The 144179-nt window shown below is 38.3% G+C and overlaps 1 protein-coding gene across 1 annotated transcript; it reads right to left on the minus strand.

Annotated features, from left to right (window-relative positions):
• Positions 1 to 3337: 3337 nt before the first annotated feature.
• On the minus strand, positions 3338 to 117645 carry ARMC3 (armadillo repeat containing 3). The gene is made up of 20 exons (XM_031651932.1): positions 117605 to 117645; positions 113874 to 113922; positions 99594 to 99711; positions 85764 to 85889; positions 82588 to 82656; positions 82150 to 82325; positions 79605 to 79799; positions 73217 to 73400; positions 59986 to 60138; positions 59777 to 59882; positions 41847 to 42096; positions 37663 to 37716; positions 37549 to 37574; positions 36856 to 37024; positions 33888 to 33985; positions 32178 to 32276; positions 31621 to 31716; positions 10148 to 10348; positions 7954 to 8116; positions 3338 to 3655 (listed from the first exon to the last, which is right to left on the minus strand). The coding sequence occupies exons 1-20, from the start codon at positions 117628 to 117630 to the stop codon at positions 3446 to 3448; spliced, it is 2568 nt and encodes an 855-aa protein (XP_031507792.1). The 5' UTR covers positions 117631 to 117645; the 3' UTR covers positions 3338 to 3445.
• Positions 117646 to 144179: the final 26534 nt, after the last annotated feature.

Consider the following 144179-nt stretch of genomic DNA (forward strand, 5'->3'; position numbering starts at 1 on the left):
ATTTAATTAATAGCTGTTTTGAAAAGTTAGATATTAATTTTAATGAAATGTTTTGATCTCCAGAAGTGAAACTCTGGCTTTTGACTCTGACAGAACAACTACAAGTTACTTTATATAAATTGTCTTGAAATGTCACAACCACAACAGTTGTCAGGGTTTCCAGTGTGTTTAAGGGAAACTCAGGATTCTGACTCAAATTTCTGTAGTTTCAGGTATTACCCCATATGTTTTGGGTCTAGTTCTGACCGAATTACACGTTATTCCAGGCCAAAGCATATAATTCCTGAAGGAGATTCTTAGCACTTTTCCCTCTCGCTGTAGCAGCTGAGGAGATCTTGTATTCCAGATGGTGCAGGTACAAAATGGAGGAACTTCTGTCAGCCTGGGTCCTTGAATGACAGTGTGGAACCGAGCTCCCTCTATTGACCTGTGTTTGATATGTAGTGTGATAAAAGACCTAAGCCACCGAGATCTGAGGATTGTTTATTACCCCTATAGAAAAGTTGTTGTCATCTCCGTCTGTTTTCCAAGTGTATTGTCTTTTTCTTATTGATTTTTAGAAGATCTTTGCTTATCGAGAATGTTAACATTTTGCTTGTTAAATATGCTGCATTTTTCTCCTTGTCAATAATTTTGCTTACAGTGTGTTTTGCTGACAGGAATTTAAGAGTTTTATGTAGCCAAACTTGTCATATATGTTCTTTTATGACTTCTAGTTTTTCTGGCATAAATAGAATCTCCCTTGCGAAGATTATAATCTTCCCAAACCAGTTACTGAATAGGCTTTTTTCCCCTGGGCAAAAAAGCTACTTTTAACAATGCTAAATCCTCCCTCTATGTATGGATTTGTGTCTGGAGTCCTAATTTTTTAAAATTTTTATGCCTGTACCATACTAATTTGCTTTTTATTGCTTTTTAATACATGTTCTGATAACCGAGACAATTCCTCTGTAGTTTTCTATTTCAAAATATTCTTAGTTTTTATATACATTATTCTTCTAAATAAATTTTGCTGTTTGTCAATTTCAGAAAAGAAATGTGTTGGGATTCTAATAGAAATTATGCTAATTTTATATCTTAATATGGGGGACTGAAATCTTTATACTACTGAACTTCCCATCAGAGAGCATGCTATTCCTAGAAAGGACATCTCCATTTATTCAAGTCTCATTAAAATTCTGTAGTTTTTCTTGCATAGTTCTTGTTAAATTTATTTCTATGTATTTTATAACTTTTGTTGCCATTGCAAATGTATTGTCTTTGTATAATTGGCTGATTTTTAAATTTTATGGCTCTACATTTAAACTGAGTAAAACAGAAGAAATGAACTTTGGAAACCTGTATGAGAATTAAATTTAAACTATATCTGTTCAGTAATTATCTAGAAACTAGTTAAAAGAGACATTGTACAGAATTGTCTCAAAGATAAAAAAAAAAAAAATGATCTTTGGTATGCACCAGATTTTAAAAAGTGGTGTATACCTGGTCTCTATCCTGGTGGCTCTCCTGGTCCCTATCCTGGTGGCTCTGCGTAGAATGTTTGCCTAATTCCACTTTGATGTTAGGGCCTTGGCCTGTGAAACTTCTTTTCAGAACTTACTAGGAGGTTGGTTTTTGACGATGTTATTTTCTATATTACATTTTGCCATCTCTATGAATCTACCAAAGAGAAATTCCCCTGATATTTGTTCCACCTGAGAAACTGGTCTGTGCTTTTATCTAGCAGATCCTAGTGTAAATCACATAATAGATAACATTTCCCCCCAAAACTGGCTGCCAGTGAGTACAGAGTCAAATTCCCATTCATCTCTAACAAATGCATTGCATTTTTGTGAATTCTCATCTTTGGATCCAAATCTTATTCCTGCTTTGTTGGACTTTCCTACACTTATGCCTGTGTTTCATTTATTTTTTTTCCTTCTTATATCCCATGGATCTTTGTAATCTACTTTAAATACTTTCTGGATCAAAACAGACTTGAAAGTGCAGAGAGAAAACCTACAAATAGGTTTGTATCCTATAATCCATGCTCTAACTTCATAAAACTCTATGATAAATATAATTACCACACCATTTGAAATAAAGCAATTTATTCTGAAATAAAGAATTATATTCTTTGAAATTACAAATTAATACAAAATAATCTTAGCTTGAATTTCTAAAATCAAATTCACTTTAAAACGTCTTCTGGCCGGGCGCGGTGGCTCAAGCCTGTAATCCCAGCACTTTGGGAGGCCGAGACGGGCGGATCACAAGGTCAGGAGATCGAGACCATCCTGGCTAACCTGGTGAAACCCCGTCTCTACTAAAAAATACAAAAAACTAGCCGGGCGAGGTGGCGGGCGCCTGTAGTCCCAGCTACTCTGGAGGCTGAGTCAGGAGAATGGCGTGAACCCGGGAGGCGGAGCTTGCAGTGAGCTGAGATCCGGCCACTGCACTCCAGCCTGGGCGACAGAGCGAGACTCCGTCTCAAAAAAAAAAAAAAAAAAAAAAAAAAAAAAAAAAAAAACGTCTTCTAGGAAAATGACTATACAGGTCAACACTGGACTTTAAGCATGACTAAGCAATACATACTTCATGAGATCACCACATTAGTAGTTTTTGTCTTATTTGAAATGTATGTTTACTCCCCATTTTGTGCTCAATACTGAAAATGCAATTTCTCAGCAAAGATTGCTCTACCTTTATGCTTCAAAGTTTTCCAAAAAATAAAAACTTCTTAGTTATATAAATGGAAAATAATATATTGATGGCCCAGCATTAAAATGTGGAAGAGCACAGTAGAATTGTTTTTAGCTGAAGTTATATTTCCAAGCTAACACAGACAAGATGAAAACAAAAAACATTTTATGGAAATGTACTTTAGAAATATTTTTAATTCACTATATTAAAGTGTTTTTAATGATGAATTTTTAAAAATAGAAACAAAAATGTTTAGAAAGGAATTTGTGATACTCAAACATCTGTATTTATTCTATCTAAACTATCAAAATCTTAAATGAAACTGAGACAAGGTGACTGCAAATACTAAAAAGTCACTTAGTTTGCTTAACTGAGCGTGCCTGAAGCATTCTGGGCACAAAGGATGACAATCACGAGGCCACAGTGTTGTCCTGGGTGCAGCAGCTGAGTGCTACATGTGATCCCTAAGTGACAGAGGTGCTCCTCAGGACACAGTGGGCTGGATGAATTTCAACAACAATCAGCTTTATGTGAGGGTCAGTGAGCAGAAAATGACCTAATAAGACAGAACTCTTGCCAAAAGGCTGAAATCAGAAGCACAGCAAAGTTGACTTCAAGTTTCCTAATTTCTATGCAGAGAAAACATTTCTAATGCTTTTATTTAAAGTTTTTATTTAAAGAGATAAAATCAATTTGGAGAACGTCTTAGAGAGTGTACACAGTGAATTTCTTGTTTGAGCCTCTCTTGTATTCGTCTGGTGTCTTAAAGCAATCTGTAAAGATCAGCCTCTCGACTTCTCAACTTCATCAGTCCACCTGGATGGAACATGAGGTCAACCACGTACACCTCAGTAGTGGGGAGGCCCCCGATCACTCCCTTCCGAGATTCATTCTGCAGCATGACTTCATTCCACGCTCTACCGTACTCTCCGCGAACTAGGGAGCAACAAATGCCAATTCTATCTGCCAGAGCCTGCAGGAGAAAACAAGAGATCAACCAAGGGTGATGTGGGAGAGGGGTGGGGAATATCTTATTGTAATTGCCCACCTTGATTGAAGGTGAAATACACAAGTCTTGCAAAGAAATGTTTAGATAGGAGGCTGAAAGATGTGGACTACTGGTATAGGGGCCAATCAAATGTGACAAATTCCCTTTATCAAATGTGATAAATTCCCTTTATCAAATGTGATAAATTCACTCAAGATTCTGTAGATGCAAAATCTCTGTGTAGGTCCTGCTGGGAAGTGACCTTTTTCAGGTAGTAACACTATTGTATCAGATGAGGAAGGCGGTTGGAAAAAAGCTATTCTGTACGTTCTTGGCACTGGTGCATCTATCCATCTTTCCAAACTTCTGGGCTCTCCCTGGCTGTGAAATGCAGTGGGACTGAATGGAGGCATCACCCTGGGGTGGGGGCTCTTTCCAGCTAAACTATTCTGCGTGCCATGGGGCAGGAGAGGCAGAACTGTGTGTGCCTGGTCCCAGGGCTCCTTGCTGCCACCTCACCAGAGACCGCTTAGGTTCCTTGGACATTATCTCTTCAATTTGCCTTCTAATGATTCCTGATTTTGAGGTTATTAAAACAAAACATCTCTAATCTGGAGACTACTCAGCCACTTTATAGTGAACAGGAGAACTGGCTCAGTCTGCCTGGGTCTGGATTGTAGCCCAGACCTGAGACCGACTAGCTGTGCACCACAGCAAGGGACTTGGCATCTCTGGGTTTCTATGGCTTCATCTGAGAAATGAGGGGAGCAACAGTACTTTCTTCATAAGGTGTTAGGAAGATGAAGTCAATTATCTGTCCAGTGCTTACAGCAGCGACACCAGCAAGGCTACATACTCAGTTAATACTACATAGCACCAGAAGGCAGGAATTGTGTTGTTTTAGTACCCTGTATATGTATATATTAATTTATTGATTACTTACAATACAATGACTGCACTAGGTCACTCTGTCTTGGGTGGACCATGATGATTAAGACATGGTTATCATTTTTAGAGCCTTACATTCTACACAGACCTACTGGTAAAGAGTCAACTATAACACAAACAGTATCTGAATGTATGGCACTCATAGTTCAGTGGGGTAGAAAGACAAAAATAAATATATAATTATAAGATGTTTCCAAAAGTAACACTCCCTGTCAAAGCCTTGTAAATCATCAAAACAACCAACCCGATGGAATAGATGCTATTGTTTTCCCCATTTTATAGAGGATAAAACTGAGGTCTCATAATTCTCCCAAGGTCACAGTATGTGGTGACCAAAAGTGAGAGCCAAGGTATCTGTCTCTGGAGTCTGAGTTTTTAATGTCAGGGTAATAACTGCTGCTGACTGAGGTGAAGCAATTCCCATCTGAAACTCCCTGTTTTCTTTGTGAAGTGGGACACAAGGTCACCTGCTTAGAGGGGAGCAGTGCTGATGGAAGGGCTTGGCAAAGGGTAGATGTGGGGCCTAGTAGCTGAAGGAAATAGGAAAAAGCCTGCCACTAGGAGCTGGGAAAGGGTGGCCTATAGGAGTGGCCTGTAGGTGGCAGGTATGAGTGAAAAGGACAGACAATCAGAACAAGGCCTGGCTGGCAAGGCAGAGGGTGGAAGGATGGGAGGAGAGGGAATGGGGGAAATTAGTGAGTGAGTGAATTACTAGGGCTGTGATCTATTTGTCTATCCTGCCTAGGGAAGAAAGTAAAGCCAAACAGGCCAAAAAACTGGAAGAAAATAGAGGAGATAAAGAGTATATATAGGAGGGCCGAAGGATTTAGGAGGAGGGGAAGGATAAGATATTTTATCAGTGAATATTGGTGTTTAGAATTTCAGTGGTGGGAGATTTCTGGGTAATTAATTGTATGACTCATTTGAGATGTGAGGGTAATTCTGTTTGGCATAATGAGCTTAAGATGCCTGTTATGAACTGAATGTTTGTGTACTCCCCCAAATTCATATGTTGAAGCCCTAATCCCTAATGTGATGGTATTTGGAGGAGGAGGGGTCTTTAGAAGGAGATTAGGTTTAGATGAGGTCATGAGGGTAGACCCCACGATGGGATTAGTGTCTGTATAATAAGAGACAGGAGAGCATGCTTGCTCTCCACCATGTGAGGATACAATGGGAGCCTTTCTCTGTCATATGAGGATACAGCAAGAAGGTGGCTGTCTGCAAACCAGGAAGGGAGCCCTCACTAGACACTGAATCTGCTGGCACTCTGATCTTGGACTTCTCAGCCTCCAGAACTATGAGAAATAAGTCACTGCTGTTTAATCTTCCAGTCTATGGCATTTTGTTATAGCAGCTCAACTTGACAAATTCAGTGCCTATGAGACACTCATATAGAGCTAGCCTGGATACTAATGACATACATAGATCTGGAATCAGGGGAGGTTTGAAGGATGAAGGACATGATCTGTAGATTTTAGGTATTTAGGTACTATTTAAGGCCATATGAAGGAAAACCTCACCCTGTGAAGTACATAAAAGGAGAACAGAAAAGTGTCTGGGTCAGAACCTTGAGGAACCCCAATATTTAAGAGAGACCTGGAGGTGTTCTCCAATATTTGACCTATTAAGCAAGGCAGACAATAAGGAGATCACTAAGGTCCTTATTGAGAGAGTGGGAGCAAAAGCCAGATGACCGTGAGTTAGGACAAAAATGAGAGGTGTGCCAAAGAGTGACAAGGAGCTAAGATGATTCAGAATTTTGACCAGGAATGGGAATTATCTATGGGTAGAAGCAGTGTGGTAGGTCTTTTATTCAGGTAGGCATGGGCTCAAATTTCAGCTCCTCCTATGGTTGACCTTGGGTAAAATTATTTCTCCAGGTATCAGTTTGCTCACCTTTAAAGCAAGGGTAGTAATTTCTATATTTGGCATTTTTGAAACGCTTCACAATTATAGGTAACAAGTCCCTGGCATATAGTTCAAAATGACGTTAGTCATGGTAATAGGATTTAAGGTAGTAATTGTAGCTATTATGATAAGAGCTTTATATTTTCTCTTTATATACTGCAGACTTAAGCATGTTTAGATTTTAAAGGGGAAAATAGCTAAGAGAGAGAAGAGAGTTAAGATAGGAGAAAGGCAAGAATTGATAGAGCAGGCAATCCAAGGGAATAGGAAAGGCTAGCACTTAGATAATAGAATTAGCTTGGAACTGGAGGTAAGATGCATGTGAATGCAATGATGTTTATAAGTATTTGGGAAAGGGTAGGAAATTTATGCATTTAGTCTATAGTTCACATTTTCCCAGCTTCTATTATATGCTAGACACTGGATATAATGGAGCAAAAGATCACCCCATCTCTTCAGCCTGATCCTTCTCTGATGTCCCCATTTCAGGGAATAATGCCATCATTACCAGTTGCCCCACTCAAAGCCCGGAAATCATTTTGTTCTTCTCATGGACTCTCTCACACCACACCTAGGCAGTCACCAACTCCTTTCGATTATGTCCTCTAAATTCATTGGCTCTTCCACATCTACATGTCAGGATTTAGTATGGATCAACCACTCTTCTTGCTCGGTCACCTTCTAACTGGTTTTCCTGTTTCTAGTCTTGCCCCTGCTCTAATTCATTCCCCATTCTGTTGCCTGAATAGTGGTTCAAAATGATGTTACCCCCTTGAAAACTTTCAGTGGCTACTGTTATATTTTAGGGTAATAAAATAATGCCCAAACTTACATGATGAATTATGATCTAGCATTCACCCCTCCTCTTTTCCTGATGCACGCAAACTATTCTACCTTCCTCAAATAGACCACTGACTCTCATACCTGTATTATTTTGCATAAGATGTTTTCTCTGTTTAGAATACTCTTGTTTTCCTTCTTTACTTGATGAAACCCTATGCAGCCTCTCGTACTTGGGTTATATATCAGTTCTTTCTCTGGAATTTTCCCTGACTTTACTTTGGAAGCTGCAAGTCTGGTTTAGGTACCTCTTGAGTGCAGGGACTGTCATTTTAGTATCTCTGTACTCTCAGGCCCTAGCAGAGGCCCTTGCCATAGTAGGTGTATGGTCACTACTGAATAAATATGCTTCTAGTAGTCTGGTGAATATATAGGCAGGTATGTGTGTGTATGCATATATATATTCGTATATATGTATGTGTATGCTTGTATATATGTATATATACACATATATGCCAGATATAAATAAATCTAAATGGTAGAATTAATAATATTCAGTTAAATGTTAGCAACTGGCCTACTCCAATATGATAAAGACAAAGCATTTTTACTTAACGGCAAATGAGGCAAAATACCTTACACACCTTGAAAAGCAAAGCTCGATGGTAGAAGATTCCTTTTTTGACATGTCCAATCGGTATGACATTGGATTTAAGTTGAAATTTTAGTTCACTTATGTGAAGTTCCCAGCTGAAATCAGGTATTTTCTCTTTTATAATCTTACCACCCATTTTTTCTGCCACATACCTGTGTCAATTACATTGAGATCAAATCAGTCAATTTCAATAACTCAGGATGCTTTGAGTGTAATTACATGTAAATATACATGTAAAAATGACATTTGCGGTGATTTTCATTGTGCTTTATTTTTGAGAAAGTACTTACCATAAGTAGGTTAGCATGCTTACTGTATGCAAACCATCATATATAAACTGAAATTCTAGCAATTTCATTCAATTTGAAGGAGAAAGTGAGTGCTAATTTTTTCTAATACTTATAGAAAGATAAAATCAATATAACACTAAATATCAATGCAGTTTTAAAATTTTATCTTACTCTTGAAAAGTATATTTAAATGTTTTAATCTGAAATCCAAAGAAGGAGTTGAACTAACATATGGTTCTTCTTTCAAGGAATTTAAACTCAGAAAATTTTCCCATTAGATTTATGAACATTTTCAAGTTTTATATTTTTATGTTTTCTTTTAAAATTTATTTTAATTTAGAGAAAGACATGGTATGACTTAACACTGAAGTCAGAGGAGCAAGGAAGAAGAGGACGAGGCAAAAAGAAAAATAAAGTCACAGCTCTGCGGGCAGGGCAGGATAAATGTGGTATACTTTGCCTGTGTATTTCTCCTAATATTAGGCTCTCACTGAAGAAGTCAGTAAACACACCTGCAATACCCTTTGTCTATGAAGACCACTACATTCTTGGAGTAAGGGCAGAATTGCAATTTTTATTTTAATTTGTATTTATAAAGAGAGATGAGAGTCTCACTATGTTGCCCAGGCTGGTCTCAAACTCCTGGCTTCAATAAATCCTCCCATCTCGGCCTCCCAAAGCACTGGGATTACAAGCATGAGCTAGTGTGCCTGGCCCAAATTGCGAATTTTAAAGAAATTCCTCTTGCTGCATGAAAAACCAAGCACAGAAGAACAATGATTTAAAAAAAGAAAAAAAAAGAGAGAGAGAGAGAAAGAGTTGGGGAGAAAGCTGTTGAACTGACTGCAGTTCCACCAAGCCAGGGGTACTCTAGTGAATGCCAAGGAACCAGAGCCATGGGGACATATCTCTGCCTCTCTCTTTATGTTGGTGTGGGCTCAGGTTAAGAAAAGACAATTATTTGAGAATGATGAAAAGTGTTACTGATAGAAACAAAGCATGAGGAGATTCGACAAATGTTCACATAAGCCAAGACAGAGTTCCGCTTGAGCCATCACTTCTCAAGGACATCAGGAACACTTTAGTAGCCAAAAATGTTCTCTTCCAGTTCTGACTGACAAAAAGGCAATGATCTGGCAGCTGTGTTACTTGCAGTTGTCACATCCAGGTTTCATGATAGCAACTCACTGCTATTTGGAGGAGATGCAAGCTCCCATGGAGACCGCAGCTGTTGCACAAGCCAGCAGCTTACCTACTGAGTGGTGTCAGTCACGAAGCCTGTCCTCACTTCTGGTGATTCCTAACCCCTTACAGCTACTGAGTCAATTTCCAGCCTTTACCTGGTGTAATTAAACACTCTAATGAAGAAGACAACTTCACTGGCTTATACAGAGCCCTGAGCCTGCCTAAGCAGCCATTGTTTAGAATGCTCACACCCCACTTAGAGAAACATGAAACACGAAAGATCAGAAACAGATCAGAAAAAGAGACATTGGACATTTGTATTAGAAAATTTATCAGTTTACAAATAATTCACAGTAGGATTCATTTAACTTATGAACACCCCATCCACCTGAGGGATGATTTAATTTTTAAACTTTTGATTCATAACTTCTGCAGGATCATATTGAAAGATGTTTTTCATGGGTTCGCTGAAGAAAATGACAGGCATTTTTCTCAAAGCAATTTCCAGCTCCTATCTCTGATTCTTAGTGAACATATGACCTAAATAGAAATTGAGGACTTTTCCAATTCATTGTGTTTCTGTGTCAGAGTCAGAGTGCTGTAAGCTTCAATTTAATTTATGGTATATTTGTCTAAAACATGGCTAAAACGTATATGTCACTAAATTTTTTTCGAAATTAAAAACACATATATACATAGACAACTTACTTTGCAAGAACCTCAATCTGCTCCTTAATATTGGTTATGGGCAGTATTGATTTGGTAACCTCATACACGTACATAGAGAAATCAGGGTCGGAGGGAGGACACCATTCTTTGTCAGAGCTTCCTTCACCCACAAATTTTAGTACCGCCATAACCTCTTCCTCCTCTTTCACTTTTTCCTCTTCTTTTTTTCCTCTGCCTTTCCTTTGAAAGTAAACAAGGGCAATCAAGATCACATCTTCTGCTAAACAAACAAACAAACAAATGCTCTTGCATTTCTGAGAAGAGCATCACAGAAATAAGGTACAGTGACCCCTTGAGCAACACGAGATTGAACTGTGTGGATCACTCATATGTGGATTTTTTTCAGTAAATACTGTTGGCCCTTCTTATCCCTGGGTTCTGCATTCCACAACCAAATGTGACTGAAAATACAGTATTTGTGCTAAGTAAAACCCACAGATGCAGAGAGCTGACTTTTCATATACGTGGGTTCCACAGAGCTGACTGTGGGTCTAGAGTATGCATGGATTTTGGTATCTATAGGGCTTCATGAAACCAATTCCCCATCGATACTGAGGAATGACTGTATTTTATACACACATAAAGTTTTCAAATTTTCATTTTCAATGACAGTTGGAGAATTTCACAGAGTCTCTATTATGCAGAACAAACGAACTTTCAAGAGAACATTGTGTGATTGATATATATTATGAAAATCATATATTGGTCTTCTGCACAATTGCCTAGCAAGGTGTCTGGCACAATGTAGTAGGTATGTAATACATAGTTATTGAATTGGAAACAATTAGGTTGCCTCTTCAGAGAATCTAAGCCAACTATATCATCTTTTACTTCAGTTAAGATCCTCTGCAGGAATAATATGGATTGCTATTTTCAAGAAAAATTATTCAAAACAAGGAAATAAAGCAAAAAAAAAAAAAAAAAAAACCCACAAAATAAGAATGGCATGTAATCTCCATGATGTACAAGAACAAAGACTCATCCAAGGTTTATCTAGAGAAATGTACTTAGTTTAGCACTTAATAAAAATGAAATTTTAATTAAAAGTTCTGGCCTTAGAGAATTACTAGTTAACATGTATATTTTTTACATGTAGAGATGCAAATAATTTCTGTCCAATGGAAAAGATACTCTCAAAGGTTACAGTTTATCCTTCTATTGAATTCCACAATTCCCCATGCTGAACTAAACTTAGCCCAGTAACTGGAAGTGAACATCAGCACAGACAGAAAAGGCTCAAGAAGATTGAAAAAGAAAGAAGAAAAAGAGAGACAGAAAAAGAGAGAATAAAGGAAGCCCCAGTTTTAATTTTTGTTCTTTCTAATTTTTCTTCATTCTTGTGCATTCTAAGCCCATAAGGAATCCTGTGACAGCGGTGGCACTGGTGGCACTGGGATCCTGTAAGAGCCTAAAATTGCTTATAATCTCTCAGACCTTCTGCTATTTGGCTGTAATTATGGGTGCAGTCATGGCAAGAGTGCAGTAGATGAAGGTAAATAAAGTTTTCTGGCTGGAGGACCTAAAGGGAAGCCCTTAAAGAATCAGAAAAGGCAAGGAAGATTATGGAAAAGAAGGAGCTCAGAAAAGTAACCCCATAAAATTATTTATAAATTCCTAGGCTTATCCTGAGTTGTGCATACATGGCTTGGCCCTCAACAGCACATACACAGACTCTGAAAACTGAACTATGGGATAGACTGCCATCCAAGTCCCAAAGTGGATACTGGTTGGCATACATGCAGAACCAATCCAAATAGCACTGCAAAGACTTTGAAAATTGAACTGACATGGGAATGACAATCCACAAGAGCCTGATTGGAATTGGAAGCCTGAACTCAACTTAGTCAATTGACTGCTAAAATACACCCAAAAGGAATATTCTTGGCGTGTAAATGCAACCCATAAATAAGACACATAGGACTTATAACTTATTATAATCTAAAATTACTCATTATATGAAGAACCAAGAAAATCTCAACTCATAGGAAAAGACAATCAATAGACACCACTGCCTAGATGACACAGATGTTGACTACACAGACTTTAAAAATGCTTCAAGAAGTAAGGTCAAATACTCTTGAAATGAATAGAAGTTTAAAAATCTTAAAAATAAATAGAAGACATAAAAATATAATTTTGGAACTGAGAAATATGTAATCAAAAGTTTAAACGAACGTAACTCCCTAAATGGGTTTAATAACATAATGAAGATAAAGGAGGAACTAGCCAATGAACTTGAAGATAGAACAATAAAAATCATCCAATCTGAACAACACAGAGAACAAAATTGTTGTTGTTGTTGTTGTTGTTTGAGACAGGGTTTCACCTGTTGCCCAGGCTGGGGGTGCACTGACTGCCACCACTTCTCACTACAGCCTCAAACTTACAGTGCTCAAGTGATCCTCCCACCTCAGCCTCCTGAGTAGCTGGAAGTACAGGTGTGTGCCACCATGCTCAGCTAATTTTGTTTTTTATTTTTTTTTAAAGACAGGGTCTCACTATGTTGCCCAGGCTTGTCTCTAACTTCTGGGCTCAATTGAAACTCCTGCCTTGGCCTCCCAAAATGCTGGGATTACATGTTTGAGCCACCATACCTGTATAGAAAACAAAAGATTGAAAAAAATAATTGACAGACACTCAGGGACCTGTGGCACAGTTAAAAAGGTCTAAGATTGGTGTCATCAAGTCCCAGACAGAGAAGAGAAAGGGTACAGTATAGAAAAAACACATTGAATTAAGAAGGAAAGGCTGAGATGGCTCCCTCAATTTGGTTGAAAACAAATCTACACAGTCAGGAATTTCAGTGAATGCCAATAAAGTAAACCCAAAGAAGTCTACTCTCAAATACATCAAAATAAAACTATTGAAAACTAAATACAAAGCAGATGACATGACTGTCTATGTGGAAACTCCCAAGGAATTCTCCAAAAAAAACCAAACTACTATAAATGACTTCATCAAAGGGTCAGAATATAAGATCAACAACAAAAACCAATTGTGTTTCATATAGTAAGTAACAAGGAACATGTGCAAATCAAAATTAAAACCAAAAAACTGAAGCATTTACAATTGCTCCAAATAAAATACTTACAGATAAACTTTGCAAAACATGTTGAATTCCTACATGATCTGTGTGCTGAATATTAAAAATGCTAAGGAAAGCAATCAAAGACTTAGATAAATGATGAGACATACTGTGTTCATGGATTTGAAGATGTAACTATTAAAGATGTCAGTTCTCCCCCAAAATGATCTCTGGTTTTAATGCAATTCCTATCAATATCCCAGCGGTTTTTTCTAGACATATAATAGACAATCTTATTCTAGAATTTATATGAAAAGGCACAGGTTTTAGGATAGCTACATCAATCTTGACAAAAATAAAGTGGGAAGAATCACTGTACTTGATAGTAAGGCTTACTATATAGCTACAGTAATTCAGACAGAGTGATACTAGTAGAGGGATAGACATATGGATGCATATAACAGAACTGAAGACCCAGAAATAGAAATCAAAACAATATGCTCAACTGATTTTTGACAAAGGTGCAAAAGCAATTCAATGGAAGAAGGATGGCCTTTTTAACAAATGCTACTGGGGCAATGCGACTTGAGGGTCCACGTGGTGATGAAACTATTCATTATCTTAACTGTGCTAGTAAAGGCATAAACCTACACATGTGATTAAATTGTATAAAACTAAATACACACATGTAGAAGAAAAATAAACTTGAATAAAATGATTGGATTGTATCAATGTCAATATCCTAATTATGATATTGTTCTATAGTTTTCACAATTGTATAATTAGGGTACCTGGAATTGCGCTATATTACTTCTTGTAACAGCATGTTATTACCTCACAAACATTTCAGTTAAAAACTTCCTTGGCCTTACTTTTGTCACCTTTTTCTAGGCTGTATTCTGTTCATTGATCTGTCTGTCCCTTCACCAATACCACATGATCTTGGTTATTGTAGCTTTATAGTAAGTCTTAACATCGGGTAGTGATTATTTCAACTTTATGATCCTTTTTCAAAATTATTTTGGCTATCATAGTTTATTTACCTTTCCATAAAAGTTTTAGAATCAGCTTGTCTATATCTACAAAATATCCTGCTAGAATTTTGATGGAATTGCATCAAATCTTTAGAGCAACTGGGGAAAAATCGACATTTTTGCTATTTCGCATTTTCCAACATTTGAGCATGGTATGTCTCTTCACTTAGTGATTCTTTGATTGGTTTTGTGAGTATTTTTGTAGTTTCAATATACAAGTCTTAGACATGTTTTGTTTCACTTTCATTTTTATTTCATATTTCATTTTTATTTCATATTTCATTTCTGAAAGCTATTTAAAATATTTACAAAATGTTTTGTTTTCAATTGTTCATTGCTAGCATATAGAAACATGATTGATTTTTGTATGTTGACTGTATTGACCTGATATTCTGATATATTACTGAACTCATTATTAGTTCCAAGAGTTTTTTTTTAAGTGGATTTCTTAAGGATTTTCTATTTAGACAATCATGTTGTCTGCAAATACAGACAGGTTTTTTTTTTTTCTCCCACACTTTCCAATCTGTGTAACTTTTAAAAATTGCCTTATTGCAATGTCTAGGAATTCCAATACAATGTTGAACCGGGGCGGGGGGGTGGTAAAAACAGATGATATTTTGTCTTGTTCATGATCTTTGCAGTCTTTTACCATTAAGTATGATGTGATCCGTAAATTAGTTTGTAGATGCCTTTTATCAAGTTGAGGCAATTCCCTTTTATTCCTATTTTCAACAGTTATATTTTTATTTTTATTTTTATCATATCAACATCATAAGTAGATGTTTAATTTTGCCAAATGCTTTTTCTGCATCAGTTAATATAAGTTGGTTTTTCTTCTTTATACTGCTAATATGATGGATTACGTTGATTGACAAGCATGACACAGGCTTGCATTCCTAGGATAAAGCCCTCAAGTTGCTCAGATAAATTATTCTTTGTATCTACTGCTGAATTTGATTTGCTAATATTTCATACAGGATTTAGGGATCTACGTTCATGAGGAATATTGATCTGTAATTTTCTTGTAATGTCCTTGTCTGGTATTGGCATTAGAGTAACCTAATGCAAATAGATTGGCATTAGATTCTCGTGAGCTGAGAAGTGTCCTCTATTTTCCTATTTCTGAAAAAAATGTGTAGAATTGATGTTAATTCTTTAAATGTTTGGTGAAATTTGCCAATGAAACTATCTGGATCAAGAGATTTCTTTTTTGAAAAAATTTTAATGAATTAAATTTATTTAATAGTTGCAGGGCTGTTATCTATTTCATCTTTGGTGAGTTTGGGTAGTTTGTAATTTTTGATAAATAATTGGTCCATCCATTATATCTAAGTTGCTGAACTAAGTTGCTTGTAGCATTTCTTTATAATCCTTTATTGTGTGTTGAGGAGTTGTAGTAATAATTCCTTCTTTCATTCCTGGCTTTGGCAATTTGTGTCCCCTCTCTTTAATTGTCATCTTTGCAGAGGTTTACCCACGTTATTTAACTTTCTAAAGAACCAGATTTTTATTTCATTGATTTTCTCTATTGTTTCTGTTTTAAATGTCATTGATTTCTGACTTTCATTATTTCCTTCTTTCTGTTTGTGTTGGGAGTGTTTTGCTCTCCTTTTTCTAGTTTCTTGAGGTAGAAGCTGAGATTATTGATTTGAGACCTCTTTTTGTTTCTAACGTAAGCATTTAGTACAATAGATTTTCCTCTCAACAGTCCTTTAAGTGGGCCCCACAAATTTTGATATGCTTTAATTTTCTTTCAGTCCTATGTTCTTAATTTTTTTTTAGATGTCCTTTTGTGTCCCATGGATTATTGAGAAGTGCATCATTCAATTTTCGTGTTTAGAGATTTTCTTGTTGTATTTGTTATTAATTTCTAGTCTGATTCTATCATGATTATTGCACATATTATGTATAATTTCAAGTTTTTAAAATTTCCTGAGGTTTTTTGTATGGCTCAGGATATTTGTGAATTTTCACATGCACTTTTAATGAAATATGTATTCTGCTGTTATTGTTGGAGTGTTCTACATATGTCAATGAGATCTTGTTGGTTGCTGCTGTTGCTCAAATCTTCTATATCCTTGCAAATTTTTCACTTAGAAGTTCTACCAGTTGCTGGGGGTCGGGGGCAGTGTTGAAGTCCCAAATATAATTGTGAACTTGTCAAATTCTCCTTTTAGTGCTATCAGGTTTTTTTTGTTTCATTTATTTTGAGGCTTTGTTGTTTGGTTCACACACATTAGATCATTATGTCTTCCTCATAGATTAATTCATTTGATCATTAATATAATGTCCCTCTTTATCTCTAGTAATTTTCTTTGCTCTGTAGTCTAATTCATAAGATATTTTAAAACCCACTCCTGTCCATCCTTTTACTTTCAACCTACCTACGTCAAATGAATTTGAAGTGAGTTTCTTTAAACAGCATATAGCTGGATCATAACTTCTTATCCACTCTGCCAATCTGTCTTTTGATTGGTTTTTATTCCTCTGCTCTTCTTTTCTTGCCTTCTTGTGTGTTACTTGAACATTGTTTTTAGGATTCCATCTTGACTTATTTATGGTTTTTTGAGCGTAGCTTTTTGTATAGGTTTTTTAGTGGTTACAGTAGATATTACAATATACAAATATAGCTTATCACAGTGTACTGGTATCCACATTTTACTGCTTCAAGTAAAGTATAGAAGCCTCACTTCCTTTCAGGTGTCTTTACTTCCTTTACTTTAAAATATCATTGTCTTGAGTATCAGATGTTATACATTTTGTTTCAATCATCAAATGTGACTTATAAAACTCATGAGGAAATGGATCGTCTACTGCATGGAGATATATATATATATGTGTGTGTATATATATGTGTGTGTGTATATATATACTATATATATATATATATATTTTTTTTTTTTTCTTCTTTCTTCCTGATCCTTCTGGGTTCTTTCATCATTTCCTTTCTGTTTGAAGAACATTCTTTAGCTAATCTGTTAGGATAGGCCTGCTAACTGTAAGTTGTTTAGTTTTCATTTACCTGAGGAGGGCTTTATTTGCCTTCTTCATTGCTGAAGAATAGTTTCACCAGATACTTGTGGTTGACAGTTCTTTTCTTTCAGCACTTGAAAAATATGCCACTTCCACCTGGCTTCTATAGTTTCAAATAAGAAAGCCACTGTCACTTGAATTGGTGTTTTCCTACAAGAAATGCATAGTTTTTCTTTGGCTGCTTTCAAGAGATTTTTGTCTTTTGATTTCAGAAGTTTAATTATAATAAACTTAGTGTTGACTTCTTTGGATTTATCCTATTTGGAATCTTCTCTTCTTTAATCAAAAGTTTATATCTTTCACCAAATGTGGGGAGTTTTCAATCGTTACCTATTTGAATACTCTTTCAGTCCTACCCTCTCTCCTCTCCTTCTGGAACTGCAATGATATGAATGTTGGATCTTTTATTATTGTCCCATAAGTCCCTGAGGTGTTGTTCATTTTTTTTGCCAGTTAATTTTTCTCTTGGTTATACAGGTTGAGTGAATTCTACTGCTCTGTCCTCAAGTTAGCTGATTCTATCATCTGTCATCTCCACTTTATTATTGTGTCCTTCCAGTGAGATTTTTTATTTGTTATTATATTTTTCAGTTCTATAATTTCTATTTGGTTCCTTTTTTATAACTGCTACTTTTGTTGCTGAAATTTTCTATTTTTTCAGTTATTTCAAGAAGATTTGTAATGGATTGTTGAAGCATATTCATGATGACTGCTTTAAAATTCAGGTCAGATAATTCCAACATCTGATTTACCTTCATGCTGGCATTAACTGATTGTCATTTCATTGGTATTGTGATTTTATTGGTTCCTGATATGATAGATCTTTTTTTGGTCATAATCTGGATATGTTGTCCATTATATTGGGAAACTCTGGGTCTATTTATTTATTTTAGCAAGCAGTCTCCCTGGAGTTCTGCATGGACGTCCCGGACTACATTTGTAGGCAGTGATTCCAATGACACTTTAATTTTCAGACACTTTCAGTGAATGTATGTGTTTTTCTGCTTGGTTTAACTAGGCTGCTGGGACTCCCACTGGTCCTTCCTGGTGTTATCTGAAGGAACACAAGGGTTTTCCCCATTCTGGGACTCTTTGTGAAGGATAGGTATTTCAGGGCTACAAGGACCCAGAGGCTTCCCTAGCAGTTGTGGCTGGTTTCCCCCAGCCTGTGTAAGATGGAGAGGACCTTTGTGGCAAGATGTCTCCCTACTGTCATCCCCCACTCCATGTCTCTTGATGAGGGAAGGTAGCCTCAACGCCATGGGGACAAAGGAGTGTCCTGTGCCAGGGTACTTATTGTGCTTAGGTCTTTCTTGCAGGTTCCACCCACCTGCCCAATGTTTCTCAGTGGGAGAGAGTCTCACGCTTATTGGGACAAAGCAGCTTCCCAGGCTGGCCACATCCTGGGCTGAGCAGGTCCCTTCTGGCCACTCCAGTATCTCTGGGTGGGAGAAGCAAGTCTCAGGCCCTCAGGTACACTTGCTGTGTCTGGGTCCCTCTTGCTACTGCTTCCCAGCTGCCTTGATAGGTCTTGGTAGGTCTAGGAGTGGACAGAGGGAAAAGGGAAGGGGTCTCTGGCTGTCAGAAGAGACGTTTGCTTACTTTAGACTCCTAGCGTTAGTGGGGCTCCAATCAACCCCCTTGTTATTGGCACTGAGTTTGCCTAGTGTTGTCAAATGACTACTAGTTGCTTTCTGTTGCTAGGCTGGGGGACCTTCTGTTAGATGAGGGAATATAAGATGCCCTGCTGCTGTGTTTTTCCCCCAGTCATAGGGTCTCCAGCCAGTTCACCTTCTTCTTGCTTCCTTTGGAGTTCTCCTTTGTTTGCCTCTTGCATTATTTCCAGGGTTAATAGTTCTATTAAGCAGGGAGGAGAAAAGAAAAACTAGTCTGTGTCAACTTGATCTGCAGGAAGTCATCAAGCGATTCTTGACAAAGGTACAAAGATAATTCAAGAGAGACAAATGTCACTTTTCACCAAATCTTCCTGGAACAATTATATATTCATATGCAAAGTAAATTTCAACATAAGCCTCACATTTAATGTAAAAATTAACTCAAAATTAATGCTAGCCCTAAATAGAAAACCTAAAAGCATCCAATATTTTGAAGAAAACAAAGGAGGAAATCTTCTTGATCTAGGGTTAGCCTATATATATATATGTAAATACTCTATAGATATAAATATAAATATACATATTTTTTCAAGGCATTCTTCAAGAAGCAGGGAGTTTTTAGACATGACACCAAAAGCACAATCTATAAAAGAAAATTTTGACAAATTTGACTTCATCAAAATTAAAAACTTTTGCTTTGAGAAAGATACTGCTAAAGAAATAAAAAGACAAGGTACAGAGTGGGAGAAAATATTTGCAAGCCACATGGTCAACAGAAGACTCATGTATAAGACAAAGAATGCTCAAGACTGAACAGTAAAAAAACAAACAGCTTCGGCACAGCAAAATAAACTATCAACAGAGTAAACAGGCAACCTACAGAATGGGGAAAGGTATTCACAAACTATGCATCCAACAAAGGTCTAATATCCAGAATATATATAGAACTTAAACAATTCAACAAGCACAAAATGAATGACCCCATTAAAAATGGGCAAAGGACGTGAACAGACACTTCTTAAAAGAAGACATACACGCGGTCAACAAATATATGAAAAAACGTGCAAATTCATTAATCATTACAGAAATGCAAATCAAAACCATAATGAGAATACCATCTCACACCAGTTAGAATGGCTAATTCTAAAAAAATAAAAAATAACAGATGTTGGCAAGGTTGTGGAGAAAAGGGAGCATTCATTCACTGTTGGTGGGATTGTAAATTAGTTCAGCCACTGTGGAAACAAGTTTGGAGATTTCAAAGAACTTAGAACTACCATTTGACCCAGCCATCCCATTACTGGGTGTACACCCAAAGGAAAATAAATCATTGTACTAAAAAGACACATGTACTCCTATGTTCATTGCAGCACTATTCACAATAGCAAATACATGGCATCAACCTAGATGTCCATCAATGTGGTATGTATACACCATAGAATAAAATGCAGCCATAAAAAAGAATAAAATCATGTCCTTTTCAGCAGCATAGATACAGCTGGAGGTCATTATCCTAAGTGAATTAGTGCAGGAACAGAAAACCAAATACCATATGTTCTCAGTTATAAGTGGGAGCTAAACATTGTGTATACATGGACATAAAGAGGAGAACAACAGACACCAGGGCACTGGGGGCTACTAGGTGGGGGAGGCTGAGAGGTGGGGAAGGGTTGAAAACCTGCCTATTGGAATTGGGCTCGCTACCTGGGTGACAGGATCATTCATATGCCAAACTCAGCAACACACAATTTACCCACGTAGCAAACCTGCACCTGTACCCCCTGAACCTAAAATAACAGTTGAGAAAAAGCAAAAACAAAATCCCAATTTTAAAAAAAGGACAAAATACTCGAACAGATAGTTCACCAAAGAGGATATAAAGATGGCAAATAAGCACATGAAAAAAAAAGTTAACATCATTAGCTATTAGGGAAATGCAAATTAAGATCATGATGAGATATCCCTATTTACATATTAGAATGGATAAATAAATACTAACAATCCCAAGTGCCAGCAAGGATGTGGAGCACCTGGCGTTCTCATACATTGCCGGTGAGAATGCAAAATGCTCTTGCTACTCTGGAAAAGTCTGCTAGTACTTATAAAGTAGAACATACAGTTACTATATGACCCAGAAATCCCACTCCCAGGTATTTACCCTAGAGAAATTAAAACTGGCTGTGTGTGGTGGCACATGCCCATAATCCCAGCTATTCGGGAGGCTGAAGCAGGAGAATTGCCTGAACCCAGGAGGTGGAGGTTGCAGTGAGCCAAGAAGATCGCACCACTGCACTCCAGCCTGCGCAACAGAGTGAGACTCCACCAAAACAACAACAACAACAACAATAAAACCCTTACATTCACACACACATGAATGTTTATAACAGCTCTATTCATAATCAACAAAAACTGGAAACAACTCAATTGTCCTTTAACAGGTGCATGGACATATACCGTGGTATACCCATACAATGAAATAATACTCTGAAATAAACTACTGATACACAAAACAATTCAGAAGAATCTCAAAGGCATTACACTGTGTGGAAAGGCCAGTCTCAAAGATTACACACTGTATGATCCTATTCATGTGGCATTCTCAAAAAGACGAACAGGCGTGGCTATGCGGTGATGGCTTGCGCATGTCATCACAGCACTTTGAGAGGCAGAGGCAGGCGAACTGCTTGAGCTCAGGAGCTCCAGACCAGCCTGGGCAACATGGCGAAACCTGACAAAAATTAGCTGGGTGTGGTGGTGCACACCTGTAGTCCCAGCTACTTGGGAGGCTGAGGTGGGAGGATCACTTGAGTCCAGGAGGTTGAAGCTGCAGTGAGTGGAGGTTGCAGTGAGCCAAGATCATGCCACTGCACTCCAGCCTGAACTCTACAAAGTGAGAACCTGTCTCTAAAAAAACAAAACAAAGCAAAACAGAAAAGCTACAGTAACAGAGAACAAACAGAGAATACCAGGGGTTAGGATTATCTGGGGTGGTGGAACTGTTTTGTATCCTGGTTGTGATGATGGTTATATAAATCTCCACTTTCGTTAAAATTCATAGAATTGTATACAGAAATCAATTTTAAAATAAACCTTGCTGTGTATTCATTTTATATTTACATGAGAGTTATGATTTTACTTTTATACAAATTATATTCTAACACTATAGATGGAATGTCTGTCTTTATTCACTTTCTGCATCTCACCCTAGGGGATGCTGGTGTGACCTGATGACCTGCACCCCACTTTTTACTCTGCACCAAACACCCCTAAACAGCTTGACACAAACTGGAACATTTTCAGTATCAAAGGAGGCAATCATCGTTTTGTTAAAATACTTCTGGGCTGGTAAATAACGGCTTATCTATCATTTGTGCCTCGGCAAGGCTTACTTTCTCTACTTTCCACTGCTAACTGAGAGCCCACATTGGGAGAACCGGCAGTGAGGCTGGACAGCCCTCTGGGAGGCAGTGGGGAGGATGTCCACGGCCACTCACTAGAGCAGCTTTGCAAGGAACTCAGGGAAATCTAGAAGGGGAAGATGCAGGGATCAGGGGAGTCACAGCCTCCTCACTTCGCAGCTGTGCCAGGACGCAGCCTACCCTTTTCCAGTTTTTGGTTTTAGCTGTTTTTCCTTAATAATTATCAAGATGCAAGTCTAATAAATGATGACATAAAAATGCCTTTTTGGTTTTAAAGTACACAGGCTCTCGGCTGACGTACAGTCACACAGAGACAGATCAAGAGGCACCATCTATGGCCAAACATGACCTTGGGCAGAGGGTCTAAAAAGGAATGAAATGAGAGCATAAGTTTCCAAGACTCCCCACAGTTTGGTGACTCCAGTGTGGGTTGGGAGGCTGTCCTACAACCCCAGCCGGGACCACAGACCTGCTTCCCTGCCCAAGGACTTTAGCTCTTTTGCGTGATGAGAGAAGTCTCCAGAACAGGCCTGGGTGGGACTTTGAGTAGGTGGAGTTCCAACGAGGACAATGCTGTTTCTAATTCCCGACTCGCGGTCAATGCTGCTGCTAGTTCATTTCTATTTTTCCCGCAGAATTTTGTCAATTAACCAGTGATATGTAAATAAATGCTTCTGTTTATTATTAAAAAGAATTGTTGCCTTATCTAAATATCTACCACACTGTTCTTCGTGACATTGGCGTGTTTTCTGAGGGCAGATTTTCTTATACACCTTGTTCATTATAAAAGGATTGGACAATATTAAGATTAAACAGTAGCTTTGATTGCAGCTTTTATTTTGTTGCTTCTTGAGAACAAGGAACTTAAAACAACATCTGTGTCAGAGGGTCAAGAAATCAAGAAAATGGGGCTAGGCCAGACCAAGCAGGTGAAGCACCTGTTTCGTTTTGTTTTGTTTTGTTTTGTTTTTTGAGACGAAGTCTCTCTCTGTTGCTCAGGCTGAAATGCAGTAGTGCAATCTTGGTTCACTGCAAACTGTCTCCCAGCCTCAAGAGATTCTCCTGCTTCAGCCTCCCAGGTAGCTGGGATTACCAGCATTCGCCACCCCAACCAGCTAATTTTAGTATTTTTAGTAGAGACAGGGTTTTAGCATGTTGGCCAGGCTGATCTCGAACTCCTGACCTCAAGTGATCTGCCCATCTCGGCCTCCCAAAGTGTTGGGATTACAGGCATGAGCCACCATGCCTGATCAATTACTTGTTATATACTCACGCGTATTGAGCATCTGTTACACTAGCAGTAAATTGGGGAGGGGGGGGTTGGGAATTATTTATCTTTAAGTATTACTTGAAGCACAAGGTGGGAGGGAAGAATTGACTGAGGTCCAGATGAATTTTCTTTTTATTTTGAAGAAGAGAAAAATAATCCTGTCAACTGCTATTTGAGAATTACAAAGCTCTGTATTAGTTATAACAAGTACTAAAAGTTTTATACTTTCTAATTAAATATTGTATTTGCTGCAGCCAAGTAGAGAGGTTAATCATATATCATTGAATGCACCCACCATACATTCTGATAAAATCTCTAAGCAAAAGTTAATATTTCCTAGAGAGATCATCTTAACCCCCTTATTTGTAAAAAAATAATAATAATAAATTGGACATCATCACATACATAGTTAAGATTTTAGTAAATTGGAAACCAATACTAGGAAGGTCAATTAGAAGTGCTGGAAGCACAGATAGGTTCAACTGTTTTCTAAAATTGCAAGGTGGCATTGTAAGATTGGAGAGCTTAGTTCCAATAGTCAGTCCAACACTCAGTCACTGAATAGAGTGACTATTCAGAGTTACCTACAAAACAGAGGCAGGAGTGTTTCTCAGAGAGCGTGCTGCCTGATGTAAGAACAAGGAATCATTTGGCATGAAGGAGAAAATATCGGATACACCTTCGGGAAAGGCAATCTTATGAATGATTAAAAAGAATTTCCTGGAACTCCTGAACTGTAGTTTCTTATTGCTATAAATAGAAGTATTTCTTTTGAACTTCTTTCCCCTGAAGGCTGCCAGGTTATATTAAGAAGGGCTTCAGTACTTAAATACATTTCATGCATATGGAAATAAACACTTGGAAATTATAAAATTAACTCTGGTAAAATTAACTCTCAGAGCATCCGTTTTTGGTTAAAGACAGCAGAACTTTTACCTCTCCAGCAGAAACTTCAGCAAAACTACCTCAGGAAACAGGGATTTACTGTGGGATCCAAAGCTCTAAGGTTATTTTTCTACATTCATAGGTGGATGAAAAGGAGAGCAGGTAAACATATAGAATATTTGGCTGACTCTAAATCACGTATTGACATTTTCAAAGTTTAATCCCTTGCTCCTTTTTGATACCATTGACTATTTAAATACATAATTATAGGACAAGGCTGGTGGGAGAAATACAGGTCATGAACCCAGCCCACTTGGGGTTTCAATTTAAGCAAGAAGATTTTGTTATGTGGAAAATAATCACAATACTAGGCAGCATTCAATAAATTCCAATGAGTGATAAAGATATGAAAGTCTCCAGGAGTTCAATGTTGAAAGAAATGTATTCAGATCGGGTGTCCTATTCCACCCAATCTATTCCAAAAGGATGGGAACAAGGCATCATTCAAAGTAGAGATAGGATTTGTTCTGGGTAGTGTCTGATTGTGTGAGTGTGTGTATTTCTTTATTGTCTGTCTTCTCACTAGGATGTAAGTTCTATGAAGGCAAAGGTTTTTGTTTACTGCTGTATCTCCAGCACTGGAACAATTCCAGGCACATAGAAGGTGCTCAATAAGTATTTGTTGAATGAATGAATTGTAGAAAAGAAGGTGAGAGGTGTTTACATGTGACTAAGAGATAATATCTGTTTCTGAAAGACTTTAGTAGTCAAGATTTGGGGGAAGAAGCAAGCAACAACAGTTAAGTTATGAGTAAAAAGAGGGTAGTGGGAAATTATTTTAAAAACAAAAATGTTTTAGGAAATCATTATCCTGTAGATCAAGGTTGTCTGAGTAACAGAAGTGTTAAAGCATTTGCTGTAAATATCTAAAAGGCTCTAGATATGAACAGCGTGGAAAGAAGATATGAAAAAGGAGACAGAAAAATAACTTTTAAATATGTGTAATAAACTCATGTTCAATCAAGTGAACGTTCATGAAAACTGGTCTGAATACGAAAGAATAGTGTAGATAGAACTTATACATTTCACAAACAGGTCTAGTGAATGCTATTTTTAAATGTTTACATTCAAGTATCCTCTATAAGGAAAAGCTTTAGAAGAAATGTTAGATATGTTGGTTTCAGTGAAGACTAAAGAAGGAGGAGAGTGGATAACCAGGAAACGAATTAATCACATCTCCTATGAGTGTTTTGCCACGAAGGGGAGTATAACTAAAGCCTTCGAAACCAAAAGTAATATGATGCCTGGTCACCCAGGAGGCAGAGATTTGAGTTTACATGTTGCATGGTAATGATATCCATCAGGAAAAAGAAATCCATACTTTCTGAACACTTCACATGTAATTGATCTTACTTCTTTCCCATCTCTTCTATCCTCTCCCTTTCAAAAATGTAGCCACTCCATGGTTCTCGATGTCTCATTATTCTTTGTCAGTATCTCTCAGTCTTTGTATTTATCTTTTTCCTTTATGACCTTCTGTTAAAATTTTTTTTTAACTTTTATTTTAAGTTCAGGGGTATATGTGCAGGTTTGTTACATAGGCAAATTTGTGTCATGGTTTTTTTTGTTTTTTTTTTTTTCTGTACAGATTATCTCACCCCTCAGGTATTAGGCCTAGTAGCCATTCATTATTTTTCCTAATCCTCTCCCTCTTCCCACCCTCCACCCTCCAGTAGGCCCCAGTGTGTGTTGTTGTTTCCCTCTATGGGTCCATGTGCTCTCGTCAGTTAGCTCCCACTTATAAGTGAGAACACACAGTATTTGGTTTTCTGTTCCTGTATCAGTTTGCTAAGGATAATGGCCTCCAGCTCCATCCATGTCCCTGTAAAGAACATGATTTCATTCTTTTTTGTGGTTGCACAATATTCCATAGTGTATATGTACCACATTTTATTTATCCAGTCTATCATTGATGGGCATTTAGGCTGATCCCATGTCTTTGCTATTGTCTCACTCTTTTTAACATAAAATATTTTCAATGGCTTACCAGATGAATGCAGTTAAAATATTTTATTCTATTTCTAGGAGTCCAGCGTTTTAATAGTCACAAGACAAGAAGGGTTGACCAAAAGATAGACAACAGGACAACAGGGCTATGGCTAATCTACCCCTCAGTGGACCAAAGGCTAAGAAGGGAAGAGAGAAGGGACACACATTGAACTCCTAAGTGTGCTAGGCGATGGTCAGGCACTTTCCTGACACCATAGCGCCTCTTACAGCAGCTCTTTGAGGCAGGGATCATCATTTTCATTTACAGTTCAGAAGACCAAGGCAGTTGTGTCTGAATCCAAAGTCTGAGTTAACCCTCATGCCAACAATCTTCTTAAATCCTAGGAGGGTATCAGGGTTTATCTTGAAGTGGGGAGTGAGCTGCCAGAATGTGTGGAGAAAGAGGGAGAGTGAAGACAGTACAAAGAAGGAATAATTATTCTCATTTGTTTATATTTGTTCTCCCTGGGCATATGGTAAAGGAGTCAAACATCTGTTCCTTTCAACAAGCAGCATTCAATAATTAAAGTAATTTTTAATATTTAATCGATAAATAATTTTTTACTGCCCCTGATGAGCCTGATACTATTCTAGGATCTATGGATATAAAGATTAAAAAAAAAGGCATGGTCCCGGATCTCAAACAGCTCATTGTTTAGTAAGAAAGAGAATTAATCAACACAAATCAGTGCAGGCTATGGATGAGATAGAATCCATTCACAAAGGAGTTTCAGTTTCACGGGATGACTAATGGCTGCGTTCTGGAGATCTAGTGTACAGCATGGAGACATTATATTATATCTAATAATACTGTATTGTATACGTGAAATTTACTAAGAGAGTAGATCTTCCATGTTCTCACCACAAAACTACAAAAAACAAAAGGGAACTCTGAGGTGATGGAAGCGTTGATTAACTTAATCGTGGTAAACATTTCACAGTGTGCACAGATATCAAAACATCATGTTTAAATGTACATAATAATTCTTTTGCCAATTAAGCCTCGATAAAGTGAGAAAAAACTATAGCTAAATAAATAATTAAAAACCCAAATTCACAAAAAATGGGCACAAAGTAAATATTTACCCTGGTGTGATCAGAGAAGTCTTCACAAAAACAAAGCTGTAAAGAAAATAAAGAATGGAAATGAATCCACAAATTTGAGGAACTTGCCACAAAACAAGAAAGGCTATTCCAGGGAAGGCCATGCTTGGAGTTTGGGCTTCAGCTATACAAAGAGAGGGAACTTTGTTTTAGGCAGAGTCATATGATCTGACTTTCATTTAAAAAGGTGTGTAGTGGCTGGCCATGGTGGTTCACGCCTGTAATGCCAGCATTTGGGAGGCCAAGGTGGGCGGATCACACGAGGCCAGGAGTTTGAGACCAGCATGGCCAACATGGTCTCTAATAAAGAATAAAGAGCTGGGCATGATGGATGGCATGCACCTGTAATCCCAGCTACTTAGGAGGCTGAGGCATGAGAATTGCGTGAACCCGGGAGGCAGAAGTTGCAGTGAGCCGGGATCACACCACTGCACTTCACCCTGGTGACAGAGTGGGGGCTCAAAAAAAAGGTGGGGGCTCGCAACTCTGGGGGCGCATGCATGGAGGATGGGTTTATGTAGGGCTATGTGAAAGTGGGAGGATTTACAGTACAATAAGGAGGTTGTTGTGATTGACATACAACAAAAAGGCCTGAACCGGGGAAGTAAAAGTGAAAATGAAGGGACGAAATAGATGTAGGAGAGTTAAGACATAGAGTGGATAGGACTGTCTTGGTATTCCGTATTGGGGATAAATGAGAAGGACTTCAAGATGATTCCTAGGCATGGGTGATTGTATGGGAATATGGTTAACATGAGCAAGCATAGGGAAGAGAGGGAGAGGGAGCTTGGCAGCTTCGATGAACAATGAGTTCAGGTTGGAACATATTGAACTTAAGGTGCCTTCAGAGTGACAAGGCAGAGGACTCCACCAGGCAACTGGACACACAGGTCTGGACTCAAGAGAAGGGTCTCAGCTTTGGAATGGGAGCTAAAACTATGGAGAGTAGGAATAGGAGTACTACTTTTGGAGAACACTGATATTTACAGTATTGCAAAGGATGAAAAGATAACACCAAGGGCCAAAAATGAAGGGATTTATCCATAGAACAAAGTGACATGGATCTAATGAGATCAAGATGTGAGTGCTTCACAGTGTTACGGAAAATGTCAGTGTCAAATATCACAATAAAGCAAACTATAGCTGTGTGAAGATTAGCAGCTTGATATTCGCAAGTACACAAAGTGAGTTCCCACCCAGAAGGATTGCCCAAAAGGTTTGGGATTAAGAACCAGATTGAGCTGTAAGAAAAATAAGACAATTTTAAAAAGCCAAGAAGAGCAGAAGAACTAAAGATGAAAGCTGATGTGCTCACCCGTCTGGGTGAAGACCAGAGGGAAAGGTGCACTTTGATTGAAGCACTATATGTACAACAGGGTCCTGTGGCTGCTCATCAGTCAAGTGGCCTGTCCCTAGCAAGGCAGCAGAAGGTTGAGTCTTTCCCAGGGCCATAGCTGGGTGGACTAAAGGGGAACACTTGTCTCAGAGGCAGCCAACGTTCCGGATGGCCTGTGAAAATGAGATTGAGTCTCCTGAAAATGCGCGAAGAGACAGAGAGAGATTGTACTTGATTGCTGCCAGGCTTTTGAACTGGAAGGCTGTTTTGGAATTGGGGCCAGATTTGGTCCCTTAGCAAACCAAGGCCACATGCAAGCTACAGTTAGAGGTGAGGCCGTTAAAAAAAAAGCAAGCAAGGAAGCAAGTGCAAGTAAGTTACCATGCAGGTGGAGGGAGAAAGAGAGAGAAGAAGAGAGATGGGCGGGCCCTGCAGTTGCCACCTGTCCCATTGAGGACCCTCTGCATCCCTGCACTGAATTCCTTTACATCCTTGTACAGTTGGAGTGGGTTTTGGCTCCTTGCAACTGCTTATTACAACAATAATAATAGCAACAGGAGCTGACATTTGTTGACTGTTTACCATGTGCCAGGCACTGCGCTAAGCATTTCACACATAGTGACTTACTTGAGGCTTACAACAGCACTATGAAAACAGTTCTATTTTTATTTCAGTTTTATGGATGAGGAAACAGAGATAAAGAGAAGGTAACCTATTTGCTCCAGATGCATCGTTTACAAGTGTGGAACTTGTCAGAAATAACCTTTTCCTGCCAAAGTTTGGATTTCTGTTCTTTTGAATAAATGTGAATGCCTATGAGTGCCAGTCAGGCACTGCACTAAATACAGGGAATGAAAAGAAATTATTCAAATAAGAACATGTCCTTGTTCTTGAGGAGCTTTTAGTCCAATGGGGAGAAGCTCAGAGAGGCCAAAGGGTAGGGCGGAGCAAAACAAAGAAAAGGGAAGGACAAGGAATGGAAAGGAAAGGAAAGGAGAGGGAAGGGAAGGACAGGAGAAAAGGAAGGCAGTGGGAAGGGAGGGAAGGGAAGGAAAGGGAAGGAGGGGGGGAGGGAAGGGGGGGGAAGGAAGGAAGGAGAGGGAAGGGAAGGGAGGGAAGGAGGGATAAATGGAAGAGGGATGGAAATGGAATGATAAAGATGGAATGAATGATGGAGAATGAGATGAAATGAGATAATGACACCCAATGGAGAATGGAAGGGAATGGAAAGGATGGAAGAGAATGGAATGAAGAACAGGGAAAGGAAGGAGGAAGGAAAGAGGGGGAAGGGAAGGAAGGAAGGGGGAAGGAAGGAAGGAGGGAAGGAAGAGGAAGAAGGAATGGAAGGAAGAAGGAAGGAAGGAAGGAAGATGAAGGAGGATACAAAGAAGCAGAGGGCTGGGGAAGAAAAGAAGCTGGAATGCAAAGGAGGGAGAAGGGAAGGGAAGGAAGAGAAGGACAGGGAAGGGGAGGAGAGAGTAAGCAGAAGCTATGGGACTGGAACCACAGGAGCAGATGAGAAGCACTGATGAGAATATTGAGCAGCAGAGACTGCAAAGGAAATAGAGAAGGAAATGAGGAGGTGAAAAGAAGCAGTCTAAGGAGGAGGGCAAACCACTGCCTACGCCTTGGGAGACCTGGGGCCCAGCCTCCTTGGAAAGCAGGGGTCTGGTATCCACATTCCACAGCCTCCAATGCCACCATGGCCCTTACAGGCTTAAGTCTACCATAACTCAATACAGTTTTTCAAAGAGTCCAGGAAAGTTCTCACAGGAGAAGATTGTTTTAAAAATATGTAAACATGTAGGGCCAAGCAGGGTGACTCATGCCTGTAATCCCAGCACTTTGGGAGGCCAAGGCAGACAGATCACGAGGTCAGGAGTTCGAGACCAGCCTGGCCAACAGGGTGAAACCCCGTCTCTAGTAAAAATACAAAAATTAGCTAAGCATGGTCGCTCACACTTGTAATCCTAGCTACTCAGGAGGCTGAGGCAGGAGAATTGCTTGAACCCGGGAGGCAGAGGTTGCAGTGAGCCAAGATAGGAGATGGTGCCACTGCACTCCAGCCTGGGCGACAGAGGAAGACTCCGCCTCAGGGAAAAAAAAAAAAAAAAAACAATGCACAGACCTTAAAAGGACATTATAATTGTCCCAACCAAGTGAGAGTGTTGCCCTATTTGCCTCTCCTCCTCCTCGTTCCTTTTCCCATGGAGGGTCAGAGACAGTGAGGGAGGCGGGGAAGGCCGTGGAAGCAAAAGTGGGGCGGGAGGAGAGAGAGCAGGACCACACACCTGGGTGTGGGGTTCCCCACCTGCAAAAGGCAGCAGCGGGAGGCAGAAACCCTCACACCAAGTTGGTTACCCAGGGTTAGGCTGTCAAAGGGCTGTCTAAAGACTGCTGTCCCTGTTGTCATGTTTTAGTTAAAGCGACTGTAGGACTCTGTTGTTCCTACAAGTGATCCAAGTGACCCGAGTTTTTGGCCAGAGCCAGAAGACAATTCTCTTCAGGTAAGTTTTAAAGAGATGGTAAGAGACAAAAATCAAGTTCCTTTTAAATTGCATCTCATGAGTCTTGCCTGGTTCAACACAGTGATGTTAGAAGAAAGCTTCGTACTGAAGAGCCACCCCTCCCTTCCACCAGTCTGGCTGGGTAATGAGGAACTCAGGACACTTTCTTACCTCCATCCTTTTTCTTTGGTGGCGCTTTTGCTGACAACAGTATTTCGTCCAGAAGCTGGCTCCGATTTGTCTTCTATGGGAGATCCAAATCCAGCACTAAAATGATAACTATTTTTTCTTGTCATTTGAAAAAAAACCACAACCAATTTCAATCATATGGAAAATAACAATACATTGCATTTGCATTTAGAGCTTACAAGGCATTTTTACGTCATTATACAATTTTTATTTCATTATATAATTTGATTCTTTTCCCCATCATGAAGTCAGGGACCCGGCATTATTTCATCCACAGCTAAGGAAAGGAAACCCACACAGACACTAAGTCATGTGGCCCAAATCACTGCAGGTCCACAGGGCGAAATCGAATGTGAAACCAGATTTCCTGGCTCCCATTCCAGAGATCTTTCCTATAGCAGTGTAAAAGGCAATTGTGCAACTGTATTACCATAAGAAGAATAAAAACCAAGTTGCCCAAATCTAAAATCTAAAACATTTTTTCACACTCAAATTAAAGGGAAAGTTATTTGCATATAGATAAGACATCATTTTCTTACTTGGTCTTTTCTTTACTTGATCCTCTTAAGGAAGATGAAGAAGAAATACTTCGTCCATAACCAACATCTGATTTATCTTCCATAGATGAAGGTGGAGAACTAAAATTTTACACATTTAAAATTATATATAGATTAAAATAATCTATTTGTCAATAGATTATGGTTTTAGTCCACAAAACAGATTTTTTTCCAAAAGTCATAACTAGAGCTGACTTTTTTCTTTCTTTCTTTCTTTCTTTTTTTTTTTTTGAGACAGAGTCTCACTCTGTCGCCCGGGCTGGAGTGCAGTGGCACGATCTCGCTCACTGCAAGCTCTGCCTCCCGGGTTCACGCCATTCTCCTGCCTCAGCCTCCCAAGTAGCTGGGACTACAGGCACCCGCCACCACGCCCGGCTAATTTTTTGTATTTTTAGTAGAGATGGGGTTTCACCGTGTTAGCCAAGATGGTCTCAATCTCCTGACCTCATGATCCACCCACCTTGGCCTCCCAAAGTGCTGGGATTACAGGCGTGAGCCACCAAGCCCAGCCTGGAGCTGACTTTTAACAGTGACATACTATTTTTGAAGTATAAAGGATAAGTTATTTTTTCTTTGTTTGTTCTTTGAGACAGGATCTCACTCTGTTGCCCAGGCTGGAGTGCAGTGGTGCGATTATGGCTCACTGCAGCCTTGACCTCCGGAGCTCAAGCAATCCTTCCACCTCAGTCCCCCAAGTGGCTGGGACTACAGGCATGTGCCACCATACCCGGCTAATTTTTGTATTTTTTGTATAGCTGGGGTTTCATCGTGTTGTCCAAGCTGGTCTCAAACTCCTGAGCTCAAAGGATCTGCCTGTATCAACCTCACAAAGTGTTGGGATTATAGGCGTGAGCCACTGCAAAAAGACTATTATAAAGCCTTTCGTAAGCTAGAACAGAAATTATTTGTATAAAATGTATCAAATAAATACTATATGGATATATAGATATACATGATCTCTCTTTTTTTTTTTTTGAGACGGAGTCTCGCTCTGCTGCCAGCCTAGAGAGCAGTGGCAGTGCAATCTCGGCTCACTGCAACCTCTGCCTCCTGGGTTCAAGCGATTCTCCTGCCTCAGCCTCCCGAGTAGCTGGGATTACAGCTGTGTGCCACCACACCCAACTAATTTTTGTATTTTTTAGTAGAGACAAGGTTTCACCATGTTGGCCTTGATCTCCTGAACTTGTGATCTACCTGCCTCCGCCTCCCAAAGTGCTGGGATTATAGGCATGAGCCACCATGCCCGGCCATGATCATTTTAAAGAAGACCATGGAAGCTTTAATTTTTATCTCTACCATTTACTTCTTATTTCAGAAGAAAAATGTTGGGTGGTAACTGTACTCCAGCACATAGTCCTGGAGAACTGTAAACAGGATTCATCTCAGTTTGCTGCTATTTACACTTTCTTCAATGACTCCATGGTAAGAGGCCTTGACTTCAGAATACACTTGAAAATGACTGGCAGTATGGAGTCAAAGAGAGAGCAGAGAGCACATTGATTTGCAGTGGTGGCTATTTCATGGTTATTCCATGTCAGGCTATGAGTTTATGAGCCGGTGTTTATTTTCATGGAGGTGCTAGATACAGGAGAAAAGAGTCTGGGAGTCTTTGCATATTCACATGTTGATGGAGAAACAACAACAACAAGCAGTGTGTGCTTCCCTGCTTCCCCTCTCCCTGCAAAGACTCACACATCAGATTTACTGTTGATTAAGAGTACAGCCCGTCGGTCACTTGGTTCTTGTAAGCAGAGCTCCTTCAAAGGCAACAGTTTGGTGCCGGGATTTATCTGTAAGATAATTTAAGGACCAAAAAGTAGTATCTGCATGGGTCATATTTTTGAAAATGAATACAGACAGAATATGTTCTCAGCTGTTTGCGCTGTCTCATTTCACACACACATACACGCACATGTACAATATACATACATAAAATTAGAAATAGGAACCTGAAGCTTCTGGATGTTCTTGCCTTTGGGCAGGACAGATCCAGTTCCTTATCATCTCGATTGGTTTACACTCAGCTGTTTCATCCCATCATTATCATCTTGGCCCCTGGAAGTATTTGGATTGGCAAATCCATCTATATACCTAAGGGAGAACTGACTGCCTGCAAAAGTAACTGAATACTGGAACAGATGACTAAAAGTGTTGAGTGTATCTAAAAGTAGGCCAGACAAAGCCCTGTGCAGGCAGTTTCACCAGCCTGGAGGAAGAGGGCTAAACTAGATGACTTCTGAGATCTTTGTCCAATTAAGTTATAGTTGAATCCCTTTCTCATCCAAGATACGTTTCATGGTTCTTTGGAAAGAAGGCCAGAGTGAGCCTTTTAAAATAAGACCGATCCTGTCATTCTTCTGCCCAGGACCTGCCATGGATCCTGTTCCATTCAGAGTAAAGGCCACATCCTTCCAATGTTCTCCAGGACTCACATGACCTGGCCTTCGTTAGCTCTCTGGTCTCTGGTCTGCTCTCCTCCCACTTTGCTAGCCTAGCTCTAGCTGCACCGGCCTTCCTGCTGTGTCTAGCACATGCCAAGCGTATATTCACCTCATGGCACTTGCACTGGTTGTTTCCTCTGCCTAGAAAACAACCCCAGATTTGCCCAGGACTTCCACAGCCCAAGATTTGCCCGGGACTAAGGCCCTCACCTCCTGCAAGTTTTGGCTTGGAAATGATCACCGTCTCAGTGAGACCCACCTGACCACAACTTCTAAAATGGCAACCGCCCACCACCTCAGGGATCCCCAGCATTTCAGAGCCCCTCACCCTGCCTCTGCCTGCTCTCTTCTCCCTCTATGGCGCCTCTCATTTCTCTCTCTCTCTCTCTTTTTTTTTCCTTTTTTTGAGATGGAGTCTCACTGTGTCACCCAGGCTGGAGTGCAATTGTGCCATCTCAGCTCACTGCAACCTCTGCCTCCAGGATTCAAGTGATTTTCCTGCCTCCGTCTCTTAAATAGTTGGGATTACAGGCATGCGCCACCATGGCCGGCGAATTTTTGTATTTTTGGTAGAGACGGGGTCTCACCGTGTTAGCCAGGATGGTCTCTATCTCCTGACCTCATGATCCGCCCGACTCTGCCTCCCAAAGTGCTGGGATTACAGGTGTGAGCCACAGCGTTCGGCCCCACCTTGGTTTTCTTAAAGCTGCTTTGTTCTGATGCTGCAACATTCTTTTAAAATTATTATCACTGAAGGAGACGGGCTTCCTGGGAGCGATTTCTTAGTGGTTTATGTGTGTTACAGGGTATGGCGGTGATGGCAGGAGGTGAGGGAGGCAGGAGCTGAGGGAGGCAGAAGGGAGGGTAAGAGTCAAGTTTTAGGCAAGCTGTTTTGAATTATTCAAATTTTCTCTAGTTCTCCACTAGAGAGAGTGCTTCCTGCAACCGGGACTCAGTGATGTGACTTATGGCCCTGTCTCCTCTGCTTCTTGGAACCAAATTGGTCCAAGAAGGCTTCTGCTGTCAGCCTCACTCCCCGTGTCCTGAGTTCTTGCACCTGCCTGGCAAACCACACTTACAGCTTTTGCACTTCTGAGTTTTCCCGTGACCTTAGGAAGTATACAGTGTTAGTGGTGCTTGCTGTCTGAGCTCTGCCATCTTTAGCTCCCTTGTTCCTCTCTGTGATATATTTTTTTCCTTTTCCTTTTTCTTCCTACACAGCTTCTGCTTGATCTTGGGAGCTTTTGGCAACCCTTAACATTTTTTGAAGTCTGCAGATCATATCTGCTTCCTAGTTTTGCTTAACATGGGATTTGTGGGTTTTAAACGTTTTCCCCATTCTCCTCATTGCTTTTGGTTTCCAGAAGAAGTAGAAAATACTGACTAAACCAATCATGTAAAAAGGGTCCTCAATATTTTAATTTCTAGCTTCTCACTTCTCTCAACATTCATGTAATAGAAATAATAGAACCCCCAAATTTTGAATGCTACTTTTTTTTAAAAAAAAAAGACAGGTTGGAGGGCAGTGGTGTGGTCGTAGCTCACTGCATCCTGGAACTCTGGGCTCAAGTCATCCTCCTAACTCCTCCTGAGTAGATCAGACTACAGATACATGCCACCATACCCAGCTAATGTTTTAAAGTTTTTTATAGAGACAGGGTCTCACTATGTTCCCCAGGCTGATCTCGAACTCCTACCTCAAGTGATTCTCCTACCTCAGACTCCCAAAGTTCTGGGATTACAGGCATGAGCCATGTCACCTGCTCCTTCTTTTATACTTTTTTTTTTTGACAGGGTCTTGCTATGCTGCCTGGGCTGGAGTGCAATGTCTATTCACAGGCACAACCATAGTGCACTGTAGCCTCAAACTCCTGGGCTCTTGGTCTCAAGTAATCCTCCTGCTTCAGCCCCCTGAATAGCTGGGGCTAGAGGTATGCATCACCATGCCCAGCCAGCTCTTTTTTTGTGTCTTATCTGAAACTTGAGACTGCCACTAGCAAGCTGTTTTAATTACAAGTAAGCAGATTCTAGTTAAAACTGAACGAAAAAATGCAAAATCTTATAACTAAAGTTAAGAATGAAGTGCTGATTTTCAAGTTTCTGCCTGTAAAAATATATAAATTACATTAGGTGATTATGAAATTGCAATGTAATGGCATCAGGATTAAAGACAAATTATTATTGTACATACTAAACTGCAAATAAGTGCTGTCACTTACCCGACCATAATCATAGAATCCATCGTTAATTATGTTACTTGATGACAAGTAGCCAGTCTGGCTGTATTTCAGGGAAAGATTGTTGTTGAGCAACTTATTATAAGCCAGCTCACTGAATTTATTTCTCCGAGTTCCTGATAGGTTAACTTCTTCAAGGATATCTAAAGCCCTGTCAATAAAAGCAAAAAGCATTACATCTGCTTTTGGTCAACAGAACTGATTGATGAGGGTGGTGAAATGTGGAATTCTAGTGAAGGTTTGAGATGGGTGGGAAAGAAATAGAGGTGGTAGACACAGCTTGCCCCACCCTCTTAGATTTAGTAGCACTTGAAAGAATTGGGAAGACAAATATGAATTTGTTTAGGATAGATATGCCAGGAGAAAGTAATTCATCAAGGTAAAGGGGTTAGAAAAAAATATTGGAGGTAAAAGTTCTTTGTTCATCGAGGAGCAGAATGAGTATTGGAGCGTTCAGACTGTTTCGATGTAACTGGGGACCCCTCTGCCTCCAGGCCAAGGCGTGCCTTCCAAGCCAAGGCATGCCCTGGGGACATGCAGAGCTTCAAACTCTGTGGACTGAGAGAGCAGTGGAGACTTGGCTTGGAATTCTTTGGACCTGAAGAGTGTGCCTCTCCATCTTCCGCTCTTCCTCTGAGCCAGAAACTTGCCAGCATGGCAAAACCTCATCTCTACCCGAGCCTGCATAAAAGTAATCCCAGCTGGCTCGTCAGGCTCAGTCACCAGCACAGTGAACCCATCAGGCTGCCGCTGAACTGAGCTGTGCTTGCGCTCACTTCACCGTTAGCTTGGGCAGCAGTAGCAAGACTCTACCAGGGGCTCCAACCCACCAGAATTTCTTAACTAAAAGCAGAAACCAAAATGTTACACACTGAGAGTATAGAATGTAAACTATTTGTGTTTCTGAAAAAATCTCATTATTTGATTGCTAAAAAGTTTTAACTATGTAAAAATGCTTTAGAATGTGTCTATCTGTAGGTTTATTAAATTCAGTGGGGAAAAATCTATTGCAAACCCTTACACGCAGGAGCCCGGTTTTTGGGCCCCAGGAAAGTATCCCAGGGAGTAACCCTGATTTTACGTGGGACGGGGACTGCAGCAGGAGTCTGTCTTCTCACTGCCCACACGTGGGATGCCCAATGCTTATTCACTCTGCTCCTGAACACTGACTGTTCATTTGGCTCTGTGACAGACAGAATAAGGGGCCCCCAAAGATGTCCTCATCCCTGGAAGGGACTCTGCGGAGATGATTAAGGGTCTTGAGACGGGGAGATTATACTGGATTAGCCAGGAGGGTTCAGTGTAATCACAAGGATCTTTACAAGAGGGGGACAGAAGGTGCTGGAAGCAGAAAAAAGAGACATGATGGAAGCAGAGGTTGCAGTGATGCACTTCGAAGATCCAAGGAGGGTCACAAGCCAAGCAACGTGAGAAGTCCCTGGAAGCTGAAAGGGCAAGGACATCAGACACAGCTTCAGACTTCTGACCTCCCCAACCATGTGATATTCGATTTGCATGGCTTTAAGCCACTAAGTGGTGGTCATTTGTTACAGTGGCAATAGGAAGTTAACACAGTCCCTAAGGTTGAGGCTGGATGAACCGATGCCAACCAGGACCCCCGATGTCACTGTGCATGGCCACTAAGTCAGCACCACAGCCAAAGCAACACTCAAGCAATTCTCCAGGGAAAGACCCATCTTTGCTATCCATACACAGTGTCTTCTCTTCATTTCTCAAAGGACTGAAGAGGAGAAGAAAAAGAAAAGAATTGGATAGAATTCCATTAATTACATAATTAAAAGACATCACTCATGTATAAAATTATTCCAATCAGGAAAAAAAAAAGATTGGGCAGAGTTCTTGTCTCATGTCTAAAATGTAATGCATTATCTATGCACCTGGAGGATAAAAAGAATGTTCTTATTCTACCAGCTTGAATGTGTAGTATCCTAAGGCAAGATCCCCGTGGAATCTGTTCCACTTTCAGTCACTCTCATCGCAAACACAGGGGCCCTGGTGGGGCTTACGTGTTATCACACATTACTTGGACAGCTTAGAAAGTTGACTTGAAGCATCCTTATGCTTAGCAAGCATAAGGTATAATATGAGATAGTAATCTAACACCACATGTCTTTTAGGCACATATTTAATTTATTCATTAATTCCTCCATTTATATGTTCACTCATTCATTTAACAACTGTTCATTCAGCATATATTATGTGCCAGGTATATATTAATGACATGAACACAGCGATGAAAAATCTCAGTTCCCTTCCCTAAAGTCTCAAGGAGCTTGTAGTCGTTTACACAGAACCATAAAATTCAAAAAAGGAAGACAAAAGTTGCAATGGGAGCATAGAGAAAGATGCACCCTAGTTTGAAAACTGAAGAAAGGCCTCCTAGGGGACCGGAGGGTAGAGCTGGATTTTGAAGGAGAAATAGGAATTTATCAGGTGGGGGAAAAGGGAGAAAGCAGAGAAATCAAGCAGGTATAGCTGTGAGAGCAGAGCATTCTGACACAATTACAAGCAGTGTGGCATTTCTGGAGTGAAGAGTTCCACCTGGACAGCGTTGGAGCTTACACCTTTAGGCAGGCAGGTGCACATCACGAGGGGCCCTGCAGATGGCACTGAGCAGCTTAACGTTCCCATTGAGGATGTGCAATGCTGTGACCAGGGTCACAGGTTAGAAAGATCAGCCTGGAGCCAGAAAGGGGAATAGGAGGGGAGGGGAAAAAAGTAAAGGGTCTCCCGCATATTCCAGGAAATAGGTGGGTGCCCCTGCAGGCTGCATGGTGGTATAAGCAGGACCCTTGTTTGTCACTGTGCTCCTGATACCCAGCAGAGCACCTGGCACGCAGTAGTTGGTAAATACATATCTGGTGTCTACCACTACCTGAGTGGGTGATCACAAATGAAGTGAGTCAATGGGAACAAACAAGGGAGACGGAATAGAGATCAAAGAGACAGAAGAAAAAGATTAGGCAGTTGTCTGAGCAGACAGCATAGTGTGAAGCATGGGCTCTAGACCCAGATGTGTTCTCATATCCCTGACTCGCCTCTTACCAACTCTGCTTTGAGCATATTTCTTTAAGCCTCATTTTCCTTATCTGTAATGTGGGGATTACAAACATACCTATCTCAAATGAGGCTTAAATACATGTAAAGTGCTTAGCACTGGCACATAGCAGATGCCCAATAAACGTTGGTTTTGTTATTTTTATGGGACAGAGAAGAACAAAGTCCCAGGCTGTTCAAATGAGTGCCGTGGTGACATGAAAATGTGAGAAAATTGAGAAAAATTAAAAGATGTTTGTTGATTTAAGTTCAGTTGTATTTTTATTCTTTTAGGAGGCAGAGTCTTTTTGTAGAGATGTGGATCTCCCTATGTTGCCAAGGCTGGCCTCGAACTCCTGGCCTCAAGCAATCCACCTTCCTTAGCCTCCAAAAGTGCTGGGATAACAAGCGTGAGCCCCCACACTTGGCCTAAATAAAGTTTTTCTGAAGATTTAATAGGATCACCATAATTATTAAGGACATTTTTATATAATACATTTTCAGATAAATGCAGTTGTATGTTTTAAAAATAAGAAATATAAGAGAAACACAAGAGTACATATAACCCACATGTATAATTTAAAGAGTCCTAGTAAAAAGCACACCTGTTTGTCTACTATCCAGCTTAAGAGATGACCATTTCAATGACACTGAACCCCTGGGTGTTCTACCCGATTACATGCCCCCCTTTCTCCCTACAGAAGCAACTACTTTCTTGAATTTTGGATTCAGCATTCCCTCAATTTTCTTTATAGTTTTAACTTATATGTATGCATGCCAAAACAGCATAGTGCTTAGCTTTGCATCCTTTTGAACGTTACATAAATGGAATCATAAGTATGTATTTTTCTACAATTTGTTTTTGCTTGGCATAATGCTTGTGAACTCATCTCTGTTGACATGTGGGGCGGTAGCTCATTCATTTTCCCTGGCATGAGATTCTATTTTATGGCTACAGCACAATGCATTATCCATTTTCTTAACAACTGGACAATCGGTGTGTTTTCAGTTGTTTAGATATTATAAACAATGCTTGCTGGTACACAGAGGCAACAGATTCTCTTAGGTTTATACTTAGAAACAGAATTGCTGGGTTTACAAGGCATGGCCACCTTCTTTTTTTTTATTTATTTATTTATTTATTTATTATTATTATTATACTTTAAGTTCTAGGGTACATGTACATAACGTGCAGGTTTGTTACGTATGTATACTTGTCCCATGTTGGTGTGCTACACCCATCAACTTGTCAGCATCCATCAACTCGTCATTTACATCAGGTATAACTCCCAATGCAATCCCTCCCCCCTCCCCCCTCCCCATGATAGGCCCCGGTGTGTGATGTTCCCCTTCCCGAGTCCAAGTGATCTCATTGTTCAGTTCCCACCTATGAGTGAGAACATGCGGTGTTTGGTTTTCTGTTCTTGTGATAGTTTGCTAAGAATGATGGTTTCCAGCTGCATCCATGTCCCTACAAAGGACACAAACTCATCCTTTTTGATGGCTGCATAGTATTCCATGGTGTATATGTGCCACATTTTCTTAATCCAGTCTGTCACTGATGGACATTTGGGTTGATTCCAAGCCTTTGCTATTGTGAATAGTGCCACAATAAACATATGTGTGCATGTGTCTTTATAGCAGCATGATTTATAATCCTTTGGGTATATACCCAGTAATGGGATGGCTGGGTCATATGGTACATCTAGTTCTAGATCTTTGAGGAATCGGGCATGGCCACCTTCTTTGCTAATACACCAAACAAGACAAGACAATGCCAATTTGTTTTCCACTGTTTTACCAGTGTTGAAGGACTTAATGATAGGTAGGTCCAATCACTTAAAAATGTTTCAGATGAATCCACCAATAGGTACTAACCAGAAAAATGCGAGAACACATGTTATTAAAATCCTCACCTCTGTCCGGGCCTCGACGTCACACGCAGTTGCGGCGACAGCGAGAGCAGCTTTGCTCTGCACGACTGTGTTTGCAGAACGCAGTGGGCTGATGATGGCATGCATGATGTCGTGACTCTGTATGTTCAGGCGCAGGGGCTCCTGCATGGCCATGTTCGTTAATACCGTAGCAGCGTTGGCAATGGCTCCATCTCGTTTACTAGACAGGACGTTTATTAATGGATCAATACCATCAGCTTCAGCAGCAGCGCTGAGTAAATGAAGGAGAAATGAATGTGATTCATCTGAATTCAAAAAATTATCTTTGGAGCATGCAACTGAGCTGCTAAAACAAATGAGTACAGAAATGCAATTTTAGAAATAAATTAATTTGCCATGCAGTGAACCCAGAATCGAGCGCTAGTGATTTAAATGGGGTCTGGAAAATTTTGAGCTATGAATGAATTTAAATAATTCTTTTTCTACTTGTACAGCTTTTGGTTATAGAAAAATATATCATTACTACTTTTTAGAAACCTCAGAAATAGATGACTACTACTTCTTAAAAAAATGGTACAACCATTATTATTATTTTTATTTACTTATAAGACCAGGAAATTCTATTTAAAGAAACTCTTATATAATTCCACACATGAGCCATAAAATTCTTAGAAAGTTTTCTTGAAGATAACATATTCCTACCAATTAAGAAAACAAAAGCCTTACAAAGTAGGAATGAGTGAGCCTGGGAACTCCTGATTTAAGTTAAAATTCACTGGCCTGTCTTCCTCTTCTTCCAATCAGGTTGTTAACTGTAGGCAAAGGTTCACAGAACCAGCACATCATTCTGCATGAGAATACTGCTTTTACAAATTAAATGTTAAAGATCAAAGTCATGATATGGATATAAATAGATAATTTTAGTAATGTAGGCATCTTCAGTTATTAAATTTCCTGTCTCTAGTATAAAAAGACTACAGTTACTATTAATATACTAACATTTTTTCACAATTAGGTAACCTGAATCTTCTTTTAAGAGCACAGAATAGCCCTTGTTTTTTGAGCACCCAGTTTTCCCAGGCAGTCTCCCATCCAAGTTCTAGCCAGTCCCTACCCTGCTTAGCTTCCAAGATCAAGCCAGGGTCAAAGGGCTCCAGACACCAGCTGTCTTGGTTTTTAAATCAGTTTAAAGCTCATAGGTAGTAAAAATAAAAATGAGAGCATTTTAATGAGTGGGAGATAATTTAGTTATGTTCTTTAATGTTTGGAAGTGCTATAAATAGGAGATGGTCCAAGCAATAAGGTAAAGAGAGCATCCTGGTTTTAAAGGGAGACCCAAAATTCTGTTTTCAAAATCCATTTAAATCATCATAGTAATAGAAGTCAAGACAGTAAAAATACTTAGATGTCAATAATATGAAAATCTCTTTTACGTTTTTGACACTTTTTTCATTTAGGATTATATAAGAATAACCAAAATTTAAAAAAAACAATTGAAGCTATATGATTCAGCCCATCACCCTGTATTGTGATGAATTAAATTTGGTACTGTCACCTCAATTTGCTTATTGTGAAGGAGGACACACAACCTCAAGAAAAGAAGTTATGACAATCGTCCATCAGAGAGGAGGTAAATGAAATCTCCATAAAAAGACTGGTAGCCGTAGGTGTAAGGAGGCTGTGGCTGTGGCACCAGCTCTGAAAGAAACTGAACCACAGTGACTGGGCAGGAACGTAATGAAGAGGGACAGCAGCTCTGGAGAATGAAGGGTTCAGTTGGTGTCACCCTCACAGGACCACCTCCCAACCTGGCTTATATAAACCAGTCCATCAAACACACCACATCCCACAAAGGCAAAAGCAGAGCCTCGCTTCATTTCTACTCATTCTCCAGTCCTTGTACATTTAACTCTTCTTTGGTATCTCCCATTCTTTCTCTAGGATGACATCCCTTAAAATTAAAATTTGGTTAGATGACATGTAACCAAAATTTACCTGTACAAAAATATCCAAAGGCCCTGCATCACTCACTATAATAGCCCAGGGGTCAGCATTTAATTTCCTTTCCTAGGGGATAAAATAAGCATTCTTAAGATAATTTCACTTTTCATCTTCTCTCCTATTATTAATTGGCATGGTGTTCACTAGGTTCTATGAAAGAGGGAAAAGTTGGAGGTTCTAATATATTAGTTTATCAGAAACATCTCATATTTTTACAACGGAAATATTGAATACTTTTTACAACTGCCAGCAAAAATGTTAAATTATACATATTTTCTAATTAATAATATATACTTAACCTCCTCAAAAATCATTTTTTTCCTTTAACTTATTTTTCAGGTATTTAATGCAATCAGCCCCTTAAACCAAATACCTTGTATTTTTTAATCATTGTAAACATGCCTTGGCCAAAATGCATGATTCCTTTGTCACTTGGTGGTTTTCCTTGAGAATGTTCACTTTTTAAAACATCCTGGAGAATTAAGAAAAAGCATACAACTGCAGGGTATTTCAATGGCATCCAGGATAGAGGCAGAAGTATTTTAAGTAAATGCATACAATAAATTCTCAAAGACTTTGTCTTTTGTGTGTACCAGGGAGTTTCTGGAAAACTAAGGGAGTTCACAGGGTCATACATCATCTTTTTCGCTTGTCTTGTAAACTAAGAAACTAAGAAAAATTAGATCATGGAGATACAGGAATTTACATCAGGTTTATCTGAACACTCAGCCTTTCTGCTTTGATTTTGTTTCTTTTTTTCTCCTCTACAAAGGCATGTTTTGACTTGGTTCATTTATATCTCTGCCTTCTGCTCTTTTCTTTGCTCTTCATGGCGATAGTAAAGGGAAATGCATAAAAACCTAGCTGTTTAAAAAACCAAAGATTCTAGTACACAGTGGAATATAGCTTTTACTAAATTGAACATAAATGCCAGCACAGAAAGATGAATCTTGCAGGCACAGCTGGCACAACCTGCATTATATGTACATATTTGCTCATAATTTGCTATATGCAGCACTAAGTCTAAAAAGAATAACTGAGATTAACTTATTATGGTGGAAAATTAAATTATTATTCTTACCTTAAAAAAACTAATTTTATATATAGAAGTAGAGTGCAGAATTTGTACTTTAAAAAACAAAAAAGAATTGAACAAAATTCTTTTTAAACAAAATTGTTTGTTTAAAAAACAAAAAAGAATTGAATTAATTCTGTTTATTTCAAACCTCAGACATTCTGTTGTATTTTTCCCTGTACACAAGCTGCAGCCTGTCATATTTTTAAAACACATTTCGGTTTCCCAAATAGTATAGCATTATCCAAATGAATGGGATGGAAGTCAAACTGCTTTGTTTTAAAATCCAGAATTATAGGGCCATATGTCATCACAATAATTTGAAAATATTTTCTGATATTTACTATCATTAGTCTCCATCCAGTTGGAGTTTAATCAAGTAAGAGTTTAAAATGTAAATTGGGAAAAAAACAAACTAAAAAACAAATATGGGAATGTATAAAAACATCTGTTTATATCATTTGATATATGTAAACAGAGGTGAAGCTTGACATGCCATGTGACGTCAATCTATTAGCAAGTCCTGACTATTTTCCTCCTCCATGTTTCTCACATCTTTCCCTTCTCTCATCCTCCACAGAATCCAATTCAGCACCCTCTCCTGTGGGTTGATATAAACAATCTCCTAAGAGGTCTCTCCTCAGCCCCTCCAGTCCTTCCTCCGTCTTACAGCTAAAGTGATGCTTTAAAATTATAACCATATTGCTCCCCTACTTAAAACTTTCACGGTTTCCCACTGCTTATGATAAAGTTCCCAACTTTTTTGTTATATTTTTAAATTATTTTTCTAGAGATGGAGTCTTGCTATGTTGCCTAGGCTAGTCCTGAACTCCTGGCCTTAAGCAATCCTGCCACCTTGGCCTCCCAAAGTGCTGGAATTACAGGAGTGAGCCACCACGCCTGGCCTACCCCCAAATTTCTGACATGGCCTCTGAGGCCTTACACAAGCGGCCCCCACTTCTCACACCAGCCCCATGCAACCCCCGCTCCCTGCTCTGCCCTCCCCACCCCCAGGCCGCCTCTTCCTGTTGCTCCGTGCTCTAGGCTTCTCTTGCAGCCTTCAATAGGCCAGGCTCTTTCCCATATTAGGGCTCCCCAGGGCTGTTCCCATTTCCTGACATCCTCTTGCCCCAGGACAATGCCCAGCCCTCTTTCACAACTCAGCATATATGTCTTTTCCTCAAGGAGGCACTTCTGGATCCCCAAACTGGATTTCTTTTTAACGTGAGCTCAGAGCATTTGTGTGCTAAATATACACATTTCTTTTTGTTTAAAAATATGATGTTCTGGCATAAATGTTTACATCAGAAAAAAGTAACAATTTAAAAATGTTATTTTGCAGCACTCATGAATGGAATTCAGCAGATTTTTCATTCAAACGCCCAAGCCCCACAATAAAAGAGCACTTACAGAAAGGACACTAAGAACATCACTGAGGGAAAATTCAAACACAAATAGCGTCTATGGCTCACTAAAACTATTGTGCGACTTCATGTCTGTGTCTTTGCACTAGTGGCCCCTTTGTCCCAAACACCCTTCGCTATCCCTCTGGCACTTGTGGCTGGAGAACACTAGCTCATTCTTCACTCTCTGCTTACCTGTCCCTTCCTCTTCAAAGTCATCTGTGACCATCATGGCCCTCCTTGTTAATCACTCCCTCCTCTGTGCTATGTCTGTACCTGGTACATACCTCTTAGAGGTAATATTTGAGTCTCATTTATATTTTCGGTGCTGAGAAGATCAATATATTTTAATTGACTCGAATCAACTCAAGGTGAGTGAGCAGAAATCCACTGCCGGTATTGAGGAGGAGGGAGGGAGAAAGTGCTTAGCTCAGCTTTAAGTTTGCAAGAAGGGATAGGATCCAGCAACACTGGGATTTCCAGTTTTATCACTTACAGCTGCTCTTGAAATTGGTCCATTTCCTCCCTGCCCTCATGCTTCTCCAATTATACAGTGAGGTAAGTTTTAGATGGTATTCAAGAAATAAAAATTTGCACTTTAGACTTCTTGGGAATATATTCATCTCTTTTATCAAGGGATGTCTCTATTTTGTCTTTGCAGACATTGTTGACTCTGTTTATTTGAGTGTGCACCAGATGACACCATTTGGTACCTTTCAGAGTTGAATTCTTGCTGCAATTTGAGGTTCACATTCAACCCATCTGCAAAGTCTGGTAACATGAATCAAGGGTGACCTTGGGCAGAACAGAAATCTGTTTAACAGAGCCCACATACAGGGTAATATGTGGAACCCGATGGAACAGATGGTGATATTGGCAATAAGAACCTTGTTTGTTAACAGTGATTACAACCATTCCCACCAGCATGACTTTTCATATGTCTCCGTGAGTTTTGTCACACCAAGGAAGACATATTGGTGGCAGACACGCTGCAAGTGGTCAGGGGCGGTGTGTACGCAGCAGCGACTCAGAGCTGGCGTTTTTAAGCCTTGCCGGCTGCAGGAAGTCTGGGCAGGTGGAACACTGGACGTTATGATAAACAGGTCTCCCAGTTGTCACAGTCAGATTTGGAATGCTATAAACAGAATTCCTGACTCTTGTTCCAGCCGGTTTCTCAACAAAGGTAATGATCCAAGAAGTGGAGTGTGTTTGCTAAATTGGTCAATTTCTGAGTCCAGAACAAGGATCATCCCACCACAGCTCCACAGCTGCAGGACGCTAGTATATGTGCCCCAAACTCTGGCTGAACTCCAGGACTGACGAAACTAGCCAAGAGAACGTTCTTCTTTTAAAGAAATATTATTTAAGAAGTTTTTCACAATTAAGGGAGAGAACCAATTAATTGTAAGCAAATGCTTAAAATGAAGGTTTTAAAATTAACATAATTAAGGTAAAACCTAGCCACAGGGGAAAAAATGTGTTTGCATCTATAGCAAAATAAGGAAAATGCCAAAAAATGCTAGGAAATATGTGAAACCAAATTGATTACATCATATTGATGCACCTTAGCAGGTTTCATTTTGAGACCTTCAGAATTCACTTTGATGTTGCAGCCACGGTGACATTATGCTTTCTCAAAGAGAACAGCATGACTGCAGAGAATAGCGAGCACTACCCCAGCACTTCCACAAAGAGCGTGCATGTTTTTGCTACCGATTTTGAGGCAGTCAATCAAAGTCTGGGGAAATCAAATGTAATTTCCTCCCAAGTGACACGGAGCCTTTATTGACCTATCTGTTCAATCACAATACTTCACTTCCATACATGCTACCTTCTGTTTCAAATGCTAGAATGTCCTACTCGTAATTAACTATCTGCCATCAGCAAAGAACAACTCTCTTTTGCATGGCTGACTTGTCTCCTAATAAAATAGGAATGATGGTCAAGGAGTTAGGATATTCATAATAAATGACTTTTGCAGCTACCAAATGTTTCTGTTTAGCCTGGAAATCAGCCTGTTTACATATCTGTCAATGACAAGGGATACAGTCCCAAAGTAATTAGAGATACCATGTTGTTGATATTCTTAACTAAATTATAAGGACGCCGAATGCTCTAGTGCGACAACAAACAAACAAACAAACAAACAAAAATCCCTGCGCTTGCCAGGACTGGTTTATTCTGAGCAGCTCAGATGTCACTTCTTCAGAGAGTCCTTCCTTGACAAGCCATGTATCATTCTCTAGGCCCCTTTCCTAACCCGGGGCCATGGTCCTCTCTCCACATTATGCTGTTTTAAGTTTACCTATACTGTAATCGTTCTGCAATTATCTTTTTAAAATTACTCATGTACTGCTGACCTCCCTGACTGAAATGTAGGCCTGATGCGTTCCTTTCCTATGGTACCCAAGAGCCTAGCACAGTGCGCAGCAGGTAAAGAATACCTAGATAATGGTAGAATCATTACCAAAAAACCCTCAAAACCAAACCAAACCAAAACAAAAAAAAACAAAAAAAACCCTACACTCAAGGTGGTAAGTTCCCTACCTTTAGGGATGAAATGATAACAGCTATAAAGATGAATCACATCTGGCCCCCAGTGGAAGCTGGATTCCAGACTCCCCGCGATACGGTTAGGGGGCGATTGCTTCCATGCACAAAATACAGTAGATCATTTGTTTCATAGTTTAAAAAGACAGGATGCAGAGAGACTAAAACTTGCCCAAAAGTAAGTTAATCAACAGAGACCGGGGAAAAACACACACATGGTTTTCTGATCTTTAATTTATTACTTTTTACATTTTCCAACCTCTTAAGCTTTAAAAAATATAGTATTTTCAAGAAAACAAAAACCAACAGAATTTCCTTGCTTTAGGACGTTATTCCTTAGGGAATGGAAAATAAGGAAGAAGAGGAGGCAGAGGAAGCAGAGAGGAGGAGAGGGGAGACTGGGGAAAGGAACCCAGGGGAAAAAGGTGGAGGGAGGGTCGGAAGCAAAGAGAAAGGGAAAGGAAGGGATGAAAGACGACTCCAAAGGTGCCTACTGGAGTGAGTACAAGGAGTGCTGGCCATTTAGTCTGGAGGAATTCAAAGAGATCATGAATTTCAGCACAAGGGAAATTTCTGGTGGGGAAAATGTGGAGAAGTTAAGGGTGCTGGAGGCATTGATGAGGAAAGAATGAGATAAAAGTTGCCAGGGTGGAGAGTAAGAGGTTCAGTTCCTACCAGCTCCCTGGGGATCTACAGAACAGACCATCTCTGTGAACTGTGAGTAAGCACCGGGCCTTGGTTTCCTCATCTGCAAAATGGGCATGACGATAATATTCCTTCCCCCATAGGACCGCTCTGGGATTTAATGATATATTCCACTCAAGGACTTAGCTCAATACGTGGCGCATAACTACCAGCTTTCAACATCCTCCTCCTCCTCCTCTTAACATTCAGTGAGCCACAGGGGTAGAGAGTTTCAGATCATGTAAACGTAACATCATATTGCAAAACGTGTGTGTGTGCAGGAAAATTTCATTTTCAGACAATTTTTAGCTAAACAGCCAAATCTCCTACACCTGCAGGGCTGGAGCTGGGGCAGTTTCCTCAGGAATCCTACTCAAGCCTTTCCACTCAAGTGTAATCAATGAGCGGTAAGGACCATTTCCAGAGTGAAGAAAAATCAAGAGAAATGATTAACATAAAAAGTCAAGGGTTGGTAAAAATAAACTTATATAGGTTTAAGTATGCTTCAAATTGAAAGGGGGGAATCACATAATATAAAGATTTCCTCTGAAAATCAGTAATGTTCGAAATGAAATCTGAAAGAAAGTACTAGCAACTTTAAAAAGAGGTTATGCAAATATCAGTCTCTGCGCTGTAGGTAATAAAAGTAGCATGGATAATTTTCTAATTGAACATTTTATGGGATTCATTTGGCCTCCCAAAATCAGTAGCTAATCAAATTCAAACTGTCGGTTAAGGTCAGGTGGGCATCCACTGACATGAAATGGGGATGGGGAATCCACTTGTTCTATTGCAAAATTCAGCTTTTCATTCTGTGTTTTCCAAATTCAGTATGAATTTTCCAATCCAGTATAACCAATGTTTAGAATAAGATTCAATCGTCCCAGCTACTCCGGAGGCTGAGGCAGGAGAATGGCATGAACCCAGGATGCGGAGCTTGCAGTGAGCAGAGATCACACCACTGCATTCCAGCCTGGGCGACAGAGTGACACTCCGTCTCAAAAAAAAAAAAAAAAAAAAAAAAAAAAGATTCCATCAGACAGGGAGGAACCTAGGCTCTAAGGGGCGGAAGTGAAAAGCATCCACTCAGTAAACTTGGACGGAAATAATGCAAGAATCATTCTCAGCTTTACCATGAGGACTTCTCCCATTTATTTTATCTATTAATTCCAGAGGATTTTTAAGGTAACATGCTAAATACGTTCTTCCAGAGGTCATCCTTAATACAAAACAAAACCTCCTAAAAAGGTATGAAATTAGCTATGTTATCTTGCAAGATACTCATATTGTGAGTATTCTAGTTCAAATGATCTAGAATTTTGCAACAAAGTGATATAAATAAGAATGTAAAACAAAATCTATTATATAAAGTCAAGGGCAAAAAATCAACTCTAGAGTAACCATAATAGCAATGAGATTTCTTACGTTATATTGTCCAAGAGTATTACATTTATCCTATCTGGTTATATAGCACAGAAGATGTCCAGCTACCGGTACAACGAATGCGTCAAAACATTTGTAAATGACTACACCTTAATAGGGGACAAAGTCAAACACAAGCATCTGTTAAACACACGTTTAGCAGCGGAATATTATCTCTAAAAGCACCATGTTGAAATGATTTTCAGATCGGAATCTTTTAAAAATGTTTTGAAAATATTATCTCAGGTACACTGGAGAGTGTTTCAAATTAAATTAACGTACGTTTCATTAAACTACAGAGCAGTCCTTCCATTACCTTTTTTGCCCCTCCCCCAACATCCTCCCAAATGGCCACTAGGGGTCAGTATGAAGACGCAGTTCCTTGCGTTGTCAGCAGGGAAAATGGAACTCTCCGAAAACGAAAAACCCTGTGCAACAAAGACAATAGCTGTACAACCTCAGCAACATTAAGTGCAGCCTGTACATCAAGTCTACAACATGAACTTGCATTTTTCATGGGACTACGTTTTAATTTTGTAAATCACTGTGGATTATCTCTATGGCCAATGCTTCTTTAGTAAAATGTATTCTAAATGACAGGACTACTTATGTAAGTGGGTCTGTGTAACTGGCCAAGAAGTGTGCTCTAAGAAGAGGGTGTTAATATTTGTTTTTCAAAGGGTGATGGGACACATGTCTAGCTATTTCATCTCTTCCTGTACAGGGATGGAGAAGGAAAAGTGAAACTTGTGGTTTGTATTTTGTTAACTTTAAGAGCTTTTCCCCCCTTCAAAATGGCCATCGTCATTCCCTGCACTCAGCCTTCATTCCACCATGAAATATAGGCAATTCTAAGGAATAACCATTAGCCTAAAATCAATAGAATAAAAGAAATGGTAACAATAAATACACAAATACATTACCTTCCCGCCAACTTTACTGAATGGGAGAGAGATTTTTCAAAAGGTTTGAAAAGTGCGTTCTATTTCTGCTGGAGAAATTTAACATTCCAGGAAATCACTTCAGATCATGCCCCTCCCTGACAATACTGAAATGACTGGTAAGGACTTTGGTCACTGTGAGTAAATGCAGCACTGATTTTTCTTGAAGCACTAGATGAAGTATTGACTTTTCTTGAAACCCTGTGTGAAGTTCTGTATGTGGCATATGTTCTAAAGTTTTCTCTACGAATTGCATGGCATTCTTGGGCATGATACTCCATGAATAATTCTAATAAGTATTAAAATTAGTCAATGCTTTATTTCTATGTTAGCGAAGAGAATGTTTAATACTGAGAATACAAAATGACAAGTCATCCATATATAACGAGGACATTCTAAGGTTTCCAAAGCGCTCAAATGCACATCCATATAATTTGGGGGCATTCTATCTGTTTGTGGAGTCCCTTTGGAGTGTGCTGCTTACAATTTCATATTCCCTTGTGCGGTCCTGACCACAGGGAAAACAATAGCAAGACAGTTTCTGGGGAAGAGCTTTGTGTCTCTGGTATTGTAGAAGCTGGCAATGGGCCAGTAATCAATCAATTAATTTTTTTAGTCACCATCTATGTGCTAACATTTAGAACCTTCTTGGGTCACTGCTGTCATGGAAAGTCAAAAGAGGTACAAAAATTAAAAAATAAAAAGCAAAGAAATGGAAAGAAAAGGGTCTCTAAGATTTAGGGAAATAACTCAGTTCTTCGTGGGGATAGCATGGAATAATTATGAAGAATCAGGGTTAATGTGATCTATATGTAAGCAAGGGACTTATGATTATGCATTTACTGTAACAAAACGTCAGTTCTCACTTTTCTATAGGTATTAAAATAATTGTAGTTATTACTGTTTATATTTTTATTTTGTTAATTGCATTTTATTTCCTAAGATAATTGCATCTTTTGAAAACTATCTAGCCAACATTTATACTAATCTTTTTTAGTTCTGAACATTTATTCTAATTTTTTCATGGTTTACCAGTGGCCAAATTTAGTTAGCATTGCCAAAGGGAAGTGAAAAACACTGAACCCTTTTTCTTCTTGGAATAACTTAAACTCTAATTCTGATCAGATCCAACAGATGGCAGTGATGTTATAAATTAATAGTTTAAAACATTCTTTTAATATGTAGGGTCTGCTCCTCGGAGAATAATTCTCTCAGTACTTGCATAAATAATCTGGAACTTTGATATGATTAATTAGGTAGAAGCATACAGGATAAATATAACATGAAATTTAGCTGAAAATAATATTTCCTATGTCAAAAATAAACAATTTTCTCATTTCCAAAAGGCATTACAAATTGATAACTGTCAAAGAGATTAGCAGTATACCAAGAAAGGCTATGTGTCCAAACCAACTAAATGGGTTACATTTTTCTATAAAATTCACTATTGCTTCTCAGTTTCCATTTTTATCTGTTCCTTTCTACGGGCATTGTTTTAGCCTTCTCACCTTTTATTTATTCACTTAAAAATAGTTTTACTTTGCTGTCTCCTTTCACTGCTAATAAGTGAATCTGGCTGTTCTTGTCTCCTTTTACTATGCCTTTATAAAAGGCACAGTTATTTTTATTCTTATTCATTGTCTTTTCATATTTTTACCCACTTTAAGTAATCTTTATTCTGTAGATAATAAAGAATTAGAAGTATCAATAGAAGGCTCTTACAGGGAAGCCTCCACTGTTGCTTCTGTTTTCCAAGTTATATAAAAACAAAGAAAACAACCCTGATGATTGCTTTCTGTTTTAAGTAATGGCCATTATTGATTGTTTGACAACAGACTTTGTCAAATACACTTTGTTTTCCTCACTGTCCTTTTACTGTTGGGGGTTTTGTTTTCATTTTTTTGTTTGTTTGTTTTTGTTTTGTTTTGTTTTGTTTTTAAAGATGGAGTCTCACTCTGTCACCCGGGCTGGAGTGAAGGGGCGTGACCTCGGCTCACTGCAACCTCTGCCTACAGTGTTCAAGCGACTCTCATGCCTCAGCCTCCCAAGTAGCTGGGATTCCAGGTATGCACCACCACACCTGGCTAATTTTTGTATTTTTAGTAGAGATGGGGTTTCACTATGTTGGCCAGGCTGGTCTTGCACCCCTGACCTCAAGTGATCCACCCGCCTTGGCTTTCCAAAGTGCTGGGATTACAGATGTGAACCACCTTTGCCTGGTCATTTTTTGGTTTTATTTTTGATGTAAGCCTATTTTCCTTCAAATACTTACTACGGGATGGACACTGTTCTAGATGCTTGGGATGCATCAGTGAATTAAATAGATGAAGGCTGCTCCCTTCATGGATGCTAGTGGTTGGTGTGTGTGTGGGGGTGGGGGCGGACGGTGCAGGGAGGTGGGTGGTACAGAAAATAAATGATGATAAGTGTACTAGGTGAGTTACCTGCTATGTTAGAAAATGATAAGAGTATGTGAAAAGGGCAGCAGGGAAGGAGTGTTGAGAATATGCATGTGTGGGGTGCTATCTTAAGCCACGTGGTAATGCTAAGTCGCTTCACCAAGGTGACATTGTAACAGAGATGTAAACGGGGTGAGGGAGGGAACCACAGGCTGCCTGGGAAGAGATTTTCCAGGCAAGAGGGTGTCACTACAAAGACCTAAGGCAAAACACTCCTGGAAGCGGAAGTGACTTCCAGGATATATTTTATGTCTGTTTTATTCTACAACATTAGCCCATTTGTAAGTAAAAGGATTCCTTTTGTTAATAACTTTTAAACTACCATCTCACATATCCATAACTCAAATATCTGGAAATTTCACATAACCACAACATGAGAATTATCTGTCGGGGTGGGGAATGGCCTCTGAGAAGCAAAGACGATGTACTTACAGAAGAGGCATCAGGCCCTCCTGTATGGCTTTTATGTAAAATTTGATAAAGCTGGTATCCAAGCTTTTCATGGACAGAAAGGATTTGAAAGGAACTCTGGCAGGGAGGAAGTTAGAGCTCTGCCAGTCAGATCCACTGATAGCAGCGAAAATGAAAAACTGACAGCTCTCAGAAGCTTGATAAGGAATCAGCAAAATGCATCGAAGGTCAAAGGAGCTGTCCCCCCGAATTTATACCCAGTGAGTGGGACAAGCGACCCCCTTCCCCGAGGGGCCATGAGAACGCCGCCAAGGGTCACATGGCAGCCACTTAGTCAAAATGGCAACCATAACTTTCCCCACCAAAGTTCAATAACAGCGTAATCAGTTCAAAAGGCTGAGAGGGAGCTCAGTGCAGAGGCTCAAACCTGTAATCCCAGCAGTTTGGGACGCCAAGGTAGGAGGATTGCTTGAGCTCAGGAGTTTGAGAGACCAGCGTGGGCAACATGGTAAGACCCCATCTCTAAAAAAAAAAAAAAAAAAAGAAAAATTAACTGGGTGGGATGGTGCATGCCTGTAATCTCAGCTACTTGCAAGGCTGAGGCAGGAGGATCGCTAGAGCCCAGGAGATTTAGGCTGCAGTGAGCTACGATTGCACCATTGCACTTCAGCCTGAGCAATAGAGTGAGATCCTATCTGGAAAAAAAAAAAAAAAAAGAAGGTTGAGAAGGAAGGATTTTAGAAGATTTAAATTCAAACTTATCACAAATTTTTAAAAGTTTTTTTGGATTAAAAAAGTAAATTTTTAAAAACCCACTAAACTTGAGTATCTAGGAAACCTCATTCATAAAGAATACCAAATAGGTAAGATCTTTTGGCATGAATTAAGGTGATGATCAGATTACTTTAATAAAGTTGAAAATCTTCTACATAGGGCTATGAATGGTCTGATTATTTATTTATGATTGCTACTAAAATTGCTCATCATCATACTATCTTATTACATTTGAGTGTATTTTCTTGTTATGAGAAAGCAAGATGTGTGAAAATCTGAAATCAGATACATTAGACTATAAATTAATTTACATAAAGATTATAAAATTCAATTTTTGGATTATAAAAAGATTTTAATTAAAAAAAGGCATTTGTTATTTTTACAAAAAGGGTTGCCACAAAGTACATTTCTCCTTCCCTGGGTTGATTATTTAATTTAGAAAATTTTGATCTACCCACAATTTTCCAAGCAAAAATCTATTACATAAAGGAAATTGCACCAACATTATATGTTACCATGACAACACCAGCGATTACTCAATGCATAAAATGAGCCTCCAATTCCAGAAGATGCCCTGAGTCTAAGAATTAGAGTTTAAAAATTCATTTTAGGCACATTAAGATATGCGTGTAGGAGAAGGGCTGTAGGAGAAGGGTTACATTTTAACATACACAAAATTGGTATTTGCAATGCTTACGTGCATTTTTAAAAATTAGGATAGCAATGATCAAATATTCAAAGAGCTACCAAGTGCACCTGGAGGAAGTTAACTCTGGGTTCTTGCCTCCTATACTACTTATGTGTGACAGAAAAATAATTAGAAAATCTTGATTCCAACCACCCCAGCAGCAAAGCCACGATGCTTCCTGCAGAGATGATTGAATGGACAGCTACTAAAAGTGATGCCAGAAATACTCACCAATGCTGAGTTTAATTTTTAAAAGACAATTTTTAAAAGACGATCTGAGTAGAAAATTATTTTATTAAAGCCAAAATTGACAAATGGGATCTAATTAAACTAAAGAGCTTCTGCACAGCAAAAGAAACTACCATCAGAGTGAACAGGCAACCTACAGAATGGGAGAAAATTTTTGCAATCTACTCATCTGACAAAGGAGCTAATATCAGAACCTACAAGAACTCAAATAAATTTACAAGAAAAAACAACCCCATCAAAAGTGGGCAGGATATGAACAGACATTTCAAAGAAGACGATCATACAGCCAACAGACACGTGAAAATGCTCATCATCACTGGCCATCAGAAATGCAAATCAAAACCACAATGAGATACCATCTCACACCAGTTAGAATGGCGATCATTAAAATGTCAGGAAACAACAGGTGCTGGAGAGGATGTGGAGAAATAGGAACACTTTTACACTGTTGGTGGGATTGTAAACTAGTTCAACCATTATGGAAAACAATTATGGCAATTCCTCAAGGATCTAGAACTAGATGTACCATATGACCCAGCCATCCCATTACTGGGTATATACCCAAAGGATTATAAATCATGCTGCTATAAAGACACATACGCATTATGTTTATTGCGGCACTATTCACAATAACAAAGACTTGGAATCAACCCAAATGTCCATCAGTAGCCGGGGCTGGGTTAGAAAAATGTGGCACATACCTACATAGAATACTATGCAGCCATCAAAAGGATGAGTTCCCCATTGTCCTTTGTAGGGACATGGTGCAGCTGGAAACCATCATTCTTAGCAAACTATCACAAGAACAGAAAACCAAACACCGCGTATTCTCACTCCTTAGGTGGGAACTGAACAATGAATCACTTGGACTTCGGAAGAGAACATCACACGGGGCCTATCATGGTGAGAGAGGGAGGAGAGGGAGAGGGATTGCATTGGGAGTTATACCTGATGTAAATGACGAGTTGATAGGTGCTGGCGAGTTGATAAGGTGCAGCACAGCAACATGGCACAAGTATACATATGTAACAAACCTGCATGTTATGCACATGTACCCTAGAACTTAAAGTATAATAATAAAAATAAAATAAAATAAAATAAAGAAAATTATTTTATTAAAAATAACCAATCACATTTGTTGTCACTTCTGTTATATTTGGCATTACTAATTAAACTCAAGGAGGCTTCTAGAAGGACTATGTGGCTTATTCGTGTTCATTCCTTTTGATTGACTCTAGAATCTTTTGCAACTTCAGTCTTCAGCATTTGGCATAAATCTGTCAAATTTGATTCCACATCCTCTTCAAAAGTATTCATCTTCAATATTTTTTTAGCTCAGAAAATCCCAAGTAAAAATTATACAGACCTCAAGGAACATTCAGAAAGCCACTTTCATTCATGTCCCTTTTCCCTTACAAAACACAAAATTAAAAAAAAATAAAACAGAATGGACAGTATATAATAGGTTAAAGAAATAACTGCAATTAAAAATTTACAAAGAATAAAGTTAAATTATGTAAATAAAGTTGACAGTACTAGAGAAGTCCGGCATCATTTAGTCCTGACTGACCTTTCTATGGTAACAAAATGGAACTATGAGTTAGATGACAAAAATCTGTAAAACAGATAATTAAACTGAGAGAGCAAATCTGAAGGCAGCCCCTTTTAGAACTACTTACTATCCTAATTTTCTATGATTTTATGTAAAATAAAACAAAAAATATAAGCCAGGCAAACTCACATCAAATCAAGACACCTATATGCTCTGGAGGCCTGTTAAAGTATTCTAGATCGCATACAAATCTAAATGGACTGGAGAGAGAAATAGTTTAGTGTCTCTGATAAGATTTTTTTGCACCGCGCAACCATACCGGAAAAATCACTGAATACGCTATTTTCAAATTGCTACTTACAAGGACTCAATATTCCAGAAGTGTATGTGCTTTCATAGAGATAATGATGACCCTTAATTTAGGAAATTACTATGTCAAAGATTGTAGCTATTAAAGGAACACAGTTTTGTTTTGACACTTATGCATTTCTGTGATGTTTTTATCAGGCCGTTAGATTTGCAGTCATTCCATTAGGATCTTATAAAATATTTGTGTGGGAGAACAGAAAGGGAAAGAAAGGCTAAGAACTATTAAGTATGTGATGGAGGCCGAGGGAGATTTATTTCAAGTTAGAAAAGGATAATTTTAGCCACGATATCACAAAGCAATAATAAATGAAAGCTAACTAACATACCAAATGAGTTGGAGGGAAGGCAAATAATTATTTTATTTATGGAAGTTGTCTTCAAGAAATTCTTACTGTTTTATAAGGTGGTCTTTATCTCCTATAGAGGAAAGAACAGACTTTGGAGTCTGACAGACCTGCATTGATTTCCAGCTCAGCTATTTTGATAAAAATGCATACCCAGGAAAATTAAGTAAGCTTGAAAAGTCTCAGTTTCCTCAACTGCTGGCAGATTATTCTGATAATTTTAAAAATGAGTATAAATTACATACCAGAGTGCTTGGGATACACAAGGCATTCCTATTCCTTAACTTTTCTTCACAGTATTTGCTCATAATATGCTTTGGTTTGTTTATTTGTTCGTTTGTTTGTTTGTTTGAAGTGGAGCCTCGCTCTGTGGCCCAGGCTGGAGTGCAATGGCACGATCTCGGCTCACTGCCACCTCCACGTCCCGAGTTCAAGCGATTCTCCTGCCTCAGCCTCCTCAATAGCTGGGATTACAGGCGCCTGCCACCACGCCCAGCTAATTTTTTGTATTTTTAGTACAGACAGGGCTTCACCATGTTGGCCAGGCTAGTCTTGAACTCCCGACCTCAAATGATCCACCCGGCTCAGTCTCCCAAAGTGCTGAGATTACAGGTGTGAGCCACTGACCTTTTAAATGTTTCTATATTATCTAATGTTTATACCCTTTTAAGATGGATCTTTAAGCATTTTTCCAGATTTATCAAATGCTCATCCGATCTTGTCTTTAACATTTCCAGCATTATTCAGTCTTATTTGTAGAAGCTTCTGCAAGAGTCCTCCTGGTCCCTGAAATCAAATGGCCTGCACATTTTCCCAACAAACTCAGAAACAGTTAAGATTTTGTAATATTTGTGGAAAACAGGCCCATCTGATGATTCTATTTTCATAAGGGATTCTGAAGAATAACCCCAAGATAGATCATCTGAAGCAATTCACAGACTATCGTGAAAGTCAATAATTTAGCATGAGAACATCTTGAACTGTGAATTGTTCCACAAGTCAGTGTTGGGTGAGGATCTCTGAACTTACTTTGCATTAGCAGAGTTGCAAGTGGTTAGGTTTGCCAGGGCTAGAGCTGCCGCTTCCTGTACCTCTTCATTGTCACTTTTTAGCAACTGAATTAACTGTGGAATCCCTACAGAAAGAGAAAGGTAAAAAATGTGACTTTTAAAATGCCCATGTGCACTAGAATATGGTAACCTAAAAATGCTCAAAAGACTTGTTTCCAGTTGGCTTACCCTGATTATTGAAAAAATCTTTGCTGCCTGAATTCTCACACATTGCTGAAATAGCTTGGGAAGCAGCAATTTTAGTTCCATCGTTTTCCGAACCCAAAAGGGCTACAAGGCACTTTTCAACCTCTTGTTCGTGAAAAAGTTTTCTATTTTCAGCTTTCATACACCAAAGAGAAAAAAAAAAAAATCAGAATTTTAATGCAAAAACTGTGAAGTATTATTACTTTTCCATCCAAAGTCTAATAGGAATTCAAACCATTTGCTAGTTTTAGTACCAGAGTCTAAACTAGACAAAATCTACAACGACTTAACTTTAGAATACACTAATTATGCAAAATGAATCACGGATTTTTTTCCTGTTCCCTTGTATGAGATCAATATTAGGGCCAAGGAAATTCTATACTAGGAAAAAGGCAAGTTTTTGGATTTAGAAAGCACTGATTTAACACCCGTCATGTACCTGACCTGGTACCCAGTGTTCACACAGGCTATTTGTTCACTAAGGACAAAATCCAGTTTATTTGATGGTTCTTTTAAATGTAAAACCCAATATTGGAAGAATGCCTAAGATGTGCAAACTGGTGAGCTGGATGCTTACAACCTTCAGGAGAAGAGCAGAGGAGAGAAGAAAGTAAAAATGAGTTGTAAAGTATGATCCAAGTCTTAAGAGATTTATAGTCTTATATCAAAATACAACCATCATTTTTTTCTCAAACGACAATACATACTTAAGTAGCAAACATTAAAATAATTATTTAATTCCACTTTGGGAGGCCGAGGCAGGCGGATCACGAGGTCAGGAGATCGAGACCACCCTGGCTAACACGGTGAACACCGTCTCTACTAAAAAATACAAAAACGTAGCCAGTCGTGGTGGTGGGCGCCTGTAGTCCCAGCTACTCGGGAGGCTGAGGCAGGAGAATGGCGTGAACCCGCAAGGCGGAGCTTGCAGTGAGCTGAGATCGCACCACTACACTCCAGCCTGGGTGACAGAGCAAGACTCTGTCTCAAAAAATAATAATTATTATTATTATTATATTTAATTAAATAAAGTTATGTCTAAGTACATACCATTATATTCATCCCATTTAAAACACTGAGTTTGAAACCAAAGTATTTTTAATGCTCTTTTGTTCCCTAAACATTGTTTTCTCTTGGTTTCGTTTGATTTTTTAATAAATAACAATCTCATTACTATACTAATTTAAATACTGCATTAAGCTAAATGAGAACATTAAAATAATTTTTTGTTTTGTGTTCTATTAGTTCTAATTTTTTAATGTTCTAGCTGATTCTAAAGAAGTTCCTCTTTATTAAAGTATGTTCTAGAAAAAATATATTAAATCAAACTGTTTTGATGAAATAAAGAGGTACCAGAGACTAGTACAAAAAGAAACAACCTACAAATAATTCCTTGCTAAATAATTTGTTTCCTTCAAAAAATTGTCATTGACTTGATTATTTATGAGTACCCTTTGTAAAGTTTATAAAATTAACCTTTATAAATTCTATTTTTGTGATTAAAATGGAAGAATGTGTGATATGCACTCAAGATATATAAAAGAATATTCTATTAGAATAAGAATCTTTGCAAAAAATGCTGATAATAATTTAGATTACAATATTTACATGTAGAACTGGTTCATTACTTACAGGTATGTTAATTAACTTGGTTTTTTTTTCAGAAATATTTTCAGAAATTAACATCAGTTAGGTTTCCATTGTGAAGTTATGATTTATCCCTTCCTTCAATGATGACTCAAAAAAACCATCCTTTTTCACAGAAGCAGTATCACATTTAGATGGCAGCATATTTGCAAATACTTTTGGCCTTTGTTCACCTGATACACAAATATATATTAAGCAATCTGGCAATAACTGGAATAGGCTAACTTATTAACGCTCCTGCTCATTCACTTTAAACCAATCATGAACCATATCCTGTAGTCCTATCATTTTAATCTCTTGGTTCCTTCCTTTGATTTACTATTAGAATTCAGGCAGGCCATAACTATTTTTCATAAAAAAGTTTCAGTTAATACTTAACTCTAAAGTATGTGGCTCTGAAAATGTTTTAAATATACACAGTTCTTACCAATTTTCTCTGAATAAGTAATATCCAAAACTTTTCCAGAGTCTCTGACCTAAAATGCTTAGATTTCTCATTAAGATTTCCCCGATGGCTCTAAACCAAATTTTCTAAATAAAACCGTCTCAGCATGGATTCTATCAGGAAAATTGGCCAAAATGATTAATTTGAAAAAACGAACTTTGGAGTATGTAGTTGTTACATTCAGAAAACAGTATATTTACAATTATTGAAAAGATTTTTAAAAATAATCTAAATAGATACTGAGGGCAATTAATTTCTCAACCTTGCTGGGAGTGTTCTCAAAATGCAGCTGTGTTCACTAAACCTTAAAAATGCTGACTGCAGCGTGGCTATAATAGATTTAAAAGATGAATTAACATATTAACTAAATACTTTCCTTGACTTGCTACACCAAGAAGTATTTGTGTTTTAATTGCACAGATCATAAAGATGGCAAGATATTTATGCTACTAGTAGCATAATGTTCTTTAAAAATAATGTTTGTTCAGTATCCCTAAAATAAAACGCATAACGTTTTCTTACTGGAAACAAATCCCTATGTAATGATGCTTTCCTTCATCCATTCTCAGAAGTTGCTATTGTGCCACTTTTGCTCCTGCTGAGATGTTAATGCCAGTTCATAAACCTCATGGCAACACGGCAATTAACACCTTCCTCCTACTGGTACCAGGTCAAAGGCATATTGATTTGGGCTTTCCACAGTTGAGATGCATGTTAAAACTTTACTCAACAAACGAAACTTAAATAAAGTGTGTTTACGGGTTTGGATATTTCAATTGTGTTTCTGACATACAATGACAATGCATGACCTTGTCTAAAAAAATATTCTTATGATGATGGAAAGTAAAAATAAGTATATAAATTGCTATTGATAGTTACATTGTTTTAATAACAGAATACGGAGCAATTTTGTCAAAATCTATGTATAAATGGAGTTTTCTAACTGTGGGAAATTTTTTAAACTTCTTCATGATTATATGCTTTCAATACAAGAATATTAGGAGATAGCTTTCTTATTCATTGTTAAGTTTTTAAGAGTTTGCCACTGTGACTAATATAAAATAAGACATATCTAGTTAAGCTGGCTGGGTCTAGCAGATAGAGGTCAAGGCAGGCAAGAGTTGATATACATAGTAGACAAATGATAAGGTTTGACTGTGTCCCCAAACAAATCTCATCTTCAATTGTAGTTCTTATAATCCCCACATATTGTGGGAGGGACCAGGTGGAGATAATTGAATCACGTGGGGCAGTTTCCTCCATCCTGTTCTCCTGATGGTGAGTTAGTTCTCACGAGATCTGATGGTTTTATAAGGGGCTTCCCCGCCACTTTGCTGGGCATTCAGTCTCTCTCCTGCTGACCTGCAAAGAGGTGTTTACTGCCATGATTGTCAGTTTCCTGAGGCCTCCCCAACCCACAGAACTGTGAGTCAATTAAACCTTTTTCCTTTATAAATTACCCAGTCTCAACTATTTCTTCATAGCAGTGTAAGAACAGACTAATACAACAAGAAATACAGGTAGCACCTGAGAAGATGGCAGAATCTAGAATCCAGGCAGGAGGAAAAGGTGGATATGGTAGATCTGGCTAGATAATAAGAGTTAAGAGGTAAATAAATCAACCAAAATACAGAATAATTAGGCAGTGAAAAAGATTTAACCTATCTTCCAGCACTGGCCTCAAAGATACTAGTTCTGCCCTAATATTGTGTTCTGGTCAGAAGTAGGCAGTACTGCCCAAAAATGTCATGGCTAAGGCAGATCAGAGTCCTTGGGGGAAATTCTGCTTCTGGAATGGACAGATTTTCACAAAACTCGGCACTTCCAATCAGAAGAGCGTTCACTTGTAATAATTTATTGGGATATGTGAACACAGAGAAAGTTTGAATCTTCGTGGAATCATCTATCTTTCTAGAGGTTCCAAGTATCAAGCTTTCAGACCAGATATCTCCTAGGCTATAAGAAAATTAAACCACTTTTGCATTCACTGAATTTGAAGACCCACCTGGCATACTTTTTCAGTTTTTGTAGAGTTGCCAGCGATGAAAACAATTTAAGAAGGAGGCTATGTGAGAAGGGATGGAGGAAGATTACCAGTTAAATAAGTCGAATTATAAAATGGAAGTTTTCATAGTAATAGAGGAAACCTGCAAGACCACAGTGAAGGAGCCCAACTGTAATACAGATGGGCAGTTGGTTGAATGATGTTAAGGTAGAGCTGGGAAACGGAGGTTCTGCTCAGCAATGGAAGTTAACTTTTGTGCTGTGCTTGCGTAGTATTCCAATGAGGGTCAGGTTACTTTAGTTCACGCACAGGTTGTTGCTTTAATCTACTGTGGTGGGAACAGGTGAAAGTCTAGTGTGAGAAAACTGGTAGCAGATGTAGAGCAGAGTGGGCTATACTAGATTAAAGCAAGAGGAAGCAGGTTTTTTAATTTCTTAAGGACATAAAGAGAAACAAGTTATTTTATTGACACCTTGAAAATTAACAGAAAATTCGAGATTTCCTCTAAATCTAGCCATTTGAAGAACATGGATACCAATAGGTCAAAACAGCATTTCCCAAACCAGAATCCAGACAAAAGGCCCAAACCAGAGCAAATGAGTACAAAATTATGGTCTAACAAAGTTATACAATCCAGAGCACAAGGGAGAGTATCTGAGGAAGAACAAATTGATAACCAATGGCCATGTGCTTGTGTAAAACAGAAGAATCTCTAATGCCACGTGGGGCTGCCTGGATTTGATCCTGCTTATTCTAGCTCAAGCATTATTAACCTGGGGTCCATGGATTCAGAAGACAGGTGGGCTTCAGGCAGTCCATGAACTCCCTGCAATTATATGCAGAATGTAGTGTATTTCTACATTTTCGGAAGGTTACTCTTTGTTCAGATTCTCAAACTTAACACTCCCCAAAGTGGAGTGTGGGCAGTATAGTTGGATGTGCTTGGAAGCTCTCAGAAGTACAAGCAGGAATTCAGAAGACAGGTCAGAATTAGAAACAGATTTGGGATTCATAAGCAAATAAGGAGGCAGCTGAAACATTAGTCATAAGTGAGAGTGCTCAGGGAGATTTTCAAGAGAACAAGACAGAAAACAGAAGGCAAGTTTAGTATTGAAATAAGCTGAGGAAACTGGTAAAGGTGAAGGTTGGTCTGGTAATTTGGAAAACAGAGAGGGGGGCGGTTTGGAAACCAAGGGATAAAGGAGTTTACAGGAAGAGGGGGCAATCAACAGTGTGGATTCCCACCCAGAGGTCAAGTTAAAAAGGACTGAAAATGCCTCTGCAGGATTTAGGAGTTGAGAGGTCAATGTCAAATTCTACAAGGACTATTTTGGCAGAATGGTGGAAACAGAAGTCAGGTGCAGCAGGTGAAATGACGGAGATGAGCTGAGGAGATGGGGCTATTGAAAATGGACTGATATGTCAAAGAGGTTGATAAGAAAAGGAGAAAAGGAGGACCCTGGGGCAAGGGGAAGAGAGGAAGAAACACATTTCCACAAGTCACCCAGGCCACAGACAATGAAGGGCCCCTTAGAAAGCTGTGAACTTCTATCACCTTCTTCTTATATAAACCAGTGGTATCAGGAGAAGATAGAACTCTGGCATTGCAATACTGCATTATGGAAAAGTCTCCTCGTCATCCAAAATTGGGCTAAAGGAGTCCATTGCCCTCTCAATGGATGGGAAGACAGGCAAAGGGCACCCTGTAGGCTTCATCTATTCATTAAAACCAGGCCAAGGCAGAGTCCTCTGCATTCCATGACGAGCCTTAAAAACCAAAATTATGAAACACTGCATAGAAAGGAGAACAGAGATGGTCTAAAAATAAGTATTCATGGGGAAAAAAGATTAAGTGAAACAAAGGCAAGAATCCAAAGTATAATGGAAAAAACTAGCTTCCTGAATTAAGGGAAAAAACCGTGACTCCGGAGATCAAAAGTCTTGCCTGAGTAGTAGAGTGGAGAAGGGGACTTAAACATATTTTGGCAAAAATTTCAAACTCGGGATAAAAAATTCTACCTTAATATAGAAAAAAAATCATATATGCAAAACTAATGGAAATCAGCCTTGAACACTACAAAAGCAAGCTTCATTGATATGTTTTTTGTTTTTCTGAGATGGAGTTGCACTGTTGTTGCCCAGGCTGGAGTGCGATGGCGTGACCTCGGCTCACTGTAACCTCTGCCTCCCGGGTTCAAGAAATTCTCCTGCCTCAGCCTCCCAAGTAGCTGGGATTACAGGCACGCGCCACTATGCCTGGCTAATTTTTTTGTATTTTTAGTAGAGATGGGTTTCGTCATGTTGGGGCCAGGCTGGTCTCGAACTCCTGACCTCAGGTGATCCACCTGCCTCGGCCTCCAAAAGTGCTGGGATTACAGGTGTGAGCCACTGTGCCCAGCATCACTTCTATAGATATTTAAGCAGAAATATTATGATGCAGCAATTCCAAACCCAGTTAAATTGTCATGTATGTTTGAAGGCAACAAATCTATTCACAGGTAAGGTAAAATCTCAAAGCATATCACTATTGGATATATCTTAAAAAAAATTAACTGTGTATAAAAAATTTTAACTGAAAAATCTCTGGTTAATTTGAGAAATGAATCAAATAAAATCATAAGGATAGGTAAGCTTTATTATGAGAAATTGACAGCACACACTGAAACAGATTCAATATGTATATAACTCTAAATGACAAATGTGGTTAAAATGGAATGTAATGACAAAGTGATTCTTAAAAAAGAGAGACTTTGGCCAGGTGTGGTGGCTCATGCCTGTAATCCCAGCACTTTGGGAGGCCGGGTGGATCAGTTGAGGTCAGGGGTTCAAGACCAGCCTGTCCAACATGGTGAAACACTGTCTCTACTAAAAATACAAAAATTAGATAAGCATGATGGCACGCACCTATAATCCCAGCTACTTGGGAGGCTGGGGCAAGAGAATCGCTTGAACCCAGGAGGCGCAGGTTGCAGTGACTCCAGAGATCACTCCACTGCACTCTAGTCTGGGTGACAGAGTGAGATTCAGTCTCAAAAAAAAAAAAAAAAAAAAAAAGCTTATTAGAGAGGGGAATCTATAACCTCTTACTGATCTTAGAAACATCAGAAAGGGAAAGAATTGTGGAAGCAAAACTGCTAAATATCTAAAATAACTATAGTAACTTTATCTTTAAAATAACTATTTATGAAGGTTTTTAAAATCTATACAAAGAAATGAACAGCATAGAAAAAAAGCAGAAAGCATAAAACATAAAACATGATGCCAGAAATAAGGGCGAATATAGTAGCTATAAAAATCTGTTTCTTTGCCTTGCCTTTTGGACTAGTGATAGTGAAGGTTTCCCAATATTGCTAATCTCTGGGGACCTCATCATCTCTTGCTTATTCCCTTAACCCTAATTATACTTGTGAAAGTAGTTCCTTCGTTTGTCTCTTTTAAAACCATCAGGAGCGTCTAGAATTTTTTTTCTGCCAAGACCATGTTTGATAATACATGGTAATCTTAATATCAAATTAGGATCAAAAGCTAAAGAGCAATAAAAGTGAGATTAAAAAATCAGCAGTGGATATAAAACGTAAAGCAAAGTTATTTAATATAAAATTACAAGACAGAGACCCATCACGGTGGCTCACGCCTGTAATCCCAGCACTTTGGGAGGCCGAGGCGGGCGGATCATGAGGTCAGGAGATCGAGACCATCCTGGCTAACACGGTGAAACCCCGTCTCTACTAAAAATACAAAATATTAGCCGGGCTTGGTGGCAGGTGCCTGTAGTCCCAGCTACTAGGAAGGCTGAGGCAGCAGAATGGCGAGAACCCGGGAGGTGGAGCTTGCAGTGAGCCAAGATCACCACACCGCACTCCAGCCTGGGTGACAAGAGAAAATTACAAGAGAAAATAAAAATAATATAGTGGGAAACTTGTAACATACTACTCTTCATCTGTGATAGATCATATAGCTAAAACAAGAATAAGGATAAAACTGTACAATATAATTTATAAAATTGAACTAAAAGATAATCAAACTCCGTTTTCTACAGGAAATATATCTTTTTGTCTATTCAGAAAATATTTATTCATTGCATCCATTGTTTATCCTTATCTTCTGGAACAACACTTTGCATATAGCATGCATATGATAAATGTTTATTTAAATAGTAAGCAGAGTGTGCCTTTCCAAGATTTAATAGAACACTTGTACAAATTGATCCTATACCAGGCCTCAAAGAAAATGCAATACTAGTCCAAAGCAAAGTTTGCATTTTTAACTACAAATGAAAAATGTTAGGATGTATTGTTATTGTTATTACTATTATTAAGGGTCTTGCTCAGTTACCCAGGCTGGAGTGAAGTAGCATGATCACATCTCACTGCAGCCTCAAACCCCTGGGCTCAAGTGATCTTCCTTCCTCAGCCTCCCAAGTAGCTGGGACTACAGGTGCACAATACCATGCATGGCTCATTTTTTAAAAATTTTGTGTAGAGATGGGGGGTCTTGCTCCGTTGCCTAGGCTGGTCTTGAACTCCTGGTGTCAAGTGATCTTCTCACCTCAAACCCCCAAAGTGCTAGGATTACAGGTGTGAGCCACCATGCCCAGCCCCAAAATGCTACAAACTAAAATGAGGGACTTTGAGCTCTGGGTCCTGACTGAGAAAGATGATCTGGGGGCTCCCTGCAAGTCCTTCCCTCAAAGCATTGGCCCAATATGCTAATGTAGTTAAGAGACTAAAATACTTGCTGCATAAGACTGAAATGGAAAATAATGATAAATTAACCTATCTATAGTAATATAAAATGATGGTGCATACTTATAGCTTTCATAATACTTATCAACACATCTCAAGGAGGGTATAATAAACAAGAGGAAGTCCAGAAGAGGTAAGAGAATGATCCCAGGATGGCCTGAGGACATGTATGGAGAGAGACTAAACAAGATCTGAATTCTTCGGTCTGAAAGAGTGATGTTTGAAGGGAACATAATACAATCACAGATGACATACATGAAGTGAATACAGTTAGTCATTAGATTCTAACATAAAGACTGAGGAGACACAACTTCAAACTGGAATGTAGTTATTTTAGAACTAACATAAGGAAGTAGAATCAGAAAACATTAAGTGCCAGAAAGGATTTAAAGACCATCTGCTTGAATTCCTTTGTATTACAAATAAAGAACCAATTTCAACAAATGATGCTAGGAAAAATTTATATCTACATGAAAAAGAATGAACTGGGACCATAATTTTATACCCTATATAAAAATAAACTCAATGTATCAAGACCTAAATGTAAGAGCCACAACTACAAAACTCCTAGAAGAAAACATAGGGCAAAAGCTTTATGATATTTGGTAATGAGTTATTGGATACGACACCAACAGCAAACAGCATAGGCAATGAAATAGATACATTGGATTGCATCACAATTTAAAACTTTTGTGCATCAAAGCACACAATCAACAGAGTGAAAAGGCAACCCATAGAATGGGAGAAACTATTTTCAAATAATATCTGATAAGGGGTTAATATCCAGAATATATGAAGAACTTGTGTAACTCAGCATCAAGAAAACAACCCGATCAAAAAATGGGAGAAGGACTTGGATATCTCCAAAGAAGATAAGCAAGTGGCCAATAAGCACACAAAAAAGATGCTCGAAGTTGCTCATCATTAGGGACATGCAAATAAAAAGCACAATGAGACAGCACCTCATACCCATTAGAATGGCTACTATCAACAAACAGAAAATTACAAGTGTTGGCCAGGCTGTGGAGAAATTGGAACTCTTGTGCATTGGTTATGGGAATATTAAACGGTACAGCTGCTACAGAAAAAGATGTGGCAGTTTCTCAAAAAAATTATAAATAGAAAATGGGTGTGATGGCTCACACCTGTAATCCCAGCACTTTGGGAGGCTGAGGCGGGTGGATTGCCTGAGGTCAGGAGTTCGAGACCAGCTTGGCTAACATGGTGAAACCATGTCTCTACTACAAATACAAAAATTAACTAGGTGTGGTGGTGTGCACCTGTAGTCCCAGCTCCTCAGGAGACTGAGGCAGGAGAATCGCTTGAAGCCAGGAGGTGGAGGTTGCAGTGAGCTGAGATCACACCATTGCACTCCAGCCTAGGTGACAGAGTGAGACTGTCTCCAAAAAAAAAAAACCTAAAAATATAATTACCATATGACTCAGTAACTCCATTTCTAGGTACATATCCAAAAAAATTGAAATCAGGGACTCAAAGAGGTATCTGTACACCCACATTCTTAGCAACATTATTCATGTTAGCCAAAAGGCAGATGCAACCAACTGTCCATCCAGGGTTGAAAGGATAAACCAAACGTGGTCTTTACAGACAATGGAATATTCTTCGGCCTTAAGGGAGGAAATTGTGACACATGCTACAACATGAATGAACCCTGAGGACATCATGCTAAGTGCAATGCATTTGCAAAAGGACAAATGCTATATGATTCCACATATATGAGGGATCTAGAGTCATCAAATTCATAGAGACGAAGAATAGTGATTGCCAGGTGTCTGCATGAAGAAGGAGTGGGTATTATTGTTTAATTGGTGTACTTTTAGTTTTGCTAAATGAAAAGATTTCTATGGATGGACAGCACCACAAAAATGTGAATACATTTAATGCCACTGAACTCTACACTTAAAAATTATGAAGATGGTAAATTTCATATTTATATTTCACCACAATTTTAAAAACAAGAATAGGATTGATTCCTTTTCTTCAAGCAAAACCGCTCCACTTCTTGGGTTCTCCATTCCTGTGAGTGGCACCATTTTACTTGCAGCTGTCTAAGCCAGAAACTTGGCCTCATCCTTAGTGTAGCCTTCTTCCTTTTTCAACTAACGTAGTCATTCAAAAATACTCACACATGTGCCGGTGGTTCTCCTTGCAAAGTGCCTCGAGCCAATCCCGAACACCACATCTCTGTTTCAGGGCACCTTCACATCTCACCCAGGTTACTACAGCAACCCCCTTTTGGTCTTCTGTATCTGGTGCTAAACATTTCCAATCTCTTCTCCACTTTGCAACACGAGTTCTCTTAAGTGAAAATCTGTGATATTCCCTTCCTTCTCTGAGTAACTTCAATGGCTCTTTGTTTCCATTAAAATAAAGTCCAAAATCCTTAACTGGGCTAATAATGTCCGTGAGCACTGGGCTCCTCACTACATGCATAGCCTGAGTGTTCCGTGTTCTGTGGCATTCTGGTCATTAGCCATTCTGAAAGCTTTCGGTTCTCGAACTTACCATGTTGTCCCTCCTCTGGCTTTTATACACAGTGGTCTTTCTCAGAACCACTTCTCCTCCTCCATCCCGTCTGAACCTTCTTTGACCAGACAATTTATCTTATTTACTCTAGGCCCTAGCTTGTTAATCACTGATTTCAGGAATATTTTTCTGATCCAGATCTGTGCCAGGAGCCTTCCTGGGTGATCCTGTGTTTCCATCATTAATCACTGTGAACACTGCATTGTGATTGCCTGTTTACTTTCCTGTTCTGGGTGAGGGCTCAATAAGAAATCATGAGTAAATGAATATATACATTGTTCTGGAGAAGTTGTAGCTCACCCAAAATCACTTAAGTAGGTCATTACAATGCCAGTAGTGGAACTAGTACTAGAACTCTAGTACCAGGAACTCTGTCCAGCATACTTTCCAGTACTATGGCACATGATGGGTAGGCATCATCAAACTTCCACCTCAAAATGAGTAAGAACAGACTTAGAATGACCCAGCCACATTTGATACATATAAGTACTCTCCAAAGAGATGCTGTGATACGCAAACATTTTAGGTGTGACTTTGTCCATGTCTCCCCATTTTACTTCTCTTTGGGTCTCAATTAGCTAAGGACTGGGATAGAAGGAAAAGAGAACTGACCAGCTATGATAATGCCTAAGTTCCATTTGATAGAATACTGGATAAACCAACTTTTGCCAATATTAAAAAACCTTGATTTCATAACCAGTCTCTCAAATAGGCATTTATATTGTAACTCATGAGGCCCCTCTATGCACATTACATACTGGACAGTGAAATCTTGCTTACTGCATTAAAGCTTTGCCTTGAAGAAATCCAGTGTGTGCTGAAAAGGAAGTGTTTCCCATAGTATACACATAGATAGATATACAGATGTGAGTATCTATGTTTAGATATAAATCACTTAAAATAGTCAATGCTGTCATCATTTATAAAAGTAGTGGTGCAGAAAGGGAAAAATAAAATCACATCTTTTATTAGATAAAAGACTCCAAATACACATAAATTAAAACTATAATTTCATCTTCTGTACTTGTGATGTAATTAATCTCTCATGTTTTACAGATTTATGTCTACTTGTCACTGAAATGCAAATTGTATTATGTATATAGTATGAGCATATTGTTTTTCACAGCTATGTAACATGGTGCTACTAGACTCCAGCTGAAACTTGGAAATTACTTTATAGATATCATTGTGAATGGGGATTTCTTCAATGCTTTCAGGTTCACAAACAATACATACATTCTGTATAATTCCAAATTCAAGCAAAACAAAGGCTTAAAACTTAATATAGAAATGAATTATTTTTTGAAAAATAGGATAATGAAATCATATTGAGTTCTTCATATCCCTGACAAATCTCTAACTCATTGGAAGTGAGATGAGTTTGGACTTAAGTAGTAAATATAGCACCATTCTCAAATGGTTTTTTAAAAGCAGACAAATACTCTAGGGTTTGTTAGTACTAATCAAAATTGAGACAAGAGGAATCATATATGCTTTGTTTATATAAAATAAGACATGGCAGGGTGCGGTGGCTCATGCCTGTAACTCAGTCAAAGTGGGCAGATTGCTTGAACCCAGGAGTTCTAGACTAGCCTAGGCAACATAGTGAAACCATGTCTCTACAAAAAATACAATTAGCCAGGCATGGTGGTGCACGCCTGTGGTTCCAGCTACTAGGAAGGCTGAGGTGGCAGAATCACTTGCAACCTGGGGAGCTTGAGGCTTCAGTCAGCTGTGATCATGCCACTGCTCTCCAGCCTGAGCAATAGAGTGAGACCCTGTCTCAAAATAAAATAAAATAAAATAAAATAAAATTAGACATACGATCATAAGCTGCTTTAGCAATGGCTTTTGCCGCATTCTTCTGAATATCAGGAATTGTAGAGTTTTCTGCAAATGACAGGAGCTTTTTAAGACCCCCTGTCTGCTGAATCAGCACCATAGTATCCATGTCTTCAAGGCAATTGGCTATCACTGCAAGTGCTTCTGCATGAAGGTCATTCAATTCCTAATAATAAAAGCAAATACAACTTTAGAAAGTTGTACTAAAAGAAAGGTACATTTCCCGAATTTGACTACAAGAGGAAATAAAGTCAGTCGGAACACAATGTAATGAATTTTGTTGTGACAGAGGCCCCAGGGAACAGCAGTTCTGCTTATCAAAGTAACATCACTCTTCTTGGCCGTGTGCCCTGTCTTTTCTCCTTTCTCTTACTCCAAAATGTGTTATGGATAAAAAGTAATGCTAGGGAGGAAACTTCCAGAAATCGTAGTCAATGAAGTTGCTCATACAGTCTTCCACAAAAAACTATTTTGAAATCTGGAGAAAATATTTTTTTAAAAGCAAGACAGAAGCTGATGAAAATATATACTTTAAAGTAATTTGTGACTGTAAGAGAAGTATTGTGAGTGTGTGGCCATCTTGCCTGAGGAAATCTACTGAATCCCCACAGCTATAGAAAACTGCGGTTTTACCTAAATAGCTAGAAATGTAAAGGGGAAATCCCAAAAGTGAGAAATGTTCGGAAGGATAATCCACCATCATGAAGGGAAGGAACTCACTTTCACAGCAAATACATTGTGGCCAATGTTCATGGAATTCACTGGTTTTACCATGTTGCCCACCATCCTGAAGCAGCTGGCTTGATAGAATGGCCTTTTGAAGACTCAGTTACAGCACCAGCTAGTTGGCAATACCTTGCAGGGCTTGGGCAGGGTTCTCCAGAATGCTGTATATGCTCTGAATCAGTGTCTACCACATGGTGCCGTTTCTCCCATAGCCAGGATTTGTGGGTCCAGGAAGGGTAAACATCACCTAAGAATTTTGCATCTTCTTCTGGGGTAAGCATTGGGAAATATTTGGTTGTGTATAGGATAGTTGTATCATGTTAGGTAAAAGTATGATCTCATCATTGTCTTTATTTGAAGATTATGATTTAAGATGCATATGGGTACCAAATTGACAAGGAGAAAACTTGCGATGAATTTTTATCTGGGCCACAGTACTCAACTATTTGGCCAAATATTATCCTAGATGTTTGTGAAAGTACTTTTTATATGAAATTAATGTTTAAAACAGACGTTGAGTAAAACAGATTACCCTCCATGATGTGGGTGGACCTCATCTAATCAGCTGAAGGCCTTAATAAGAAAAGACTGATCTACCTGGCCACAGAGGGAATCCTGCCAGTAGAGCACCCCTGGACTCAAATTACAACACTTCTCTGGGTCTTCAGCCTACTGGTCTAACCTGTGGATTTGGGACTTGCCAAGCCTCCAAAATCACATGAGCCAATTCCTTAAAACAACTACCTGCCCACCCCCCTCCAACACACACCCACTGATATGGTTTGGCTCTGTGTCCTAACCCAAATATCGTCTCAAATTGTGATCTCCAGGCAAATTAACTAACATAATCCCCATGTGTCAAGGGAGGGACCTGATGGGAGGTGATTGGATCATGGGGGCAGCTCTCCCATGCTGTTCTCGTGACAGTGAGTTCTCATGAGATCTAATGGTTTTATACGTGTTTGACAGTTCCTCCTTCACATGCTCATCTGCTGCCATGTAAGATGAGCCTGTTTCTCCTTCTGCTATGATTATAAGTTTCCTGAGGCCTCCTCAGCCACCAGGATCTGTGAATCAATTAAACCTCTTTTCTTTATAAATAACCCAGTCTCAGGTGGTTCTTTATAGCAGTGTAAAAACGGACTAATACACCCATATACGCAGGCACATGTACAATATACATGCATCATGTTGGTTCTATTTCTCTAGAGAACTCTAATATATGGTATAACTCAAAATCTGAGTATAAACAATTCCCAGACCCCTGACTGACCACTAAACTATACATGCATGGAAGAGATCCCAGGAACCCTGGTGAAAATAAAGAGGCAAGGACTACAAAACATTATATCTTATCCTTGAAGAGGGAGCTGTGCTAGGTGAGATTTATTAATTTACTGCTTTTAAATACAGTGCATTCCTCAATCCATGTGCAGCTCGTCTGGCGGAGTGCTGAAACCTTACTGGTCGGAGGTGTTAGAGGTCAGAGCCTGAGACTGATAGAGGAGCCACAGGTGACCGCCAAACTATAGAAGCTCTGGGGAGACCTCCATGGAGTCAGGCTAAAAACAGCAGCAACCAGAAACTATAACAACTGAGCAGAGATACCAGCTGTACCACTAGTGAGACAAAGTGTGTAGTTCACCACCTACTAGAGCAAAATAGCCACAATCCTCAGATGGGCACAACAGAATCTGGAATCACTAGAAAGTATTATCTACAATGCTCATTCTTAACCATGCAAAAAAGAAACAGGAAAGTGTGACTCAAAGTCAGAAAAAAAGGCAGTCAATAGAAATCTACTCTGATAGGGCCAGATGTTGGTGGATTAAGTAATTAAAGACTTTAAAGCAGCTATGATAAATATGTTCACAGAGGAAAGCTCAATAGAGAAATGACACTTCAAACATGGAAATTTAAGACTTGAAAAGTATAAAAACTAGAAAGAAAAAATCACCAGATGGACTAAACAGCAGATTAGAGATGCCAAAAGAATCAGATAAATTGAATAGAGATCAAAAGACATTATTTAATCCAAAAAATTGAAGAAAAATGTGCAAAGCTTTAGAGTCTTGTAAAATATCAAGCAAGACAACATATGTGTAATTGGGCTCCAGAGGGAAAGAAGGAATAGGAAAAATATTTGCATACATAATGACTGAAAAATTCCATGATTGGCAGAAAACACTAATTTACAGATCTAAGAAAGTCAAGCACCCCAAGCAGGAGATACAATTATATCACTTCTATGCAGAAGAGAAATGCAGAAAGCCAAAGATAAAGAGCAAAGTGTTAAAAGCAGCCAAAGAAAAGTGACACATCATGTACAGGAAGATAGTTAAGCTTAATGGCTGAATTTTCATCAGAAATATTGGCATTCAGAAGAAATTTAAAAACGCTAAAAAGAAAAAACTAGCAGCCAAGAATTTTGTATCAAGCAAAAATATCTTTTCAAAATTAAAGGTGAAAGGAAGCTACTTCCAGATAAATTTAAAAGACAGAATTCATGCCATTATATTCACACTATAAGAAATGCTAAATGAGGTTCTCCAGAAGGAAATGACCCTGATGACAACGTGGATCTACAGGAAAAAATGAAATCAGAAATCATAAATATGTGAGTAAATATATTAAATATTGATGGACAGATGAATATATGCATAAGTACTAGACAAACACATATGAATGTATAATCCTTAATATCTTGAGGACACATGATATGGGACTCTTCACAACAATTATTACATTGTGTGGTTGGGTTTATAATGGACACAGACATAAAATATGTAACAATATTAACAGTAGGAAAAGTAAGTAGAGATATTGTTAAAAGGTTCTAGTATTTTACTTCAAGTAGTTCAATATTAACTCTAGACTATTATAAGTTAAAGTTAAGTTGCATATTGTAATCACTACAGCAACCACTAAAAATAGAACAAACAAATATAGCAAAAAAGCCAAGAGAAGAATTACAATGTAACACTAAAAAAATTAACACTACAGGGGCTGGGTGCAGTGGCTCATGCCTGTAGTCCCAGCACTTTGGGAGGCCAAGGCAGGAGGATCACCTGAGGTCAGGAGTTTGAGACCAGCCTGGCCAACACGGTGAAACCCCCCTTTCTACCCAAAATACAAAAATTAGCTGGGTGTGGTGGCACATGCCTGTAATCCCAGCTACTTGGGAGGCTGAGTAGGAAAATCACTTGAACCCAGGAGGTGGAAGTTGCAGTGAGCCAAGATCGTGCCACTGCACTGCAGCCTAGGTGACAGAGCAAGACTCCATCTCAAAAAAAAAAAAAAAAAAAAATTAACACTACAAAAGGCAGGAAGAGAGGAACTGTGGAATAAAGCAACAGGTCAGACAAATAAACAAATGGCAAGCTTAAATATAACCAAATCAATCATTATATGATAACTGAAAACTAAGCAAAAGGTAATTAAGTAGAAACTGACATATTAATATGTGTTCACTCCATATACATATATTATCTCTTTAGTTCCTTTTAAAAAGTGTTTTATATTTTTTAGTGTACAGATTTAGCAAAAATTTTGATAAATTTATCTCCATGTAGTTCATATTTTAGGAATGTATTATAAGTCCAATTGTACTTTTTGTTTTGCTGTTTTGTTCATTGCTCACATATAGAAATACGATACATTTTTATGTATTGAACTTTCGTCCTGTGACCTCGATAGATCTATTTATTAGTTCTAGTAAGTTTCTGTAGTCTTCTTAGGATCTTCTGTATATGTGGTCATGCAATCTGAATAAATATAGATGCAATCTGTGAATAAATACAGTTTTACTTCTTCCTTTCCAGTTTGTTAGTCTCTTTGTTTGTTTGTTTTTGTGAGATGGAGTCTTGCTCAGTTGCCAGGCTGGAGTGCAGTGGTGCGATCTCGGCTCACTGCAACCTTCAACTCCCTAGTTCAAATGATTCTTCTGCCTCAGCCTCCTGAGTAACTGGGATTACAGGCACTTGCCACCATGCCCAGCTAATTTTTGTGTTTTTAGTAGAGATGGGGTTTCACCATGTTGGCCAAGATGGTCTCGATCTCCTGACCTCATGATCTGCCCACCTCAGCCTCCCAAAGTGCTGGGATTATAGGTGTGAGCCACTGCGCCTGGCCCCAGTTTGTTAGTCTTATGTGTTATTTATTTATTTGGCCTTATTGCCCTGGTTCCAACCTCCAGGACAATGCTGAATAAAAATTATGGGAGCAGACACCTGTGCCTTGTACCTACTCTTAGGTGAGGATGGGGACGAGCATTTTTATTTTTCACTCTCTATATTTTTGTGTTCTTTTGAGTTTTTCCCATTAGAATATATACATATCAGTTCTTAAAAAATCCTTCTCACATATTTCCCAGCTCTAACCATAGGCAAGTTATTCAACCTCTTTGAGAGGCATATTCCTTATTTGTATAATAGGATTAATGCTATAATAGTTATATATGATTATATACGTAATGATACAATTATTACCAATACTTTCATTTCATAGATAAAAATACCATCACATTCCTCAAAGAATTACAAATTTAGTAAAATCACAATGCCTGCCACCTAGTAGGTGCTTCCATCCCTTTTCCTAATTAAAAAAAGACAGGTAAAATATCAGATAGGCGAGAATATGTGGCATATCAGATAAACCCTGTGGTTTGTCACTTTCTACCTGTGTGACATAAGGCAAATTAAGTAACATTTCTGGTTTCAGTTCCCCTTTTAAACAGGATAAAATGTTTGCTATACAGTGTTACTAGCATTTTGCATCACAAATGTAATTATAGGGGATCACATATGGGATCCACAAATCAAAGGCAGGTAGGTCCACATGACCAGGAACATGCTTGTGCCACCTCTGCTCTTTTATATTGTACTTCATTTTCCCAGTGCTGTATAGTCAAACTGAGTTCTGGTTTTTTAGAAAAAATTTAACAATTGGATAGTTTGAAACATAATCCAAAGTTATTACTCTATTGTACTCCTTCAATATGTTCCTATCTCTGGAATCTCTAAGAGGTACTTCAAGCAGATTTCTGTTATTAGAATTAACTTAATTTACTAAATATTAAAGTAGGGATACTGGATCTGAAATCTGTTTATTACTGTTTCACTAAGGAGTTAGTGGCTAAAGACACCGGACACATTCAGAAGCGATCTGGACCACTCAAGTCAGTTAAATGGTTTTCAATAAACTGCTAGATGAGTTTTTGTAACCAAGAGATCCTAGAAGGCACAGATATTCTTAAAGTTTGATTCTTAAGGGGCTTATTAGCAACTGTGGATATTTAACTCCAATATTATTAAAATGTATATAGAAGGTAAATTATGCTTCTGCTTTATCCCAGAGAAAACCATAATGAAGGTTAAAAGACTCACCCTAGGGGTTTTAGGAAATCAAGAGGAAGATCATAGACAAGAATTTAAAAATCTTAAGTCTGATAAACCAGAAGGCTTTTAAAATTAGTTTATAATGGTCCCTACAATTAGCCTGATTTAAACAGGCCAATAACCTTTATGTAGCAATAAGCAAATTAATCCATTACACTTAATACACATTAAATATAATAAAATTTCATTTTAAACATTTGGGAGAGATACATTTCCTCATAGAGAGTCAAATGAATGAAACTAAATACCTTAGTTTCTAGGATCTTAATAAGATGGTCCAATCCTTGATTGTCTCTTAGCATTGTTCGAGACTCCTTATCATTTGTAATAACACCTAAGGTTTTGAGAGCCAACAACTGAATCACTGGATATTCTGACTTCAAGAGCTCTAAGATAGGAGGTATTGCATTTAGTTCTTGAAGTGCAGTTCGACACTGAAAATCCTGCCACAAAATACAGATAATCAAAACAATATTTTTTAAGCAAAATACATTCTCAAGAATGGAGAAATTCTGTTTTCTAACACAAGAACATAAGTTATAATTTTCCCATCTTTTACTCCAGATTCCCTTCCAAAATAACTCACAAAAATAAGAAATCTTTCCATTGACAACACCAAAATTTATTTTAACTGTAATATGTAGACATTGTCTACAACAAAATATACATGTCTTTTGTAGTATCTATTGTTTATTATACAGCAAATTCTGATTAAACAGCATTATAATAAAATCTATGCATAATAAAATTCTTTTCACACTTGGATACACTGCTTCAAATAGTAATTAATACAATGATATGGCATTGATTCCTTATTATCTCATTCAAATGGATTCTTTATGAAATACCTATTAGCATGCAGTACTATTGACAGGCCCTCTGCATGCAAATTTAAAGCAGGTTTATTCAGATACATGACCTTTATTTAAGACATTTACACAATCAAGAGGTCATTGTAATCCAGACAATTGTTGTGCTTGTATGTCTGTGATTCTGTGTGAGTGAAGAAGTGGGTGGTTGGGGGAGCTTAAGAAAACAAGCCAAGAAGCCATGAAAAGCTCCCAAACTCTTTTAAGACATGACACCTTTAATCAAAACATTTATAAATAATCAAAACATATAAAAAATATACTATTTTATAGTTACACTATTTTTTATATTTTACTATTTTACTATATATATTTATAAGGCAGAAAAGGCTCCAATTGTAGCTTAGCTTTCCCCTGTCCATCCTTCAGTTGATCACTAATACTCAGCTTCCTTTAGACGCAATTGTAGGTTGCTTTTTGTCATGGATTGAATTGTATCCCTCCAAAATAAGTGTTGAAGTCCTAACCCCAGTACCTCATAATGTGACCTTATTGAAAACAGGGTCATTGCAGATGTAATTAGTTAAGATGAGGTCGTCCCGGAGTAAGGTGGGCCTTTAGTGGTGTCCTTGTACAATTAGTGTCCTTAGGAGAGATGACAGAGGGAGAGCTTGCTGGAATGCAACCACAAGCCAAGGGATGCCACCAATGGATGGCCACTACATGAAGATGGGAAGAGGAGAGGAAGGGTCTTATGTAGTCTCAGTGGGGATGTGGTCCTACTGACACCTTGATTTTGGACTTCTGGCCTCCAGAACTGTGACTGTTTGTAGTTTTAAGCCACCTAGTTTGTAGTACTTTGTTACAGCAGCCCGAGGAAACTAATACACATTTTTAAGCCAGCACTGCTGTTAAGAACTTTGGAGGTAATTATTTTTATTTCTTCTTGATTAAAACGATAGGTAAATATTGCTGTAAGGAGTCTTTGGATTTAAAACACAAATATGCTTACAGGAATATTTAATCAAATGATGTAAAGCCAAAGTAATGGGAGAAGGGAAAAGAGGGACTAAGCTTCCTCTTTAGGATGTCTTTTTTAGGGAGGGAGGAGGAGTGGCAACTGCATGCTGGGCCAGGAATTTTGCTTTTGCTGCCTTTTGACATGAGCCTGTTTGTCTCTCTGCCTGGATACGTTGCCACCCCATTGATCCTCTTCTTCACTCTCGTTTTGGTATCTCCTCATTTCTTACTCTATTGATGGCCATTTAAAATTTGTGTCTTTCCAATTTCCGGTGATCTAAAGTTCATCAAATGTGCATGATAATTGTTAAGGAATCTAAGCAGCAGAGAAGGCTGTTCAAAGTATCAGGAAGCTGACCTGCTGTGGGCGTTAGGGTGTGTGTGTGTGTGTGTGTGTGTGTGTGTGTGTTCCCGGGGTGGGGGTTCAAAGGACAGGACTGTAGGGGAGGGGAAGGTTGACAGTTTATTTCCATGACAAAGGAAAACAGCACAGTGAGGTGGCGTCTTGCTATTGTGGACAATGAATTCTGTTCTGCACACTCAGATCATTAGATTTTTAGCAACAAATAAGCCTAAACCAAAATCTCAGTACATTGAATAGGGTATATATTACATCCGATGTGCTTAGACCACCAGGGTTCAATCAATAGTAACTGCCCAGGTTCCGCATATTAGATTTCTTGTTTCAAAAGAAGTACATTTTATTTGCATGCCATTCTATTCTTTAAAAATAGAAATACATTTCCAAAATACTTTTTCATAGGAAACAATGACTTATGTGAAAATTGAAAGATATCTACATTAAGCTTCCGTTATTTTTTTTTCTCTGAATGATAAATACCAGTAAAAAGAAGATCTAATGATGCAAAACTGGTGAGTTTTTAAAAGCTTTTTTCTATTTTTAATGGGAAAATAAATTCTAAAATCAGCTTTCGTCAGAACACTTTTTAGAAATTAATCTTACCTGCACCAAGTTGTAAATGCATTCCATAGAATTCTTCTTTACATCCGGGTCTGGGCTACTCAGTAGTCTGATGAGTGGCTCTAATCCCCCATGTTCAAATATTTGCACTTTACTGGTGTACTCTGCAGACATGTTTGCTAGACAAAGGCTAGCAAACTCATGGATAACTACTTCTTCTGTGTATCAAAAATAAATAACACAAGTATGCCAACTGCTTATTATTCAGTCACTACTTTAAAATATGCTTTGGAAACCAAAGCTCTGCAAATTGTATCTTGCTTATAGCTCACCTTTTTTATAAACTCAAAATTGAGTTGTGGTTTGAGAGATTTTAATAACACTTCACAATCGCTCATGAATGATTTTCAATATATAGTTTGATCAACTGTAAAAAAAACCAGTTCCATTTTTTAAAACAGATATAGAATGCAAAGTTACCTTCTGGAGCGAGCTGGGCAATGACAGAATTCATGACATCTAACTCCCTTAACAATTTTTTAACATCATCTACAAAGGAAGAAACAGAATATTGATGTTTATTGATAATAATAATAGGCCGGGTATGGTGGTTCATGACTGTAATCCCAGCATTTTGGAAGGCTGAGGCAGGTGAATCACTTGAGGTCAGGAGTTCAAGACCAGCCTGGCCAACATGGTAAACCCCTACCTTATTAAAAATACAAAAATTAGCCGGGTATGGTGGCTTGTACCTGTAATCCCAGCTACTTGGGAGGCTGAGGCAGGAGAATCACTTGAACCTGGGAGGCAGAGGTTGCAGTAAGCTGAGATCACGCCACTGAAATCTAGCCTGGGCAACAGAGTGAGACCCTGTCTCAAAATAATAATGATAATGGCGGTATCTACTGAACACTCCCTTATGAGACAGGTAACATTATCTCATTTTACAGATGAGGAAATTGAGGCTCAAAACCACACAGCAAGTGGTGGGGCAGGTTTCTTGCCTAGGTGGGGCCAACCCAACACATTCTCTAGCCTGCTGTATTCCTCGATCCTGAGCTGTACGGAACTAAGACACTAGAAACAATAACCATAAAAGTGCAAAATGTGCCTAGAACACATATCAGAAGAGTTGAGTTACTGTGTCCTACATTTATTTATTATGTAATAGTAATCTGTGTGTGTGTGTGTTTTGCTGGGAGGGTATTTTAAAATTCTGATTTTAATAAATCTTGTACAGAATGCAAATAAGAATTATCCAGCCTATTTCAATTAATACATCTTGATTGCTTACATTCAATCTGATTATTAGAAATGCCAAAAATGCTTAAAAATAAGTATATTGACTGTTGTAAAGTACATTTTGTACTATTTTTGTCAGCCTAATTCAAGCTAGACAGGTATGCCTGTGTGCAGGGCTCTACCCTCAGTGCCACTACTAACCACCTGCATGACTTTGGGCAAATAAACGAATGCTTTGAGGCATCTATCCTACTTTTAAGATAAAGAGTTGCATAATCGGTATTACAAAGGTTTGTGTGTGTGTTTGTTTTGAGACAGGGTTTCACTCTGTCACCCAGGCTGGGGTGCAGGGTGTGACCATGGCTCACTGCAGTCTCAGTCTCCTGGGCTCAAGCAATCCTCCCACCTCAGCCTCCCAAAGTGCTGGGATTACAGGCATGAGCCACCATGCCTGGCCACAAAATATTTTTGTTTCTCAAATTCCATGGTATGTAAATAGAATAAAACATAAGAAATAAAAAAAAACTTCCCTTTTTTGGTTATAATTTTCCTTTTTTGTTTTTGATTAAACATTCAATGTGATACTAATATAGAATTGTAACACAGATAATCCTTGTGATAAATTTAGGAGGGCCCATAATTCAATTGAGTACTGCCTTATTTGAACTTCTCTATGCCTCTGTTAGCTCAGATGTAAAGGAAATAATAATAGTACCTACTTCACAGGGCTGTTAGATAGGATTAAATGATTTAATATATCAGTAGCACTTAGCACAGTGCCTGGCCCCTTGTCAGTGCATGTAAGTGTTATCTAGTATTATTACCATAGTCTAAGTTGGTGGGACATGCACTCTGCCATGACTGTCCTCATCCTGTTGCTATCTCGGGAAACACTCCCAGACTGCTGCCTTAGAGCACAACTACCATCAGAGCTCCCAAAGTCACTGCCTTCCACTGACTCCTCGCAGAGGGCCCTGGCAAAAGCAGTCTCTAGCTGAGGCTGTAATGGCACAGACGCCACACAAAACCGCCCTTCCACGTCTCTCCCCAACTTCCACTCATAACTGTCCCTGAACACACTCATACCACAAATCCCTGCTGGACATGGAATAAGGAGGCCTCACTGTCATCACACGGGGTCCAGGGAAAATGGCGAGCAGCGGGTAGGCAGGAAAACTAGGAAAGAATTCGTGCTTGTGTTTTGCTGAGATTATCATAAGATGGGAAAGTATAATGATTTTAGCCATGTACCATGATAGGCATGTGTTTATTCATAGCTACCTACGTTTAATGTTAGAATTCAGTCTCCACTAAGAGTGTCATTTAAAATTTATTATGAGTTACAGGGTTTTTGGTGGCTGATTCAAAAACTACCATTAGAAAATGACAAGGAAAACATATCCTGTTCATAAGTCAGAGACTGCCTTTATTGGCATGGTGGTCAAACTGATATTCTAATGGACCTAATAGTGTCTTTTAACTAATATTATTATACCGTCATATCATATGATACTAATATGTTATTTAATATATAATGTATAATTACATATTAATATATTATACTAATGATACATAATATAATTGATATTAATTATATTCTTGATATTAATCACATATTAATGTTAATCATGTACACATGATTAATATTACATAGTATATATTATATATTAATAGAATAATAATATGACATATATGATTCCAAGCAAGTAATAGGTCTAAGAAGTAAACGCACTTTTTAAAATTTATTCTTTTGAGACAGTCTCACTCTGTCGCCCAGGCTGGAGTACAGTGGCGCGATCTCAACTCACTGCAACCTCCACCTCCTGAGTTCAAGTGATTCTCCTGCCTCAGCCTCCCGAGTAGCTGGGATTACAGGCACCTGCCACTATGCCTGGCTAATTTTTGTATTTTTAGTAGAGACAGGGTTTCACCATGTTGGTCAGGCTGGTCTCGAACTCCTGACCTCAAGTGATCCGCCTACCTTGGTAAATGCGCATTTAAATTTATCTTTTGTAAAACATAGTTTGCTGTTTCAAAAAAAATCAGTTTATCAAAACTCTTTAGGCTTTTTTCACTAAGAAATATATATGAAATGTAACATACATGTAGGCAGGCAAATTACATTACACTAAAGAAAAAAACTTTAAGAGAAAATGATTGCTATCTCAGCTTGCAGGACTACCTCACCAACTCTGAGAGGAGTTTTTGCATGGATGTGCTTGCACATATTTTCCTATTTTAAAATTATCCCTTAAAATATGAAATCACACATTTGCTGCATTATACTGATAAAACGTTTTTGTGAACATTAAAGTCAGTTTAAATAAAATTGAAACAAATTCCTTAATGTTAAATTTAAAAGTGATAATGCATTACATGGGATTATTTGATTATTTTTTAAAGTTGATACTTACTATTAGAAGTCAGGATTCCAAATATCATAGTAGCATTTCTTCTTACAATTTTATCTTCGTGGGTGAGTAGCTTAGTTAAAGATTCCACAGCTCCATGTTCAAGGAGGGTTGTTTTATTTTCCTCACCTGACATCATACGTAAAACAAAACCATACATGGGTATTATCGATCTCATCAGCATTCTGCCTTGTGCCATTCCAATTTCTTATGTGCCATTCCAATTTCTTATTTGCCATTTGCCTTTCACATTATTCTTGGCTTACACTCGTATTTCCCTCAGAATAAACTTAAAGGACAGGCATCCCGGACATTTCCTCCTCTTCCTTCCCCTGTTTACAAAGCTGGCTTCATCTTGTCTTCAGTTCTGAGCTCACACTGCACCTCCTTGGAGCAGTCCCCCACAATCACCCTATCTACTGTCACCACATCCAAGTCTTTCTTATCCCTCTTTATCCTGTTGTATTTTTGTCATATCACTTAACAACCTCTGTGTTTTGCTTACCTACTCCATGATAACTCCCCATAAGGACAGATGCCCTTTCTGCCCTATTCGCTCATAACCTTGATGCCTAGCACGGTGCCGGTCATGTAACAGAAACTCAACAAATACTTCCTTGCATAATTAATTAGTTCTAGCCCTTTTCTGTAGATTTGATAGAATTGTTTATAGATGTCATCACATTAATTTTATGTGCCAAAGCGACTGAGCTAAGGGATGCACAAATAGCTACTAAAACGTTTCTGGGTGTGTCTGTAAGGGTGTTCCTGGAAGAGATTAGCATTTGAATCTCTAAACTGAGTAAAGACGAGCGCTCACCAGTGTGAGTGGGCAATATCCAATCTGTTGAGGGCTTGAGTAACAGAGAGTGTAAAAAGGAAAAATCCTCTCTCTTTTTGAGCTGGGACTTCCATCTTCTCTTGCCCTGGAACATTGGAGCTCCTGTTCTCAGGCCTCGGGACTCCAGGACTTTACAGCAGCTTTGGTTCTCTGGCCTTAGGACACAGACTGAATTACACCCCTGGCTCTCCTTATTCTCCAGCTTGCACATGGTATTGTCATGGGACTTCTCAGCCTCCACAATCATGTGAACCAATTCCCATTACAAATCTTTTCATATATTTCTACATATGTCCTATTGGTTCTCTTTCTCTAGAGAATCCTGACTAATACAATGCAAAAGATAACTGTAATAATAGAGAAAAAAAATTGTGGAGGGGTGTTTATGGGAACTCTACTTCTCATTTCTCTTTTCTTTTTTTCTTGAGACAGGGTCTTGCTCTGTCACACAGGCTGGAGTGCAATGGCGTGATCATGGCTTTCTGCAGTCTCAACCTCCTGGGCTCAAGTTATTCTCTCACCTCAGTCTCCTGAGTAGCTGGGGCTACAGGCAAACACCACCATGCCTAGCTAATTTTTTTTTCAACTTTTGTTTTGTAGAGATGGGGTCTCACTATGTTTCTCAGGCTGGTCTCAAACTCCTGGGCTCAAGTGATCCTCCTGCCTCAGCCTCCCGAAGTGCTGGGATTACAGGCTCCACAAGCCACTGTGTCTGGCCTCATTTTTCTATAAACCTAAAACTGCTTACGGAAAAAGTCTAGAATTTTTAAAAACAATATATTCTATAAGTTGTGAGAAAAATTCTGCAACTATATGTCTGATACAGAAATAAAGAATGTGTATCCAGAATATATAATTTCTAAAACTGAATAAGAAAACAAGCAAATTTTAAAATATATATGAACAAATGATTTGAACAGATACATCACCAAAGAGGATATACAATGATAATAAAGTACATTTTCTCTGCATCATTAGTCATTAGGGAAATGCAAATTAAAACCACAATGAGATACCACTTCACAGCCACAAAGATTACTATAATCAAAAAGATGAACAGCAACAAGTGCCAGCTAGTGTAGAGTGAAATTAGAACCCTCATATATTGCTGGTGAGAATATAAAACGTACAAATCACTTTGGAAAATGGTTTAGCAGTTTCTTAAAATGTTGATGTACACCTACCATATGACCCAGGCAAACTGTGGTAAATCTATATAATGGAATAGCAATAAAAAGAAATGCTACAATATGAATTAATCTCAAAATAATTAGGGTGCGTGAACAGAGCCAGATTATATCATTTTCTATAAATCAAATAGAGATAGTTCTACCTCTTTCCCTAATTTGTGAGAAAGTTTTTAACTACAAATTTTCTGGATGCCTTCTATTTCTTTTTCTTGCCTGATTGCATTGGCAAGAACCTCCCATACAATGTTGAATAAAGACATCCTTCTCTTGCTCCTGATCTTAGGGGAAAAGCATTCAGTTTTTTACCATTAAGTGTGATGTAAGGCATAGGGTTTTTTTGTAGATATCTTTTATTAGGCAGAGAAAGTTTATATCTATTCCTACTTTGCAGACATATTTTATCAGGAGTGGATGTTGGATTTTGCCAAAAAGGTTGTTTTGCATGTATTAAGATGATCATATGGTTTTTCTTTTTTCTTAAAAAAAATTTTTTTTCTTATTGCTGCTGTAATAACAAAACTAGTGGTTTAACAACAACACAAATTTATTATCTTACGGTTTGAAAGTCAGAAGCCTGATATATATCTCAGTAGGTGAAATTCAAAATGTTGGCAGGGCTATCTATGCTCCTTGGGAGCTAAGCTCTATGGCAGAATCCATTTCCTTTTCTTTTCCAGGTAACATGCCTTGGTTACTGAGTCCCTTTCACCTTCAAAGCCAGAAATCACACCCTTCTGACCTCTGTTTCCACCATCATATTGTCTCCAATTCTGTCTCTCTTGCCTTCTTCTTTCACCAATAAGGGCCTTTGTGATTGTGTTGGCCCAACCTAGATAATCCAAGTAATCTCCTCATCTCAAAGAGAGTTGATTAGCAACCTTAATTCTATCAGCATTCTTATTTGTCCCTTGTCATGTAACACACTATTTTCATAGCTTCCAGGGATTCTGATGTAGATACTTTGGGATTATTTTTCTACCTACCACACATGGTAAAATACCTTGAGTGATTTTCAGTTATTAAACCAATCTTGCAATCTGGGAATAAGAGTCATGTAGTCATGATGTGTTAGCTTTCTTTATACATTGCTGAATTTAATTTGCTAACATTTTGTTTAGAATTTTTACATCTATGTTAATAAGGAGTATTGACTTGCAGATTTCTTTCTTGCCTTTTTCTGTTTGGGCCTTTATACAGCAGTGGTGGCTTCACAGAATGAATTGGGAAGTACGCCATCCTTTTCAATTTTCTGAAAGTATTTGTGTGTAATTGGTATTATTTCTTCCTTAAATGTTTGGTAGAATTCACCAGTAAAATCATCTGGACCTGGAGTTTTGTTTGTGAGAAAGTTTTTAACTACAAATTTCAGTTTTTGTAATATAGAGCTATTCAAACTGTCTTTTTCTTAGTGAGCTTGGAAATTTATATCTTGAAATAAACTTGTCCACTTAATCTAAGTTGTGGCATTTATTGGTATTAATTTATTGATAATATTCCTTTTATCCTGTTCATATCTGTAGGATCTCTAGTGATGTCCCTTCTCCCACTCCTGATATGGATAATTTGTCTTCTCTCTTATTTTGTCTATCAATCCATTTAGAGGTTTATCATTCTTACTGATCTCAAAAAGCAGCTTTTCATTTTTATGGCTCATCAATTTTTTTTGTTATCTATTTCACTGATTTATACTGAGATATCTATTACATCCTTATTACTAACTTTTGGTTTGTTTTTTGTTTTTGTTTTGAGACGGAGTCTCACTCTATTGCCAGGCTGGAGTACAGTGGCATGATCTCGGCTCACTGCAACCTCTGCCTCCCAGGTTCAAGAGATTCCCCTGCCTCAGCCTCCCAAGTAGCTGGGACTACAGACGCACGCCACCACGCCTGGCTAATTTTCTGTATTTCAGTAGAGATGGGGTTTCACCTTGTTGGTCAGTATGGTCTCAATGTCCTGACCCCATGATCTGCTCACCTCAGCCTCTCAAAGTTCCAGGATTACAGGCAAGAGCCACTGCACCCAGCCTTGTTCTTCTTTTTCTAGTTTCTTAAGATAGAAGTTGAGGTTATTGGTTTGAGACTTTCCTTGTTTTCCAGTATAGGCATTTAGTGCAATCAACTTCTCTCTAAATACTTTTAGTGGCATCCTTTACTGTGTTTTAATTTTCAATTATTATTTTTGTTTTGATTTCTTCTTTGATTTGTGAATCATTTAAAAGTATGTTATTTATTTTCTAACTACTTAACAATTATCCAGAGTTTTCTACATTATTGATTTCTAAGTCCACTGTGGTATGAAAATATATTTTGTGTTATTGGAATCACTTAAAATTTATTGAGGCTTATTTTATGGCCCAGAATATGATCTATTTGAATAAATGTTCTGTATGTACTTGAAAAAAATGTGTATTCTACTGCTCTTAAAGTGTTCTATAAATATTAATTAGGTTAAATTCATTGATATTGTCAAATCCTTTATATACTTATATATTTTCTGTCTACTTGTTCTTTCATTTATTGAGAGGAGTATTTAAATCTCCAGCTCTAATTGTGGATATCTATTTCTCCTTGCATTATTAGCTCCATGTATTTTGAAGATCTCATATTTGGTACATAACTGTTTAAGATTTTTCGACCCAGGAAGCACAAAGGGTCAAGGAATTCCCTTTCCTAGTAAAGAGAAGCTGTGACAGATGGTACGTTGAAAATCGGGACACTCCCACCCTAATACTGCGCTTTTCCAACAGTGGTAGCAAATGGCACACCAGGAGATTATATCCCGTGCCTGGCTCATAGGGTCCCACACCCACGGAGCCTCACTCACTGCTAGCACAGCAGTCTGAGATCGAACTGCAAGGTGACAGCATGGCTGGGGAAGGGGCCGTTGCTGAGGCTTGAGTCGGTAAACAGAGCAGACCGGAAGCTCCAACTGGGTGGAGCCCACCACAACTCAAGGAAGCCTGCCTGCCTCTGTAGACTCCACCTCTGGAGGCAGGGCATAGCTGAACAAAAGGCAGTAGAAACTTCTACAGACTTAAATGTCCCTGTCTGACAGTTTGAAGAGAGTAGTGGTTCTCCTAGCACAGAGTTTGAGATCTGAGAATGGACAGACTGCCTCCTCAAGTGGGTTCCTTACTGCCAAGTAGCCTAACTGGGAGACACCTGCCAGTAGGGGCCGACTGACACCTCATAGAGCCAGGTGCCTCTCTGAGATGAAGCTTTCAGAAGAAGGATCAGACAGCAACATTTGCTGTTCTGCAGTATTTGCTGTTCTGCAACCTCCGCTGGTGATACCCAGGCAAACAGGGTCTGGAGTGGACCTCCAGCAAACTCCAACAGACCTGCAGCTGAGGGTCCTGACTGTCAGAAGGAAAACTAACAAATAGAAAGGACATCCACACCAAAACCCCATCTGTATGTCACCATCATCTAAGACCAAAGGTAGATAAAACCACAAAGATAGGGAGAAACCAGAGCAGAAAAGCTGAAAATTCTAAAAATCAGAGGGCCTCTTCTCCTCCAAAGGAATGCAGCTCCTCACCAGCAACAGAACAAAGCTGGACAGAGAATGACTTTGACGAGTTGAGAGAAGAAGGCTTCAGGTGATCAGTAATAACAAACTTCTCCGAGCTAAAGGAGGCTGTTCGAACCCATCACAAAGAAGCTAAAAACCTTGAAAAAAGAGTAGACAAATGACTACCTAGAATAAACAGTGTAGAGAAGTCCTTAAATCACCCAACAGAGCTGACAACCATGGCACGAGAACTACGTGATGCATGTACAAGCTTCAGTAGCCGATTTCATCAACTGGAAGAAAGGTTATCAGTCATTGAAGGTCAAATGAATGAAATGAAGCAAGAAAAGAAGTTTAGAGAAAAAAGAGTGAAAAAACAAACAAACAAACAAAGCCTCCAAGAAATATGGGACAATGTGAATAGACCAAATCTACATCTGATTGGCACACCTGAAAGGGACGGGGAGAATGGAACCAACTTGGAAAACACTCTTCAGGATATTATCCAGGAGAACTTCCCTAACCTAGTGAGGCAGGCCAACATTCAAATTCAGGAAATGCAGAGAATGCCACAATGATACTCCTCAAGAAGAGCAATTCCAAGACACTTAATTGTCAGATTCACCAAGGTTGAAATGAAGGAAAAAATATTAAGGGCACCCAGAGAGAAAGGTGGGGTTACCCACAAAGGGAAGCCCATCAGACTAACAGCAAATCTCTTGAGAGAAACTCTACAAGCCAGAAGAGAGTAGGGGCTAATATTCAACATTCTTAAAGAATTTTCAACCCAGAATTTTCTATCCAGTCAAACTAAGCTTCATAAGTGAAGGAGAAATAAAATCCTCTACAGACAAGCAAATGCTGGGAGATTTTGTCACCACCAGGCCTGCCTTACAAGAGCTCCTGAAGGAAGCACTAAACATGGAAAGGAACAACCAGTACCAGCCACTGCAAAAACATGCCAAATTGTAAAGACCATCAATGCTAGGAAGAGACTGCATCAACTAATGAGCTAAATAACCAGCTAACATCATAATGACAGAATCAAGTTCACACAAAACAATATTAACCTTAAATGTAAATGGGCTAAATGCTCCAATTAAAAGACACAGACTGGCAAACTGGATAAAGAGTCAAGACCCATCAGTGTGCTGTATTCAGGAGACCCATCTCATGTGCAGAGACACACATAGGCTCAAAATAAAGGGATGGAGGAAGATCTACCAAGCAAATGGAAAACAAAAAAAAGAGGGGAGTTGCAATCCTAGTCTCTGATAAAACAGACTTTAAACCAACAAAGATCAAAAGACACAAAGAAGGCCATTACATAATGGTAAAGGGATCAATTCAACAAGAAGAGTTAACTATCCTAAATATATATGCACCCAATACAGGAGGACCCAGATTCATAAAGCAAGTCCTTAGAGACTTACAAAGAGACTTAGACTCCCACACAATAATAATAGGAGACTTTAACACCCCACTGTCAACATTAGACAGATCAATGAGAAAGAAAGTTAACAAGGATATCCAGGAATTGAACTCAGCTCTGGACCAAGCAGACCTAAGAGACATCTACAGAACTCTCCACCCCAAATCAACAGAATATATATTCTCAGCGCCACATCACACTTATTCCAAAATTGACCACATAGTTGGTAGTAAAGCACTCCTCAGCAAATGTAAAAGAATTAAACAAACTGTCTTTCAGACCACAGTGCAATCAAACTAGAACTCAGGATTAAGAAACTCACTCAAAACCGCTCAACTACATGGAAACTGAACAATCTGCCCCTGAATTACTACTGGATACATAATGAAATGAAGGCAGAAATAAAGATGTTCTTTGAAACCAATAAGAACAAAGACACAACATACCAGAATCTCTGGGACACATTTAAAGCAGTGTGTAGGGGAAATTTATAGCACTAAATGCCCACATGGGAAAGCAGGAAAGATCTAAAATCGACACCCTAACATCACAATTAAAAGAACTAGAGAAGCAAGAGCAAACACATTCAAAAGCTAGCAGAAGTCAAGAAATAACTTAAGATCAGAGCAGAACTGAAGGAGATAGAGACACAAAAAACCCTCCAAAAAATCAATGAATCCAGGAGCTGCTGTTTTGAAAAGATCAAAAAATTGATGGACTGCTAGCAAGAATAATAAAGAAGAGAGAAGAATCAAATAGATGCAATAAAAATGATAAAGGGGATATTACCACCCATCCCACAGAAATACACACTACCATCAGAGAATACTATAAACACCTCTATGTAAATAAACTAGAAAATCTAGAAGAAATGGATAAAATCCTGGACACATACACCCTCCCAAGACTAAACCAGGAAGAAGTTGAATCCCTGAATAGACCAATAATAGGTTCTGAAATTGATGCAATAATTAATAGCCTACCAAACAAAAAAAGTCCAGGACCAGACGGATTCACAGCTGAATTCCACCAGAGGTACAAAGAGGAACTGGTACCATTCCTTCTGAAACCATTCCAATCGATAGAAAAAGAGGGAATCCTCCCTAACTCATTTTATGAGGCCCACATCATCCTGATACCAAAGCCTGGTAGAGACACAACAAAAAAAGAGAATTTTAGACCAATATCCCCGATGAACATCAATGCAAAAATTCTCAATAAAATACTGGCAAACCAAATCCAGCAGCACATCAAAAAGCTTATCCACCATGATCAAGTTGGCTTCATCCCTGGGATGCAAGTCTGGTTCAACATAAACAAATCAATAAACGTAATCCAGCATGTAAACAGAACCAAAGACAAAAACCACATGATTATCTCCATAGATGCAGAAAAGGCCTTTGAGAAAATTCAACAGCCCTTCATGCTAAAAACTCTCAATAAACTAGGTATTGATGGGACATATTTCAAAATAATAAGATATTTATGACAAACCCACAGCCAATATCATATTGAATGGGCAAAAACTGGAAGTATTCCCTTTGAAAACTGGCACAAGACAGGGATGCCCTCTTTCACCACTCCTATTCGATATAGTATTGGAAGTTCTGTTCAGGGTAATCAGACAAGAGAAAGAAATAAAGGGTATTCATTTAAGAAAAGAGGAAGTCAAATTGTCCCTGTTTGCAGATGACATGATTGTATATTTAGAAAACCCCATCGTCTCAGCCCAAAATCTCCTTAAGCTGATAAGCAACTTCAGCAGTCTTAGGATACAAAATCAATGTACAAAAATCGCAAGCATTCCTATACACCAATAACAGACAGAGAGCCAAATCATGAGTGAACTCCCATTCACAATTGCTTCAAAGAGAATAAAATACCTAGGAATCCAACTTACAAGGGATGTGAAGGAGAACTCCTTGAAGGAGAACTACAAACCACTGCTCAACGAAATAAAAGAGGACACAAACAAATGGAAGAACATTCCATGCTCATGGATAAGAAGAATTAATATTGTGAAAATGGTCATACTGCCTAAGGTAATTTATAGATTCAATTCCATCCCTATCAAGCTACCAATGACTTTCTTCACAGAACTGGAAAAAACTACTTCAAAGTTCATATGGAACCAAAAAAGAGCCTGCATTGCCAAGACAATCCTAAGCCAAAAGAACAAAGCTGGAGGCATCACACTCCCTGACTTCAAACTATACTACAAGGCTACAGTAACCAAAACAGCATGGTACTGGTACCAAAACAGAGATAAAGACCAATGGAACAGAATAGAGCCCCCACGAATAATACCACACATCTACAACCATCAGATCTTTGACAAACCTGACAAAAACAAGCAATGGGGAAAGGATTCCCTCTTTAATAAATGGTGCTGAGAAAACTGGCTAGCCATATGTAGAAAGCTGAAACTGGATCCCTTCCTTACATCTCATAGAAAAACTAATTCGAGATGGGTTAACGACTTAAATGTTAGACCTAAAACTATAAAGTGCAATTCTTGAAGGTGACATGTGGTGTACTCTTGCTTTTTATCCAGTATACCGATTTCTCCCTGTTAAGGTATTTAGGACATTTATATTTAATTTGATTTTTGATATGGTTAGGTTTAAATCCACCATCTCGTTATTTGTTTTTTATATACCCCATTTTTCCATGTTTTCTTTTTTCTTCATATTCTGCCTTCTTTTCTATGTATTCCAGGAATATTACTTATTCCATTTTATTTCATTTTCTTATTTACTATTATCCTTTATTTTGTTATTTTAGTGGTTTCATTAGGGTTGCAGTACACATCTTTAACATATCACAGTCTACTTTCAAGTGCTATTAATGTACTTCACATATGAGATCCTAACAATAGTATACTTCCATTTTTTTCCCTTTCTGCCTTGGGGCTGGTGTTGCCATATATTTTGTTTATACATATGTTTCAAATTGCACAATATATGATTATTTTGTTTTAAAATAATAAATTTGCTTTTGAAGTGATTCAAATAACAAAGAAAACATATATTTTGCCATTTCTAGCACTCTGTATTCTTTTTTGTAGATCCATATTTCCATCTAGTGTTATTTTCCTTCTGCCTAAAAGGCCTGTTTTTATTATAAGTAGTAGTGTAGATCTGCTGGAAATAAATTATTTTAGTTTTTTTATGTTTAAAAAAAACTTCATTTCACCTAAGTTTTTGAAAGTTTTTTTCTGGATAGTAATGCTGGGTTGAAAGTTTTTATTTTTCTTTTATTCTTTAAAGATTGTTGCTCTATAGACTTCTCACTTGTGAAATTTCTGATGACAAATCATCCTTATTTATAATTTGTTATTTAATAACTACTGTCATCCTTATCTTTTTTGAATGTAACATGTTTTTACTGATTCTGGCTGCTTTTAAGATTTTCTCTTTATCACTGGTTTTAAGCAATTTGATTTTAATGTACTGTGGCATAGTTTGCTTCATATTCTTTGCACTTAGGTTTTGACAAACTTTTTGGATCCATAGACTTAGAGTTTTCATAAGACTTAGGGAAACTTTGGCCATTATTTCTTCAAATGCTTTTTCTGTCTCTGTCTCCCTTTTTCAGAGACTCCAATTACACATATAAGTTCATTAATCTTTTTATTCTGTAATGTCTAATCTGCCTTAATCAAAGCCTATGTATTTTTCATTTTAGACATTGAAGTTTTCATCTCTAGAAGTTGTATTCGGGTCTATCTTATAGCTTCCATGTTTTTACTTTCTAAACATATAGAATACGGTTGTAATTAATCTTTCAATGTCTTTTCCTGCTAATTCTAACATCTGGGTCAATTTGATTTACTCATTGATTTATATCTTACGCATTTTTTTCCTGCTTTTTTTCATGCCTCGTAATTTTTTTATTGGATGCAAGCCATTGTGAATTTTACCTTCTTGGGCAATAGATATTTCTGTATTCTTAAGATTTTTTTCAGGGACAAATTAAGTTACTTGGAAGCAACCTGATCCTTTCGTCTTGCTTTTAGTATTTACTAGGTGGTACTAGAACAGTGCGCAATCTAGGACTAATTATTTCTCATACTGAGGCAAGACTCCTCTGTGTATTCTACATAATGCTCCATGAATTCTGAGGTTTCTGCCTGACTGATGGAACAGGCACACTACTCCTAGCCCTCTGTGAGCACCAGGCACTGTTACCCCAATCCTTTGGCTGCCTCTTTGTTCAACTATTTACCTCACATATACATGCTGCTCACTACTCTTCTAAATACAAGAATGGGACCCTTTACAGATCTCCTGAGTTCTCCCTCTGTGAAACTCATTCCTCTCCTTTACTCTGTTCTGAAAACTCTAAATGCCTTTATTTCTCTGGACTTTCATGTTTGTCTTCTTAACTCAGAGAGTTCCAGTGCTATGGCCAAAAAGCTCTCTGAAATCAAAAATCTGAGGCAATCATAGGGTTTACTTCCCTTGTTTCCTGCCTCTCAGTGGTCACTGCCCTTTATTGTCTGATGTTGATAGTCTTGTCAACTGTTATTTCATGTATCTGGTTTATTTCTTTCATTGTTTCCACCAATAGAGTAAGTCTACTCTACTTTCACATATTGGGTCTGTTTCATTCATTGTTTCAGGCAGTAGAGTGGTCCGTCTTGGCCAGAAGCCAAAGTCCTATCATATATTTTTTTTAATTTTAGAAAACACTACTGGTATAAAACATCAGATTTAAAATTATTTCTGTATTGATTTCATAGGAAATACATTCCTATCTATTTCTTCATGTCATGCAAAAAGAGATATATAATTAGATACATGTGACAGCCAGATGATGTACAATGACTCTATTAGACTGAAAGGGATTCATGCTGCCATAGATGCACAATCCAATATCTCCCTGAAATTTGACCCAGGATTCTACACCATCCATTCAAAAAGATATAGTACCTTCCAGAAACACTCAGGTTTACATCTGGATCCTCAATGATAACCTGAGTGACAAAGCAAGGTGAGTATTGTACCCTTTGCTAATTGAATGATTTGTTGTTCTCTAATTCAATTTCCAACACAATATGTCAAATATCATTTATTTAAAACAAAATTGTCCCTATATTAGTTTGAAATGTTTTATTACAAAAATCAGTTTAGTTACATTAAACTCTCAATTAAATTAATATTCTCAATTAAACTGTCATGCAACATAATAAAAGTCTAATCTTACCATTTGTAGTAATATGAGCACTAAAATATAAGCATCTTGTATGTTTTTAAATCCTATGAATAAACCTTTCAATAGAACCTGATATGTAATGTTTACAGTGTTTAAATAAGCTTTGTTTTACAACATTAGTTTTACAGAAAAGTTACAAAAACAGTACAAAGAGTTTGCACATACCTCAGACCTAGTTTCCCCTATTATTAACATTTGATGTTAGTATGGTACATTTTTTACAAGTAATGAACTAATATGAAGACACTATTATTAACTAAAGTACTTAGTTATTCGGATTTCCTTAGTTTTAACCTATCATCTTCTTTCTGTCCCAGCGTCCTATGTCATTAGTCATAATGCCTCCATTATGTGAGTTTCTCAGACTTGGCTGTTGTGGATAGCCATGACAGTTTTGAGGAGCATCAGCTAGGTATTTTGTACCTGAACCGGGATTTGTCTGATTTTAAAAAATCATTATTAGACTGGGGTTATGGATTTTTAAGAAAAATAACACAGAAATAAAGTGTCATTTTTATCACATGTCAAGGGCACTTATTATTAATAGGACTTATCACAGTTGGTGGGTTTTTTTTTTTTTTTTTTTTTTTGGTTGGTTGGTTGGTTTGTTTTTTGAGACAGGGTCTCTCTGTTGCCTAGGCTGGAGTGCAGTGGCACAATCTCAGTTTACTGCAACCTCTGCCTCTCAGGGTCAATAGTCCTCCCACCTCAGGCTACTGAGTAGCTGGGACTGCAGACATGTGCCGTCACACATGACTTACGTTTTTATTTTTTGTAGAGGTGGGATTTTGCCATGTTGCCAAGGCTGGTCTTGAACTTCTGGGCTCAAGTGATCCTCCCACCTCAGTCTCCCTAGTAGCTGGGACTACAATCATGCACCACCACACATGGCTAGTTTTTGTATTTTTTTTTTTTTTGTAGGGAGGGGACTTTGACACATTGCCAAGGCTGGTGTCAAACTCCTGGGCTCAAGTGATCCACCCACCTTGGCCTCCCAAAGTGCTGAGATTACAGACATTAGCCACCATGCCCAGATGGGTGGTGTTGATTTTGATCACCTAGCTGAGGTGTAGTGTTTGTCAGGTTTATCCATTATAAGCTTATTTTCCCCCAGTTCTATGTTGTACTGTTTGGATATAAATCACTCTGTGCATCTCCCACTCAAAGAGTGGGGAGTTATATTTCACCTTCTTGAAGTCAAGAGTGTCTACATAAACTTTTAGGAATCATTTGTCTCTTCTCTTCCATTTATTCATTCATTTATTTATATCAGTATGGACTCATGGATACTTATTTTCCACTTGGATTATAAGCCAGTACTACTTTACTTTGTTGTTCTAATTGTTCCAGCTTTGACTATTAGGAGTTCTTTTAGTTTCTGTGACATTTACAATTTCTAAAACCACAATGAAACTTTCAGAATGACTGTCCTACCCAGTGACTAAATTACTCCTTAAGATTAAGCTAGGCACTCAGGGAGAGAGATTGCTTTTAGGTAATGCATTAAATAATATTCTGGTTATCTGAAATAATTCATCTGACAGCAAATAAGTTAAAGACTAGGAAGAAAAGTGCCTAAGAGGTAGTAAATATTTTAAGAAATTAATGAAATGGAAAGATAAACTGAAAAAAGTCCAAACCTTTTAAAGCAAATTTATAAATGGCTTCACATGCTTTAGCCAAAATTTCCTCTTCTGGAGAACGAAGCATTAACACCACAGTGGCTACATTTTTGCTTTCAATCATTAATGGATCAAACTGAAAAGCAGAAAGAAAACTATCAGGTTCACATATGAGCTTTAAAAATCACATTAAAAATGAATGGGTCTTAAAACTTAGAGAGAATGTAATCTTGCAAAAAGGATGTGGTCACTGCCCAATAAGTGCACCGCAAAGTTTTTCATTTAAAAAACATCAGCCACTAGAGAAACAATTGTCAGCACTGGAATGCCTGGGGTATGGTGGGAAGAGCAAAATGTTTTGGAATCTGACAGGTCTAGTTTCTCAATTTAGCCATGTGGAATCAAATGAATTATGCTCCTAGAATGTCAATTTCTTTTTCTGTTTGATGAGGATAATAGTACCTATCTCAAAGGTACTATCTCAAAGGAGCAAGGAAAGGAGTAGAGGCCATGTATGTAAAGCACTTAGCACGTCATCTGGCGCATGACAGATGTTTACCAAATGACATATTATAATGCTTATTCAATACACAAAATCCTTGAATACCTGTATATATTTTATTTCATGACCATCTCAATAATTAATACTTGCTTTCCAACCACTAGACTCTAGAAAAGCAGGAATTACATATGTAAAACAATAAAGCACTAGAAAAGAGCATATAACAAAATGTAAAATTGAATAAAACCTGGAACAGGGAAAATGATAATATAGTCTAAAGAAAAGTATAGGACTCTAGGAAGACCTGTGTCCTAAGAATTCATGTGTAATTGAAACGAAATGTGCAACTGAAATGAACTGTTGTTCATAGCACATAGAGGCTTTCTGTGATCGAGGAGAAAGCAAATTATTACACTATTTTTCTTCCATTTCCAGAGACTAATGAAGGATGGAGTTCTCTTTAGGATAAGGGAAAAAAACTGTATTTCAAAGCTTTAGCTGGTTCTTTGTGTTGGCTTTCCTATATAGACATCTTACTATGTCATGGAATATTTTTAAGATTGTTTCGTTTTAGGTAGAGAATGCAGAAATACATTACTCTGATTACTCCAAGGAAACATAATTGTGTGAGTTTGGAAGAGTAAAGAAGAAAGAAGATGGCAAGAAACAATGACCTGAAAGGACATAGCCAGGATTAAACTTCCCTTTTGGAGAGAAATGGCTGCTGAATTTCAGAACAGCATTGTCTAACACCCAAAGTAAAGCTGCTGTTTTTCTATGGCTCCCTCTATACTAGAAGCTATAAGAGTTCCAAAAGTCTTGCTTGTTCTTAAACCTCTTAGACCCTTGTAGAGAAGACAAATCTTCAGTAAAAAGTCAGTTGTGTACAACAGGTTGGTGGCACTGGTGTTTCTCGACATGATCCAATGAGAAAAGTTGGCCTCTAGCTGAGCCAAGAGCAATGGCTAGGATGCTGGCTGCAACACTGATCAGGAGACCTGAAGGCCCTGGAAATCCACAGAAATCTTAAGGAAGGACTTCTGAATGTAGTTAGGGTTTGGGGCTTGAGAACCATCTTCTTTAGGTCTTAAAGGGTAGCCCCAGAATTCCTGAGTACCTCACATCACCCAAGTGACACATGTGGCTCACTGACCACAGCTTTTTTCAATCTGAAAAGTTAGGAAGTTGGAGTATGATCTCTTCCAGATATAAAATTCTAGGATTTTATGAAGTGCAAAACATATGGCAGAGACAATAAATACTATGATGAGAGTGGGGAAATTAATTTGAAACTGGGGTAAATAAAGAAATCTCCATGGATGCTTCAGATATGATTTGAAGAACAGATAAAATGGGATGGATGGCGATAAGAAGGAAGGATATGCAAATGGGGAAAATAACACAAGATGGTTTAAAATGGGAATAAATGTTTATTTATGGTGGATAAAATATTAGCTTCACCAAACAGAAAATACACAAGAAGAAGCAGAAATAATATTGAATAATAAGAAAAAAGACCTCAGCAAATGACCTTATACTTTTCCTTCTCCTGACTGTTTATGGAAGATAATCAACAAAGATCCAAGGGAAAAGGATTATGACTCTGGAAGGTTTATATCTGGCTAGGTTATCTTTCAGATGTTCGGGCATTCACAAACTCAAAAAGTGTATCAACCATACGCTCTTAAACAAATTGCTCAGGCAAAATCTCCAGCCAAAACTTGGGAGGACCAAAATATAAAAACAACAGTGGTAGATCAAAAAATGCAGTAAAATGTATTCTGCTGTTTAGCTTACTAAATGTTGCAGATGATGTTGTGAATCATAATACAATTCTTTTCTTTTTTTTTTTTTTTTTGAGATGGAGTCTCGCGCTGTTGCCCAGGCTAGAGTGCAATGGCGCGATCTCAGCTCACTGCAACCTCCGCCTCCTGGGTTCAAGCGATTCTCCCTGTCTCAGCCTCCCGAGTAGCTGGGATTACAGGTGTCTGATTTTTTGTATTTTTAGTAGAGATGGGGTTTTGCCATGTTGTCCAGGCTGGTCTCGAACTCCTGACCGAAGGGAATCCGCCCGCCTCAGCCTCCCAAAGTGCTGGGATTACAGGCATGAGCCAACTCGCCCGGCCAATGCAATTCTTAAGAAAGGATTCCTGAAGTGATAATGATTTATAAGGAAAAAAAAAACTAATAGCGGCTTGGAATTAAAACAGATTTTTTTTTTTCAACAAAACAGGTAAAGAAAATTTTTGGTTTTTAAAAAAGAGGCATGTTGCCTAGCTATTTTTTATTTTTACATTAATAGAAAAAATGCAGGTTAAAATGTGTATTTAATAGATAGGCTACCAACAAGTAACCAAAGTTCCACACTGCCAGAAAGAAAAGGAAACAAAGGAAAATTGCTCAATTCAGAAAAGGGACAGAAAATACAAAAGAAATTACAAGATGAAAACATAGCAAAGAAAAACCGCAACTTCAAATAGAATGATAGGAATAAAATCAAATATGTCAATGACCAAAATAAACATCACTAGGGTAAATAAATTCAACTAAGTCTGTTAGATTGGATTAAAAAGCAAAATCGACTCAGTTTGTTTGTGTTATTAGGTATTTCTTCCACTTGATCTTTAATTTTATTAAAGAATATTAATTCAGATCTCTCCAACTAAGATATAGAACATTTCTAGTATCTCTAAAGGTTTCCTCACACTCCTTTCCTAAGCCACCCTGCCCCCATGAGAGAGAAACATTATTCTTTTATCTCTTCAGTTATTTAAAATAATCACTTAATTTTCCATTTTTGAACTTCATATAAGGAATCATACAACATTCACTCCTTCTTATTTGTTTTCTTTAGCTCAGTGCAATACCTATTGCAGTTCTTTCACATTTTTGCTTATATAGCTAAGTCATATTTCTTATGGCTATATAATGTATTCCATTACATAAATACACCAGTTTGGGTTCTTTTCTTTCCAGTTTGAGGAAATCATAAATCACAATGAATATTCTTTTACATGTCTTTTTGTGGATATATACATTCATTTCTCTTGGGTATATATCTAGGAATGGAATTGATGAGTCATAGGGTAGACATATATTTCCCTTTCATAGGTACTGTTGAACAGTTTTCCAAAGCGGTTTTATCAATTTACTTTCCCACCAGCTATGAATGAGAGTTCCAGTTGCTCTACATCCTCACCAATGCTTGGTATTATCAGTCTTTTTAATTTGCCTTTCCAAAGCTCTTCAATTGTAGTTTTAAGTCCATCTGCTTTTCATAGTTATTGTAGCTGGAGAAATGCCTGCTGCTACCTGCTACCTGCTACCACTATATCTAGACAGAAGAGAAGTGTTCTCATTACTTTTGAAAGTTCTCTCCTGTCTCTTTCGCTAATTCTGACTCAGTAGCATTCATCTATCATTCAGCTTTGTCTTCTGCTATTATGCTTGAAAACCATTAATTTTTCTTTATCTGCCTATAGATTGGTTTCCTACAGCACCCACAGTGTTCAGGTTCTGAGGGGTTCTTGGTAGCCAACCAGCAAGTGGTGAGAGATATAGCTTGACTTTTTCAACTACTCCCACTACAGAGATTCTTCAATTGCATTTGGATCCCCAGTCCATTTACTCCCTCTGCTTTCTCTCCCTGTATCAGCTTTCTCCCTTCTTCCCCTCTTAAGTTGCTTAGATTGTACGTTCTGTTATCTGAATAACACTTCTGCTAAACCCTAAACCTCCTTGTCTGTCTTATCATCAGATGAATCTTCTGAAACCCATACCACAAGTGAACACTAGTATTTTCTTCTTTGCATTTGTACCCAAGTGTCCAACCATTCTCAAAGAATGTTAAACTAGAAGAAAGTTAGTATCATTGTAAATTCATGACCAGCAATTGAGAGGGCCTCACTGCACACCAGGTTTCTACATTTCTTTTGTAAACTTGATTTCTCCTTCTCAAAAGAACAAAATTATTTCAAAGATTTCTACTATCCTTGAACATTTAACACTCCTACTTCCCCCTTTCTTTCCTCCTCACCCAGCAAAATTTTCAGAAAAAATAAAGTTACCAGATGGAAACTCCATCAACTTCCAACTTGCAAATTCAAATCTACCTATATCTGCACATGTTCTTCTATTACATCAAAGAAAATATCCAAGGCCAATCCCTAATAGGTGCTTTGGCTTTTTTTTTACTCACTCACTTTCATTAATTAATTCATGTATTTAATAAACATTTATTGAATCCCTATTAAGTGCCAGACACTAAGACTAGCACATTAGATAACTCAATCTCCTATTTTCACAGAATGGACACATTCTCATCTTATAATACTTTATATTATTAATATAATATAAATTAATAATACTTTATATTATTAATCATCCCTTTTGTCTCATGAGTAGTCAACTCCTCCCTGTCTACTAAATTCCTCCATTACTTCTTTTGAATCCAACTTACAAAAGGCCAATTTAGATGCAATACAATGAAGTTATTTTCAGTGTAAGTTTGATGAGTTTTGAGGAATGTATACATCTGTATAGAATTTTAAAAAACAGATCTGTGTAACCAACCACTCCAAACAATATGTGAAGATTTCCATGCCCCAAAACATTCTCTCTTGCCTCATTGCAGTTAATTCCCCTCCTATGACTGGTCCCAGACAACCACTGATCTCCTTTCTTTCACTACAGATCAGTTTTGCCTGTCCTATAACCTAGTAGTAATGAAATTACTACATAGGGACCCTTTGTGTAGGCTTCTTTCATGTGGCAGAATATTTTTGGGATCCATGTTTCATGGATCTCATTTGTTTTTGCCTTTCTTTTTACTGCTGAGTAGTATCCCATTGTATATCACAATTTGTTTATCCATTCAACTGTCGATGGACCTCTGGGTTGTTTCAGGTTGGAGCCATTATGTATAAAGCTGCCATGCACATTTTTATACAAGTCTTCTTATGGACAAATATTTTCATTTCTCTTGAGCAAATGCCTAGAAGTAAAATTTCTGGCTTGTCTGGCAAGTGCATGTTTAACTTTGTAAAAAAAATATAATTTTGGGGCACTGCAGCTCATGGCTGTAATCCCAGCACTTTGGAAGGCTGAGGCGGGAGAATCACTTGAGGCCAAGAGTTCAAGACCAGCCTGGGCAACATAGTGAGACCCTATCTCTACAAAAAGTTAAAAAATTAGCCAGGTGTGGTGGCGCGCACCTGTAGTCCTAGCTACTTGGGAGGCTGAAGTGGGAGGATTGCTTGACCCAGGAGTTCAAGTCTGCCATGAACTACAATCATACCACTACATTCCAGCCTGGGCAACAGAGTGAGACCCTGTCTCAAAAAAGAAAAAAATACAATTTAGTTTTCCAAAGTAGTTCTACCATTTGCATTCCCATCAGCAATGTATCTGTATCCAACGTAGTACTTTTATCTCTTCAGTTATTTAGGTCTTAATTTGTCTCAGGAATGTTTCACAGTTTTCAGCATATAGGTATTGATTTTATTTTGTTAAACAAATGTCTAAGCATTTCATTGTTTCTTATGCTATCGCATAGCCTTTTTTGCCATCATGTATCTTAAACTTGTGTTATTAGGTGAATAACACTTAGGACCATTAGAAAAATAAACCTTTGTATCATTATAAAATGTCCATCTTTTTCTCAGGTAATATTCTTTGTCCTGCAATTGTAATATATTTCATTTGGTATTAACATAGGTGCTCCAGATTTCTTATGATTAGTGTTTGCATGGTATATATCTTTTATTATGTTTTTATTTTTATGTGTACCTTCATATGTAAAGGAAGATTCTTATAGACAGGTTAGAGTTGAGTCTTGCTTTTTTACTCAGTTGGACAATACTTTTTATTGGAATATTAGATTATATCCAATGTGGTTATTGATATGGTTGGATTTTAATTGATCATCTTGCTATTTGTTTTCACTTGGTCACATTTGCTCCCTGTTCCTTTTATCCTGCCTTTTCTCAGTTAATTTGGTATTTTTTAGTATCCCATTTTACCTCCTCTGTTGACTTATTAACTGATTTTCTCCTGGTTTTAGGTCACATTTTCCTTTTTTGCATACCGAATAATTTTGTATTGGATACTGGGCGTTGTGAAAATTATGTAGCTGAGCATCTAGATTCTTTTGGGGGCTGGGGGAGGAGGAGTGTTCCTTAAAGTATATTGAAGTTTGTTCTGGCAGGCAGTTGTTTTACTTATGGATCAGGTTAATCTATTTAAAGCCTGTCTTTAAGTTTTATTAGGTAGGGCACGACTAGAGAAACCTTTACTGTGGGACTGAGTTTAGCCACACGACTATTAAGGCATGACTTTTCTGGGGACTCTTCTCAATGCCCCAGGTATTCAATAAGACCCTCCATGCCTTCCAAGCAAATTACGTGCTTCCCAGACCGGTGCGAGCTCTAGAAAGGATGTGACTTATAGCACCCTGAGAGTTGTTCATGCATGTCCTTCGCCATGTGGAGTTTCACCCCATACAAATTAGAATTCAGAGAATCCACAGGACCATTAACCGGATTTCTGGAGCTATTGCGGTATGTTGGTTCTTTTTGGTACTCTACCCTGCAAACTGCAGCCACCTTATCCTCCCTGAACTCTGATTTCTTGAAACTCTTTTAAAATAAAAACCAACTTTCCTTAGATAGTAATCATCCTCCATATACCACATTACACTTCCTTGTCTTTCACAATCAAAAACCTTACGAATATTTACTTGTCTCACTCTCACTCCTTGCTGCACATATCCAATCTGACTTTCACCCTCATTAACTTACCAAAATAGTTCGCACTAAAGCCACCATGTGGGAGCACCATGTCACCCAGGACTTTTTGAGAGTTTTATTTCATTTCTAAAGAAAATAATACAATAATACTTGAAACTATAGAGAGTTATGGTGTATTTAATTGTCAGGCCTCCATCTCTCTTTTTATTGTTTTTATTCATGGTGGTTTGGGGGTTGAAATTCCTTGGATGACTGGGCTTGCCTGCTTGCTTTTCTTTCTCTTCTTCCACAGCTGTTATTTTTCTGAATTTAACACACTGCATTATGTCTTTGATTTACATGTCTGCTTCAGTATATTGTACTTCCATTCGCTCCGTTGCTCAGGCTTGATTTCTCAACTTGTCCCCTTCTCACACTCCATGTCCTACCCATCAGCATATCCTGCCAGCTCGACCTTCAAAGCTCCTCCTCACTCTGGCCACATCTCATCTTCTTCATGGCGACTTCCTGGGTCCAAGCTGCCATTAGATCTTAACTGCACATATCCAATCTGACTTGTAACAACTTCCAAGCTGCTCTTCCAGTTTTCATGTTTCTCCCACATTGTAGCTAGAACAATCTTATTTTTCATTTTAAATACAAATCAGATGTCACTACTCCTCTCTTTGTCACATTCCAATGAATTCTCTTTTGTGCACATTAGGAAAAAATCCAACTTGCTTAACATAGCCTAATGTCCTACATGGTCGTCACCATCTCGCCATCTTTGTGACCCCCTCCTACAACTTGCTCACTAATCTCCTGCCACACTAACCTTCCTGGCGTTCCTCAAACACACTGCATAAGGCAGTGTGGTCTGGCTGGGTTCCCCTCCCAGATTTGCACAGAACACCTCCTCGTTTCATTTAAGTGTGTTTTGGTTGAGATCCCACCAAGAAGGCCTGCCCTGACCAAGATTCTATTTAAAGAGGCCCCATCACACTCCTTACCATATCCGACTTTATTTTTCTTCATTCATCGTCTCACTATCTGAATTATATTGTTATTAATTGACTGTTTCTCCCACTATAATATAAGCTGCCTTGGGGCCTGAACTTTCCTTTCTCCCCATCTTTATGCCCAGGATGTGGAAGAATGCTTGCATATGGTAGGCACTCTATATTTGTCCAGCAAATAAATACATTTCTTCAGGCAAAGGACCATGCTGTTTCTCTGTCTCCATCACCTATGGACAATACCTGGAAGATGGAAGTACTTGGAAAATGTCTGTAAAGAATGTATGAAAGTGCCCCTGGAAACTTTTTCTATTCTTGTGGCCTTAAAGTGCCTTAACTGTGTACTGTTTGCTGATGTCAGGAGAGAGGGCTCTGAATCTGAGGTCCATGGAGCTATCAGTAGGCTTTGGGGGTACATCCTCTATGTGAAATTACATGTAAAACACTTGGAGTACATTTCAGAGGGAGGAGGGTCCACAGTTCCCAACCTACCTTCAAAAGGCTCCTTGATTGCCCCGCAAACTCCTAAAAACCACAGCCTTAGATCGTCTTCACCACTTACGGCACCTTCCCTCATGTCCCAGCTGGCCATCTTCTCTACCAACCCACATCCAAAACAGATTTCCCTTCCCTCTTGGAACTTTCATCCCAGAGACCTCTCATGTTTCTATATTTTTCAAGCTGATTATATAAGCATGTGAATAAGGATACAATGGTTAAGCACAGGTATGTCATGATCGCCATAGAAAAACAAGTGTCAGAGGAGTAGGTAGAGTACACGAAAATACATTTAAACATAAGCTTTAGTAAATATCATTTAATAGTCACATGTGGTTATTTAAATGTGATTCTATAATAATTAAAATTAATTTTAAAGACCAGGTGCGGTGAGTCATGCTTGTAATCCCAGCACTTTGGGAGGCCGAGGTGGGAAGATCTCTTGAGCCCAGGAGTTCGAGACCAGCCTGGGCAACAGAGTGAGACCCTGTCTCTACAAAACATACAAAAATTAGCTGGGTATGGTGGTGTGTGCCTTTAGTCCCAGCTACTCAAGAGGCTGAGCAGGGAGGATCACTTGAGCCTGGGAGGTGGAGGCTGCAGTGAGCCATGATTGTGCCATTGCATTCCAGCCTGGGAGACAGAGCAAGACCCTGTCTCAAAAAAAAAAAAAAAAAAAAAAAGAAGAAGAAAAAGATAATATGGGGGATGAGAAGCTTAAAGGGAAGCTTCAGACTAAGAGTTGCCATCCAATGGGCTGACAAAGAAGAGGAAATACCAATGTTTGGCAGAGAGTAGAGAAACTTGGCATGACACTTGTTTCTCCTACGGAGCCTGTACCGTTATAGTAATTTTTTATTAAAAAGGGCACTGAGAATAAAATGATAGCTATAACAGAGTGCCATGTGACTAAATAAATAATACTGTGCTGTCGTTACATATCCCATCTGCTTTCCCATAAGAAAGTCACAGTCACCAACAAGCTTGTTGAGAAACTATAATTTCACACTCTTTGCAAAAATAAGTGATAAAACAAAATTATTTACAAAAAGAATGAAAGAAAATGGAAGCATTTTGGCTAAGTTTTGAATTTTAAGCCCAGTCCATTAGAGTGGCCATAGGCTTCTAGACATATTTTTATGTCTCTGTTAAGGAATAATACTGCCTAGAATAGTGCTGTCCAATAGCACTTCAGCAATGAAAATGTTCTGATTTTGTGCTATCCAATATGGTAGTCACAGGTCACAAGCGGTTCTTTATTCTTTAGCATTTGAAATGTACCTAATGTGACTGAGAATCTGAATTTTTAACTTCCTTTTAAAAAAATAGAGACAGAATCTTGCTGTTTTTCCCAGGCTGATCTTGAACTCCTGGCTTCAAGCGATCCTCCCACCTCAGCCTCCCAAAGTGCTGGGATTACAGATGTGACCCACTGCACCTAGCCTTTAAAATTAATAATTTTAATCATTGTAAGTTCAAATTTTAATAACCACATGTGCCTAGTGGTTGTAGTATTGGCATAGGTCTAAAAAAAAATACAAAATTACAAAGATGACCTCAGTGAAAATAGAGATCATCGCAGTTGAGTGATTTTTACGGTGCCAATAAGTACAAATAAAAGACTTTTAAAATTTCAATTTCAATATGTTTACAACAGCAGTCGTCCCAGATCATGAGGCACTAATTGTATAGGAAAAGAGAGATAGATAAACAGGAGGAGGTAGACAGCATTCATCTAATAGGAACTTTCAGTAGAGAATATCTAGACATCAGTAAAAATTTGCTAAAATGTCTAAAGATTAAAATGAAAGTAGCTAAAATAGCTTTTAGTTTGCTTTATAACCTGATCAAAGTAGCAAACTTTTGGAGTAAGATGAGCAAGCTGAAAATTATCTATATGGTTTTATATAGGTATATTGTTTATGAATTTATATTTTTTATTAATTCATAGTGTTTAACTTTGAGGAGGGAGAAAGATGGGAAAAGAAGTTCATACAACTTTTTTACATAGCAAAATAAGTGATAAAATTATTTACAAGAAGAATGAAAGTAAATGGAAGCATTCTGGCTAAACTTTGAATTTTAAGCCCAGTCAATTTGAGTGGCCATAGGCTTCTAGAATATTTTTATGTCTCTGTTAAGGAATAATACTATCTAGAATAGTGCTGTCCAATAGGCTTTCAATGATAAAAATGTTCTGATTCTGTGCTGCCCAATAGTGCAGGCACAGGCCATTTATTTATTTATCTTTTAAAGTCCACAGTACTGTTGTCAGTCTATGACAAAGAATGAAAGGTTGAGTTCTGAGATTGATGAAGGATGTCCAGGAAAACCCAGGAGACCTCACCCTCTTCCCAGGAATTGGATTTGGTTGTGCGGCTGAGGGGGCATGTTCTACTATTTTCCATTGCTGTGATTCTATACTCACCCTGCTTAGCTTCCTGTGTGCATTTAACTAAGGAAAGAAAGTCCTGACTCATTAGCATAAATATTCAGTTAACTTGATACTTAATCATTATGGTTCCAGGGCCAGGTCATCATCTCTTGGGAGTTTAGATCTTGTGGCTTTATCCACTGAAGCTCAATCACCTCTGAAATATTAAAAGACTACAATTTCCATGCTTGCAAACTCAAAGATCTGACCATAAATTATGATGGCCACACACCAGGCCTCAGGAGACTTCAGTGGCCAGCTGGTCTTCCATGCTTCATCCCTGACTTCCCTGTCTCCTTTGACAGTTCATACAAACTTGTTCAGTTCTGTAGAATGATGAACAGCACCCTCGACTACATCATTAATAACAACATCTACCAAGCTCTTACCTAATGCCAGGCACTGTTCTAAGCATCTTACATTTATCTAACCTTACTTCACTGATGTGAGTGGGTCTTCCTATGAATTAAGCAGTATCACATCCTCACTGTGGTGCACAGACGTTAGAAAGTTCACCCAAGTTCAAAGATGGGCAGAAGTGGATAATGGAGTAAGGACCCAAACTCAGGTGGGATAGCCCCAGAGCCTGTACTCTTAGTCACTGGATATCTTGCCTTATACTAAATCAGGCCTAGTAGAGTCATTTCTATTAGGAATTCTTTTATGCAATATTCCACCGTAAATTTTCCTTTTATTAAAGCATCACAAACAGCCTTTTGGCCAGATATGAAAATGATTTGGAAAGGAAGAATATAGTTGTATTGGTTGATCAAGCCATATCTTTTCCATATGTAGGCATCTTCTTAGTTAGTGTCTCTTTCATGAGAAGAAGATGTAAATCAGTACCATATATGCATATATTAATGTTACTACAAATGAGAATATTAAGAAAAGCAAAGGGAGCTTTTTGTTTTAATCCTATTGCCAACACTTTTCTTGCTGTCTTTATTACTCATTTTAACCTGTAGAGGAAAGTCTGATAAAAATTAAAGTCTTTGGAAACAATATATCTAGGAAACGTATAAGAAGAAATTGCAATTAGTTGACAGAGAAAAGTTTATTTTCTTAAGTAGTTATATTTCTTTTTAAATGTGGTTTTCATTTACAATGTATAGAATAAACCTTTATTGACTTTAGAGGTATATTCTGGAACAAGTTCCAGGTTAAGATACTGTAAATTGTGGCATACTGCTTTGAAGTATGAGAACAAATACTGTAGAAAAGGGCTTATATATTATTTTAATACCACTCTGTCAGTTTTTGTTTGTTTGTTTGTTTTTTGAGATGGAGTCTTGCTCTGTCGCCCAGGCTGGAGTGCAGTGGCGCGATCTCAGCTCACTGCAAGCTCCGCCTCCCAGGTTCATGCCATTCTCCTGCCTCAGCCTCCTGAGTAGCTGGGACTACAGGCACCCGCCACCACGCCCGGCTAATTTTTTGTATTTTTAGTGGAGATGGGTTTTCACTGTGTTAGCCAGGATGGTCTCGATCTCCTGACCTCGTGATCCACCCGGGCCTCCCAACACTCTGTCAGTTTTACAGTCAAAGTAGAAGGGTGGAAGTCCCCTGGGAAAGACAAGGAAAAGTAAGGACCATTGGTCAATGTTACACCCGCCATTGGCTACCTCCAAGGCTGTTGGGAGCTGAGGGAGCAAGAACTCTATTTTGTTAACCACTGGGACTGTGTTTCTCAAGTTCTCCATTGTGTCCCCAAGGATTGGAGTCCAGAGGAGGATATCAGCAAGACATTATGAAGTTATAGAAAGTGTATTGGACACATACATCTATTGTTTATTAGTCCCATAATTCTAATTTTAATCAGAGTATGTTTTTGCTAATAAGATGCCAATAATGCTATTTGGTAGCAAAAAGAGGGGTAATACAAACCTTGGATGCGATGAAAAAAATAAGAGAATCTGCAACATTTTGGGAATGTGTCCTAAGAGAAGCAGCCAGAATGATGAAATCTCATGAGATCACAATGCCTACCCCTGCAAAGGCTTCCTGGACCCAGGAAGACAGACACTTCTGTAGATTTTGTTCCCAACTGTATTGAAGTATCATACCTAGAGGATTGCACAGGGGCGCGTGTGTGTGTCTCAGAAGCAGAGTCCAGAGGATTCTCATGATAATAGATCTTATTTTCCAAGTGCTATGTGCCAGGCACTAAGACCTTTATGTAACTTATTCTGTTTTAAATCATACAACAACAGGAATGAGTTGGATATTACGATTCCCATTTTGGAGCTTAAAAAAAAAAAAAAAAAAAAAAAAAAACACCGAAATAACTTGGCCAAATTTGGCAAATTGGCCACAATAACACAGTTGGCAAGAGGCAGAGCTGGCTCAAGGCCCCCAGGGTCTTAACCACAAAGCTCTCAAGGCTGGGGGCAGACTTCTGCCATTAGCCCAGTTTCCTTCAAATTTGAAATTTCTGTGAGTCTGTGGACTCACTCATTTCTTTTCTAATCCTGTTTTATCTGAAGGAAATCACACCAAATGTCCGTTTCAAAATAAGTTTCTAAACTGAAAATTGTCAAAGGCCATTTTTCACTTTTAACACAACCTTTCAATAATTGATAAACTTTAAAGAGATAAGATAAAATCCTGTTTTTAAAGAGAGAAGAGCTTTTAGTGGGGAATGAATTAGCATTTGGAATAAAGATGATGATTCCAGACTAGTCGCTCGATAGAACTGGAAAGGATAGGGACTTCTCATGTGCAATGGTCATCACCAGACAACCTTATATACATATCTAATAGCTATCGCAGAACTTCCAGTTATTCACTTCATTAATTAACATAAATGAGAGGCTGGCAAATGTAAATGGTAAGTATTTAAAAGAACAACCCAAACTATTTATTCATTAACTAGGCTATAAACATGCCATCTACATACTGGAAAAGCTAATAATTACTCTCTAATTGTGCTAATTATATAATGACAATGTTGTAAATGTTTGTTTATATAATGTTAGATTTCTCTGACTAATCTTATCATTAGTCAGACTTTGGACTTCTGCCATTGCATATTCATGTATATACTGGTACATGCCAAACTGTGTGAACAATTTATTTTTATAACTGGTTGTTAAAGTGCTACTAATATTCAAATCAGAAACTTACCACATCCTTAGAAGGAGACTCTACTTCCTTCTTTATCTTTTTACCCATCCTGGAAAAAGATGCAATATATGTTAAAGTGACATTTGCACATACATTTCTCAATTACCTGTGCCCTTGACAGAAGGTTTCTTTTCTCCTTTAAATTTTTACCTCCTAAAACACAATGCAATACGTGTAGAAATTATCACATATATACAAATAGGTCACCTACATCCCAATTTCAAACTCTGCAATTTTAAGGAACTTATTGATAAGATCATTGAGCATTAGTCCTGGCTTTCAGTTTAGAAAGGAGGTGAATATATTAGTGGCATAACTTAAATAACAAGAAATCATTTAGCTTTTTTATAGCTTGCTTATGATGGGCCTAAGAGACTAAGCCCATCAAGTAACTTTTGAGACCTGCAAGAGTGTTTGTGCCACAAGGCAGAGGTTTTTGTCTATTTTCTTTTACTGATGTATCCCAAACACCTACAACAGTGTCTGGTACATAATCGGCATTTGATATTTATAAACCTCATTAACTCCATTTTTCCTAGGAGTAAAGATCTTATAAATGGTATACAAAATCTACCAGATCTGAATCAACATTTTTGTCCTTTCCCTGGATAATAAAAAGTTTTCTCTCATATAATCCACAGCTCAGTAAAAAAGCAGTAAAAAAATCTGAAGAGATACATCCTGGGAAAAACTGAGGTTACTTCCTTTCTACTTGTCCTCATATGTCCATGTCTGTGTGGAAAGAGTGAAAGGAATGGGATTTATGCTTAGTTAACATACCACAGAGGAGTAACCCAGCCAGGGTTCAAAGAACTTTTCAGGCCGGGCGGGTGGCTCACGCCTGTAAATCCCAGCTCTTTGGGAGGCTGAGGTGGGTGGGTCATGAGGTCAGGAGTTTGAGACCATCCTGGCCAACATAGTGAAATCCTGTCTCTACTAAAATTACAAAAATCAGCTGGGTGTGGTGGCATGTGCCTTGTAGTCCCAGCTACTCAGGAGGCTGAGGCATGAGAATCACTTGAACCTGGGAGGTGGAGGCTGCCGTGAGCCGAGATCGTGCCACTGCACTCCAGCCTGGGCAACAGAGTGAGACTCTGTCTCAAAAAAAAAAAAAAAAATTTCAAGATGTTAATGTCTATTAGAATAACCCAGGAAATCTATCTAGTTTTCTTCAATGAGAGTTTGTGGAATTATGTTCGGCATCAGAGCCATCTTAAACGGTATATCGTAGGAGCAATCTTAAATGGTATATCGTAGCCTTAAGGAAATTACTATAGTCTCAGTAGAAATCCTAGGAAGTAGAAAATCCTTGGGGAGAATCTACAGTGTGAGGGTTAGCTCAAATTGCATGTCAAGGATCAAAAGCAACCCCTAGCATTAGAGACACCAAAATTTATCACATACATTAAAAAGCCACGTCTTCATAGAAACTCCTAGATGCTTCTGAAAGGCATCTATTCCAGGTCTCTAACTTCAGACCACACTACTTGTAAGATTTTTGAGGATCTGTGCAACTTATTCACACTATAGCCAATATACTAAAATGTTAAAATGTGCCTGCATCGCCCATTAAATGTCATTTGCATCATAAAAACTTTTGAAATTTGTATTCAAAATTACTCAGCAAACAGTACATACACCTGGAAATTCTTGTAAAATGAGAAAATTGTTTTCAAATGTAATAAAAAATTTATATTAATAAAACATTTAATTAACCTTAATTTTTCAGTTCTCTTTTCATATTTTAGAGTCAATATAAGCATTTTTTTTCCAAATCTCAAACATCTTCCTTAGGTGCTTGAAAAGTGAACAGGCCCTAGACCTTGTGCCTATAATATTTCAGGCAGACATGCAGAAACTATTCTGGGCAAATGAGAATCTATCCTACAATTAATCTCTGGGAAAAAAAAAAAAAAGAGTTTATAGCACTCTATAACCAGTTCCAAGAGAGCAGCCTTTGATTTATAAAAGAATTGCTTATGAATAATATTCAGGAAGCAATTAAATTACACCTGCATAAAGTTGTTTTAAATCATCTGATTTTCACATAGGAACTAATTTTTCCTACTTCGAGATAGTGTTTTTGAGCAATTGCATAGTGCAGAGGTTAGAAGAGCTTACACAGACAGTATTGCAATGATAGAGTGTCTCCTAAACTAGAGAATGAAGTTGTTTTATCATGACCCGGCATGGTGGCTCACTCCTGTAATCCCAGCACTTTGGGAGGCTGAGGCGAGTGGATCACTTGAGGTCAGGAGTTCAAGACCAGCCTGGACAACATGGCAAAACCCTGTCTCTACTAAAAATACAAAAATTAGCCTGGAGTGGCAATGGCATGTGCCTATAGTCCCAGCTACTGGGGAGGCTGAGGCAGGAGAAACACTTGAGGCCGGGAGGCGGAGGTTGCAATGAGCTGAGATCACGCCATTGCACTCCAGCCTGAGTGACAGAGTGAGACTCTGTCTCCCCGCCAGAAAAAAGCCTATGTGTTTTATCACCATACTGGGTATGATAGTTAATGGAGGAGAGACTGAACAGCTGACATAGGCCCGTGGCAATGAGCTACGGAGATGATCCTTACGAGGGTAATACATTTCACTGTGGAGAATTTGGAAAACAAGGGCACAATGAATAAAATAAAAATCACCTAAAGATAAGCTCAGAGAGATCAATACTATTTCTTTTCTTTTCTTTTTTCTTTTTCTTTTTTCTTTTGAGACAGAGTCTCACTCTGTTGCCCAGGCTGGAGAGTGGCCTGATCTCAGCTCACTGCAACCTTCACCTCCCAGGTTTAGGTGATTCTTCTGCCTCAGCCTCCTGAGTAGCTGGGATTACAGACACTCGCCACCATGCCCAGCTAATTTTTGTATTTTCAGTAGAGACGGGTTTCCCCACATTAACCAGGTTGGTCTCAAACTCCTGACTTCAGGCGATCCACCTGCCTCAGCCTCCCAAAGTGCTGGGGTTACAGGCGTGAGCCACCGTGCCCGGCTTTGTGTGTTTTTCTAAAGCAATTTTAACATCTCTGTCTGAATTTCTATCCCCTACTTTCACCTTCCCTTCCTGGGTTCATATTCCCACTAAATTCTTAAATTAACAAACTCATGAAGTCTCAGTTTCCCTTCATTGCTTCAGTCATCTCCAGTGGATTAGCATAACATGCCATTTCAAATATTTTAAAATCCATTAGCTATCTAGCCAGTCTCTGATTATTGAAATTTGTTTCTAATTTTCTGCAAATATAGACAGGGCTGCAAAGAACGTCCTTGAACATAAAATTTTCATCCATATCCCCAACTATTTCTTTAGGATAAATCTCTAACAGTAAATTAACTGTGTGAAAACTTCAGGGCATTGGATATGCAAACAATTCTTCTCTAAAAATGCATCTTCTTGACTACTGGAGCTATTTTTTTTCACGAGTTGATTGGTCCTTTGTATTTGTTCCTCGTGAACGTTCAGCCTATGATTTTAAATATTTTCTAATGAGTTCTGCTTTGAGAAGATTTAAGGAGGAGTAGGGCTCGAGAAATCGAGGCTACTTCTGAGTTGCTCACGGTCAAGTAACGGAATCTGACTTGATCTCACCTCAGATACCCTCTTGGGCCTCAGTTTTGTCACCTGTTGAATGGGAGGTGGCGGGATGCTTACGAAACCCACCCCAAGCCCCGTCTAACCCTGCGGGCACGGGCAGGAACCAACAACGCCCAGCAAGGTGTTGCCTCACTGACCCCAGCAGTCTGCGCCCACGTGGCATCTTCTCCTTTCCCAGGTTTTCCAGGTAGGAGGCCTTGGGCCTCCCTACCCTGAGGGGCTAACTTTACCTGCGGGGAGATCCCGCCGAGTAGCTGCTCCGCAAACCCAGCAGATGCCCTGGGCGTTAACCGCCAGTCCCTTGTTGTGCCTCGTTGCTAGGCGACGCTGCGCCGCGCCTGCGCGCCTGAGCCCTGGGAACGCACCGGGCTGCGAGGGCGCCGGTTGTCCCGCCGAGGGCAGCGGTCAGTGCGGGAGGAGCCAAGTGCGTCCGCGATTACCTGAATCCAGTGCTTTAGGGGAGAATGGAAACTGGGGGTGGAAGCTGTAAATCAGGAGGCAGTTCAGCCTCAGCTTCTGGCCCGAGGACTGGCTGTAGGTTCAAATACGCAAACACTATTGCATTCTTCCAAATACAGGCGTCAGCCAGAATCTCTGTGCAGATGAAACCCACATCAGCCACCTCCCACCCAGGCTCCGTTAAGCTGTAGACCTGCACTGCCACGTTTCCCTGCACTAGGATGTCCAATCCGTTCCCACAGAACTTCTCATGGCCCTTCAAAGCCCATTCTCTCTTCCTCTTTCTTTCCTCTTCCTGTCATTCTTCCAATCGCCTTGACTCAGAAGGAGCTTCAGCTTCCCTTCGTCCTCCCATGCCCCCCAACCACAGTCATCACTTCAGCCACTTCTTGGCGGCTTACATTTTGTTTCCTGCTTGTTCCCTTTTTCATATCCTTACTGTCACTTCAATCCAGCTCGTCATTTTTTGGCCTTCTGGCTGATGACTTGAGTTCCTCTCTCCTTACAGTTCTTTCTATATATCACAGGCAAATCGGCATTCCAGAAATCATCGTTCCAGTCTTGTCACTTCCCTAATCAAATGTCAGCGGCATCCTAAGATACATTTTCAACACATTGGCCTGGAATTCAAGACTGTCTGCTCCTTCTCTATTCCATCTGTGCAACCTCATTTTCAACCGCTCTCCACCACCCAAGCTCCAGCCAAACACTGTTACCAAAATTTTCCACACTTTTCTCTAGATTTTTTTGCTTATCTATTCATCACTTGATTTTTCAACAAATGCTTATAAAGTAGCTTCTATTTTCCAGGTCATGTGCAACACCTGAAATATTCTTTCATTTCCACTTAATTAAGCCCAGCTCAAATGCCATCTTCATAAAATACTTTTTGATTGCTTTTAGCAAAAAGTCTCTCCCTCTCCTCTTTGACTTTGCAAATTCCATCTCCTACTGGCCCCTGTTGGTCTCCCAGTCCTAAGAATGATAGATGCTTCTTATAATTGCTACTTTTATGTATCTTATGTTCTCTTCTCGTCCTTTAAATTGCCTGATAAACAGCTTTATAACAATTATTTCTTTTCAGTTTTCCATGGTCAAATGCCCGGTGTGATTTCTGTATAGAAAAGATCTTAAGTAATGGTCATGGAAGTAGGAAAAGGATTAAGACCAAGGAGTATCAAGGAAACCAAGGAGGGAGTTTCAAGAATATAAGCGTCATCAAGTGTTATATGATTGGACTTTGAAAAATATACACCTGTATCTTCCAGCTGCTCCGTGTCTTCCATGTTTTTTCCTGTCAGTATATAATTATGTGGAAGCCTCTCCCATGCCTCATCTAAAATGTAAAAACAAATAAAATCCCTTTGATCTTGTTGTTCCTTCTAACCATTATTCTATTGTTCTCTTTCTCTTCTTGGTCATGACTTTTCAAAAAAAGTAGCCAACATTAGATACTTACACATTTTTAACTTCCTATTCACTCTTCAGACTATAGTGACCTGTTTTTGTCCCAGCACTAAAACTATCCATATCCACTGGATGCTTCTTAGTCCTCATCTTGCTTAACATTGCTGCTGTATATAACACTCAATGACACCTCATTCTTGAAACCCTTTTCTTTGTTTCCTTGATACAACTTGTTCTTAATCTTCCTTCTACTTTATTTTATGACCATCATTTAAGATCTCTTCTATACAACAGGGTCTCTCTATGCTGCCCAGGCTTGTCTTGAATTTCTGGCCTCAAGGAATCCTCCTGACTCAGCCTCCTGAGTAGCTGGGATTACAAGCACATATGCCCAGTTGTGGTTTTTTTTACAGAATCTTAAATGTCGAAATTTCCGAGGGATCTGTCCCTTGCTCTCTTTTCACACTATGTGCTTTTCTAGGTGATCTTATTTATATTTGTGACTTCAACTATTGCACATATGTAGCTCCCCATCAGACTCTGATACTGAACTCCAGACCCATATATCCTTCTGCTTGCTACACAGTTCCACCTGGATACCCACAGGCACTTCAATCGTCAACACTACCCACCTAAACTCATCATTTTCCCAGTATAGACATGTTCTTCCATTTATCTAGGGGTACCAACAGATGATCTACCCAAAGAGACCACCAAGTCTGACAGGCATCCTAGACTTATTCCCCTTTTCATACAGTTAATTATTCGATTCCCCTAAAAGTTTTTTGAATTTATTCTTACCTTTCCATTCCCATAGCCCAAGTACAGAAAGTCACTGTCCTTTACCTGAATTCATCTAACAAGCCTTCTGGCAGGTCTTCCATCCTCTAGACTCGTCCTAGCTTCAATTCATCTTCTCCAAGGCAATCAAAGTAATCATTCTAAGATGCAAATTTAATTTGTCTGTGTCCTTGCTGGCTCCAATAGCTCTAACACACAAATGATGAAATGCAACAAGATTCTTAAATTGACACTCAAGATCTTTTCTTGTTTTGACTGCTTCCTACTACAATAGCTTCTGTCATTGTTCAAAAATATAGCAAACTGCTCAGCATTCTCCAAGTACACCATGACATTTTGTGCCCTTCACTCCCCTAATCACCCTGAAAACCACTTATTCATCTTTCAAATTTTAATTCAGTCATCATTTCCTCCAAAAAGTCTTTATTAGCTTTTTCAGACAGTGTGAAGCATTTCTCGTTTGTTGCTATAGCTGTACCTTACGCTTGCTCTGTTGTTTTCACAAGATATTGTAATTTATTTGTTTACATGTATGTCTCCCCACCTCGGCTGTTTCTAAATGTTTTTTAAGTAACTAAAGTTTTTTTAATACTATGAGACAGGCAATTATGAAATGGTTAAAGCACACCATTAAATCCACACCATAATCCTGTGAGGTCTGAATGAAGTACAGGGTGATTAGCAGAAGGTCACTGTACTAGTAAATGGTAAAGACAGGACTTGAACTAAAGTCAGCTTGACTTTTATAGCCATGTTCTGCACCAATACATTATACCAGCCCATCCTGAAATTACAGTGTTGTAACAAGTTGTGATGTGTTTTTATTAAATAATTAAAACTACTGCTTTAATTCTTGTTTTATAGAGTTAGTCTTTGCTGAGTATGTCAAATTTGGGCAGGGGATCATATTTATTTTAACATATACAGTTGGATGGGTTTGGACAAGGGTTTGCAGTTGTGTAACCATCACCCCAGGGAAGTTTCAGAGACCATCTCCATCATCCCAAATTTCCCTTATGCCTCTTTGAAGTCAAATCTCTCCCTCTAACCAACTTCCCTGGGAACAACTGCTCTGTTTTCTCTCCCTATCATTTTGACTTTTCCAGAATGTCTTATAAACAGAACCATGCAATCTGCTGCCTTTTGTGTCTGGCTTCTTTAATTTAGCATAGTTTAGGAGATTTGTCCATGGTGTTGCATTTATCCATAGCTTGTCTCACTTTATGGCTGAGTGGTATTGCACTGCATAGATGTACAATATCCATCTGCTGATTGATGGACATTCTGGTACTTTCCAGTTTAGGACTGTTATAAATAATTCTGGTTAAATATACAAGGTTTTGTGTGAACATGTTTCTCCTTTTTGGAAAAATACCCAGGAGTGGAATTTCTGGGTCTTATGCCATGTGTATGCATAATGTTATACCAACCTGCCAAATTGCTTTCGAAAGGAATTATACTGTATTTGCATTCCCACCAGCAAAAATAAGAGAAGCCATTGCTTCATATGCTCTACAGCACTTGATGTTGTCAGTCCTTTTAATTTTAGCCATTTTAGTGGGAGTGCAATGGTATCTCCCTCTGGGTTTAATTTGCATTTCCTTCATGACTAGTGATGATGATCCCATTCTATGTGATTGTTAGCCATTTCTGTACCTTCTTTTGTGAAGTACCCGTTCAAATATTTTTCCTAGTTTTAATTGGGTTGTTTGTATTCTTGAATTGTAAGAGTTCCTATGTATCCTGGATACAGGTCATCTGTCAGATCTCCATTTTGGACATATTTTCTGACAGTATGTGGCTTATCTTTTTGTTTCTTAAAAAATGTCTTTTGTACACCAGACGCTTTCAGTTTTGATAAAGTTCAATTCATTCATTGTTTCAAAGGTTAGTCTTGTTTTGTTTTATTTCATTTTGCTTTTGCCCTACCTAAGAAATCTTTGCCGAGTCCAAAGGGAAAAAAATAGACTTCCTTTTATGTTTTGTTTTAGAAGTCTTCCAGTTTTGATTCTTACATTTGGGTCTATGATCCATGTCACATTAGTTGCTGTATATGGTATGAGATGGTTTGAGAATCACAATTTTGCATATGAATGTCCAAATGTTCTAGCACCACTTGAAGAAAACACTGTTCTGTATGTATTGAATTACTTTGGCATCTTTGTCAAGAATAAATGTACCCTTTGTAAGTGGATCTATTACTGGACTCTATTCTGCTTCCTTGATCAATATATCTGTCCTCACACTAATATCACCACCTTTTGCTTATTGTAGCTTACAGAAAGCCTTTAAATCAAATAACAGGAGTTATCAAAAAGAACAAATTTGTTATTTTTCAAATTGTTTTGGCCATTGTATGTCCTTTGCATTTTCCTACATGTTTTAAAATTAGCTTGTTAATTTTCATCAGAAAATCTGCTGGAATTTTGATAAGAATTACATTTAATCTATAAATAAATTCAGGAAGAATTGACATCTTAATAATATTGAGTTTTCCAAATTATTAACATAGTATAGCTCCTTATTTATTTGAGTATTTTAAAATTTATTTCTTCATGTGCAGGTCTCACACATTTTTAAAAGCTTGCATCTGAGTATTTTTGTAAGTTCTTATGGTATTGTAAAGAGTATTTTTTAAATTTCAATTTTGAAATGGTTATTTCTAGTATAAGAAATACATTTTATCTTTAAATTGATCTTGTCTACTGTGATCTTGTTAAGCTCACTTATTCTAGGAAAATTTTTTGTAGATTCATTAGGATTTTTTGTGTAGATGATCATGTTATCTACCATTAAAGACATTTTTCTTCCAATCTGGTTATCTTTCTTTTTGAAAAAAAAATTGTCTTTCCCTGTTGCTCAAGGTAAAATATTTAATACAATTTTGAATAGAAGTGGTGTAAAAGAACATCTTGCCTCATGCCAGATCTTAGGGAGAAAGCATTCAATATTTACCATGAACTATAAGCTTTTAAAATGTGCCCTTAATCAAGTAAAGAAAATTTCGTTCCAATCCTTGTTTGCTGGTGAATTACTGTAGTGAATTAAGTTGAAATCTGTCAACTGTGTTTGCTAACATCTACTTTAATAATTATATGGTTTTTCCTCTCTGGTCTGTTAACATGCTGATATTACATGGAATTATTTTCAAATGTTGAACCAACCTTGCATTCCTGGGTAAAGTCCCACTTGGATATTATGCATTACTGTTTTACACAAAACTGGATTTGGTTTGGTAATATTCAGTTAAAGATCTTTGCATCTATACTCGTGAGGGACTTTGGTCTGTAGCTTTCTTTTCTCATAATGTCTTTGATGATGGTTTCATGATAATGCTGGCCTCAGAAAATAATTTGGGAAGCATGTCCTCTTCTTCAATTCTCTGGAATTGTTTATGTAGAATTGGTAAGTTTTCTCCCTTTAATATTTGGTGGAATATATCAGTGAAGCTATCTTATTTTTTCTGTGGAAAGGTTTTTAATTATGAATTTTATTTTTAGTAGGTACACAGCTATTCAGGTTATCTATTTCTTCTTTAGTGAGCTTTGGTAGTGTATGTAATTAGAGGAATTTTTTCAGTGTACATAAGTTGTCAAATTTATTGGTATGAATTTCTTCATAGTATTTCCCCAACTTATTCTTTTAATATCTGTATTATCTATAGTGATGTGCCACTTTCATTTGTGATATTGCTAATTTGAAAATGGATTCAGTCACTTCTTAAAAGAAGACATTTATGCAGCCAACAGACACATGAAAAAATGTTCATCATCACTGGTCATCAGAGAAATGCAAATGAAAAACACAATGAGATACCATCTTACACCAGTTAGAATGGTGATCATTAAAAAGTCAGGAAACAACAGATGCCAGAGAGGATGTGGAGAAGTAGGAATGCTTTTACACTGTTGGTGGGAGTGTAAATTAGTTCAACCATTGTGAAAGACAGTGTGGTGATTCCTCAAGGATCTAGAACTTGAAATACAATTTGACCCAGCAATCCCATTACTGGGTATATGCCCAAAGGATTATAAATCATGCTACTATAAAGACACATGCACACATATGTTTATTGTGGCACTATTCACAACAACAAAGACTTGGAACCAACTCAAATGCCCATCAATGATAGACTAGATTAAGAAAATGTGGTAACTATACACCATGGAATACAATGCAGCCATAAAAAAGGATGAGTTCATGTCCTTTGTAGGGACATGGCTGAAGCTGGAAACCATCATTCTCAGCAAACTATCACAAGAACAGAAAACCAAATACTGCATATTCTCACTCATAGGTGGGAGTTGAACAGTGAGAACACTTGGACACAGGGAGGGGAACATCACACACTGGGGCCTGTCAGAGGTTGAGGGGTTGGGGGTGGGGATAGCATTAGGAGAAATACTTAATGTAAATGATGAGTTGATGGATGCAGCAAACCAACATGGTACATGTATACCTATATAACAAACTTGCACGTTGTGCACATATACCCTAGAACTTAAAGTATAATAAAAAAAGGATTCAAAATTATATATCCATATAACTACTTGCAAATGAAAGTTTATAACAGCTTTATTTATAATCACTAAAAACTAGAAGCAGCCAAGGGGGATTGAATAATCAAACTGGTATATTCTTACAATTGAATACTATTCCTCAATAAAAGTAATAAGCTATTAATTTACATAATAAAATTGATGCATCATAAATTGACTTTGCTGAGTGAAAAAGGCCAAACCAAAAAGGCTACAAAATTCTATGACTCCATTCATGCTACATTTTTAAAACGGCAAAGTTATAGGGATGAAAACAGACTAGTGGTTGCTAGAGTTTTATAGCAGGAAGAGTATTTGACTAGGGGAAGCACAGGGAAATGGGGAATTTTTAGGGTGATTGAACTAACATGATTTTGTAGTTGTAGATACATGAGGCTATACTTTTGTCAAAACCCATAGAACTTTACAGCATAAGAAGTGAACCTAAATGCATGCAAATTTAAAAAAAGTAATCAGGGGATTGGAAGAGCCTAGGATGGAAAACAAACTGTGATAAAAGAACTTAACTGTGTTACAAATGTCTGACATAACCTCACTGGAGCAGGCAGGGAAAATGAACTGATCTAATTAACTTTGGGAAACCATGTTTTGAATGGAAACTCTAAGACTAAAAGCAAATGGAACAGTACATAAATAGTGTATTCTACCAGGCAAAGTTGTTTCTCATAGAGTTTATGAAGGTTAATAATTCTGGAGTGATTGTGCATTTATTTTGGGGTTGAGCAAATAAATAAATATATGTTAAGTGGTGGGAGCCATGTTTCCTACTATTGTAAAGAAAAGTTACAGATAAGCAAGGCAGAGGACTAGAACAAACTATGTAGAATTGGATCAGAATTGGTGCAAACTCATGTTTTAGCCTAACATATGCACAGATGAATAGATACAGAAATAATCATAAATGTGTTTCTATGGGTCAGTATACATTCATATATTTCCTAACTCTGTCTACTAAGAGGACCTAGAGGCAGTGACATTCCAGTAATAAGTACATCTAGCACCCAGGTCTTTGTTTCTAATACTATTATCCAACAAAGGAAACCAGGCTCCTTAGAAAAATAGTTTATTCTAAGTCTGGGGCATGATATATACAAGATGAACCTGGAGCATCTTGTATTCCTAGAATGTAAGGAAGTGCTCAGAAAACAAAAAGATGAGGATATGTTAGAAGGACACAGGAGTCAACCTGAAGGAGATTTTAGAGGTCAAAGCTGGCAGCATTTGAGCACCCAAATAAATAGCATAATACTGGACTGTAACACGAAGTATTAAATAAATACCCATGAGTTCATATTGATTTAAATAAATAATTGAATAAATAAATGGGGATGAGGAAACAAATCTCCCTTACAGAAGACTTCCAAATGTTTTATGTAGATAATCCTCCTCAGAGGTATAGCTTAACTCTTCCTATATCCCCACTCTTGAGTGTAAGCTGCTCTTTGTGACTTGCTTCCAAAGAGTAGATTATGGAAAGGAGAGAGGGGCAGTAACTTTAGAGTACAGAACCCGGCAAACAATGCCTCATCCAGGTAGTCAAGGTTAACATTATCCATGATAAGTCATGTTTGTAGAATGTAGCTTGATAAGATGTTATGGTGACTGAGCATGGTGGCTCATGCCTGTACTCCCAGCACTTTGGGAGGTCAAGGTGGGAGGATAACTTGAGTCCAGGACTTTAAGACCGGTCTGGGTAACGTAGTGAGACCCCATCTCTACTAAAAACAAAAAATTTGCCAAGAGCAGTGGTATGTACCTGTGGTCCCTGCTACTAGGGAGTCTGAGGTGGGAGGATCACTTGAGCCCATAAGGTTGAGGCTGCAGTAAGCTGTGATTGTGCCCCTGGACTCCAGCCTGGATGACATATTAAGACCCTGTCTCAATAAATAATAATAATAATAATAAAGCAACAAAGATGTGATGAGAACAGCACTTCACCTCTGCAGTCTTCCTTCCGAAACCCATGACCCCAGTCTAACATCAGAAAAACCCAAATTAAGAAACTTTCTGAAAAGCAGAAAAAAGACATTAGGGGGAATCTAGTAAAATCTGAGCAAACTATGGAGTTTAGTTAACAGTCATGTTGCAATGTTGGTTCCTTTGTTGTGGCAAACATGTCATAGTAATATAAAATGCAAACAATGGGAACTGGGTGAGGCACATATGGAGACTCTCCATACTATATTTACAACTTTTCTGTAACTCTAAATCTATTCTAAATTTAAAACTTTGTTTTAAAAAACATACAGCAATTTCACCCTGCTCTTTGTTAAATCTTGCTATCTATTTATTAAAGAAACCGGGTAACTGATTTGTCCTTTTTTTCCTGATTGTTTTCCATAATGCCATTTAACATGGTGGTCTGTAGGCTGTTTTATTCTATAAATGGGTGTTTATATCCAGAGGGTGATACATTTAGGTGCAATTTTTGACATTAACCCATCACAGGCGATGCTATATATTTCCTACTGTGTCACATCAGAAAACATAAAATTTCTGGATATCTCCCTTTTAATGACTTAATGAGTGGGTTCAGGTGTTATTAGCCTGATATCTCCACTATAAAATTCCACTCAGTTTTCTTTTTTATCTATTAGCTTGAGTAGCCATTAAGCACAATTTTCTGGGTCCATTATTTCATTAGATGTTTGCAGAATGGTGATCTTCTATGTCCTCCATTACTTCTGAATTTATTAGTTATAGTTCTAAGATCTTTTCTTATCAACTATCTGATTAACAGGAAATACAGTTCATATAGGAAATATGTTCCTATATGATAAATGTTCAATTCTTTCCATATTTTTACCAGTTTTTTGGGGTAATGCATTGTTACCCAGAACCTCCAAAGGTAATTAATGAGTTTTGGTTCTTTGTTTATTAGCAATATGAGCACATGTTTTTCTAACAGATATATTAAAATCAATCATAGTCACTATTCTTTTTGATAAATTGTCCTATATTGGTCAGTGGGAGCCCTTTTTTAAAATTTTTGCTTATTTATTTGTTTGTTTTAGAGACAAGGTCTGGCTCCGTCACCCAAGCTGCAAGGTAGTAGTGTGATCATAGCTCACTGCAACCTCAAATTCCTGGGCTCAGGCGATCCTCTCACCTCAGCCTCCTGAGTAGCTAGGATTATAGGCACACTAAAAGAAAAAAAAATGCAAAAACAAGGTCTCACCCTGTTCCCCAGGCTGGTCTCAAACTTCTGACCTCAAGCAATTTTCCTGCCTCTGCCTCCCAAAGTATTGAGATTACAGGTGTGAATAACTTCACCCAGCCTGAGAGCCCCTTTAATTTCCGGTGTCCTTTTGATGTGACTCCAGTAGCCTTTGATAGCTTCCCAGTTCTTTAGTATGAAACACGTTTCCAGCTCATCTTACATATTTTATGTCCCCAAACTGGAATCCAAAGAACCTAGGTTCATTATACTGGAAAATGACATTTAGAGACCATAATCTAGACACTAGGTTGCTCATTGCTCCAAGGTCAATCATTGCTTCTAGGCCTTTTCAGAAGCCTGGTGAAGCAGTACATTCAGCACACATTATAAACCAGAAATCCACAGGTCCAAACTCTGGATACGAGAGGTAAGATAATCAGTGTGTGGAAGTCATAGGAACTCTCTTGTCCTGTAGCCATGGCTTCTACTAGGCATTTAAAACTCTAAACCTATCCTTTTTGTCTCAGAACTAACAGGTATAACCAGAAGTAATCTGCCCATCCCATGTCCCTTGTAGTTCTTTTGTTCACCACATTATGCTATGGCAGTAGCCACTGGGTCTTTCAAAATTGTGTCCAATATGTTCTGGGCAACAAAACGAGACCCCATCGCTACAAAAAAGTTAGCCAGGTGTGGTGGCACATGCCTGTGGTCCCAGCTACTTGGGAAGCTGAGGTGGGAGGATTACTTGAGCTGAGGAGTTGGAGGCTGCACTGAGCTACGATCATGTCACTGCAGTCCAGCCTGGGTGACAGAGTGAGACCCTGTCTCTTAAAAAAAATAGGTACTTCTTTCCAGAAAACCACAGATGACTTCCAATTTTTAAAGGCATTCTCTTAAATTAAGCAGATTCTCACTGTTTTCAAATTCAAGCAGGTCAAATGACCAGTCCTGGATTTCTGTCTTTGAGCTTCTAAGGTCCAAAACCACTCTGGTTCCAAGTATTATATAATTCTGTTGCAGAAAACAAAATCAATTCTAACTAGCAGGCAATTAAACTTGTAGTATGGTTGCAAGGGCTGGAGGAACAGTTTCTAGGCTCAGCTTGAGAGATGAATTTTTTTTTTTTTTTTAAACGGAGTCTCATTCTGTCGCCAGGCTGGAGTGCAGTGGCGCGATCTGGGTTCACTGCAACCTCCACCTCCGAGTTCAAGCGATTCTCCTGCCTCAGCCTCCCAAGTAGCTGGGACTACAGGTGCATGCCACCATGCCTGGCTCATTTTTTGTATTTTTAGTAGAGGCAGGGTTTCACCATGTTGGCCAGGATGGTCTCGAACTCCAGACCTCGTGATCCTCCTGCCTTGGTCTCCCAAAGTGCTGGGATTACAGGCATGAGCCACCGCACTTGGCCAGAGAGAAGAATTTCAGAATAACATTGCAGAAATGGTCAACCAAGAAAGCCAAGAGATCAGGACACTTAAGTCACTTTCAAGCAGAATAATGAGGATAATCTTGATTTGGCATTGATGTTCACTAATTTTTCTCCTCCTCACCCTAATTAGGCTAATTTTTTTGTTTGTTTGTTTGTTTTGGTCTTGGAAAAGTTAAGTGAAACAATAGTGCCCAGCAAATCAGGCCAGCTCCACCCCACAAAATTTATATCTCAAAGAGAAAAAGCTTTGAACTTCTTAAAGCATGTGCCAAGTTCAAAATAGAAAACAAAATTCTCTTGTGAAATCAGATTCACCAGTATTATATTAAGTTCAATTTCATAGCTAAAGCGAAGTTCTATGCATAATTGCAGAATCATTTAACTTAACAGCCTATGTGAAAATTTGTTTGAGAACAGCAAGGCAAAGCCATAGAAAAGATGTCACTTTTGTATAGTACCATTAGTAGATGCATTTATGACATGTGAGTTGACACAGAGGAAGCCACTACTCTAGAAAATATTTAAATCAAAGAACGACTAATGACTCTATGGACATTTCTAGTAATGTGCAGTTAATAAATCTAGTTAGGACTGCCTAAAGAGAAATGCTTGGAAAAAAACATTATTTGTCCTACAAAGAGGTACCAAAACAAAGTTCTTGAAATAGGATATTTAAAGTACTACATGAATATGCCAGAACAAATAAGATATGTTAGAAACACTGTTGAAATGGGTGTGATACCGCTTTTGTGGTAGGTTAGAGGCTTTACATAAAAAGTTTATTTCAAATACTCTGAGTAAAAGAATCCATCATTTTAATTACACAAAAATGTTAGTGTAAAAATTTTTCTGTGAATCTACAGTCCACATTAAATGATATTCTCAAGATAGTGAATCCAAGCCACTATAGTTATATTTGTTTTCAGCTCTATGCAAAGAATTAAGATTAAAAAAAAAACCACCACTCTTTCCTGGTTCATAGCACAGAGGATAACCAATGAAATTTTTTGTTAAGAATAGCTGAGCTCAAATAACAATTGAAATTTATGTGAGTATAAATTATTCTTACTTTACAGAGTCGAAGATTAGTTGTCAGTTTAAAAAAATGTATTAACTAACATTTTGAGCATTTTAATACACATGATCCAAGTTTGGAAGGACCACAAGAAATACAGTAATGTGCACTGTCAATATCCATGGATTTAAGAAACTACTACTGATGTTTAACAAGTGTCGGACTTTGTATGCTAAAGAATTAGACCAGTTAAGCAGTATCTATTTTTGATGGAAGAAACACTTTATTAAAATTTTGAAATAATAAGCAAACATTTTAAAAGGTTCAAAACCATTTGTTATCACAAACTATTTCAATGTTGGATTTGTCAAAGAAAGGAGTTGTATTTAAAAGTGATAAGCCTATGAAATATGATTTTAAAAGATCAGAGAACAAATGATCTGGTAAGAGCAAGAAAGCAATTTTAATTTATTAAAGACAAAGCAAGAATTTGCTACTTTTTACATTTACTAGTGTAAAGTCTCTGACCAAATCACCTTAGTGAAAAAAATTATTTAACATTGCTTGTTATATATTTATGATAAAGAAAATGAAATAAAAATTAGTGTGGATATATTAAATACTGATTTTGTAAAACATTTACTAATATAAATAGCCTCATATTTTTAAATGAGATCATTGGCTTTGCCCCTGCAAATATTTTACACACACACACAATCTCATTTACAAGTTGAAACTGCAGCATATAATTTATTTTCTTTTATATTTTTGTTTTCAGAGACAGAGTCTTGCTCTGTTGCCCAGGCTGGAGTGAGCAAGGTGACTATCGAGAATATGCAAGATTTTGATGAGAAATTACTGCATCCATAGTCCTAGCCACTTGGGAGGCTGAGGCAGGAGGATCACTTGAGCCCAGGAGTTTGAGGCTGCAGTGCGCTATGATAGTGCCACTGCACTCTAACCTATTGACTTCCCCAAATCTCTTCCAGTTTGACTGGAAGGCTTAGTGTGACTGACAAATATTATCATGTCTTGGCGTGAAAAAGTTTGAGAGACACTCATCTAAAGCCTTACCAACCACCATTAAGTTCCTGGTTGGATCTATAGAATTTTGTTCCCAACAGTCCTAGTCTAGTAACTTGGCATTATCTATACATGCAGAGATAATGAAATGTGTCTTTTATGTAATTTTTAATGAAATTTAGTCTTACCTTCCCTAAATCAGCCAATTTTCTTTCCTGATATTGAAGTATTTGAGCAGGAAATTAACTATGTTAATTCATGTTAATTTTGCAATGTTATAGTTGTAGGTGAACATAAACTAGGACTAGAGGAGGTGAGAAATAATGATGGATTTTCCTACCCCATCCCAGAAAACACTCTTGCTGCATCTAAGTTATTATGGACCTTCAGACTCAGCATCTTTCTCCCCTAGACTGTCATAGTCCACATATGTATTTCCATGTCTAGATGATGTTTTATCTCCTATGCACTACCCACAAGTACTTTGGTGCTGTTAGTTTCAGAAACTAATTAAACCACATGATCGTATCAGCTCTCCCATTTTTAGCAACCCAAGAGTCTTAGCACAAAAAACTTCATTTGACTCAGTAGATATGCTCTAGAAAATAGATTTTTTTAAAAAAGAATTTTTGAAATCTAATTATACTTTGAGAACAGTAAGAGAGTTTACTATTTAGAGAAATCTGAGAATGAATTGCTTCACAGACAAAAAGCAAAGAACCTTTACTAGGGACTGAATGTTAGTGTCCCCCCACAATTTATGTGTAGAATCCTTAATCCCCAATGCAATGGTATTCAGAAGTGGTGCCTTTGGGAGATAATTAGGATTATATTAGGTCATTAGAGTAAGGCCCTCATGATGTGATTACTGCCCTTGAGAGAAAAAACATGAGATCTCTCTCTGCAACATGAGGATACATCAAGAAGGCAGCTGTATGCAAACCAGGAAGAGAGCCCTCACCAGATACTGAATCTGCTCACATCTTGATCTTGCACTTGTCACCTCCAAAACTGAGAAATAAATGTGTGTTGTTTAAGGCACTTGTGGTATTTGTTATAGCAACCTGAACTGATTAAGATAACTCTTCAGTAAAGAAAGCAATTGTCTATTATTTATCTACTTTCGAAATCTAAATTTGCCTCAAGTGAAAGGGTACATCTGTACAATACTAGGTAGATGATCATAATACATTTCTTTTAATGCAGTCTTTGAATTCATTTCCATCCAAATTGAATTAGTCATATGGTTTATTGTTGTAAATCAACTGAAATTAGTGAAAGATACATAGTAAAAATGTAAAGACTTCTGTCTTCTTTCACATTCAGTTCAGTGTTACCTATGAAAGGAAAGCCATAAACAGTATGGTAACCTTTCACCATTTCTAGAGCTTAAGCATACATAGTTTGCTAACATGTACCGTAAATAGTTGCTATTTCTCTCAACAGTAGATTGCCACAAGGCAGTTTCTTCCACTATATTGTGTTATTTAAAAGTTATCTGCTTTGTTGGCTGCTGTTCAAGGGAGCTCTTTGCCTGTAAATCCTCTTTACCTCATGCTATGGGGGAAGCAAAATCTTGGCACAATTTCAGAGTGTTTGTATTCTTGTACCGAGGAGAAAAAAAAATTAACGGCTCCAAAGACTGACACTACTCTGCAAATGGTCATGAAACAGTGGGAAGCCCTGTTGGCTATTCAGAAGGATAAGACTACCAAGTGCCCACAGCGAAAAATAAGATCCCCTCAGACGAGAGGCAGCCACTCTATAAAAAAGATCATTTAAAAGCCTGAATGATAGAGTTTCAAAGTAAATAAGGCTCATTGTGTACTTGACTCTGGGCCTTTAAAATCAGCTTAACTTAGTGGATGAGGTCCCTAAGTAGCAATCATTTACTTCTTAGACAAGTTTTTACCTTCTTTTGACTCTGAACTTGGTTTCTGTAATTTGCATTGTGGAGACAGCAGCTTGTTTGCTAGTGATTGTGAAGTTTAAGAGAAAATAGGGTACATTTCACTTAGAAAAAGAGTGAAAACAGATGTCTGAGACAACCTACTCCTTTGAGATAATATCTTCTGTGAGGGATGCTCCAAAATGGCTTATTCCAGTGGTGGAAGAAATCCTTCTACCTGGAATGTGTAATCCATACTGGTGGATAAACAGTAGGTACTCCTGTCAGAGCAACGTCTTGGTAAAAAGTGATTCCCCTAGATTGGCTTCTGACATTTAGTTTGTCTTAAACAAACAAACAAACAAACAAAACCCAGAATAATTGTGCTTGTTTAAGAAAGGATCCCCTGAACTGAGAAGAACTAGGTTGATCTAAAACCCAGTTCCGAACCAGCGGAATAAACCATACTGAGTAGAATGTGGTTGAGGGGCTCCCCCAAGAAGGCCAGTGTGTTGAAAGTAGAGGGAATGGATCAATAAGCTCTTCTTTTTGCCTGTTGTGGTGGGCTGTAAGGTAATTCTATAGCATGTGGAACTATTGAGGCCAGGATCCTGGGTCTGGTCTCTCCAGGGTTTTCTGGCCAAATTGGGCCAGAGATTTTGGCTTGATCAAGACGATACAAGATTACTGCTAGAAAAGGAAGTCTGGGCTTGAGTCTTTCCAGTAACATGTGGTGACTATCACCCTGATTAGAGAGGGTCCTATGGCCTGATTTTAGAGGGCCCTTGGTGTTTGAAGGCCCAGGCCAGTCTGCTTGCATCTGGTTACAAAGCAGCATTATTTGGGGCATAGTGAGTTTTGTTTCCACAAATTATTAGAGTTTGGGGTCTAAAATTGTACAGATTTATCCCCACTCAAATCTCATGTTGAAATGTAATCCCCGATGCTGGAGGTGGGGAATGGTGGGAGGTAATTGGATCATGGGGGCAGTTTCTCATGAATGGTTTAACACCATCCCCGCCTTGGTGCTATTGTCACGATAGTGAGTTCTCATGAGATCTGGTTGTTTAAAAGTATGTGGCACCTCCCCACTCTCTCTCTCACTCCTACTCTGACCATGTAAGATGTGCCTGTTTCCCCTTCACCTTCTGTAATGATTGTAAGTTTCCTGAGGCCTCCCCAGCAGCAGAACCTGCTATGCTTCCTATACAGCCTGTAGAACTGTGAGTCAATTAACCCTCTTTCTTTACAAATGACCCAATCTGAGGTATTTGTTTATAACAATGTGAGAATGGACTAATACACTTTCATTTCAAAATTGTTATATTTTCCATCACTCATTTCAAGATTTTAAAACATATGCAAATACTTAACACTTACAATTAACTAAGGTTTGACTCAAATACTTGTACAATAGAAAAAATAAGCAAAGATGATGCGTGATGATCAACTATAGGATATTTTGAAATAAGTGGAAGGGAAAGATTCCCACTGTTTTTTTTTTTAATTATTATTATAGCAGCTAGATATATCTAATAGTGAAAAGTTTTAATTATTAAATATTTAAAGTTTTAATTTTTAGTTTCAAGAAGAGTATAATCTGTGATATTAGCAAATGAAATAAGGTGATGAAAATTATGACTCTCAAGAGATTAGTCGCCAAGTCAAAGGGTTAAAACTTGTTAAATTTTTAATAGACCTCAAACTTCAAGACATCTTGAAGGAGTTAATAACTTTTTGAACAGTTGATTGCAGGCATGGAGGATTTATTTTAAAGATGACTCTTGTAAGAATTAAAAAATTAAAGAGGAATAAAATATTCTGCAATGTTTATTTAATGAAAGACTGAGACCAACTTCACACAAAGACTAAGTAACAAAACAAACTATTAAATAGAAAGAATTTTCTATATCACATGAATCCATTTTTCATCATGGAACTGATATATTGAAATAAAGAAAAAGTCAAAAAAGAAAAAAATACCAAAATAAAGAGATTTCATTTTCTGTTACTCAAAATAGGGTGAGATTTTTACTTCAAATTTCATCTCTACCTTTTGTAAACATATTTCTACCTCTGCCAAAAGGAAAATGTAGTTCTACATATATTCCACTTCTTACATAACTTTTTTCATTGCAGTCACAGCATGACTACTTGGTCCTTATACATGAGACCTTATACATACAATACTGGGCTACTGGTTGATATGATTTGGCTGTATCCCCACCCAAATCTCATCTTGAATTGTAGCTCCCATAATTTCTACATGTTGTGGGATGGACTCAGTGGGAGATAATTGAATCATGGGGGGCAGTTTCCCCCATGCTGTTCTTGTGGTAGTGAGTAAGTCTCATGGGATCTGAAGGTTTTATAAGGGGAAATCCCTTTCGCTTGGCTCTCATTCTCTCTTGCCTGCCATCATGTAAGACATGCCTTTGCTCCTCCTTCATTTTCCACCATGATTACGAGGCCTCCCCAGCCATATGGAACTGTGAGTCAATTAAACCTCTTTCTTTTATAAACTACCCAGTCTCAGATATGTCTTGATTAGCAGCATGAGACCAGACTAATACTGTAAATCAGTAGTGGTGGAGTGGGGGTGCTGCTGTAAGGACACCTGAAAATGTGGAAGTGACTTTGGAACTGGGTAACAGGCAGGGGTTAGAACAGTTTGGAGAGCTCAGAAGAAGACAGGAAAATGTGGGAAACTTTGGAACTTCCTAGAGACTTACTGAATGGTTTTGACGAAAATGTTGATAGTGATATGGACAATGAAATCCAGGCTGAGGTGGTCTCAGATGGAGATGAGGAACTTATTGGGAAATGGAGTAAAGGTGACTTTTGCTATGTTTTAGCAACCAGTCTGGCAGAATTTTGTCCCTAGTCTAGAGATTTGTGGAACTTTGAACTTAAAGGATATGATTTAGGGTATCTGGCAAAATAAGTTTCTAAGCAGAAAAGCATTCAAGAGGTGACTTGGGTGTGCTGTTAAAAGCATTCAGCTTTAAAAGGGAAACAGAGCATAAAAGTCCAGAAAATTTGCAACCTGACTATGCAATAGAAAAGAAAAACCCATTTCCTGAGGAGAAATTCATGCTTGCTGCAGAAATTTGCATAAGTAATGAGGAGCCAAATGTTAATCACCAAGACAATGGGGAAAATGTGTCCAGGGCACGTCAGAGATCTTCATGGCAGCCTCTTCCATCACAGGCCCAGAGGCCCAGAAGGAAAAAATGGTTTCATGGGCTGGGTCCAGAGTCCCCCTGCTGCATGCAGCCTAGGGACCTGGTGCCCTGCATTTCAGCCACTCCAGCCATGGCTAAAAGGGGCCAATGTACACTTTGGGCCACAGATTCAGAGTGTGCAAGGCCCAAGTCTTGGCAGCTTCCATGTGATGGTGAGCCTGAGGGTGCATATAAGTCAAGAATTGAGGTTTGGGAACTTCCACCTAGATTTCAGAGGATGTATGGAAACACTTGGATGTCTAGGTAGAGGTATGCTGCAGGGGCAGAGCCCTCATGGAGAACCTCTGCTAGGGCAGTGCAGAAGGGAAATATGTGGTCAGATCCCCCACAGAGTCCCCACTGGGGCGCTGCCTAGTGAAGCTTTGAGAAGAGGGCCACCATCCTCCAGACTCCAGAATGGTAGATCCACCTGCTGCTTACACCATGCACCTGGAAAAGCCACAGACAATGCCCCCCCACCATGAAAGCAGGAGGGGGCTGTACCCTGCAAAGCCACAGGGGTGGAGCTACCTAAGGCCTTGGGAACCCAGCTCTTGCATCAGTGTGACCCAGATGTGAGACATGGATTTAAAGGAGATGATTTTGGAGCTTTAATATTTGACTGCCCCAATGGATTTTGAACTTAGGGGGCTTGGAGTCCCTTTGTTTTGGCCAATTTCTCCCATATACAATGGCTGTATTTACTCAGTGCCTGTATCCCCATTGTATCTAGGAAGTAACTAACTTGCTTTTGATTTTATAGGCTTATAGGCAGAAGGGACTTGCCTTGTCTCAGGTGAGGTTTTGGACTATGGACTTTTGAGTTGATGCTGAAATGCGTTAAGACTTTGGGGGACAGTTGGGAAGGCATGATTGGTTTTGAAATGTGGGAGAGGTGAGGGGTAGAATGATATGGTTTAGCTGTGTCCCCACCCGAATCTCATCTTGAATTGTAGCTCCCGTAATTCCCATGTGTTGTGGGAGGGACCCAGTGGGAGATAATTGAATCATGGGTTCAGTTTCCCCCATACTTTTCTCGTGGTAGTGAATAAGTCTCACAAGATCTGATAGTTTTATAAAGGGAACCCCTTTTGCTTGGCTCTCATTCTTTCTTGCCTGCCACCATGTGAAATATGCCTTTGCTCCTCTTTTGCCTTCCATCATGGTTATGAGGCCTCCCCAGCCATGTGGAACTGTGAGTCCATTAAACCTCTTTCTTGTATGAATTACCCAGTCTCGGGTATGTCTTTATGAGCAGGATGAGAACAGACTAATACACTGGTCTTACTGTTTAACATTCAAATTCTAACAGTCACTAAACAACACTTGTGATTTTTTTTTAGTTGATTAATGTTGATTGTACACATTATTTTTCATGTGGGCTTGCAATTTTGGATGTTCATTACATTGCTGAGCGTTTTTTCTTTTTTTGAGTCTCACTGTTTCCCCAGATTGGTCTAGAACTCCTGCACTCAAAGCATCCTCCCAACTCAATCTCCCATACACATCTTTGAGCCCTTCAGTGAACGTAATACAACTCAAAAAATATTATTCTAAGGTTGGCATTACTAATTGCATCACTTGGAAACTAATTAACATGAATAGAATGCATACTTTGTACTTATGCAAATTAACTGTGTTAAAGAGTATTAGTTTTGTGAAAAGAAATATTTGTAATTTCTATACTCTAACTACAAAATCTTGAATTGTAATTGGCTCATCAAAATGAACAATAAGCAGATGACACTAGAAGTTCCATCATCCACTAGTCCTGAATACAGCAACTTAGGATGTGAAGGATCTAAGATGGTCCTCCAGGTATCTTCAATCAAGACAAAACTCACCTTAAGAGCTAAAGTCAAGCTGTCATTTATTACTTTGGCCTTAAAACCAAGGCCACTAGATTCCATTTCCATGACAATTTGCCCCATGACCCGAGCAAAGCATCCAATGTTTTGGATATATGTAACTGGTAGAAATATGTCAATATGTAATTAAGCATGAATGTAGATTTGCCAATATTATAACTATTAGAAAAATTATGTGATGGTTAAAACTACCTTATAAAGCATTGTTGTGCAATACCAGAAATATTAGAGAACCAAAATCCTTTAAAATAATATTCATAGTCTATAATTTATACACATTTCCATGCCTTAAGGTAAAAGAACTGAATTTTGAAGATTTGCTATAAACATATAAAAATACTAAGTAATGTATAAACATATTTTTATTGAGAAATAAGAAATGATGAACTGAAAGTTTAAATGATCAAGTAAAAATAGAGTCCACTGACTGACTCTTCGGTTATTAGAACTGCTGGTCTGAATAAATGCTGAAAATACTATTGCTGACCCTGTGTTTGGGAGGTTATCGTTTTTGTTGCTTGCTTTTTTCTTCCCCCAACCCCCTGCTTTTTTTTTTTTTTTTTTTTTTTTTGAGACAGGGTCTTGCTGTGTCACACAGGTTAGAGTGCAGTGGCACAACTACAGCTCACTGTAGTCTCAGCCTCCCAGGCTCAAGTAGTCCCCCCACCTCAGCCTCCTGAGTAGCTGGGACCACAGGTGTGTCCCACCATGCTTGGCTATTTTTTAAAAAATTTTCTTGTAGAGATGGGGTCTCACTATATTGCCCAGGCTGGTCTTGAACTTCTGAGCTCAAGCAATCCTCCTGCCTCAACCTCCCAAACTACTGGGATTATAGGCATGAGCCACCACACCTGGCCAACCCTCCTTAAGTAAAGGATATATCAATAGAAGTGTAAAGAACTTTCAGATAAAAATGACTCACTATAGAACCAAGTACAAGTTGCAAATGGTCATGAGAAGAATGCCTAAAATGTACAAATTAAAACTTATCTGAGCATGTCATATGTCCCTAATAATTTCCACAGTTTATTGGTATGTAATTCAAGAGAGATTATTTACCTGTCCCTTCATTTATTCTAGAAGTCTGATACTACTGGATCATAGGAAATAGCTGAAATCAAGGAAATAACTGAAAAACCTCAGAGAGAATAAGCAATGAAAAGCCATCATATTTTTTCAGAAATTCTTTTCTCTTTTCATTCATAAACATCTTTTTTATATACATTAGAGAACCAGTGGTTCTCTTTATTGGGAACCTGAATCTCTCATTTGGAGAATTTCATCCACTTATCTTCTGCTATTCATGTCTTGAAAGCTGTGTTTGTTTCTGTTTTTATTATTTTAAAGAAGACTGCAGTTGCATCTCTTGCTCTTTTTTTTTTTTCAAGAGTTAGATTTACTTATTTAATAAACTGAGCCCATCATTTTTTAAAGAGAGAATTAATCATGAATTGTTTCAGTAGATACAAAACCGATATTAAAGCCATTACTTCACTTTAAAATCTTATTCAGTGTAACTCTTGGGTATCCCTAGAAAACATCACATGCAGAAAGGTGCTGTTTTAAATATGAGACGTTTATTGTTTTTGAACTCTAATTCAGGCAAAGATCAACATCTCAACCCCAGCAGTTAGGTAGAAGAGAACCTCCACATGGGAAATAAGTTTTCTTTGTAGAAACACAAATATTTATGAAGAGGAGAGACTGACAGGATATTATCATTCAGATTGTCCTGTTTGTTTATTCTCCATTTGCCTTATAAAGAAGAAATAGAAATATAGAGGCACTGGAATGCCCTTGACCTCAGAAAGTTGAGTGCTAACATTTCCTTACCCTTGGAGAATGGGAAATTTGTTTTTTTGGGGACTAATGATTTAGGATCCAGACTTAATGGAACTTCAGTGTCCTCTGTGAAAAAAAAAAAAGAGGGCAGATTGGGTTTAAAGAAAAAAGCAGAGAGTCTCTGAAAAACACAAGGTTGTTCAGGGGCTTCTCACAAACTGGAAGGGGTCTCCTTCTCACTAATGTCCTTTGTTTTTGTTCCAAGATCCCATATTGCACTTAGTTGCCAAATTCCCTGAGTCTCCTTCAATATGAAACAATTACCCAGTCTTTTTTTTTTTTTTTTTTTCCTGTCTTTCATGACCTCGACACTTATGAAGAGCATTGACCAGTTATTTTGTAGAATGCTTCTCAGTTTGGGTTTGTCAACGGTTGCTGATGATTAGATTGAGATTATGTAATTTTGGCAAGAATCCCACAGAAGGGATGAGGTGCCCTTCTCAGCACATCATATCAGGAGGTACATGGTGTCCGTTTCTTTCTATGCATAGTGTGCATTTGATCACTTGTTAAGGTGGTACCTCCACTATAAAGTTACTCTTTTTCCCTTTGTAATTAGTGAGCACCTGTTGAGAGATACTTTGAATCTCTGCAATATCCTGTTTCTCATCACAAGTTTACCCTTAATTTTAGCACCAAACAGTGATTCTTGCCTACAATTATTACTATCTTGTTTGCCTAACAATAAATTATTTCTTTCATTTCTTCGCCACAAATTAATTGACTTGTATTGTTAAAAAAAAAAAAAAAAGAGTTCTCCTTTTTCCTCAATTTACATAAGAATATTGGAGAATATATACTGAACAAAAATTTTGGAATCAAGGAGAGCTTTCTAAACAAGGCCAAAAATAAAAGTAGCCATAAATGAAAAGATTGATAAGTTTAAGCATATAACCAAAAAAAAAAAAAAAAGCTTACATGAAAGCACTATTCATATACAAAATCAAAATACAACGAACTAGAAAAATATATTTCAAATGTATACTACTACCTATGTGGTAATATTGTATAATATATGCAAAACTTCTACAACTTAAAAAATCCAACAACCTATGGAAAATGAATAAGGAATACGCCAGTTAATAGAAAAGGAGCTACTACATAATGACTTTCAATCATGTGAAGTTGACTTAACTTCAACCTCACGTGAAATAGAGCCACTGCCCATGGTTATACAGATTGGACATCAAGAATTTGAGAAGGCACTATTCATATCGGGGTGCATTTAAAACAATCTTCCCAGATTTATGCAGTGCACAACTTGCACAACCATATGGCAGCCCTGCACATATGAGAAATGTAATTTGTCACCATAATGTGATACCATTTTTCACTCATCAGAACATCAAAAATCAAAAGTTTGGTAACGCTCTCTGTTAGATTGTAGATTGTGGGAAAACAGGCACTCTCAAGCTTGTGGGATTTTAAATAGGTACAACCTCTGTAGAATAAATTGCTAATATCAAAGATTAAATGCACATACCTACACATATAAGAAATGACATGTGTTCGAGAATATTCATGTCGCATTATTTGTAATTGCAAGGGAACAAAATTGACATAAAAAATTTCTAAAGAGGGGACTGATTAAATAAATGAGTTATTTACTGATGAAATACTATGCACCTGTTTTAAAAAAAGGAATGACAGGCCGGGGCACAGTGACTCACGCCTTTAATCCTAACACTGTGGAAGGCCGAGGTGGGTGGATCATTTGAGGTCAGGTGTTTGAGACCAGCCTGGTCAACATGGTGAAACCCCGTCTCTACTAAAAATACAAAAGTTAGCTGGGCGTAGTGTCATGCGTCTATAGTCCCAGTTACTTGGGAGTACTTGGGAGGCTGAGGCAGGAGAATCGCTTGAATCCGGGAGGCAGAGGTTGCAGTAAGCTGAAATTGAGACACTGTACTCCAGATGGAGTGACAGGATGTGACTCTGTCTCAAAAAAAAAAAAAAAAAAAAGAATGACATGTATGTATCAGTTTGGAATAATCTCACAGAGCTATTAGGTAAAAAACACAAGGTGCAGACTCATGTGAATGTTTATGCTACCATTGGTGGAGAGGAAGATGCACAAGCAGGTAATTACAGCTGTCCCATCTTGGGAGGAGAATTGGATGGCTACAGAGAGTAGGAAAGAGACTGATTTTTATGGTATATTTGGTACCTTTTGTGTAACATGATTATATTACCTATGTAAAGATAAACAAAGTAATGTTTAAATTGAAAATTAAAGCAAAACAGGCTGTGTGTAGGCAGCCTGTACCCAAAATACCCCACCAGCCTTGACAAAACCAGGGGTGTATCCAGTTGACTCCATAACGCAGGAATAATGGTCCTCCCCCGTAGGGGCAGTCTGAGGTGATAGGACACACAGCCAGCCCATTCTGCTGCTGAGACCACTATGCCAGTGTTCTCCTGATCCAACCATCAAGAAACACTGTAATTCCTTAGAAATCTATGAATTTTGGAAACAAATCTATCCCCATCTCTCTACGGCCAGTGGGCACTTACCCTATCCCGCACTGTAAGGAACTTGAATGTTCCACTGTCTATTTCGCCAGTGACCTTTCTTGTTTTTCCCCTCTGCATCTCAGGAGGATAAGAAAAAGCAAAAAACTTACTTGTATTTTGCCCACACTCCATCTCTGGAATTAGAAAGTTAGTCTAGTCGTTCATTAGATAAATAGAGATTCAGAAGCAAAATTTTGATAAAACCAAGAAAGAATCTTGAAAATTTAAATTTGATTAATTAAATTTCTCTCTTCATTTCTTTTCCAGGATTTTGGCCCATCATATATTTCTGAACTAAATACCTCCTTTTTCAGTAATATGTATTAAAGAGAATAGCAATGATGATATTTATACCACTGCTTTGTTTTAGTAAGGTATTTCATATGGTTTGGCTGTGTCCTCATCCAAATCTCATCTTGAATTGTAGCTCCCATAATCCCCAAATATTGTGGGAGGGACCTGGTGGGAGGTAATTTAATCATGAGGGCAGGTTTTTCCCATGCTATTCTCATGATAGTGAATAAGTCTCATGAGATCTGATGGTTTTATAAAGGGCCTTTCCTCTGCACACTCTCTCTCTTGCCTGCCACCATGTAAGACATGTCTTTGCTCCTCCTTTGCCTTCTGCCATAATTGTGAGGCCTCCTCAGCCATGTGAAACTGAGTCCATTAAACTTTTTTTCTTTATAAATTACCTAGTCTCAGGTATATCTTTATTAGCAGCATGAGAACAGACTAATACAGTATTTTATTTAAGAAGCATTGTCATTTTATAAATGTTTTATACTTCATTTGAGTGATATGAACAGGGCTAGAGATACATGTACCATATTTACAAGAAAATTTTAGTCTTTTATATAAACCCTATCACTAAGTCACCAGTTCTCAGTCTAGATGATTAGAGGAGAGAAGAGTCAGACAAGAAGACAGAAAACTGCCAGCTTCAGGAAAGACAAAGAGTCAGCTCCGAAGACAGCTCTTAGGAGGAGGTGATTTAAGCTGAATTCCACAAAATTATCACATTTTAGCCAGGTTAACAATGGGTATATCTTATTTCAGGCAGAGGAAATAATATTGACAAAATACATTTTGCAGATGGCAAGAAAGTCATCATGACATGAGCTGATGGAGCCCATGAGAAGTGACAGGAGATGTGGCTGGGGAGACAGCATGGTACCTTATACCCAAGGGGTTTGTGGAAGCATTTTGAGTTTTATGAGACTCATACTTCAGACTTTGGGAAACTACTTTATAAAATAAGCAAACAACTGAAGTTCATAAAATTAGACCAGTTTGCACCAAAGAAATCCTACATGCACAGGCAGATGTATGTATCACCAGTACAAGGATCCCTTCTCCTTCCACTAAACATGGTCTTTTTGAGGGAAGGAGCATTAAGAGAAAGTTGGAGAGTTGTTCTCTCTGTTGGTACAAAAGCTCAATGAGCAGCCAAGTACTAGGAACAGAAGTAAGCCCTTTCCAAGTACTGCCACGTGTTTTTCTCCTCAGATTAAACCACA

Source organism: Papio anubis, chromosome 11, assembly GCF_008728515.1.
Source record: "Papio anubis isolate 15944 chromosome 11, Panubis1.0, whole genome shotgun sequence".
Taxonomy (NCBI): Eukaryota; Metazoa; Chordata; class Mammalia; order Primates; family Cercopithecidae; genus Papio; species Papio anubis.

Coding starts and splice junctions, on each gene's coding strand:
- ARMC3 (XM_031651932.1), bottom strand. CDS start 117,630: ATGCCACGTGGGCGCAGACTGCTGGG. Junction 79,800..82,149: donor GCATTTACAACTTGGTGCAG/GTAAGATTAATT, acceptor ATTTTGTGGCAG/GATTTTCAGTGTCGAACTGC. Junction 37,575..37,662: donor AGTCTTGCTACTGCTGCCCA/AGCTAACGGTGA, acceptor CTGACGAGCCAG/CTGGGATTACTTTTATGCAG.